The sequence below is a fragment of the Callithrix jacchus genome, chromosome 22 (assembly GCF_049354715.1).
Source record: "Callithrix jacchus isolate 240 chromosome 22, calJac240_pri, whole genome shotgun sequence".
NCBI classification, from domain to species: Eukaryota; Metazoa; Chordata; class Mammalia; order Primates; family Cebidae; genus Callithrix; species Callithrix jacchus.
The window spans coordinates 36,731,684-36,844,882 of NC_133523.1; the positions used below are offsets into that span (position 1 = coordinate 36,731,684).

At 46.9% G+C, this 113,199-nt stretch overlaps 3 protein-coding genes, 2 long non-coding RNA genes and 1 pseudogene across 10 annotated transcripts; 4 read left to right on the top strand and 2 right to left on the bottom strand.

The window, feature by feature from the left end:
• The first annotated feature begins 1,034 nt into the window (after positions 1–1,034).
• On the top strand, positions 1,035–37,841 carry LOC118150129 (uncharacterized). The gene is made up of 4 exons (XR_013530923.1): positions 1,035–1,249; positions 14,602–14,703; positions 29,091–29,197; positions 37,705–37,841. It is a non-coding gene; the product is annotated as an uncharacterized LOC118150129 (long non-coding RNA).
• On the bottom strand, positions 18,905–34,068 carry CEACAM7 (CEA cell adhesion molecule 7). 2 transcript variants are annotated; one of them, XM_008988074.4, is made up of 5 exons: positions 33,901–34,068; positions 32,636–32,992; positions 29,023–29,301; positions 22,594–22,711; positions 18,905–19,041 (listed from the first exon to the last, which is right to left on the bottom strand). In XM_008988074.4, exons 1-4 carry the CDS (start codon positions 33,962–33,964, stop codon positions 22,620–22,622), a joined length of 792 nt encoding a protein of 263 aa, XP_008986322.1. In that variant the 5' UTR covers positions 33,965–34,068; the 3' UTR covers positions 18,905–19,041; positions 22,594–22,619. The 2 variants fall into 2 exon arrangements, with proteins under 2 accessions (XP_008986322.1, XP_078215928.1); XM_078359802.1 differs by lacking the exons at positions 18,905–19,041; positions 22,594–22,711 and having other exon boundaries at positions 28,904–29,301.
• Positions 37,842–48,642: 10,801 nt separating the features above from the next.
• On the top strand, positions 48,643–63,755 carry LOC100409241 (cell adhesion molecule CEACAM8). 2 transcript variants are annotated; one of them, XM_008988076.5, is made up of 6 exons: positions 48,643–48,798; positions 49,993–50,373; positions 53,406–53,684; positions 54,084–54,338; positions 59,627–59,744; positions 63,561–63,755. In XM_008988076.5, the coding sequence occupies exons 1-5, from the start codon at positions 48,735–48,737 to the stop codon at positions 59,716–59,718; spliced, it is 1,071 nt and encodes a 356-aa protein (XP_008986324.2). In that variant the 5' UTR covers positions 48,643–48,734; the 3' UTR covers positions 59,719–59,744; positions 63,561–63,755. The 2 variants fall into 2 exon arrangements, with proteins under 2 accessions (XP_008986324.2, XP_008986323.2); XM_008988075.4 differs by lacking the exon at positions 63,561–63,755 and adding an exon at positions 61,176–63,523.
• An 8,261-nt stretch (positions 63,756–72,016) lies between these two features.
• On the top strand, positions 72,017–72,922 carry LOC103789955 (enhancer of rudimentary homolog pseudogene; annotated as a pseudogene).
• A 15,998-nt stretch (positions 72,923–88,920) lies between these two features.
• Positions 88,921–102,926, top strand: LOC103789954 (cell adhesion molecule CEACAM6). 4 transcript variants are annotated; one of them, XM_008988077.5, is made up of 6 exons: positions 88,921–89,092; positions 89,995–90,354; positions 95,243–95,521; positions 95,897–96,151; positions 100,690–100,809; positions 101,412–102,926. In XM_008988077.5, the coding sequence occupies exons 1-5, from the start codon at positions 89,029–89,031 to the stop codon at positions 100,767–100,769; spliced, it is 1,038 nt and encodes a 345-aa protein (XP_008986325.2). In that variant the 5' UTR covers positions 88,921–89,028; the 3' UTR covers positions 100,770–100,809; positions 101,412–102,926. The 4 variants fall into 4 exon arrangements, with proteins under 4 accessions (XP_008986325.2, XP_008986326.2, XP_008986327.2 ...); XM_008988078.5 differs by having other exon boundaries at positions 102,533–102,694; XM_008988079.5 differs by having other exon boundaries at positions 101,470–101,606.
• On the bottom strand, positions 89,426–95,243 carry LOC118150130 (uncharacterized). Its single transcript, XR_004738014.3, has 2 exons — positions 94,047–95,243; positions 89,426–91,468 (listed from the first exon to the last, which is right to left on the bottom strand). It is a non-coding gene; the product is annotated as an uncharacterized LOC118150130 (long non-coding RNA).
• Positions 102,927–113,199: the final 10,273 nt, after the last annotated feature.

Genomic DNA, 113,199 nt, shown 5'->3' on the forward strand with positions numbered 1-113,199 from the left:
TATAATTTACTCTGTTTTTCTAGAGAACCCAAATTAGGTATGTATATAAATTGGATCGGGTAATTATGGAAGCTGAAGTGCCATTTGCAAGCTGGAAATCAGGAAAGCCTGTGGTGTATTCGGTCCAAGTTTGAAGGCTTCATAACCAGGAGTGCAAATACCTGAGATCGGGAGAAGACGGATGTCCGAACAGAAGCAAATTCGCTCGTTTCTTTTCTTTGTTTTGAGACACAGTTTCGCTCTGTTGCCCAGGCTGGAGTGCAGTGGCGCGATCTGAGCTCACTGCAGCCTCTGCCTCCCGGGTCGAAGCGATTCTCCTGCCTTAGCCTTCCTAGTAGCCGGGATTACAGGCGTGTGCCACATTGGCTAATTTTTTTTTGTATTTTTTCTAGTAGAAAGGAGGTTTCACCATCTTCTCCAGGCTGGTCTCAAACTCCTGGCCTCAAGTGATCCACCCGCCTCCGCCTCCCAAATTACTGGAATTACTGGCATGAGCCACTGCGCCCGGTCAGCTCACGGTGGGGCTTCTTTGTGCGTCTATTGGGCTCCCACCTGCTGTTATGCCATGTGTCCACCAGGCGGCGCCAACACACACCGCTGTAGCCCCTCCAGGCAAGTTAGAGACTGGACAGAGAGGGGCGGGACCAGACGGTGAGGTCCTTTGAAGAAGCAGGTCCTTAGAGAGGGCGTGGTTGAGACAGGCTATTCCCACACGGGGGTCTCCTGCGGGCGGAGAAACTCCAAATTCTGGGGAGCAGGAGACAGGTAGTGTTATGGGCTGAATAATCACTGCTAAAGAAACACATGTCACAATCCCTGGAACCTGCGAATGGTAACTTATGGCAAAAGGACTTTGCAGACGGGATGAAGTTAAGAATCTTGAGATGGGGAGATTCTCCTGGGTTATGTGGGTGGCCCTCAATGGAATCCCAAGTGTGCTTGCAAGAGAGAGACTGAGTTCTAAACACAGAGGAGGAAGTGAGGTGGTGGGAACAGAAGCACGAGGGTGCGTGATGTCAGAAAGGGGCTGGAGCAAGGGATGCGGCAGCCTCTAGAAGGGGAAGAAGCAGCACAGATGCTCCCCGAGGCCTCCAGCTCAGCGCAGCCCTGCCAGCACCTCGAGCTGACACGCCTGACTCAAAAGCCATAAGGACATCAATTTATGTGAATTTAAGTGACAAGTTTGGGGCCACTTGTAGCGACAACTATGAGAAACTCCTACAGGCAGAAACAAGGCACAGAGGCAATGGTAATTCTTTCTTTTTTTCTTTCCTTCTTTTTCTTTCTTTCTTTCTTTTTTTTCTTTCTTTCATTCTTTCTTCCCCTTTCTCCTTCTTTCTTTCTTTTTTTCTTTCTTTCCTTCTTTCTTCTTTCTTTTTTGTTTTTTGTTTTTTTTTTTTTAGAAGGAGTCTTACTCTGTCACCCAGGCAGGAGTACAATGGCGGAATCTCGGCTCACTGCAACCTCCGCCTCCCGGGCTCAAGCAATTCTCCTGCCTCAGCCTCTCCAGTAGCTGGGATTACAAGTGTGCACCAACACACCCAGCTAATTTTTGTATTTTTAGTAGAGATGGAGTTTCACTGTGTTGGTCAGCCTGGTCTTGAACTCCTGACCTCATGATCCATCCACCTTGGCTTCCCAAAGTGCTGGTATTACAGGCACGAGGCATCGTGCCTGGCAATTTTTTCTATTGAATATAACTTAAGCTAAAATGAAAATATCAGCAATAGATCTGATGAGACTGTGGGACAGCTGGAGCAGTCAGACAGCTGCTGGGAGTGTGCACTGGTACAAGCGCTTTGGAAAACCCCGTGTGTGACGCTGAACATACAGCACCTAGAAGCCAGTAGTTCCCCACCCAGCATATACTAAAGAGAAACGTGCAGGCGTTCACCAAAGACACCTACTAGAACAGTCACAGTGAGTGGCCCAATCTTAATAGCTTCAAACAGGAGGTTACCCACATGCCCATCAGCAGGAGAATGATGGTGTTCCCACCCTTTCTGTTGAGAGTGGGGTATGTGTGCCAGCCCCCTGAGTATGGGTGGGCTTGTGACTTCTAACACTAATAGTTGTGGGGAAAGTGACCCGAGGTGACATCTAAGACTGAATCATACAAAGTATGAGCTTTGGCTGGGCCCGGTGGCTCACGCCTGCAATCTCAGCACTTTGGGAGGTCAAGGCAGGTGGATCGCTTCACCCCAGGAGTTTGAGACCAGCCTAGGCCACGTGGCCAAACCTCATCTCTACAAAAATATGCAAAAAATTCAGCCAGGCTTGGTGGTGTGTGAGCCTGTAGTACCAGATACTCAGGAGGCTGAGGAGGGAGGATCACTGGAACCTGGGAGGTGGAGGTGCAGTGCTGGCATCTCTGCACTCCGACAGGGGTGGCAGAGTGAGGCCATCTCAAAAAAAAAAAAAAAAAAAAGAAAAGAAAAGAAAAAGAAAACCAGCCAGGCATGGTGGTTCACGCCTGTAATCCCCGCACTGTGGAGGCTAAGGTAAGCGACTCACCTGAGGTCAGGAGTTTGAGACCAGCCTGGCCAACATGGTGAAACCCCGTCTCTACTAAAAATACAAAAATTAGCTAGGCGTGGTGGCATGTGCCTGTAGTCCCAGCTACTTGGGAGGCTGAGGCAGGAGAATCGCTTGATCTCGGCATTGAGCCAAGATCATGCCGCTGCACTCCAGCCTGGGTGACAAGAATGAGACTTTCTCTCAAAAAAAGAAAAAAAAGGACCAGGACCTTGACACTGTTGAGGTCTGGTCAGATGTTTTGCAGAGTGCCCCTCAATTTGGGTTTATCTCACATGTTTCCTTGGGGTGTTTCCGGTTATGCATTTTGGGCAATATCAGCACAGAAGTGATGTGTCCTTCTCATGAAGTCCCAGCCAGAGGCCCAGGTGTCCATATCTCTCGTTACTGATGAGGTTCACTTTAAGCACTTGGTTCAGGTGCGTCTGCCGGGTTTCTCTACTGTGAAGTTACCATTTGTCCCATTGTAATTAATATGTATCTTGTGGAGAGATACTTTGCGAATATGCAGGTAGCCTGTTTGTACCTGCCACACTTCCCCGCGCTCCGTGGTACTTACTAGTTAACGCAGCACCATACTCTTACCCACTAATTTTTAGGATGGTTCTCGATTCTTGCCTATAAAAAATTACCACTGTGGTGTTAGCCAAATAGTAATTTTTTAAAAATTCCATCCTTCCTTCTACATTGATTAAGTGGAGGTCTGCTATAAGAAAGAGCTATTTCGGCCAGGCGCGGTGGCTCACGCCTGTAATCCCAGCACTTTGGGAGGCTGAGGCGGGTGGATCACAAGGTCAAGAGATCGAGACCATCCTGGTCAACATGGTGAAACCCCGTCTCTACTAAAAATACAAAAATTAGCTGGGCATGGTGGCGCGTGCCTGTAATCCCAGCTACTCAGGAGGCTGAGGCAGGAGAATTGCCTGAACCCAGGAGGCGGAGGTTGCGGTGAGCCGAGATCGCACCATTGCACTCCAGCCTGGGTAACGAGAGCGAAACTCCCGTCTCAAAAAAAAAAAAAAAGAGAGAAAGAAAGAGCTATTTCTTCTTCATTATTTATTTTATTTCTTTGTTCAAATTTTTATGTCAGCATGGACTCGTGGATATTTATAGGTTGGAATCCATTGCTATCATTATTTATTATGTTGCTCATGTTGTCCCCAAATTGATAATTTTTAAATTTTATTTTATTGCATTTTAGGTTTTGGGGTACATGTGAAGAACATGGAAGATTGTTGCACAGATACACACATGGCAATGTGGTTTGCTGCCTTCCTCCCCATCACCTATATCTAGCATTTCTCCCCATGTTATCCCTCCCCAACTCCCTCCAAAATGGACAATTCTAAGCTCCTCGTTGACATTTGTCATCTTTTGACACATTCCCATCATTTTTCCAGTAGATGCTTACTTTCTGTCCTCACAAAAAACTCCAGGTTCTTTTTGTGCTTTCTTGCCCCAGCCGTGGATCAGCTATTTCTCCAGGGAACCCTGGTTCCTTTCAGGAGAGAATGGTGTTTGCAAAGCATGGGCACTGATACGCCCAAGGCTGGTCTCGAACTCCTGGCTTCAAATGCTCCTCCTGTTTCAGCCTCCCAAAAAGTGCTGGGATTACAAGCTTGAGCCACCAAAAGTGGCTGAGAGGAGTATTTATTCATCTTAAGATGATAAAACTGAGGTTCAAAAAAGTAAAGCAACTTGTCCAGGGTTGCAAAGTGAGTGGCAGAGCCAAAATTTGGATCTAGGTCCCCCTGAAGTCCGGGCTGAGGGTAAATGTCTAGGTGAATCCAAATGTGTATCCAGGTGAAGAACTATTACTGTAGAACGAGGGTTGTCAGTTGGGGGTGGCTTCCCCCAAGGAGACAGTTGGCCATTCGGGAGACAGTTTTGGCTTCCATAACAGGGGTTTGGATGGGGGAGAGGGAAGGCTGGTATTGGTGTCAAGGGGAGAGAGGCCACGAAGATGAGCTGAACATCTCACAATGCACAGAATAGCCCCCACCTCAAGGAACTGTTCAGCCCAAATGCCAGTAGAGCTGCTGTGAAGCCCTGGTCTGACTTAGAAACCTGAGGATGCATCTTGCACTTAGCTAATGTTTGCTGAGTGCTGAACTGGACAGCGTGAGGGATATGGAAACAGGGCACCGGTCTGTGCCAACAAGGAGGCTGCAGCCTAGAAGGGGAGCAGGTGGAGGCAGGAGAGGCACATGAAGGCCTTCCATATAAGGCAGCAGATGATCAGTGCAAGAAGAGAGCATCCGGTAGGGCTAAGCCAGCTCTTAGGAGGAAGAGTGCACCTCTGACTATGGGAGGAACTGAGGGAAGCTGTGGGAAGGTGGTTTTGTGCTGGGTGTGTAAACAAAGTTGAGCTGGTGGGAAAACACAAGCCCTGTTCAGGGAAGGGCAGACAGGCTAGTTTGGGTGGAGAGAGAGTATTTTTTTAGTGAGTGGAGGGGGACATGCTGGAAAAGCAGGTTAGGGTTAGAGGCGGAGAACTTTAGCCTGGGTGTCTGTCATAGAGGTGGAAAAGCCTTTCCTCTCAGAATGGTGGTCTAGGCCATAGGCTATGGGGCTCAGCAGCTTCCCCAGCACTGTCGCTACAAAGGAGGGGACGTTGGAAATTGTGGTGTAGAAGGGTAACCGTCTCCTGATTTTAGGGCCAGTTTCATGCTGTGTATGTAACAAAGCCACTTCACCTCAAACTGGCCCTTGGGGAGATGGTGCTCCCAAGTGGAAATATACATCGGGTCAGCTCTCTTCTACGTGGTTGCTGTCTGAAGGGCTGGGCCACTTTATAGTGAAAACCCAGAGCAAACTTGACACCCCAAAGCAAAAGCCTGCTACCAAAAAGGTGAGTGTCACAGCAGGGCTTGCTGTGGATAAAGCTGCGAAATGGACACTACCTGGTGACAGGCTTTTTCTGGTTTATTACATTACCATTAATAGCATTAAGACATGTTGGTGGCATGTCCGGTGCAACGTAAGGAACGTAAGCAATGACTTCCTGATCTTCTATAAAGGTTCCATTGCCTTCAACACCCTCTCACCACTGCCACCATGTTTGGCCCCAGAGAAATGTGTTACTCTCTGGAAAAGGGGTTAGAGGAGAAGGCAAGAGAGCAAATCCTTGTTGAGCTAGTGTGTGTGTGTGTATTTGCCAGCTACAGTTGTGGACACTTTCCCATGCAGTATCTTATTTAACTCTCTTAACAGCGTTTGCATGTAAGTACAGTTTTCTTCCTTCAGTAAAGGAGGAAGCTGGCACTGGGAAAGGCTAGCTTGCCCTAAACCCCTATAGCAGAAAGAGGCTACATTTCGACGTATGTGTGGCCCACTTAGCCGCATTTTCTCCTCCCCTTTCCCTTTTATTGGCAATTAATCTTATTCACCTGGACTTGGGCTGCTACAGACTATGGACATCAGCATTAGTGGCAGCAACAGAAGGAGGGACGAGATTAGAATGTTCACTGCGATTGTTGGCGCAGCTGTCAGTCACTTGAAGAGTGTATGGAAGGTTCCTGGTTGGAAGCTCCTGATCTCTGGGGATGGCTCCGGCCAGGGTACTCGGCCTGGTGGTCTGCACTTTAGCCCCAGCTCAGTGTTTCCATCTGAGGACAAGAACAGGTGAGGTGATGCTGGCCTTTCTGTTAAGTAACAGATCAGACGACGTGCTTTCCAGAAATGTGGCAGATAAAATTCTTTAAACAACAACAAAAAAAATGAGACAGAGGTGTTGCAGCAGAGAGTTTAATACTTGCAAGGTGGTCAAGCAAAGAGGATGGGAGGTGTTTCTCAAATCTGCCTCCCCAAGAATTTGATTAAGGTTTTAAAGGATTTTTTGGCCAGCAGAGGGCTAGGAAATGGATGCTGCTGGTTGGTTGGGCTGGAAATGAAATCACAGAAGTGTCAAAATCGTCCTGTACAGTGAGTCAGCTCCTGGGTGGGGCTCACAGGACCAGTCCAGGCAGTTTCTGAGTACAGGTCATCAGTCTGGGTGGTGTCAGTTGGTCCCCCAGAATGCAAAGTCTGAATAGCATCTCAAACACCACTCTTAAATTCCACCATAGCAATATAACCTACAGGAGCAATTACGAAACATATAAATCTTGTGCCTACTGGCTACATGACTCCTGAGCAGTAGGTAATTATAAAAAAAAAAACAAGGTGGGGAACAATGACTGGTTACTGTGTAACTGCCTACATCTGCAGGCCCATACCATAAATTCAATGTTTCATTTGTTTTACAAAGTTGGTTTCAGTCCCTGAACAAGAAGGGGGTTAGTTAAACTATAAATTCCTTGTATAGCTGGCTGGCCTACTGACAGGAATAAGCAAAGGTGCTTAGTTTGTGAAGTTAGATGCAAGATTGAGCCAGTTACATTAGATTTCTCTCACTATGATAATTTGCAAGGGTGGTTTCAGTCCCCCTGGGCTTAAACATTCCTCATTCCCGAGATGTGAGTGGGTAATGGGATGGGAGGGGGTTGATAAGCACTCTAACTTCTTCCTGATGACAGGGGACATCGTTGGGGCTTATTCCAGGACCGGAGGAATGACACTGTGTTGTCATTGTCTTCCTATGTTCATGACTGCCTGGGTGGGGGCCCAAGTTTTGCATGACAAGGATACCAGTATTCACACCCAGAGCCTAGCACAGTACTTAAGTGAACAGCAGACTGTAAGAATCGAGCTGTAATTAAAAGAGTGAAAGCCCAAGTCTCAAGAGCTCTTGTGGAACTGATCTGAAGCCTTGAGGCATCCGGATAAATAACACCAAGAACCAAAGAAATATAAAACAAAATAAAAAAATAACACCAAGAACCAATCAGACATGGAGTCACCGGTAGAGACCTACTGTAGCCTTGATGTTTCTTGAGAATTTGTTTTCTCTACTTTTTAATGTTTTGTTTTTTTTTTAAATAAGAGATGGGGTTTCACCATGTTGGCCAGGCTGGTTTCGAACTCCTGACCTCAGGTGATCCACCCACCTCAGCCTCCCAAAGTGCTGGGATTACAGAAGTGAGCCACCACGCCCAGCTGAGAACTTGTTTTTATCCAGATTTCAACTTCTCCTGAGGTGTTGATATAAGTGCAGCGAGTGGTGTTTAACAAACTCCCCTTTGTCCAGCCAACAGGAAATCAAGCACCAGCAGATTGTCTAGGACTACCTGGGCTAGCAAACTGAGGGATCTTTGTTGTTTCTAAGGCTTTTTGCAGTTTCTTCTGGACAGTCAATTCAAAGGTAGCAGACAGGTTCCTGATCAGGTCTCTGTTGCCATAAACTCCATAACTAGGAACCAATATCCCTAGAAGGTTCTGCCACCAGAACCTTCTGGAAGTCCTCTTTTGGGTCTATGGAGAAATAGGTGGAATTTTTCACCGTTAGGATAGGCTGAGAAGGGAGTCACAAAATTTCCTGGCAGGCAGGAGCCCTTGATATGCAGGCTATCGAGATACAGGCGGCTCAGACTAACAGAGGAGGGGCAAACGGAAAGTGCAAGAAACAAACACATTTTGCTTGTTGTGGGGTGCGCAGGCGATGCCTCCTGTGTATTCACGGATGGGCTCATCCACCAAGGAGCCATGAGCTTCAGTTCCAGCTTCACGCTCTCCAGCGCTCCCACCCCCAGCAGCCCTCTCAGAGGTGTGGAGCTGTCTCCTACGACAGTTCTGATCACACTACATTATGCATTCATATGCTAGGAGAGGTACATGTAAGGAGCCGAGCAGGATTTGAATCTGAAAGAAGAGATTCTCACCTATATATTAATTTTTTATATTTTCCACTTGGGGTCTTCATGCCAGAATAAAAAGATTTCCACATATATTATCTGTCACTAAAAGGTATTTGTGGGAAGATGGTGGATGGGAGGCAGGACTAGTTTGCAGCTCCAGCTCAGAGGGACAGAGCAGTGTGTGGAGAATCACATTGCGAACTTTTACTCCGGAACTATGGCAGGAATACACCAGGAAAGCTGAGAGAACCCACAGACCCTCTGAAGGAAGCAGATTGCTCCTGCAGGACCCAGGAGACAGCCAAAATACTGTGCTGGTATCCATGGCTGAGAGACCTGAAGATGGTTTACATCACAGGACTCTGTGCAGACACCCTGGAGACTGGTAGTCCTGCTGGGTGGCTAGATCCAGAAGAGAAATAACAATCACTACAATTCAGCTCTTAGGAAGCCACATCCCTCCAAAAAGGGGGAGAGTACCACATCAAGGAAACACCCCGTGGGACTGAAGAATCTGAACAGCAGACTTGAGCCATGTCTTTCCTCTGGCATAACATACCCAAATGAGGGAAGAAAAAAAAAAACAAAAAAACAGAAAAACAACTCTGGTCTCTCAGACCTCAGTTCAATTAAATTAGAACTCAGGATTAAGAAACTCACTCAAAACTGCACAACTACATGGAAACTGAGCAACCTGATCCTGAATGACTACTGGATAAATAATGAAATGAAGGCAGAAGTAAATAAGTTCTTTAAAACCAGTAAGAACAAAGACACAATGTACCAGAATCTCTGGGACACAGCTAAAGCAGCGTTTAGAGGGAAATTTATAGCACCAAATGCCCACGAGAAAGTCGGAAAGATCTAAAATTGACACCCTGACATCACAATTAAAAGAACCAGGGAAGCAAGAGCAAACAAATTCAAAAGCTAGCCAAAAATGAGAAATAACTAAAGTCAGATCAGAGCAGAACTGAAGGAGACAGAGACATGAAAAACCCTTCAAAAAAGTCAGTGAATCCAGGAAGTGGCCTTTTGAAAAGATTAACAAAAGAAACAGACCACTAGCCAGAATAATAAAGAAGAAAAGAGAGAAGAATCAAATAGACACAATAAAAAATGGTAAAGGGGATATCACCACTGATCCCACAGAAATATAAACTACCAGCAGAGAATACTGTAAACATCTCTATACAAATAAACTAGAAAATCTAGAAGACAATAAATTCCTGAAGACATACACTCTCCCCAGACTAAATCAGGAAGAAGTCAAATCCCTGAATGGACAAATAATGAGTTTGGAAATTAATGAATAGCCTCCCAACCAACAAAATCCCAGGACCAGACAGCTTCACAGCTGAATTCCACCAGAGGTGCAAAGAGGAGCTGATACCATTCCTTCTGAAATTATTCCAAACAACAGAAAAAGAGGAACTCCTCCGTAACTCATTTTGTGAGACCAGGATCATCCTGATACCAAAACCTGGCAAAGAAAATTTTAGGCCAATATCCCTGATGAACATTGATGCAAAAATCCTCAATAAAATACTGGCAAACTGAATCCAGCTGCACTTCAAAAAGCTTATTCACCACGATTAAGTCAGATTCATCCCTGGAATGCAAGGCTGGTTCGACATGTGCAAATCAATAAATGTAATCCACCACATAAACAGAACCAAAGACAAAAAACACACAATTATCTCAATAGATGCAGAAAAGGCCTTCAATAAAATTCAACACCCCTTCAGGCTAAAAACACTCAAACTGGGTATGGATGGAATGTATCTCAAAATAATAAGAGCTATTTATGACAAGTCCACAGCCAATATCATACTGAATGGGCAAAAGCTATAAGCATTCCCTTTGAAAACGAGCACACGACAAGGATGCCCTCTCTTACCACTCCTATTCAACATAGTATTGGAAGTTCTGGCCAGAGCAATCAGGCAAGAGAAAGAAATAAAGCGTATGTAAAAAGGAAGAGAGGAAGTCAAAATGTCTCTGTTTGCAGATGACATAATTGTAAATTTAGAAAACCCCGTCATCTCAGCCTAAAAACTCCTTAAGCTGATAAGCAAATTCATCAATGTCTCAGGATACAAAATCAATGTACAAAAATCACAAACATTCCTCTATATCAATAACAGACAAACAGAGAGCCAAATCATGAGTGAACTCCCATTTGCAATTGTATACCTAGGAATACAACAACGGATGTGAGAGACCTCTTCAGGAAGAACTACAACACACTGCCGAAGGAAATAGAGGACAGAAACAAATGGAAAAACATTCCATGCTCACGGACAGGAAGAATCAACGTCATGAAAATGGCCATACTCCCCGAAGTAATGTATATTCAGACCACCAGGATAATTCTAACCTTGTGACATTGCACTCATTTTTCTTTCTTTTTTTTTTTTTTTGTTACCCAGGCTGGAGTGCAATGGCGTCATCCCAGCTCACTGCAACCTCCGCCTCCTGGGTTCAGGCAATTCTCCTGCCTCAGCCTCCTGAGTAGCTGGGATTACAGGCACGCGCCCCCATGCCCAGCTAATTTTTGTATTTTTAGTAGAGACGGGGTTTCACCATGTTGAGCAGGATGGTCTCGATCTCTTGACCTTGTGATCCACCCGCCTTGGCCTCCCAAAGTGCTGGGATTATAGGCGTGAGCCACCGTGCCTGGCCTGCGTTCATTTTTCAAAGGTAGTTTCTGTTCCTGAATAGGAGGGGTAGGTTAAACTACAAACTACGTTCCTCCCACAGTGAGGCTGGCCTACATGCAGGAATAGGCAAAGGCCGTTAGCTTAGGAATTTCAAGGCAAGATGGAGTCAGTTACGTTAGATTTCTCTCACTTTTATAACATGACGAGCGTAGTTTTGTGTTCAGTCTCTCTTAGTGGTAGTGGTCATGACACGGGCTCGGGAGTTAGGTACACGTAGTTTCCATTCCCACCAGCCTTGACAAGCTACTTCACCTTTCTGAAGATTTGTATCCTTCTTTGAAATAACCAGATATGGTGGCTGAGAGGAGTAAATAAAATAACATCTGCAAACCCCCTGAGATCCTCTTTAAAACCAGCGTCTACAGTGCTGCCTGACGCCGGTTCCCTTGGTTTGTCTTTCTCTTTGTCTGTTTTCCTAAGGCTCAATGCTTCCAAGTACTCACCTGGATCCTGCCTCTTTGGTGAAATGTTTTCCAGCCATTCCTGAACCAGCTGATCCTACCCTTCTACAAATTATTTCTCCCATACATTAACATTTAATTATGTGCCAGTCCTCTAAGTGAGACCCTATAGAGAGGTTTTAAGGATATTGGCTGTGTGATCATGGAGGGATAATTGAGTTAATTATTTTTTTAGTGCTCCCTGAGTGTTAGAGCTGCCCTCTTTTTTTTTTTTTTTTTTTTTTTGAGACAGAGTTTCGTTGTTGTTACCCAGGCTGGAGTGCAATGGCGCGATCTCGGCTCACCACAACCTCCACCTCCTGGGTTCAAGCAATTCTCCTGCCTCAGCCTCCCGAGTAGCTGGGACTACAGTCACGCACCACCATGCCCAGCTAATTTTTGTATTTTTAGTAGAGACGGGGTTTCACCATGTTGACCAAGATGGTCTCAATCTGTTGACCTCGTAATCCACCCGCCTCAGCCTCCCAAAGTGCTGGGATTATAGATGTGAGCCACCGCGCCAGGCCCCTCTCTTTTTTTTTTTTTTTCAGCTGTTGCTAGTGGTAGTCCCTTCTGCACCAGCAGCACCAGACCCTGACAGGTGTGTGAATTCCTTAGGGATTGCTCTTGTCACGGTCCTTTCCACCTCTGGATTTTGGTTCCATTTGTATTTCCTTTTTCATGTTATTCAGTTGCCTGTTGCGATATTGTGAAATGCAGATAAGACTGTGGTAAAATAATTGGAGGACACCCAGCCGGTGTCCACCACAGAACGGATTGCTCATCTGGTGGTGGGGAGGAAGCCCGTGCGCACATCTGATCCAAGAATTCTTCCGTGTTGATGACTGTTGTGGTGTGAAAGCAGAGAAAATCGGTTTTAGAGCTTTTCTAAATATCCCTCCAAGGGAGGGATTGTTGACATTTCTTTATGAAAACTTCAAGATAATAACGCAATATCTTCTTCCTTCAAAAGCCTGGTGACACGAATTGCATTCACTTTCCTACTTCGGGAAATTGACACCAGGGTCTTTACTCTCTCACTTCAGAAGAGATGAAGAACAAAAGACCAGATGGGGAGGACAAGGCTGTTTCGGGGAGGTCGTGTACCTCTGACCTGGATTCTATGATGCCCATTCAACCACACCTGGGAGCGTGCATCTTCTCGTGTATAGTCATACATTTCCATCACATGATTCATAATTCCCTCCCTATCAGTGGCAAGTAGGAGCTCATGTAAAGCTTAGGACAGTAAAATTATATGGTGCGTGCTTTCACTGCACCAAAGTTTTCTCTGGGGTTTAAGAAAACAATAGGACAAGAGGACTGCCCTCTTTACCTGGAGTCCTGCCTTCTCTTTTTATGGAGTAGTGGTCTACTCACCTATCATTTTTGACCTTCCCATTCTCCTACCACGGGTTCAGACATAATTACTAAAGCCCAGATAGAATTACTCGTGCCTGGAATGTGACGTTCTTTTTAAAAAGAGAGACCCGAGGAATGGTTGCCTAGCTGATTTCCAGCAATCTAATTTTCACTAAGTTGCTGGTTTTCATCCCTGGCTACTGGTTAGAGTCACCTGTAGGAATTTGAAACATACCAATGTCTGTGCTTTCCTCAGAGAGAATCTCATTTGATTGCTCCATGGTGTGGCTTGGGATTTAGTCATTTAAAAATGTTTCCAAGGAAAATAGTCAATTTACAGTGGAGGAACTTTAGCCCAGTGCTCGAAGCTAACATCCCCAGTAATGGAAGATGTGGACATTCTGGGCATCATAATATGATGGATGGAGAAGGTGCAGCATCACCTCTGTGGCATTTTGCCCAAAGTGGATAACCTGAATTTAATCATGAGAAAATATTAGGTAAGCCCAAACTGAGGGTCATTCTACAAAATAACTCACCAATGCTCTTCAAAAATGTGAAGGTCATGAAGACAAAAGTAATTCTGAGGAACCATCTCAGATTAAAGGAGACTGAGAGGACAGAGCAGTGAGATGCGACGTGTGATCCCGGATTGGATCCTGGTCCAGAAAGAGGACATTAGTGGGAAGCTAAAGGGGATTTGAATAGGGTCTGCAGATTCATTCACTGTGAGATGTCAGTGACCATTTCTTGATGCTGATGATTATCTCTGGTTATCTATAATGTTAATATTTGGGAATGTTGAATGAAAAGAACATGGTGACTCTATTTTTGAAACATTTTTAGAAGTGTAAAATTACTTCAAAATGAAAGTTATAAAAAAGAAAGGGGAAAAAAGCTTCCAGATAATTCTGAGTTCCCAGAGTTGAAGACCATTTCCCTAAGTTATCTTACCTAATACTGTCAAAGGAATCTTCCTGGAAATGCTGTTTGTGATGTTACTGACCTTCTCAAAGATTTCCAGTCACTCCTGTCATCTATAGGATGACATTCCAGTTTTGTAAGCTGTCATCCAAAGCCCCCATAACACGAACCCAACATACTCCCTTGATCCACATGGAAGGACTTGATCCACATTTGACTTTCTCACGTCCAAATACGTTCCCATTATTTGACTCCTTCACATAACATGGATACCTGCCTGTTCACCTCCTCAGCTGTTCTTCTTCCTAAGACTTATCTCCGTCCCTGTCTCTTCACTGAAGTCTCTATGGTAATTTCTCTTAGAAGCAGTCATCCTTTCTTTCTTTGAATTCTGGAAGGTAAAACGGTATGGACTGAAACATCAGCTTTAGATTCAGAAATATGTGGGTCTGAAACCTGGTTCCACCTTTCACCAATTCTGAGATAAAAGACAAGTTCATTGATGTCTTGGGACAGAGGGGTAATAGTGCCTACTTAAAGGATCATTGTGCGCATTCGATGAGGTGCAAACATTAAGGTCTCCAGCACAGAACAGATTCTTTTCCTCTCCATTTTTATTGCTCAGTGGTTCCCAAAGATATTATGGGTGATGCAAAGGCTTTTATCAAAATTTTCTGCAGAGCCTTTTAAAAATTCTTGTGGCTGGTCATCACTAAGATGAGAGACGCTCTTGAACTGAACTGAATGCTTGGGACTTTAAAAAATTCAACCGAGATTTGTTTTTCCTGGAACACAACCCAGTAAACAAGTGGATAGAAAAATATGACCCAACAGAGAAGGAAGGGTGGGACAATGGTTTCATGTAGCACCCTGTCTTCTTAGGAAAAAGCCGTGATGCCTTCTGAATCCACCTGTTTGCTCCCAGTTGTGACTCCTGCAAAGCATCTCACCAATCCATTCCCTGCCCAGGTGATGTGTGCATAGGTGAGTCAGACACTCTTCTCCCCTTTCATCTCCCCCACCCCCACCACTGTGTGCTCTGGTCTGGCCCCAGCTCCTAGGCCATTAGTATTGGTCTAAGAAGGCAAGGCCAGCAGGGGCAGTTGAGAGGAAAGTCAGAGGCCATCAAGCATGCAAGGAAGGACAGGCCGTCATTGTCATTGCTCAAAGCCACCCCCTCTGGGTGTGTTTTATAACCATTTCTGGATTTGGACTCTTCTGCCCTTTGTGACCATCCCAGGGACTCGCCCTCCTCCTATTTCCTTCTCATTACGTTTTCTGACCTCAGTGCATCATTTTTATAGCCAGAGACTGGCTGTGTAAACAGTTGACAATGCAGTAAAAGTTACTTTTTGTGAGGACTGAGAACCTGGCCCACCCTGTGTTGAGGTTCACAGAAGCCAGCTTTCGTGCAGGGCCGTGCAGTTGTGAGCGTGGTGTTAGGGAGCAGGTGCGTAAGTGAAGATTGAGACAGAAAACGAAATGCTGGCTGTTCATCAAATCCTGAAAGTAGAAGGGACGAAACTTATTCTGGAAGGTGGATGTCATTCAGGAGAACCTGGAAGCCCCAGGGGGTCCTCTGCACATTCGTTTGTGGAAAACGAGGTTAAATTACGGAGCTGGATGACACTCACTGCATCACTTCACTTCTCTGCCCTTGTTTTTTAAATCTGTAAAAGCAGGGATGGTGACACTCAGGACTTTTTGTGGGGACTGTAGCTACCTGAAAACCCCTTAGGATAGTGCCTGCTGCATAGCGAGTGCTACGTCAGTGTGAGCTCTTATAATTATGGAAACAGGCAAAGGCGCCACCCAGGGCATCCAGAGTGGGGAGGTGTTTTCCAGTGAGGGTCCGTGCAGGCAGCTGGAGATGAAGATGGTGAAGGGGGCTTAACCTCCACGGTGGAAGGACTGGGGAGCAGTCCTGAGAAGGAAGTCAGAAGCCAACAGGCACGGAAAGAGGCAGGTGGGGCTGTCATTGCTCAAAGGACACACACTCTGGGTGTGTTTTATTGGCTGTTGCTGGGTCTGGAATCTTCTCCCCTCTGTGACCATTCCAGGGACTCGCCCTCTTCACATGTTTCTGGATTTGGAATGTTGAGCAATCTTCATGATGTACAACATTCTGTGAAAATATCTTTACCCAACAGCAGGAATAGACAGAGTGGGTGTGGCTTCTGTCACAATTATTGTCTCCTAGGAGTCCAGCAATGTGCCTTAGGGTCGAATGGTTTTGCTGAAAGCCAGGCCTGAAAATGGGCTTCAAGGAAGCCTTGAGAATAGCATTTATGTTGCCAGTGGAAAGCATTCATCTTAATAAAGAAATCCCATCTTACAGTCTGGATCAGTATTTTTTGCCTCTGTACTATCCTTATTTATAAATTGTAAAGAGAAAGACCGAAAAAGAGTGACATAAGGAAGTGCAGGTATGAATTAATAGGGCAGAATTGGGACCAGTATGTGTATATTAAGGGGAAGCATGTATACATGTTATGTGAACATAAAAAAGACTTCCTGTTTTAAACAGACTTCTCCGTGGAAATAATATCCACTGGGAGGCCAAGGCGGGCAGATCACGAGGTCAAGAGATGGAGACCATCCTGGCCAAGATGGTGGAACCCTGTCTCTACTAAAAATACAAAAAATAGCCAACAGCGGCGGCTCACGCCTGTAGTCCCAGCTATTCTAGAGGCTGAGGCAGAGGAATCGCTTGAACCCGGGAGGCGGAGGTTGCAGTGAGCCAAGATCGCGCCACTGCACTCCAGCCTGGCAACAGAGCAAGCCTCCATCAAAAAAACAAAACGGAACACAACACAAAAACCGGCCTTGAGTGGATAGAAGACCACATGACAAGAACATTCCGGCAGTCAGAAGACAATGGGTAGTGTGGCTTCTTCGCTAAATGGTAGGTTAAACTGAGTAAGTCACTGAAGAGAAAGAAGATAAAGGAGAAGATGGGTGAGGGTGAGAGAATGTGGGATGGCGAAAGGAAAGGACTAAAGGTTTCCTGAGGCCTCATCAGGTACCGGGCTCTGCGTCTAACAATGCCTTCCACATATTAACGTACCCATTCAGTGTCATTTTCAGATGCAGTAAGAGTGACCCTTGTGTTGGATGAGAAGAGGCTGAAGGGAGTGGTCCAGGTCACCCAGCCAGTTCATAGCAGAGCTCGTGTGTTTCACCTTGAAGTTTGTGCTCTTCTCTGTGATTCCGACAGAAAAGTGAGACACAGAAGGAAGGCAAAGCAATTTTTTGTTGTGGGTGAAGTTGACAAAAGGTACCTGTATTAGGCAGAGTAATGGCGTCCTGAAAATATCCACATCCTAAACCCTGGACCCTGTGTATGTTACTTTATTTGGCAAAAATAATAATAATAATGGCCGGGTGCGGTGGCTCACGCCTGTAATCCCAGCACTTTGGGAGGCCAAGGCGGGTGGATCACGAGGTCAAGAGATCGAGACCATCCTGGTCAACATGGTGAAACCCTGTCTCTACTAAAAATACAAAAATTAGCTGGGCCTGGTGGCGCACACCTGTAGTCCCAGCTACTCGGGAGGCTGAGGCAGGAGAATTGCCTGAACCCAGGAGGCAGAGGTTGCGGTGAGCCGAGATCATGCCATTGCACTCCAGCCTGGGTAATAAGAGCAAAACTCCGTCTCAAAAAAATAAAAAAAAAAATAATAATAATAATACTTTGCAAATGAGATGAAGTTAAGGATCTTGAGACAGGAGGTTATTCTGGATAATCTGGGTGGGCTCAGTGTCATTAGAAGGGTCCTTGTAAGGGAAAGCAGGAGGCAGGAGGGTCAGGGTGAGAATGATGCAGGCTGAGAGACTCCACTGGCCATTGCTGGCTGTGAACATGTATCAAAAGACGAAATTACAACAAACTCAGTTATAGATCTAATTGGCTTTTATTTGTGATTCACAAACCACGGCAGCTTCCATTCTACAAAATACAGTGATAGCTCTCACTGGGCAATACAATAGGAGAATAGTGGGCTAATGGGAATCCAGGAACAGAAGAATAGAAAGAAATTGATCGGTCGATTTCAAAATACTTCGTATTACTTTTTTCTAAGAGTTAAGGCAGAAAGGACTTTCCTACTATGCTGATTCGGACGGTCTGGACTCTCCCGTCTTTAGGAAAACTTTGTCTGTTCTGGGATCTGCCTGCTCCCTCAATGTTTCAGTGTATGTGGCATTTAGCATGGAACTAAACACCTACAAATGGAGCCCCATTCTGGAGTCACTAGGCTCTCACCTAGATGAGAGTTTGACAAAATATAAAGCATTAACACTGCTGTCATTGCCATCATTTTGGACTTCCCTCATTCATAGGTTATGACACATAACCCATGTCACACATTTCTTCCAGTTTTCATCATTTCAGCCAAAGAAAATATCTGACATTTGATGGATGGCTGCATGCAAACATTTAAAGTGTTTAGAGAATACAGCACACAATCGAGAGGGATAACACCAAGGGTTTGGGGTATGATCCATAGGCAGGGTCCCCATGAACAAAACCAAAAAGAATGAGCCACATGAGGAGCCTACCCATTTGAACCCAAGGAGCATGTCTGTTAATTTTTGCAACTGAGCCTCTATAAAATCCGCTGTATTTATCTATGTGCAACAAAAAGTGTCAGCAACTGCACAAACGCCTCCCTGTTCAGCTAGCAGGGAGCAAATCTATTATCTATCCCACGGCTGGGTCAAATTAAAACCGGGGATGAGAACAGGTGAGTCTAAGGTCCAACGCTAAAAGGGACCACCGTACATTTGAGAAAACAGTTGTATTAGGGATGTTGTTGAAAGCCAGCCATTGGATGGAATAAAGGATCCCTTAGGTCAAGTAAAGATTTGGGTTTGACATGATGACATGATGGATCCAACACTCTGTCAAATTACAGGCACAAGCCACTGACTGTGAAATCCCAGTTATAGCATCATCCTGCCAAATTAAAGACGCAGGCATGAGCAGGAAAAAATGGAGCGGAGTAAGAACCTCATCATGGTGGGGCATCCGGTTCTGACATCCTGGGAAAAGCTGTCCACAGCATGAAGTCTTCAACTTCTCATCCCGGTTGGTAGTTTGTCTCTCTTGTTACAGTGTTGAACGTTTTGGTGAGCTCTGAGTGAGCCACATCTCAGGCACGAGGGTTTTCCCTTGAAATTTACGTTGAGTTGTCCACCTGCAGCTTATAGGGCTTCAGGAAGAGAGCAGGTCTTGTACTTAGTGATTCCACAGGAGAAAATAGGATTGAAGGAACAAGAAGAATTCAGGGTCCAGTCCAGTCTACAGGTGGACAATACAAACTGAAAAACAATATACAGGGCTATAATTTGATAACTGTTGCTTCATGTTTTTTCTTCTGAACATAATTTTTCTCTGTCTCTCCCTGTTTGTACCAAAGTTAATCAGAGTAAGACTAATTTGTTTACAAAATAGGTAGAGTCTCATCAAACTTGGCCTGATTATTTATATAAGAAGTACAGCAAGAATAGCAATTGACCACATAGGATCTTTTCAAGTGTGCTTTGCTGGAAGGTTTGATAAGGAATCTCAGATAAACTTTTTTTTTTTTTTTTTGAGACGGAGTTTTGCTCTTGTTACCCAGGCTGGAGTGCAATGGCACAATCTCGGCTCACCGCAACCTCCGCCTCCTGGGTTCAGGCAATTCTCCTGCCTCAGCCTCCTGAGTAGCTGGGATTACAGGCACGTGCCACCATGCCCAGCTAATTTTTTGTATTTTTAGTAGAGACGGGGTTTCACCATGTTGACCAGGATGGTCTCGATCTCTTGACCTCATGATCCACCCGCCTCGGCCTCCCAAAGTGCTGGGATTACAGGCTTGAGCCACCGCATCCAGCCAGCTCAGATAAACTTTAAAAAGCTTCTCAGCACTAGGAAGCCAAACCAAGGCTTTGCCTGCAGTACCTATGGGTTTCTTCTATGTGTATTTCCAAATATGACATCCCAGCCAAAGCCTTGGTAATATAACCAATATTTTTAAATGTATCCTGTTATAAACAGAACCGATTCTTAATGAACGTATGCAAATAACTACTGCCATAGTAATGTAAATAACCATGAATAGTTGCCCAATTCTGGATGAAAAATGTAGAGAGAAAAATTAATGTTTCAATTTTTGTTCACAAGTTGTACTTTCCCAAATTTCTGTAAGCTATGGATAGCTTAAAAGAAAGCATTTCTTTAATCTGGAAAACAAAACATTTAAAGAATCAGCAAAACTTCAACTAAAAATTCATTGAAACATTATCCTTGGCAAGGCGCAGTGGCTCATGCCTGCAATCCTAGCACTTTGGGAGGCCGAGGCGGGTAGATCACCTGAGGTCAGGAGTTCGAGAACAGCCTGGCCAACATGGTGAAACTCTGTCTCTACTAAAAATACAAAAATTAGCTAGGCGTGGTGGCACATGCCTGTAGTCCCAGCTACTCGAGAGGCTGAGGCAGGAGAATCGCTTGAACACAGGAGGTGGAGGTTGCAGTGAGCAAAGATCACACCAACGCACTCCAGCCTGGGAGACAAGAGGGAGACTTTGTCTCAAAAAATTGAAAATAAAAAAATTATCCTCAGTAGTTCATTTAGTTTCATGAAATTACTTTTTTGTTCTGCTTGATCTTGGTTGGCGGTTTCACGAAGCTCTCTCTTCATTAAAATTTTGGAAATTCTTAGCCCAATGGTATGACTCTAAAGTTACCAGAAACCTGTATTCAAGACAACTTGTCAGAGTGTTATCCATAAATCTCCTTGAAAAGAGGCCGGGTGTGGTGGCTCAAGCCTGTCATCCCAGCACTTTGGGAGGTTGAGGCGGCTGGATCATGAGGTCAAGAGATCGAGACCATCCTGGTCAACATGGTGAAACCCCGTCTCTACTAAAAATATAAAAAAATTAGCTGGGCATGGTGGCGCGTGCCTGTAATCCCAGCTACTCAGGAGGCCGAGGCAGGAGAATTGCCTGAAACCAGGAGGCGGAGGTTGTGGTGAGCTGAGATCGTGCCATTGCACTCCAGCCTGGGTAACAAGAGCGAAACTCCGTCTCAAAAAAAAAAAAAAAAAGAAAGAAAATCTTCTTGAAAAAGAAGGAGTTTTGGACTGTAACTATTTCCAACTGCTTTTAGAGAAGAATCAGAACAACTGTTTGTGAATGACAAAGACTTAAACGGCTGTGGTTAGAAATCCGACAAGATTTCAGATGTGACAGATTTGAAGACAATGACACCACTCACAAGGAATTTTGGTTCTTTCTGTGGCATGTAACACTGCGAGTGATAAAATATTAGATTTCTAAAAATCTCACATAATTTTTGAAACATTCATGTCAGGAACGTACCCGCAAATATAGCTTAGAGAAGGTCTGGCATCACTTTATCATTTGACAGTGTTTTCCATATAATTTAACAGATCAAATAAGGTGAATTTTCATTTAGCTTCTGTTTCTCAGCTGGATTACTGAGTTCAGGGAATAGCCCATTAACAAATGTGGCCAAAAATGGATAAGTTTATGTATGTCGAAACAGTTCCCCGGGTAATTTTGATACACACCCGTAGCTAAAAACCATTGGTTTAAGCCCAAGTCCTACTTCTCAGAGCAGGGGTTCCGCATCCTGGATGCTCACGGCAGCATGTGGGAGGCTGAAATAACGCTGCCTCGGTCCCGCTCTAGACCATTACATCAAAATGTCTGAGTAGAGCCTGGGAATCAGTTGTTCTTTTAAACAATTTCCCAGGGATTCCACTGTGTATCCGTATGTCCCATTAGGTTTCTCTTTTTTTTTTTTCATAGAATTTATCTTTTTCTATTTTGGTATTACAATTATTTTTCATGTCTTATTTTTTGGAGACAGGGTCTTGCTGTGTTGCCCAGGTTGGAGTGCAAAGGCACAATCATAGCTCACTGCAGCCTTGGACTCCTGGGCTCGAAGGATCCTCCCACCTCAGCTTCCCAAAGCACTGAGATGACAGCTGTGAGCCTATGCACCTGGCCCTTTGGCTTATCTTCTGTCTCAGGCTTTATGTTCCCTGGAGTAGGGACCCTGCCTTCTTCATTTCTGTATCTTTCATGAACACACAAATTGGTTATCAGAAAAAGATTCTCAGCCATGCTTAGGTTGTGTCCTGAGTCTCAGGTTCACATGTTAATGCCACAGTCTTTGTTCTCCACAAGGGCAGAGGTTGCTTGTGATGAAGGCTGTGGGTAACTCCACAGTGCAGATGGTGGAGGAAGGTTACCTTGTTTTTAGGCATAACATTGGAACTAAGAACTCTATGTGTACATGGGGTGGAGGGGCAGGGATATATAGGAAGACAGATCTAATTAGGATGGAGAAATTATACTCAGGAGTAGTGGTAAAGGAAGTAAAAAGGATTAGTGAAGAGAAGAAATGTGAACTTATCTAACAGGCTACAGTAGGCCCCTGCAGGTTCTTGAGTAGGTGAGTGAACTAGATTTTAGGAAGGTATTGATGCAGCCAAATGCAAGGAAAATGTCAAAGACTTCAGACAGGAAGTCAAGCAGGACTTCAAGCAGTTGTTGAGGTTTATGGGAATGAAGAGAACAGTACAAGTGGGAGAAGTTTTAAAAAGGACCGAGAGGCTTTCACAAGGTATTGAACTGGGGAAACAAACGAGCAGAGGCTGAGAGTAGTCATATCTAAGAGACAGTGGGGTACAGGGAGCATGAAGACTAGGGAAGAAGAGACCAGCAGGAATTAGTGTGAGAAGCAGGAGTTTAGGGGTAGGAGGAGGAGATCTAGTCCCAGATGCAGGTGAAGAAGTCCTTTCCCTCTCCCGAGCCTGGTGGTCAGCACTGTGGGAAACAGGACAGGAGGAAAGGCCACCATACCTGCCAGTCTTCCTGAAATGCAGAAACTATACCAGGGCTGCTATCAGAGCCACCCCAGCCAGCACTCCAGTCATGATGCTGACAGTGGTCCCAGCTGAGACAACAGGACCGCCTGATACTGAAAAAAAAAAAAGAGAAGGAGTGGAGGTGATGTTATTTTACAATGGGGTGCCCCAGGTGCCAGCTCTCAGCACGAAGTAGTCTCCACTTGTTCCTTCAAGGAATGCATTCGTTTTGCAGGAAGGTTCACATTTTTTCTCTCTCACTGTGTTTCTAGTTGGTGATTAGTCTTCTGTCAATTCCATCCTGGCCTTTCCACACTCAGATATTTCCGAAGGCTTTGAAATTTATAAAGACCGATTGCTATTTTTGCGTCTCATTAGAACTTTCTATCTTTTCACGGTTGCATCTTTTTCTCAGTGTCTCAGTTGAGGAGGCATAAGTACGAGTCTGTGGGGTCTCTATGACAGGGACTTGATTGACACAAGGCCCCGGCTGGAGCCTTCTGTGTTTCCTAAGTCCTGTGTACACAGAACTCGCCTCTCATGGGCTCCCAGCAGGGGAATGCAATCTCGGTTCTGGGAGACTCTGCTTCTCTCTTAAGGGTGAGGACTCCCCATCAGCCTTGTGGAAACTCTGAGAACCGCATCACCGTCTAAAACTCTCTCCTCTTTCTCCTGCTCAGGAATCAGATCTGCGTCGTGGTCTGAGGGCAGTCTCAGACCCCTCCCACTCCTACTCTGCTTTTCCTCATGGTTGTTTTCCCCAATAAATTACCTGGCACCTCTAACCCCATCTCGGCTGCATCTCAGTGGATAAAAACTAACAAACTCGGCTTGATTCTTTGCACTTAACTTTTTTTCTGTCTCCCATTTTTAGCCAGTAGCCATGTCCTGGTGGGTTTTCATTTGGGGCTCAGCTCTTACCCGTCAACTCGGGCTGACGGTTAATGCCATGTTAGCTACTGGACATGCTTATCTGGTGCCTCATTTGATCCACACAATCACCCTGTTGGGTAGACATGATTTCCATTTTACAGATGAAATGACAGAGCCTTAGAGTGGTGAAGAAACCTACCCAAAGTCATATGGGTAGTGAGAAGTCGACCTCGGACCTGATGCTAGGACTGCCTGACTTCAACCTCCTGCTAACTGTGGTAATAAGAGCAGCTGACCTTGTGCAGTTTTCCTCTGTGGGTGGCATTTTGCTGAAGGCCTAATCAAATAGTACATTAAATCTTTAAACCATACTATGAAACAGGCACTCTCATGGCAATTTCATTCCCTTCAATTCTGGTGATGAGAATTATTACGATTTTCAGTTGAAGAACTGAAGGCTCAGAGAACTTACGAATCTTGTGCGAGAAATTTAAAATGGTAAATACATTAAAAATAAAGAGAGGCCTCAAATCAACAACCAAGCGTTACCACTTCAGGATAGAGAGAAAGAACAACCTCAAACCACAGATAGTGCATGAAGGAAATAATAAGGATTCGAGTTTAAATAAATAAATGGAAAATAGAAACACAAGAGAAGGAATCGATGAAACCAAACGTTGGTTCTTCAAAAAAGATTGACAAAATCGACATTTACTAGATTGACCAAGGAAAAAGAGGAGATTCAGATTACTAAATCAGAAATGAAAATGGAGGTATGGTGGTTCACACCTTTAATCCCAGCACCTTGGGAGACTCAAGTAGGAGGATTGCTTGAGGTCAGGAGGTCGAGACCAGCCTGGGCAACATAGGGAGACACGATCTCTACAAAATTTCTTTAAAAAACGATCCAGGCATGATGGCACATGTCTGTGTTCCCAGCTTCTCAAGAGGCTGAGGTAGGAGGATCACTTGAGCCTGGGAGGTCGAGGCTGCAGTAAGCTATATGATGGCACCACTGCACTCTAGCTTGGACTGGGCTACAGAGTGAGACTCTATCTATTAAAAAAAAGGAAAAGAAAATGGCGACATTGCTACCAGTTCTACCAATTCTACAGAAATATTAAAGATTACAAGAGTGCTATGAATCATTGTATGCCAACAAATTGTTGAATAACCTAGATGAGATGGACAAATTCTTGGAAACTTTTAACAGATCGATAATTAGATAGAACCAATAAAAGCATCTGACAAAATAGAACATTCTTTCATAATAAAAACTTTCCATGAATGGAAGGAAACCGCCTTAATATAATAAAGGCAACATGTGAAAAGCCCAAAACTAACATGATGCTCAACGGAGAGAGACTGAAAGCTTTCCCTGTAAGACCCGGACAAGGACGCCTGCTTCCGCCACTTTTATTCAGCGTAGTATTAGAAGCCCGAGCCAGAGAAACTGGAAAGAAAGATGAAGACATCCAAATTGGAAAGAAGAAGTAAAATGATCTCTGTTCGCAGATGTCGTGAACTTATATGTAGAAAACCCTAAAGATGAAAAAAAACCTGTTAGAATCAATAAATAAGTTCGGGAACGCTGTAGGATACAAAGTCAACACGCAAACATCAGTTGTGCTTCCACACGTTAACAACGAGCAATCTGAAAGAAATTAGGAAAAAATTCCCCATTCACATTAATATAAAATAGTATAAAATATTTACAAATAAGTTTAAAAGGAGGTGAAAAGATTATACCTTGAGCTGGAAGAAATTAAAGATGACATGAATAAGTGGAAAGACATTGGGTTTTCATGGATGGGAAGACTCAGTGTTGGGAGGACAGCACTACCCACAGTGAGCTGCAGGTTCAGTGCAATTCCCACCAGAGTCCCAGTGACAGTTTTGGTGGAAATAGAAAAACCTATCCTAAAATTCATATGGCATCTCGGGACTCTAAACAGCCAACAACCTGGAAAATAAAGAATGAAGCTGGAGGACTCACGCGTCCTGACTCAGCATTTACTCTAAAGCCACAGTAACCGATGCTCAGTGTGGTACTGGCCTAAAGGAAGATACTGAAGCCAATGACACGGAATAGGGAGCCCAGGAAGAAATGCTTGAATATATGGCTAAATGCTCTTTGGTGAGAGCGCCATGAGCATTTAGTGGGGAAAGGACAGTCTTTTCAACAAATGCTATGGGGAAAGCTGGATATCCATGCATATGAACCAGCTGAATCTTTACCTGACACTGTGTATGAAATTAACCTAAAATGGATCAAAGCCCTAAACATAAGAGTGAAAAGTATAAAACCCTGAGAAGAAAACATAGGAAAAAAGTTTTGTGACATTGAATTTCATAGTGATTTCTTGGTTATAACAACAAAAGCATGAGCAACAAAAGAAAAATGGAAAAGCTGGACTTCATGAAAATTAAAAACTTTTATGTATCAAAGAACATTATGGAGAAAGTGAAAACGCAACCTATGAAATAGGAAAAATATTTGCAAATCATATATATGATAGGGGATTAATTTCCAGAATATATGAAGAACTACTGTAAATGAACAACCACAAAAATCCAAAACCCAATTAAAAGAATGGACAAAGGACTAAAATAGAGATTTCTCCACGAAAGATACACAAATATCCAACAAGCATACGCAAAGATGCTCAATACCACGAAGACTTAGGGATACGCAAATGAAAACCGCAGTGAGACTCCACCCCACGCACATTAGGATGGCTTTGACAGGAAAAGAACACGGAGCCATACGTGCTTTCAAGGAGGCGGACACACTGGAACTCCAGTGCATTGCTGATAGAAATGCGAAATATTAGCTACTGTGGAAAATGGTATGGTGGTTCCTCAAAAAATAAAACAATTAACAATCGATCCACCAATTCCTTTTTGTGGACACACACCCAAAAGAACTGAAGGCAGCAATTTAACAGATGTTTGAACACTGATGCTCATGGCGGCGTTACTCTCAATAGCCAAAGGTGGAAAGAACTGAAAAGTCCATTGGAAGATGAGTGGATGGAAATGAGGGATATCCACACAACGGATGTTACTTCACCTTAACCAGGAATGAAACTGTGGTACATGGTGCAAAATGGATGAATCTTGAAGACATTCTGCTAAGTGAAATAAGCCAGACACAAAAGGACAACCTGATATAATTCCATTTCTATAAGATAGAATAGTTGATTACCCAGAGACAGAAAGTAGAATGGAGGTTCCCAGGAGTTAGGGGGAGAAGGAGTGAGAGTTACTGTTTATTGGGTACAGAGGCTTAGTATGGTAAGATGAAATAGTTCTGGAAATGAATAGTGTGATGGTTACACGAGAGTATAAATATACTTGACTTCTTTTTTTTTTTGAGACGGAGTCTCAGTTGTCACCCAGGCTGAAGTGCAGTGGTGCCATCTCAGGTCACTGCAACCTCCACTCCCCAGGTTCAAGTGATTCTCCTGCCTTAGCCTCCTGAGCAGCTGGAATTACAGGCGCCCACCACCATGCCCAATTAATTTTTTTTATTTTGTATTTTTAGTAGAGACAGGGTTTCACCATGTTGATCAGGCTGGCCTCAAACTCCTGACCTCAGGTTATCCATCTGTCTCAGCCTCCCAAAGTGCTGAGATTACAGGCATGAGCCATCACACGCAGCAATATACTTGATTTATATTTATGCTGTGTCACTTAACTGTACACTTAGAAATGGTTAATGTTGGCTGGGCATGATGGCTCACGCCTGTAATCCCAGCACTTTGGAGGCCGAGGGGGGTGGATCACGAGGTCAAGAGATCGAGACCATCCTGGCCATGGTGAAACCCCATCTCTAATAAAAATTTTAATTTTGTAAAAATACAAAAATTAGCCGGGCATGGTGGCATGTGCCTGTGGTCCCAGCTACTCGGAAAGCTGAGGAGGAAGAATCGCTTGAACCCAGGCGGAGGTTGCAGTGAGCCAAGATTGTGCCACTGCACTCCAGCCTGGCAACAGAGTAAGACTCCGTCTCAAAAAAAAAAAAAAAAAAAAAAAGAAATGGTTAATGATAAGTTTTATGATAGACAGATACAGTGGCCGGTAGTCTTGCCCTCTCTATAAATCCACACTTTTTGGCACTGCCTCCCATGCAGAGCCACCCACCATGGCTGAATCTCCCCACTTCTCCAAGTATGTGTCGCTCACTGTCCTCTGTGCTGTGTCCTCATACAGCCAGTGACTTCAGGGCCAGGACACAGCGCAGGAGTCCGTCCGAGGCTCCCTCTCTTCCCATTTCCCTGAAACCTTACCCGGGGGAGGCTCTGCTGTGGAAGGGCAGCTCGATTTAGCCAGATTCAGAACAGCCCACCTGGACACCTTCTCTACACGCCCCAGTCCCACCCCAAGTGCAGTCAGGGCAGAGCCAGACACTGGGGGAGCTGGTGCAGAGCAGGGAGCAGAGTCTGAGCTGCTCCTCCCTTATCCAAGGGGCTTCCTCCTCTCGTTTGGGGAAAAAGTGTGAGCTTGTTTCAAAGCCTCCTTGTTCCTTGTAGCTCACAGAGTAGGTTAAAACTAAAACAAAAAACAAAGAGGTGACAAAAAGGGACGTATTGATGAGCAAAAGACCATTTAAGCACTCTTAAGGACCCTTCCTGCTCTCCCCTCTGTGAAGCCCCTTCCACTACATGGGGCTTTGGAGCTGAGGGAGCCCCCTCCGCACATTCCGGGCTGGATCCATAATCATCCATGAGAAATTACTGAAGCAAGAGGAGGAGGGTCTGCAGGGACAGACTGAGAGGGTTCAGGGCAGAATTTGAGATCTGCTTGTGCCGATGGGACACAGGCTGGAAAAGAAAATTTTTTCAACTCTTCCTTAACACCAGAGAGACTCCACCTCAAAATACGATGCCGACGGTCCAGGGACCTGTGTACCATGGTCTGTGATCATCTCAACTGCAGTCCTCTTGCGGCCAGTGGCCAATTCATAGGCCTGGCAGGTACAGGACACGCTATTCTTTGCAGTGCTTCGGGGATGAAGAGTTTCTGCATGTGCTGCAGAAGCTTTCCATCACTCAGCCAAAAATACCATGCGGGTTAGAAGCCGCATGGCTAAAGAGCCTGATATGTGCTCCTAACCTGTAATATGTGTCTGGGGTAGAAATGGTGGGGGTGCCCACGCCACCTGGAGCAAAGAGAATAAAGCCATAGGTGAGGGAAGCGGAAGCTCCTGGTCTGTGAGGGCCGCAGTGTCCCTCTTACCCAAGTCACCACCCTGAATTCCCACCCAAACCCCGGCTGTGTTCACTGTGCTGGAGCCTGAGACATTCGCCTGTTTCTCCCATAACAGGCTATGGACCCTGAGCCTCCCAGGATGGGAGCAGCTCCTCCTCTCATATTCCTGGTCCAGGCTGGGGCTGCCCAGGTTTGCCTGGGGCAGGAAGTCATGGCCAGCCTGGTGTCCAGGGTTAAGGGTCTGTGTACTCGGACCTAAGAGGGACTGAGAGTCCTGCCTCAGGCTGGCTGGATTTGGGCTGGCAGCCTGGGCCTCGGAGGAAGAGAAGATACTCACAGCGGACATTGAGGGTGACTGGGTCGCTGCGGCTGGCACTCAGTGTGTTCTGTATTTCACATTCATAGGGTCCTGTGTCATTCCTTGTGACACTGATTAGAATGAGGGTCCTGTTGTCACTGGAGAGCACCAGCCTGGAACTGACGGGGCGGCTCTGATTGTTCACCCACCACAGGTAGGTTGTGTTCTGAGTCTCAGGTTCACAGGTTAAAGCCACAACATCCTCGTTCTCCACGGGGTTGAAGTTGTTGCTGGTGATGTAGGGCTTGGGCAGCGCCGCTGTGCAGAAAACAGAGAGAAGCTTGCCCTGTGTGGCCCCGGTGATTCCTCCACGGGCGCCTTTCAATCAGAATTGGCGTCTCCCACCTCTAAGCCCACCCAAGTCCTAAAAAGCCCACAGAAGGTGTGTGTGTCACAAGACAGGTACACAATGATGAGAGCTCAGAGACCCTGAGGCCGCCCGCTTTGTCTTAGAGAAGCACAGACTTTCCCAAGTGTGAATTGTGCAGCAGTGCTGGGTCATGGACAGACCCAGGACCATGAGTTCCAGCCTCTGATGCCTCTCCTGGTCCTTTCCTGATGTCTACCTGCCTGGCCCTTTGAGGTCCTCACCTGGAATGTGCAGGAGCTGAGTTCCTTCCAACTGAACAGTCCCTACACCACCCAGCTGAGGGGTGTTTTCTCTGAGTTTTTTTTTTCTCAAGGATATCCTAGAGACAGGTGATGATAACGACGGGTGCTCCAGCAGACACAGCAGAGGAGACCAGGAAAAAGTCTAGAGGTGAGGTCAGTACTCAGACTGCAGGACCCCCAGGTGGGACAGCTCTCCCCAAGTGTTTGATGGTGACTAATAAGAGCTAGTGGTCACCAGGAAAGTACAGCAGAGTCCAAAAGAAGACACAGAAAGGGTGAGTGAGACAGGCAGGGGCTGGCGGAAAATCTGAGGATGCTCAGTTACATAACAAGAAGAATGAAGGCAAATTAGGAGAAGAGACATGTGTTATGTTGGGAAATTTACAGCCAGGCGTGGTGGCTCAAGCCTGTAATCCCAGCACTTTGGGAGGCCGGGGCGGGTAGATCACCTAAGGTCAGAAGTTCAAGACCAGCCTGACCAACATGGTGAAACCCCGTGTCTACTAAAAATGCAAAAGTTAGTTGGGCATGGTGGTGCGTGCCTGTAATCCCAGCTACTCAGGAGGCTGAGGCAGGAGAATTGCCTGAACCCAGGAGGCGGAGGTTGCAGTGAGCCAAGATCACACCATTGCACTCCAGGCTGGGCAACAAAATTGAAACTCTGTCTCAGAAAAAAAAAAAAGAAAGAAAATTTATAAAGAGCTCCCTGTTGCTAGGTCCTGTGCAGTCAGCAAAACGGGAGAAAGCCCAGCACAGGCATGAGAAATGCTTTCTTCATTTTCTCTTGACCTAAGGGAACACAACTAGAGTTTGATCAAATACATCCAAACTAGGTAGAGTGTAAGCAAGACGCCAGTGGCTGGTGCATCTCCCTGTCCGAGGGACCCCACCTCATGACAATGGCATCATCGTGAGGATGCAGGTGTATGTGGAATGGGCAGCAAACCCATCAGACAGCACCTGCCTGGCCAGCTGCACGTGGCGGAGGTCCCAGGAATGACTGGAGGATCTGAGCCCCACACCAGGGAGGGGATGGAGTTGTGAGTCAAATGGGTGAAATGAGCCCTTGGGCTTTGGGGACTGCAGACCTGTCATTCTACCTCTGACCCCCTGGTGAGTCGGTGTAGAGGGTGGATGGAGGAGGCGCTCATCCCTGTCCTGTGGCCTGTTCCACATGTCGGCCTCACTGAGTGAAAGAGCCCTGGATGGGGACACAGTGGAAGCTTGTTCTCCTGGTGACCTGGGGACATTGGCTCATGATGGAGCCTGGCACGAGTAGCTGCTTCAGCTGATTTCTCTGCCTTTCCTATTGCCTGGGAGGTGGGCCAGGCCACAGTGTGATTGTGAAGCGGACAGGACAGTTAGCCTTGTTAGAGGGAGTGTCTGGGGAAGGCCTAAGGGTGGAGGAAGCTGTGCAGGGCAGGGCATCCCAGCTAGAACGAAGGGGGAGGAAGATGAGGGACACGGAGGAGCAGAGAGAGCCAGAGACACCCACGGCCTGACTGGAGGACCTGAGCCAACAGCAAGATGAGGATGGACTTGTTGTAAAATGGGTGAAATACACCCATGGGCTGGGGACTGCACATCTGTCCTGCCCCTGGGCCCCTGGTGAGTCAGTGTAGAGAGCAGATAGAGCAGTGGTTTGTCCCTGTCCCATAGTCAAGCATTTGGACACTCATGAGACTCAACACCCGGGTGGCTTCTTTTTTTTCAAGAGCCAGGTATCTTGCTATGTTGCCCAGGCTGGTCTTGAACTCCTGGGCTCAATACACCCTCCTGCCTCAGTCTCCCACTGCGGTGGCTCTAGGGGCAGGGGATGAGAGGGCTGGAACAGGGGTATCTCAGCCCCTTGGAGGGACAGGGAACAGGTGAGGCCAGGACCTCCTAGGATCCTGCATCAGCTTCCAGTCTCTGAAGAGACTGTGGATCATTTATTCCTTCACTCATTCCCTGCCTCCTTCATGAGAACTGCTGAGCAAATGTGTGTCTCATGTGGGGTCCTGGCTTGTGCAGGGTGTATTGTCTCTGGCTTGCCTTGTTGTCTGTGAATTCACCTTAAAATAATCACAATGACTGGCCTAGAGCCCTGTGTAGAAGAGCAGCATCTGATTGTCTGCTCCAGGAGTGGGTTATTTGGGCCTGTTTTCTGGTGATTCCTTATAGCAGAATCATTCTTCCTCTCTTTCGGCCCCTGAAGACACTGACCCCTGTGCCAGGATCTCTCTTAAGTTCCTCATCCAGGGGGCTGAGGTCCTAGTAACCCTGTCCATCTGTCCTCTCCTGGGGCTGAGTCTCAGGTGAAGAATGAGGCTCTGTCCTTGCCCAGATGACGCTCTAGGGGCTGGGCCCTGGCTAGTGACCAGCTCCCTAAGCCATGGTCCTCAAACAGCTCAAATCCTTGCTCCCAGTCAGTTCAGCCAAGAGGCCACAACCCAGCCCTGGCACAGGTTCCTTAGGGTCACCTGGAGTCGGGAGCCCTGGCACAGGTTCCTTAGGGTCACCTGGAGTCAGGAGCCCTGGCACAGGTTCCTTAGGGTCACCTGGAGTCGGGAGCCCTGGCACAGGTTCCTTAGGGTCACCTGGAGTCAGGAGCCCTGGGACAGGGGTCTGGGGCTAGTGCTTCCAGGGCTGAGCTTCTCTGTGAGGATTCCAGGGGACCCCTTAGGCCAGGTCCTGACCCAGTTCTCCAGGGTCTTTTTCATGGGAAGGGCACAATCCTGGCTGGGACCAACCTTCTCCTGCTGAGTCCCCGTCATCAGACTGTCCTTCCTCTGCTGCGAGTGTCTGCAGGGTCTGGATGCAGGAAAGGGATTCTGATCTGTGGAAGTTTGTCTCCCCTGTGTGTGTCCTGCACTAAATGCCAAACCCCAACACAGGACGAAATGTAGATGGGGACACAGGCACAACCCAGGCCTGACAAGCCTGTGTGTGCGGAGTAGACCTGACCCCAGCACCCAGAAATCACGGAGGAATCACTCACCCTGCACGTCGAATCGGCCGAATACTTCTTCGCTCGTAAGGTTTCTGTGTATGACGTGTAGGGTGTAGCTTCCTGTGTCGCTGGGGGTGACGCTCTGGATCAGCAGGGATGCACTGGGGAACAATATCTCCCGGCCGCTGTGTGCCGGCCCTGAGGTAGATACTTGAGTCTCTATTGCATATCCTATAATCCGATAGTTGCTGTCCACCCTTTCCCCTTTGTACCAGTTGTAGCCAAAAACATCTTGGGACATGTTATTGACAAGCAGAAGAACCTCCTTCCCCTCCCCAACAATGGGTGGCACGGCTTCAATACTGGGCTGGGCAGCAGTGCGCAGGTTCCAGGTTAGAAGTGAGGCTTGGAGGGGGAGAGAGCATCAGTCAATATTGGGACCTGTGCATTGGGGTGGAAAGATGGGGCCCTGGGTCCCAAGCGGGTCTCTCTACCCACCCCCATCTTGAGAGAGAGAGAGAGAGAGAGAGAGAGAGAGAGAGAGAGAGAGAGAGAGAGAGAGAGAGCATGTGTGTGTGTGTCCTACTGGATCAACATCAGCAGTGTGCCCCTCCCATTCCTTCAGCACCTCTGACCTTCGCATTTCCCTCTTTGGAATCATCTTCCCCAGGGGTCTGCACCTGCTCACATCAGGGCATCCCTAGGAGACCCCTCCCCTGACACCTCCTCTGGAGACCCTGGGTCTTCCCTTTCTGACCTTTCCCTGCTCTGTTCCCTCCAGGGCTGTTGTCAACACCTGACCTCACACTCTAGATCTCTTTGTGTGTCTGTCTTCCTCCCCATGAGAGTGTGAGCTCCGTGAGGGCAGGGACTTCTGTGATCCTGGCTGCACCCCAATGCCTGGGACCATCTGTGAACTCCTGTGGTCGAGCTCATGAGCGCTCCCAGGGCCCTCCACAGCCTGGGGTTTATTTGCCAATGTCTGAAGTTGGTGGCTACGGATAATGTCTTATGCCCTGGTTATGTTTTTATTTGAAACATCATGTGATCTAGTTATTATCATGTTTCAAAATGTAGCAGCTAGTGATCATTAGCCAGGAAAAGAGAACATGTGAGATTTTCTTGACCTTTTCCAATTCCAGTTCAATGTGATTTTCCTGTTCTGGTTTCCTGTTCCTCTCTCGTGTCCTCTCCCACATTCAAGCTTCAACAGAAGTCCCTTTGTCCCCTCTCAGAGCCCCGTCCTCCCAAGGAGATCCCAACCAGTCTCTCTGGCCCTCCTCCCACCCAGTCCCAGGGAGTCCTCCCCTCACCTGTGAGCAAGAGCCCCTGCCAGGGGATGCACGTTCTACGGGGACGGGCTGAGGCGGGGCCCATGGTCCCTGCTGCCTGCTTGTCCTCTGTGTAGGGGAGCTTGGGCTCCAGGAACGCTCTAGTCAGGGCTGCTGTGACTCTCAGCTCTGCCGTCCTTCCTCCTCTGTGCTGAGCCTCCTCCCAGAGCAGGAGCACTTTCCAAGATCACATGGTCCAGGGGTGGGGTCTCTGCCCAGGAGTCCTCTGTCCCCTCCCCTCTCATTTCTACCTCTTTTGTCCCTCCTCCTCTTCCCCTTCTGTCTATATTCAGTTCCCCAGACAAAGCTTTGAGAAGCAAGGCTGTTGGACCCCTGTCCCCTGGGAGGACAACCTGCCTTTCCCTGTGCTGACCTATGCTGTGTTCAGGCCTTAGGTCTGTCACACCAGGGGGATTACTTCCCTTGTGACAGAGAAACCCAGCTGGGCATGGGGTTTCTGCTGGGATGATGCCAGTGCTCCTGTGTCCTGCAGTCACAGCAGAGGCCCTGACTGCGGCCGTCACCTGGAAGTGACGTGCTTCTGTTGTGTGGCTGCCACGCATTCAGCCAGTATTCATTGAGGATGTGTTGTGTGTCAGACACTGGGCTGGGCCCGGGGATTCCACACAGAGCAGGACAGAAGTAGGCCCTACACTCACAGAGTTTCCCTGAAACAGCCGCTCCGTGAATGTCGTGGGATTGAGGAGCTAATGATGATGGAGAAGGGCTGTGATTTGGCTCTGAGGATCACCGGGAGCTGCCCCGGGCGATGTCCTTTCAGCTGAGCCCAGGAAGGAGGGGATGCAGGGGCAGGAGCTGCCTGCAGGAGTGGCTTTAGCTGGGCGGCAACTGGGCTGCAGGGAGGAGCTGACAGAGACCGTGTGGGGAGCTTGGAGGGCGAGGAGGAGGTGGGTCGAGTGGTGAGGGTGGACCCTGGGGGGCTGTGGGTCCTGCTGAGGGACGTCAGCAGCCCCTGGGGAGGCTCCAGGCCAGGAGGGACTCTGCCGCCCTCTGGTGGACACTCAGGAAAATGTAAACGAAAAAATCAGGATAGGTTTAATTCAGCATGATCATTACGCATTGATCACATGTTTGCTTCACACTTTAAATTCTACAAATCTCTCACGCAAGCCCTTCTCTAGTCTACCTCGAATGAATCATCAAAATCGGATTTGCGGTCTTATGTCAGGCCACGTTCTGTGCGCACTTTGGGGGATCTGCACAGTATTCACACCTGAGGGCCGGCTGGAGCGTGTGTTATGGATAGAAGGGAGGATTCATGTCCATGGATCTCGCAAGAGCCAGAGTGTTTGTGGATAAGTCTCCACCTGATCCCAAAGAACAAGGGATCAGAGCCTGATGAAATCAGAATCCAGGGGTGGGGCCGGGGCTCTGTGCCTTCTCCTCCCCTCTCTCTCTCTCTCTGGGGAGTTCTCCCTCATCTCCCTCAGCAGAATTCCTGGGTCTCTTTGTATGAAGATAGATGGTGGGTCCTTACAGACCCACCCAGAGTTTTTTAGCAGAGACAACAGGTTTCAGTGTCAGGGGCCCTTGTCACTCCTCAGGTCTCCCCACATCCCTCCTCAGAGACAGATATAAACGTAGCTACTTCTGCTCACTTTTGGTTTCCATTTGCATGGAATACTTATTTCTACCCCTTTACCTTCAATCTGTTAGGATCTTTATGAATAAGTAGAGTTTCTTGCAAGCAGCATATGCTTGGATCATGTTTTTTTTAAATCTGTTTCACCAATCTGTATCTTTTAAGCAGAGCATGTAATCTATTTACATTCAAGGTTCATATTGACACGTGAGGTTTTCTTCCTGTCATAATGACAATTGTCAGGTAGTTATTTTGTAGCTTTTTTTTTTTTAATGGACTTTTCATTTCCACGTTTAGAACTCCTTTGAGCATTTCTTATAGGACCAGTTTAGTGGTGACAGATTCCCTCAGCATTTGCTTCTGGGAAAGACTTTATTTCTCCATTTTGAAGTTTATTCTTGCAGGATAAAAAACATTCAAAGTTGATGTTTATTGCTGTTTTTTCTTTAAGTACTTTGAAAATAGATTCTCAATCCCTTCTGGCTTGTAGGGATTCTGCTGAGAAGTCTACTGCTAGTCTGATGGGGTTTCCTTTACAGGTGATTAAACACTTTTCTCCCGCATATTTTCAAATTTTTTCCTTCATGTTGACCTTAGACAGTCTAATAACCATAGTTGTGGTGAGGTCCTGCTTGCAATCTACCTGGCTGGTGTTCTTTAAGCCTTTTCTCTCTGAATGCCTGGATGTCTTACTAGACTAGCTAAGTTTTCCTCAATAATTTCCTCAAATACGTTGACCAAACTTTATAGTTTTTCTTCTCCCTCAGAAATACCTGTTATTCATAGGTTTGGATGTTTTACTTGGTCCCATGCCTATCAAAGGCTTTGTTCACTTTTTAATTCTGTTTCTTTATTTTTGTTTTAATAGATTAATTCTAAAGACCTGTCTTCAAGTTATGAGATTCTTTCTTCTGCTAGGTCTGGTCTGTTGTTAAAGCTTTCAACTGTATTTTGTAATTCCTTCAGTGATTTTTTTTAATTTCCAGAAGTTCCAGTTGTTTGTTTGTTTAATATCGATCTCTCTGGTAAATTTCTCATTTGTATCCTGAATTGATTTTCTGATTTCTTTGTATTAATTTTCATATTTATCTTGGATCTTTTTGAGCTTCTTGAAAATCAATACTTTGAATTCTTTATCTGGTATCTTAAAGATTTCATTTTCATTAGAAACTATTGCTGGATAGTTAGTGTGATCTTTTTGGAGTGTTATTATAACATCCTTTTTTTTATACTTCAAGAATTGTTACACTGGTTCCTTCTCATTTGTAGAAATTGTCAATTCTTTTTGTTTTTGAATTTACTTTTGCTTTGATGGAATTTTTTTTCTTGAAGATACTATTATATTGTATGTTGAGTAGGGTCATTTGGCTTTCCTTCTGGGTGTTTTCAGTGGCAGAGACTCTATGAACTCTTTGGTTACAGATAGTTTTAACATGGTGGCTTTTTCAAATGCCAGCAACTGTAGCAGTGCATTGAACGAGAAGGGGTTTGCTCATGCTCCCAATCCAGGAGAATTTATTTGGCATCTGCCTTCTTCCCACTCCTTGGTTATCAAGACTAAGCAACAAGGATTCTGAATTTGGGGACAGGCAAGTTTATTTGTAGAGTTCAGTGATAGACAATGCCACCAGGGCCTTGGTGAAGAGGGCAGGAAGGCTCAGGACACTGGGGGTTAAGTGAAACCACACCTATTATCTATAGCACCCATGGATGCTCCTTTCTGATTGCTCACCTTTCTGTTGATATCAGATAGGCACATCTGCTGTGCCTTCACAGAAGGACACAGGCTAGGAGCTGTGAATGGCCTTCATTCTCGGAGCTGTGTGAGGACAGCAGGTGGGGAAGATCATGTGTCTTCCTGGGTCCTGCAGGACCAGAACATTCATCATGCACACTGACCTCATAGATGGGAATAGCTGCCCTGGGGCTGGGCTGGTGGGGCCTGGGCAGGGGAGAAAGGACATCAGGGAACAAGGAGGAAGGGTCATCCAGGCCCAGCCTAGAAGGTTCTTGCCTCTGACTGTCTAGGACTTACTTCCCTGCATCTACCTTTAGTCACTTCCCCTCAGCAATGACCAGTTCTGCATCCTGAGCTCAGCCTCTCAACCTAGACACAGCACCCCGGTCCCTGTCCTGGATGCATTCACTCCATGTCCTGCTAACCCAGGATCCATTGCTTCTAGGGTACAAAGGGTCCAGGAGAGAGAAGCTGAGGAAAGACCTGAAGAAGTCGCATCTGTTCTGGCCAGACAGGAAAACCATCTGCTGCTGAACCAGCGAATGTTGGCCCAGGAAAGAGACAGAGGACCCAGGAAAGCAGTCAGACCACCGGGGTTAGCCTGAGAGGAAGGGTCGAGGCCCCTGAGAGAAAGCAGGGGAATCCCGAGGAACAGAGGGAGAGCCCAGGGCTGGCTGCACGTGCAGGACACTGGGGGACCACATGTGTCTTGGATTCTCCCTGATCTCAGTGTCCCTGTCACGGCCAGACCCTCTGCTCAGGCCTGGACATGCTGAAATGGGACAATGGCCTTGTCCTCTCTCTCCACCATTTGGCAAGAGATGTAAAGGACATTCCAGGACATGCTGTCCTGGCAGGCCCTGGTTCTCTGTCCCATACCTCAGGGACTGCAGTTACTGCATCAGCTATGGTGGGTGCTGATCCTGCCCAGTCTGTCCATGCTCTTCCATTCTCCACTGTGTGACTACGCCCAGGAACCATCCTCAGATCCTGAGCCTGCAAATCCCCCTCATGAGTGGATTCAATCAACAGTGAGCCCCTGTCTAGCCCCCAGATCCACCTCCATCACCTTCCTGTTGGGCATCAGCCCACCTTCCCCAGCACTAAAGAGCACGGGCAGACCCAGCCAGCTGGGTTTCTGCATCATGAAGAAAATAAAACCCTAGGCTTGAATACCCAGGGCTCTGTGTGTGAAGCTGACAGACCTGAGACAGCAGAGGTCAGCAGTGGGGAGGGCGGGTCATCCTCCCAGGGGACAGAGTGCACCAGCCTTGCTACTGAAAGAGCCTCCCCAGGACAGCGCCATCAGCCCCACCTGACAGCTTTGCCAAACAGCAGTCAGAGGAGGCCACGGCAGTGGCTGAGCTCCTGCTCCAGGTCCCAGTGGACCAGACCAACAGCACAACTCAGTCCTTCCCCAAAGTTCCAGGTCACCAAAGGGTAATTGAGGTGCTACCTAACCTTACAGCCATCAGGGGAGATAATAGCCCAATTTCCGAAACAGGCCAGTTTCAGTCACATGACAATGACCTCTCTGTTCTCATCCTTCCCAAAATAGGACCCTGATTCCCCCTCATCAGGGATTTCTCCCTTGTCCGTGAGCCTTTCCTGCCCGCTATGATCTGGGCACTCCTAACACACACCTCCTCTCTGGTGACATCTCAGGATCCCTCACTGTCAAGCAGCCCAGAAGAACAGACCCTTGGACAGCGCCCACCTCAGCTTCACCCTTCCTCCCTCACGGGGTTCAGGGCTAAGAACAAATGGCAGAGGCCAGTGAGCCCAGAGATGGTGACAGGGCAGTGACCCAGGGGCAGATGCCTGGAGCAGGAGCAGGTGGGGACACAGGGAGAAGGTGATGCAGGAAGGGAAACCCAGAAACGGGCAGGAGAGGAGGACACAGGCTCTGTGGGGCTGCAGCCCAGGTGGGACTGTGAGTGTGAAGCCATCTCAGCAAGTAAGGCCAGCTCTCATAAACGAGAGGGGGAGCATGTGACTTCCTTCCTCAGTGTCCCCACTCTGAGTATGGGGGAGATTCCATGCCCCATAGAACCAGCTGGCCAGGGTTCAGCTGGCTGGGGTTCAGCTATCCAGGGGATCCCCAGGATAGGAGCACCCCAGTGTCCCCACCAGGCAGGTGACTGGTAAACAGGCATGCAGGGTCCTCCTGGGCTGGGCTCTCCTTCTGTTCCTCGGGATTCCCTGAAGAGCATCCAGAAATCCAACCTCTGCTCGGTGGGCTCTGGGGAGTCCACGTGAAGGCAGGAACTTGTGTTGCTGGGAGGGGTCATGGCATGTGCTGGGGGCACCTGAGAAAGAAGCCTGGGGGCAGGCAGGACCTGGGCTGAGGAGGCATAGGAGCCCAGATGGGAAGAGGAAGGCCAGGAGAAGCTGCCCCAGCAGGGAGGGTGATAGGAACAGGGGAGGATGTGGGAGTGGGCACATGGGATTCCTGGTCTCTGCAGAGTTCCCTCCCATGGTCATAACCTGGGGACACTGGCCCAAGAAGGGGTGCTTTTTGCCCAGCCAGATACTACTGGCTCTGCCCATCTCCTACCCTCCCTGCTCCGGCCACTCTGGGTCTTTCTCCAGATGCCCTGGACAGCCCTGGCCTGGACCTGTTCCCTGAGAGGTGTTGGGAGAATCTGAGTCTCTGGGGACACCCTCATCTGAGTCTGAAAGGCACATCAGGAAACATCCCTGGCCTCCAGGATGGGGCAGTGAGGACAGGGCCCCCGGTCCTCCCTTTGCCACTGAGAGGTTCAGCCCTGGGTGGTCACTTCTGCATCTGCCCCAGTCACCCTGAAGCCACAGCAAAGCCCCAGTCCCAGGCCCTGCAGGTGCAGCACAGGTGGGGACAGCTTGTACCCAGGGGAGGCCAATTCTTCCTTCCTGGGAGACCAGGCCTCAGGGCTGTGCCCAGGGCAGAAGGGGGCAGCACATACCTGTCCTTGAAAACTCAGGACCTTGAGGGTCTCTGCTCTGTGAGGCAGAGCGAAGATCCTTCTGTCCAGAGGTAAAAGCAGGTCTTGCCCCTCCTCCGACCTCCTCTTCCTTCCCAATATCAACCAACAAATGGGTGTCTCAAATCTCAGCATCAAATCTTAATCCACCCACATGAGAAAGCCTAAAACTTGGTGTTCCAACACCAAGTGTTGGAACAACTAGACATGGAGATGCTGCTTGTGGAAACTTAGATGTGTTCATCTATCAGGCAGGAGAATCTGTGAAATTCCAGCACCGTTCAGAAGAATCCAAAGTGTCACAGTCCAAATGTGCAACAGTTCGGATAAAACTGTGGTGCATTCAAACTGAGGGATATTGTAGAACGTGAGAAAGGAACGGATTGCTGCTGCACACAGCATGGGTGATCCCACACACAGAGCTGAAAGAAAGGAGCCAGTGGAGAATAGGAAATAATCACTAGGCCAGGTGCGGTGGCTCAGGCCTGTAATCCCAACACTTCGGGAGGCTGAGAAGGGTGGATCACCTGAGGGTAGGGAGTTCAAAACTAGCCTGACCAACATGGAGAAAGCCCATCTCTACTGAAAATACAAAGTTAGCCGGGTGTGGTGGCACATGCCTGTAATCCTAGCTACCTGGGAGGCTGAGGCAGCAGAATTACTTGAACCTGGGAGGCGGAGATTGCAGTGAGCAGAGATCATGCCATTGCACTTCATCCTGGGCAACAAGAATGAAACTTCATCTCATCAAAAAGGAAAGAGAAAGAAAGAGAGTGAAAGGAAGGAAGGGACGAGGGAGGGAGGGAGAGAAAGAAAGGGAAAATGATTACTGATTTCACCTCTGTAAAGTTTCCAAGAGGAAAACCCAACTCTGGAGCAAGAGATCAGAATGGAGGTGACCTGTGCCTTGCAATGGCTGTGGGGGCATTGGAGTGTCACTTGGTGCAGGCAATGTACGATATCTTAAGCTGGGCAGGGCTTTCAAGAGCACATGGGAATGCAGACATTACTGCTATGTTCATTTTTCTTCACAAAAAAAGAAGTATAAAATCAGCCAGGCTCAGTGGCGCACGCCTGTAATCCCAGCACTTTGGGAGGCTGAGGCAGGCAGATAACTTGAGGTCAGGAGTTTGAGACCAGCCTGGCCAACATGGTGAAACCCTATCTCTACTAAAAATACAAAAAATGTGCCAGGTGTGGTGATGGGTGCCTGTAATCCCAGCTACCTACAAGGCTGAGGCTGGAGAATTGCTTGAACCCAGGAGGCAGACGTTGCAGTGAGCCAAGATCACGGCACTGCACTCCAGCCTGGACAACAGAGTGAGACTCCGTCGCCCTCACCAAAAAAAAAGAATTATAAAATCTTTTTGGGTTAAACAAAAAATAATGCACAAAACAAACACCAGCTCTTATTAAATTTACACAACTCTCCCAGAGAACAGGAAAGGAAGACAACTCATGAACTCATTTTTTGTGGCAGTAAAACCTTCATGCGAAAAACAGACCAGGACACAGTGAGGAAGTAAGATTGCAGGACTCACTTGGGAACAGAGAGGGAAAATCCACAAATAAATTATGACCAAAAGGAGCCAGGATTTACAGTGTTGAGTTTATTCCCCAGGTATTCAAGGTGATTTTAACACCTGAAAATTAACCATTGCCTTTACTACATCGACAGATTAGCTAAAAAAAAAATTATAATTAGCAGAACAGAAGCAAATGGCCTTTCCTGAAATTCCACGTCATTCCATCATGATGGAGACAGTGCAGACGCCAATGACAAATAATAAAAAGAGGGACCTCCATCACCTGGTAAACATGTCCTCACAGTTTCAGAATGCACCTCGCTTCCCAGTGAATCACTGCATCCTCCCTTTCATCAGCCCCAGGCAAGGCTGCCTGCGACGGCCACACAGGCTCCAACCCAGGGGCCTCACCCTCCTGCAGAGGATCTCCCGTGGCCACCCCACGGAGACAGCATGAGGACAGAGCAGAGCCTTTGATGCCCACACATGAGGCCAGAGCCATGGGGGCTGGAGAGCAGAGCTGCTGGGGTCAGAGATTCCTGAGGACACCCAGGCCTAAGGGGAGGCAGCTCCCTGGATGGGGGCAACCAGGCTCCGGGCTCTAACCTCAGAGCCCACATGGGAGAAGCCACCACTCTAGGCCTTTCCTAGGGTGACTCTGACAGGACAGCAGGGGTGTGACACATGGCAGGATTCCTGAATGCACCCAAGATAAAGGGGTCACCAGGGGACACTGTTCTTCTGGCAGATCAGGAGGGAGTGAGGATACCATGCCAGGCCTCCACGGCATGACTGGGACTGACCCAGACCACTCCCCTGCATGCATTGCCCTCAGAAAGTCACATGGCCAAGCCCAAGACCCATGTGGGAGGAGGGGAACAGGATCCCCTTTAGAGATGGAACCCAGGGTCAGTGCGAAGAGAGGCCATGAAAGAGTGGTCTAACCTACAGCACGAACCATCGTCCATCATAAGTAGACGCCCTGCTCCATGACCCCTGCATTTAAATAAATGTTTGTTAAATGCGTCAAATGCCCTCACCCTGAGATCTCACCTGTGTGTAAGCCTATCACACACACAAACACACATACACACACCCAGAGAACTTGTAGGATCCTGGACACAGGAATGCAGACATTACACCAGGCAGGCATCAGGGCAGAGCGAACAGCGTGAATGACCCACACTGTACCCTGGGGCCCATCAGCTCAGAGACCCTGTGAGGGCTGAGATGGGGATAGGCAGGGGGGAGACCAGAGAGGGTGGGGCCTGCAGGAAGGGGGCTGCAGGAAGCTGGGCACTGCCTTCCATGGAGGCAAGAGCACTGTTCCCATCAGAAAGTACATCTTCCTGCAGCAGCTGCACAGACACAGGAGCCCCTGTGCCCACCCTGGGCCACGGTGTGGATTCCAGATTTCATGCCCCAATGGGTGGGACTGAGATTTTCAGTGACATCCAAGGGGAACCTGTGATTCCAAGCTTAAACTACTGTGCCTACAAAATAGGAAATAACCCTACTTTTCCTGTTAAATCTCAAATGCCCTAAGCACAAGCTAGCACCTTCTAAATCAGACGTTCAGTCACTCCTGGGGTCCTCCCACACCCGGCTCTGACATGCAGGTGCAGAGAGTGGCTGACACCTGTCCCTGCTCCTCCCCTTGGCTCAGCTGCTGCCCCTCCTGGGGTGATTGATGATCAGGACAAGGGAGCCTAGAGCTGGCCCCATGACTGACGGGAAGGCAGAACTTGGCCTCCATTCTGAAGACTGGGATGTCTGGAGAGCTGGGCATCCCACAGAGCTTCACAGGAGGATGGGGACAGAGGGTGACACAGGGTCAGGAGGCTCAGCTGGGAGCTCAAGGACAGTACAGACCTGAGGAGCCTCGGTGAGAAAGAAGCGCTGAAGTGGGAAATTCTGGAACATTTAAGGGACAAGGCTTAGTGCGCCAAGGAAACACTTCCACCCCGATGTAGCCTGCAGCACTGGGCGGGCTGTGTGCCTCCCCTCTGCCCAACCTCTCACAGCTCCTGCCTCCAGGGACATGACTCCTGCCCTAACGTGCATCCTCCCTTGTCTCACTCCACACAAAAGGGCCTCTAGGGTCCCTCTCCTGCACTACATGGAGGGGAGGCCACGTTCCCACAGACCACCCAGCAACGGGGTCCTGTGGAGGTGGGGTCGGGAGGATCACACACCCCTTATGCCCGGGGGCCTGACTCTGGGGGTGATGGATTAGCCTGGAGGCCACTGGTGCCCTCTGTCCCTGAGGGAAACCTGCGCCCTAGTGGCTGCCATATCCCTCCTGATTCTTCCAGCTGAGAATCCTTGAAATCCCTGGGAGGACACATCCCCCACTGGGAAAGGCCCATGTGGAAGGTTCCACAGCAGCCCAGCCAAGTCCCTCGGACACAGATCCTGAGTTACAGAACTTTTAGGGACACAGGCACATGGCCATATCCCCAGCGCCCACACAGGGCAGGGGCATCTGGACTCTTCAGCTCCCGTGCCTGAACCCAGCCCCTCCCCAATGACGTGGGCACTGGACCTTATCAAAGGTCATGAAATTTTACCCTTATCTATCTGTTCTTCTAAGAGTTGAATACATTTTTCAATTACATTTTGGTATTTGATCCACTTTGAGTTAATTCTGGCATGGGCTGGGGAAGCAGGGCTCTGTCACCACACAGGGGCTGGGAGTGAGACATCAACAGTGTCCAGTCACTGATTACATTTACTTAGGGGGACATATACTTATTTAAGGAAAGATCTAAAGTATATGAATTTGAGCATAAATAGGAAAAAAGCAAAAAGAAAAAAATGCAAAATGTCTCAAAAAGAGAGAGAGACAGAGAGAGATAGCATCAGTGGCTACCAAGGGCCAGGGCAAGGGGAAGTGGGGAGTTATTGATTAATAGTATAAAATTTCTAAAAAAAAAAGTATAAAATTTCTATGTGAGATATGAAAATTTTCTGGAAAAATATAGCGGTGAGGATGTAGAATATTGTGAATGTAATTAATGGCACTGAATTGTACACTTAACATGATTAATGTTGCATATTTTCTTATACATTTGAACACATCTATAAAACACTTGGAGAGAGAAAGCCCACCACGTAAAATATACCCATCCTAATCAGACAGTCCTTGTTATATCCATGTGCAGGCCCTCATGACCTTCTGTACAGAAATAACCAAGGATTTAAGGACATGAGACTTCCCAGCCAACTGCAGATGCACAACATAAATTATCTGCAAAGAGACTGAGAGTTAAGCTCGGGGTACAGACCTCAGCACTGCCAGGATACACATCCTTCTCATGGATCTGACTTTATCTGACCCAGCCCCCTGTCCAGATCTTGTTGTTGGGTTGGGACAAGGGAGATCATGAAGCCTGTCCCCAGGGTACTCTGTGTGAGCACAGGAGACCTCCCTACTAGGTCTCCACACACAGCTCTGACCACCAGGCATTGTGAGGGGGACTGTAGGACAGGCTCAACGAACACACCAGAGAATCAGCTACAGAGAGGAACACGGAGCTGGAAGAGCTGATGGATGACACAGAGCAGGGTCCCTGCAGTTCACAGCTCACCCTGGCATAGGTTCCCCCTCCCTCTGACCCAGGCACCCCGACACAGATCCCTCCTGGGGCCTCCTCCTTGGCGACACATCAGCATCCCTCACTCAAGCTGTCCAGAGAGAGCAGCACCTTGGACAGCACCAACCCCAGCTTCACCCTTCCTCCCTCACAGGGCTCAGAGCTCAGAACAAATGGCAGAGGCCAGTAATTCCAGAGACGGTAACAGGGCAAAGATCCAGGAGCAGCTGCCTGGAACGGGAGCAGGTGAAGCCACACGGAGAAGATGGTGATGGAAGGAAAACCCAGGAATGGGCAGGAGAGGAGAGGAAGACACAGGCTCTGTGGGGTTGTAGTCCAGGGTGGGACTGTGAGTGTGAAGCTATTTAAGCAGGTGAGGCCAGGCCCCATGAACAAGGAAGCAGCTCCCACCTCCCCTGATGCAGGGACACCGAGAGTGTGTGGTGCTGCGTCCCCAGTCGGGGTCCCCTGTTCTGGTCCCCAGGGAGTGAGAAGCGAGGTTGTCTTGTCCCTGCTCCTCTGTTCCCCTGACATTTACCTTCTCCCTCATGCCTCTCCCTCTCTAATATGATTCGGATCTATGTCCCCGCCCAAGTCTCGCATCAAATTGTAAACCCCAGTGTTGGAGGTGGGGCCTGGTGGGAGGTGATTCGATTATGTGAGTAGATTTTCTGCCTTTTTTTTTTTTTTTTGAGACGCAGTCTTCCTCTGTCACCCAGCCTAGAGTGCAGTGTCACGATCTCAGCTCACTACAACCTCCACATCCCAGGTTCAATCAATTCTGCCTCAGCCTCCTGAGCAGCTGGGACTACAGGCACTCCCCACCACAACCAGCTAATTTTGTTTAAATTTTATTTTTAGTAGAGACGGGGTTTCACCATATTGGCCAGGCTGGTCTCGAACCCCTGACCTCGTGATCCACCTGCCTCACCCTCCCAAAGTGCTGGGATTAAAGGTGTGAGCCACTGTGCCCGACGGATTTTCTGCTTTGATACTGTATCTGTGAAAGAGGTCTTGTGTGATCTGGTTATTTAAAACTGGAGGCGCCTCTCCCCTCTCTCTCTTATGCTCTGCCATGTAAGACGTGCCAGTTTCCCCTTCACCATCCAGAATGATTGCAAGTTTCCTGAGGCATGCCCAGGAGCAGAAGCTGCTATGCTTCCTGTACAACTGCAGAACGATGAGCGAATTAAATCTCTTTTCTTTATAAATTACCCAGTCACGGGTATTTATAGCAATGCAAGGGCAGACTAATACGCTCTTCTACTCCCAGACCCCCACCCAGTGCTCCCACCCAGACATCACTGCCCCCTGCCCCTGCCGGGGCCTGCACAGTACAGCCTCCTGCAGACAAAAACAAACTCACAAAAGGTGACAAAAATCTGCATTTGGGGACATCTGATTGAGAAAGAGGGAGGACAGTGTACTTGGAGCCACAGAGACTGGGGCTCACCGAGCTGGAACCCGGTGACACTTTGGCATAACGTGCAGGACCCGCATTCAAGGCTGCCGTCCTCACTTCCCTCCCTGTCCACCAGAGGGCGGCAGAGTTCCTCCCAGCCTGAAACCTCCCAGGGGCTGCTGACCTCCCTCATCTGGGCCCATAGCCCAGCAGGGTCTACTCTCACCCAGGTCAACTTGGCCCACATTCTCCTCGCCCTCCAAGCTCCCCACAGGAACCCTGTCAGCTCCTCCCTGCAGCCCAGCGGCCGCCGACTTGGGTCCTCTCCCTTTGAAGGCAACTCCTGCCCCGACACCCTCTCCTTCCTGGGGCTCAGCCAAAAGGGCATTTTCCAGGACAGCTCGGTGTCTCACAAGCTCCGACTCCCACAGTGCTGTCACCTCACAGCCCTTCTCATTACCATTAACTCCTCAGTCCCACGAGGTTTACTGAGTGCCTGTCTCCCTGTTACAGGGAATCTCCATGAGTGCAGTGGCCACTTCTATCCTGCTCTGTGGAATCCCAGGACCCAGCCCAGAGCCTGACATGGAACAGATGCTCAATAAATACTAGCTAAATGTGTGGGAGATCTCTAAAAAGAAGCATATCACCTCCGTTTTGCCCCGGGTCAGAGCCTGTTCCATGTGGACAAAGGGGCACTGGTGCCAGCATGGGGGGAGGTCAGCAAGTGCCCGCGGCTGCCCCAGAGACGGGTCCTGAACCCTCGGAGCCTCAGGAGGGAAGGCAGAGCCCTGTGGGAATAGAACCTGGACCACCCTGACCCTGCAGCCTAATTAATCCAGGGTTCAGGGCCCGCTCACACCACGTGGACTCGGTTATCATCCCTGGAGCAGCTCCTGACAAGGCTCCAGGTCTCTGCTCGCCCTCCAGGGGGTGACACAGCACACAGACAACCTCAGGAAACAGATTCCCCTGGACTAGAACCTGGCTTTGTTAAGGAGGTGGAGATGGAGCCTGCTTTCCATCCCTTCTACCAACGGACTCTTCTGATCTCTCCCACGTACCTGCTCTGTCCCTTTCTGGGTCCTTTGAGGACCCTGCTCTGCCAGGGGTCCCTGTGGAACTTCTGACTCCCTCCCGGTACCACCATGGGCGGGTAGAGGGTAAACACAGGACAGTCAGCCTCTCAGAGGACAGAGACCACCCAGGATGGTCAAGAAGAATATGGACAGGCCCTCAGCCACAGCTCAGTCAACAGACACAGAGAGGGAGAGTCCCCCTGGAGCCTTCCCCAAAGACAGCAGAGCCCAGAGCCTCCTACCTCCCTCCACCACAGTCCTCTCTTTCCAAGACATACAGGACACTTCCCCCTCCACACGCAGGAGCTGGGGCCTCCTGAGAGGGTCTCAGGGGCTGGGTCTCCATCCCTGGGTCAGAGGCCAGGCTAGTGACACTGGAGACAGAGGGCTGGTCCCTCCCCAGCCACCACCCAGTGAGCCTTTCTCTATTCCCCAGAGCCACCTCTGTCACCTTCCTGCCAGGCGTCATCCCACCTTCCCAGAGCACTGGAGAGCATGGGGAGACCCGGGGCCCAGCTGGGTTTCTCTGTCACGGAGGAAAATAATCCCCCCGGTGTGACAGACCCAAGGCCAGAACACAGCAGAGGTCAGCACTGGGGAAGGCAGGTTGTCCTCCCAGGGGATGGGGTCCATCCACCCTGCTATTCAAAGCTTTGCCTGGGGAACCGAAAATAGAAGGGAAAAAAGAGGAGGGACAAAAGAGGCAGAAATGAGAGGGGAGGGGACAGAGGACTCCTGAATAGAGACCACACCCATGGCCCACGTGATCCTAAGAAGTGCCCCTGCCCTAGAAGTAGACTCAGGGCAGAGAAAGGACAGACAGCAGACGGACAGTCACAGCAGCCCTGACAAGAGTGTTCCTGGAAACCGAGCTCTTCTCTATAGAGGACAGAGCAGGCCGCAGAGACCATGAGGCCCCCCTCAGCACCTTCCCACAGATGGCGCATCCCCTGGCAGAGGTTCCTGCTCATAGGTGAGGGGAGGACAACCTGGAGGAGGGTGGGAGGAGGGAGCACAGAGATTGGCTGGGGTCTCCTGGGGAGGACAGGGTTCTGAGAGGGACAGAGGGCTCCTGTTGGAGCCTGAATAGGGAAGAGGACATCAGAGAGGGACAGGAATCACACCAGAAAAATCATACTGAGCTGGAATTGGAAAGGGGCAGGAAAACCTCAAGTGTTTGATTTTCCTAGTTAATCATCACTGGCCACTACATGTTTAAAACTCATAATAATTGCATCAGATGACACTTTAAATGAAAGCATAGCCGGGCACAGTAGTGCGTTCCTGTAGTCCCCCCTACTCAGGAGGCTGAGGCGGGAGGATCTCTTGAGCCCAGGAGTTCTGGGCTGTAGTGTGCTATGCCGGTTGGGTGTCCACATCAACACGGTGACCTCCCAGAAGCAGGGGACCACAGGTTGCCTAAGGAGGGGTGAACCGGCCCAGGTTGGAAATGGAGCAGGTCAGAACTCCCATGCTGATCAGTAGTGGGATTGTGCCTGTGAATAGCCACTGCACTCCAGCCTGGGCAACATAGAGACCCCGTCTCTTTAGAAAAAAAAAAGAAAGAAAAGGAAAAGCATAATCCAGGCATGAAACACTGTCCTCACCTGCCTACCACAGACATTGGCAAATAAACCTCAGGCCATGGAGGGCCCTGGGAAGGCTCATGAGATCATCCACAGGAGTTCGCAGATGGTCCCAGGCATTGGGGTGCAACCAGGATCACACAAGTCCCTGTCCTCACGGAGCTCATGCTCTCATGGGGAGGAAGGCAGACAAGCAAAGAGATCTAGAATGTGAGGCCAGGTGTTGACAAGAGCCCTGGAGAGAACAGAGCAGGGAAAGGTCAGAAAGGGAAGACCCAGGGTCTCTGGAGGAGGTGTTAGGGGAGGGGTCTCCCAAGGATGCCCTGATGTGAGTAGGATCTGAGGGCGGTGGGGAGGGAGCCGTGCAGACCCCTGGGGAAGAGGATTCCAGAGAAATGACAAGGTCAGAGGCACTAAGGGAATGGGAGTCACTCTGCTGACCTTCACCCAGTGGGACACACACACACACATACACACCCTAAGGTGGAGGGATGAAGAGACCTGCTCAGGACCCAGGGCCCCATCCTTCCATCCCAATGCACAGGTCCTAATATTGACTGATGCTCTCTCCTGTCTCCTAGCCTCACTTCTAACCTTCTGGAACCTGCCCACCAGTGCCCAGCTCACTATTGAATCCATTCCATCCAATGCTGCAGAGGGGGAGGAGGTTCTTCTACTCACCCACAATGTGTCCCAAGATACGGCTGCCTTCAACTGGTACAAAGGGGAAAGAGTGGACAGGACCCGTCGAATTATGGGATATGTAATAGCAGTTCAACAAACTATCCAAGGGCCCGCATACAGCGGCCGAGAGACAATAAACCCCAATGTCTCCCTGCTGATCCGGAACGTCTCCCTGCTGATCCGGAACGTCACCCTGAGTGACACAGGATTCTACACCCTGCAAGTCATAAAGGGAGACCTTACGAGTGAAGAAACAACTGTCCAGTTCCGTGTATACTGTGAGTATTTCCCCATGACCTCCGAGTGTTGCGGTCAGTTGTGCTCCCCACACACGGGATTGTCAGGGCTGGGCTGTGCCTGTGTCCCCCTGTGTCCCCCTCTGCATTATATCCTGTGTTAGGGTTTGGGCATTTAGTGCAGGACACACACAGGGGAGATGAACTTCAACAGATCAGAATCCCCTTCCTGCATCCAGATCCTGCAGACACTCACAGCAGAGGAAGGACAGTCTGATGGGGGACTCAGCAGGGGAGGTCCGTCTCAGCCAAGCACCCCATGGTCTCCCCATGGACCTGACCCTGAGAAGACCCTGGAGAACCAGGTCAGGGCTGCCCTGAGGGCCCCCCTGGGATCTTCACAGAGAAGCTCAGCCCCAGGGCTCCTGATTCCAAGTGACCCAGGGAAGCCTGTGCCAGGGCTGTGTTGTGGCCTCCTGGGCATGGCCAACCGGGAGCAAAGACCCACCAGCTGTCCAAGGGCCATGGCTCCTGGAGCTGGATGCTGGAGGCAGAGTCAGTTTCTGGCCACAGCTGTCCCTGTCCCCAGAGTCTCATGTGGGCAAGGACAGAGCCTCATCCTGCTTTACTCGAGACTCAATGTGGAGAGGACAGACAGACAAGGTTACTAAGGCATGAGTCCACTGCCCTGGGGACACAGGTTCAGAGTCCCCAGGAGGAGGAACAGAGGGGAGAAGATGCTCCCGGTAGCCCCTTGTCCACCAGGGATCAGACCCAGGGCCCTCTCTCTTGGAGGCAAATAAACATAAATGCTGTTCATTTGGGCAGCTGCTCTGTGCTGAACTGAGGTCAAGTAATTGGAAATATTTTGAGGTTAATTCACAAACAACTTCACAGCCAAATAGCACTTATCCTACTTACTGAAAGGAACTTGAGGGGCAGGGAGACAGTCACTAACAAGGGTCCACAGGTCATAGGTGGCAGATTAGAGACATGTGAGGTCTGTCTGCAGCCAGAGCCCCCTCCTCTCCTCCCCCGGGGGTTGGGGGCTGTTTGTTATTAGGCATCTGCAGACCGAGACCCGTCGTGGGTTTGCTTCCTTTCGTCTTGGGCATCCACAGCTCAGAGAGGGAGATTCTGGTTTGGAGAGTGAGAAGTGAATAGAGAATTAGTCAGTTTACTCTAGAACTAAATCACCTTAACTGACAAGGTCAATGCTGGGATTGTCCAGGCCTCTCCATTAGATCCACCCCCTCACTGCACCTGAAATCCTATTATTTCTCAGTGTGCCAGTATCATTCCCATGGGGGATAAAGGAAAGGACTTCGCTTTCCCTCCCCACTCACACTCTGCACCAACACAGGCTCAAAGTGAGACACATGTTTGTTCAGTAGCTCTCTCATGAAGAAGTGAATGAATGAATGAATGGATGAATGAATGAATGAATGACCCACACCCTCTATAGAGACTGGATCCTGGATGCAGAATCCTAGGAGGTTCTGGCCACAACTGTTCCCTGTCTGTCAGGGGCTGAGATCCACATTCCATTCCTCTGACCAACCCCCTGTCCCGAAAGTCACCCTATCTCATATGACTCTGGGGTTCCTTGGCCATGGGAGCATTTTCAAGGCTCCCTAGTCCTGGCTGGGACAGCCGAGGGACTCCTGGTCCCCGGGGTCTCTGAAGTCACTCTACCCTGCACAGCTCACTGCCATGGGTGTTTCTGACTCTCTCCTGTTCCTCCGTGTTCCTCATCTTCCTCCCTCCTCATTCCAGCTAGGATGCTCCTCCCTGAACATCCTCCTCCACATTTAGGTCTTCCCCAGACACTTCCTTGAACAAGGATGGCTGTCCTGTTTCCTTCCCACTCATGCTGTGGCCTGGCCCACCTCTGAAGCAATAGGAAAACCACAGAAATCAGCCCAGAGCAGCCACCCCTGCCAGGCTCTATCAAAAGCCAATGTCAACAGGTCACCAGGAAAATGAGCTTCCACTGTGTCCCTGCTCAAGGCTCTTTACCTCCATGAAACCAACACCTGGAACAGACCACAGGACAGGGACGAGCGACTCTTCCATCCGCTCTCTACACTGACTCACGAGAGGGTCAGGGACAGAAGGACAGGTCTGCAGTCCCTAAAGCCCACATGCTCATTTCACTACCTACTCCATCTTCATCCTGGTGTGGGGCTCACGTCCTCCAGTGGATCCCAGGACCTCCCCCAGGTGAAGCTGGCCAGGCAGGTGCTGTCTGAGGGGTTTGCTGCCCATTCTGCATACACCTGTGTCCCCATGATGATGCTACTGTCATAAGGTGGGGTCCCTGGGACTGAGAAGTGCACCAGTCACCGGTGTCTCCCTCAGACTCTGCCCAGTTAAATTTTTTTCCATAAGTGGAAATTGTTACTAATGGCCTAAAAGGTCTACGATCTTAAACTCTAGTTGTGTTTTCTGAGGTTGAGAGGAGAGGACGAGAGCATTTCACATGCCTGTTTTGGGCTCCTCCCCTATTTGCCTAACTCTGCACAGGAATTAGGGGCAGGGCGCGCTTTCTAAATTCACTAACATAACACAGACCGCTTCTGCTAATTTGGCATCATTCCTCCTGGGCTATTTCTGCTCAAGCACCCGTCCCCATCATCACCCATCTCTAGGATGTCCTTAAATAGCAAAGCCTCAGAGAAAACACACCTTGGATGGGTGGTACAGGACAGTGCAGCTGGAAGAAACAGCTCCTTCAAATTCCAGGTGAGGACCCCAATGGGCCAGGCAGTCAGCCAGTCAGGGAAGGACCAGAAGTGCTGGTGACTGTGACCTCCAGTCCTGTGTCTGCCCAGAACCCAACGCTGCTGCTCAATTCACACTTGAGAAAGTCTGTGCTTCTCCCACAGATCACGTGGCCTCACGGTCTCTGAGCCTCAGATCATGGTGCATCTGTCTTATGATACACACACCTGCTACGGGCTTTTAAGGATTCGGTGGGCTGAGGGGTGGGAGACACCAGTTCTGATTGAAAGATGCCCGTGGAGGAATCACAGGTGCCACACAGGGCAAGCTTCTCTCTGTTATCTGCACAGCGGAGCTGTCCAAGCCCAACATCACCAGCAACAACTCCAGGCCTGTGGAGAACAAGGATGCTGTGGCCTTAACCTGTGAACCTGAGACTCAGGACACAACCTACCTGTGGTGGGTAAATGGTCAGAGCCTCCCGGTGAGTCCCAGGCTGCAGCTGTCCAGTGACAACAGGACCCTCACTCTACTCAGCGTCACAAGGAATGACACAGGACCCTATGAGTGTGGAATCCAGAACCCAGTGAGTGCGAACCGCAGTGACCCAGTCACCCTGAATGTCCTCTGTGAGTATCTTCTGTTACTCTGTGGCCCTGGCTTCCATCCCAAATCCACACAGCCAGAGGCCAGGCCTCTCAGTCCCCCTCAAATCCAAAGATGCGGACCCGCACCCCTGGACACCCAGGCTAGCCATTACTTCCTGCCCCAGGAAAACTTGGGCAGCCTGGACCAAGAATAGGCGGGGAAGGGATGCTTCTGCCCTGGGAGGCTCAGGGTCCACAGCCTCTGATGGGAGAAACAGGTGAATGTCTCAGACCCAGACTAGGTGGACTTGAGGGTTATGGTTTGGACTTTTTAACACAGGATTGGGACAAGACTCAGAGGGACACTGTGGTCCTTCTACAATCAGGAGCTTCCCCTTTCCTCTGATGACATCACCTGTGGCTTTGTTCTCTTTGCTCCAGATGGCCCGGACACCCCCATCATTTCCCCTCCAGACTCATCTTACCGTTCAGGAGCAAACCTCAACCTCTCCTGCCACTCGGCCTCTAACCCAACCCCAACGTATTCCTGGTATATCAATGGGACTTTGCAGTCACACACACAAGTGCTCTTCATCCCCCAAATCACTTCAAATCACACCGCAGTCTATGGCTGCTTTGTCTCTAACTCAGCGACCCGCCGCTATAATTCCACAGTCAAGACGATCACGGTCTCTGGTAAGTGGCTCTCTGGAGCATCAGCATCATGCTTTGGGGTGGAGTCTGTCTGGGTCTCAAAAAAGAGCCATGAACTGGGCACAAGCAAATCCCAAATCCTATCGTGAGCCCTCTCACTCCATCTCGGCAGATTCTCTTCCTCCCTTGCATCTCCAATACCTCATGGCTGACCTCAGGTCCAGCCTGGAAAGTGGGGACAGGGCTCTCTCAGCCCCAACAGGCCCCCTATAGTGAAAGGAGCTTCACAGTGCAGACAAAACTATGTTGTGCAGAAACCCTTCTGTCACCTCTTCGTGTTGTTTTACCTACTTAATGAGCTACAAGGAACAAGGAGGCTTTGAAACAAGCTCACACTTTTTCCCCAAACGAGAGGAGGAAGCCCCTTGGATAAGGGAGGAGCAGCTCAGACTCTGCTCCCTGCTCTGCACCAGCTCCCCCAGTGACTGGCTCTGCCCTGACTCCACTTGGGGTGGGACTGGGGCGTGTAGAGAAGGTGTCCAGGTGGGCTATTCTGAATCTGGCTAAATCGAGCTGCCATTCCACAGCAGAGCCTCCCCCGGGTAAGGTTTCAGGGAAATGGGAAGAGAGGGAGCCTCGGACGGACTCCTGCGCTGTGTCCTGGCCCTGAAGTCACTGGCTGTATGAGGACACAGCACAGAGGACAGCGAGTGACACATACTTGGAGAAATGGGGAGATTCAGCCATGGTGGCTCTGCATGGGAGGCAGTGCCAAAAAGTGTGGGTTTATAGAGAGGGTAAGACTACCGGCCACTGTATCTGTCTATCATAAAACTTATCATTAACCATTTCTAAGTGTACAGTTAAGTGACACAGCATAAATATAAATCATGTATATTGCTGCGTGTGATGGCTCACGCCTGTAATCCCAGCACTTTGGGAGGCTGAGACAGATGGATAACCTGAGGTCAGGAGTTTGAGGCCAGCCTGATCAACATGGTGAAACCCTGTCTCTACTAGAAATACAAAATAAAAAAAATTAATTGGGCATGGTGGTGGGTGCCTGTAATTCCAGCTGCTCAGGAGGCTAAGGCAGGAGAATCACTTGAACCTGGGGAGTGGAGGTTGCAGTGACCTGAGATGGCACCACTGCACTTCAGCCTGGGTGACAACTGAGACTCCGTCTCAAAAAAAAAAGAAAAAGAAGTCAAGTATATTTATACTCTCGTGTAACCATCACACTATTCATTTCCAGAACTATTTCATCTTACCATACTAAGCCTCTGTACCCAATAAACAGTAACTCTCACTCCTTCTCCCCCTAACTCCTGGGAACCTCCATTCTACTTTCTGTCTCTGGGTAATCAACTATTCTATCTTATAGAAATGGAATTATATCAGGTTGTCCTTTTGTGTCCGGCTTATTTCACTTAGCAGAATGTCTTCAAGATTCATCCATTTTGCACCATGTACCACAGTTTCATTCCTGGTTAAGGTGAAGTAACATCCGTTGTGTGGATATCCCTCATTTCCATCCACTCATCTTCCAATGGACTTTTCAGTTCTTTCCACCTTTGGCTATTGAGAGTAACGCCGCCATGAGCATCAGTGTTCAAACATCTGTTAAATTGCTGCCTTCAGTTCTTTTGGGTGTGTGTCCACAAAAAGGAATTGGTGGATCGATTGTTAATTGTTTTATTTTTTGAGGAACCACCATACCATTTTCCACAGTAGCTAATATTTCGCATTTCTATCAGCAATGCACTGGAGTTCCAGTGTGTCCGCCTCCTTGAAAGCACGTATGGCTCCGTGTTCTTTTCCTGTCAAAGCCATCCTAACGTGCGTGGGGTAGAGTCTCACTGTGGTTTTCATTTGCATATCCCTAAGTCTTCGTGGTATTGAGCATCTTTGCATATGCTTGTTGGATATTTGTGTATCTTTCGTGGAGAAATCTCTATTTTAGTCCTTTGTCCATTCTTTTAATTGGGTTTTTGGATTTTTGTGGTTGTTCATTTACAGTAGTTTTTCATATATTCTGGAAATTAATCCCCTATCATATATATGATTTGCAAATATTTTTGCCTATTTCATGGGTTGCGTTTTCACTTTCTCCATAATGTTCTTTGATACATAAAAGTTTTTAATTTTCATGAAGTCCAGCTTTTCCATTTTTCTTTTGTTGCTCATGCTTTTGTTGTTATAACCAAGAAATCACTATGAAATTCAATGTCACAAAACTTTTTTCCTATGCTTTCTTCTCAGGGTTTTATACTTTTCACTCTTATGTTTAGGGCTTTGATCCATTTTAGGTTAATTTCATACACAGTGTCAGGTAAAGATTCAGCTGGTTCATATGCATGGATATCCAGCTTTCCCCATAGCATTTGTTGAACAGACTGTCCTTTCCCCACTAAATGCTCATGGCGCTCTCACCAAAGAGCATTTAGCCGTTTATTCAAGCATTTCTTCCTGGGCTCCCTATTCCGTGTCATTGGCTTCAGTATCTTCCTTTAGGCCAGTACCACACTGAGCATCGGTTACTGTGGCTTTAGAGTAAATGCTGAGTCAGGACGCGTGAGTCCTCCAGCTTCATTCTTTATTTTCCAGGTTGTTGGCTGTTTAGAGTCCTGAGATGCCATATGAATTTTAGGATAGGTTTTTCTATTTCCGCCAAAACTGTCACTGGGACTCTGGTGGGAATTGCACTGAACCTGCAGCTCACTGTGGGTAGTGCTGTCCTCCCAACACTGAGTCTTCCCATCCATGAAAACCCAATGTCTTTCCACTTATTCATGTCATCTTTAATTTCTTCCAGCTCAAGGTATAATCTTTTCACCTCCTTTTAAACTTATTTGTAAATATTTTATACTGTTTTATATTAATGTGAATGGGGAATTTTTTCCTAATTTCTTTCAGATTGCTCGTTGTTAACGTGTGGAAGCACAACTGATGTTTGCGTGTTGACTTTGTATCCTACAGTGTTCCCGAACTTATTTATTGATTCTAACAGGTTTTTTTTTCATCTTTAGGGTTTTCTACATATAAGTTCACAATATCTGAGAACAGAGATCATTTTACTTCTTCTTTCCAATTTGGATGTCTTCATCTTTCTTTCCAGTTTCTGTGGCTCGGGCTTCTAATACTACGCTGAATAAAAGTGGCGGAAGCAGGCGTCCTTGTCCGGGTCTTACAGGGAAAGCTTTCAGGCTCTCTCCGTTGAGCATCATGTTAGTTTTGGGCTTTTCACATGTTGCCTTTATTATATTAAGGCGGTTTCCTTCCATTCATGGAAAGTTTTCATTATGAAAGAATGTTCTATTTTGTCAGATGCTTTTGTTGGTTCTAATTATGGATCTGTTAAAAGTTTCCAAGAATCTGTCCATCTCATCTAGGTTATTCAACAATTTGTTGGCATATAATGATTCATAGCACTCTTGTAATCTTTAATATTTCTGTAGAATTTGTAGAATTGGTAGCAATGTCGCCATTTTCTTTTCCTTTTTTTTAATAGATAGAGTCTCACTCTGTAGCCCAGTCCAAGCTAGAGTGCAGTGGTGCCATCATATAGCTTACTGCAGCCTCGACCTCCCAGGCTCAAGTGATCCTCCTACCTCAGCCTTTTGAGAAGCTGGGAACGCAGACATGTGCCAGCATGCCTGGATCGTTTTTTAAAGAAATTTTGTAGAGATCGTGTCTCCCTATGTTGCCTAGGCTGGTCTCGACCTCCTGACCTCAAGCAATCCTCCTACTTGAGTCTCCCAAGGTGCTGGGATTAAAGGTGTGAACCACCATACCTCCATTTTCATTTCTGATTTAGTAATCTGAATCTCCTCTTTTTCCTTGGTCAATCTAGTAAATGTCGATTTTGTCAATCTTTTTTGAAGAACCAACGTTTGGTTTCATCAATTCCTTCTCTTGTGTTTCTATTTTCCATTTATTTATTTAAACTCGAATCCTTATTATTTCCTTCATGCACTATCTGTGGTTTGAGGTTGTTCTTTCTCTCTATCCTGAAGTGGTAACGCTTGGTTGTTGATTTGAGGCCTCTCTTTATTTTTAATGTATTTACCATTTTAAATTTCTCGCACAAGATTCTTAACTTCTCTGAGCCTTCAGTTCTTCAACTGAAAATCGTAATAATTCTCATCACCAGAATTGAAGGGAATGAAATTGCCATGAGAGTGCCTGTTTCATAGTATGGTTTAAAGATTTAATGTCCTATTTGATTAAGCCTTCAGCAAACTGCAACCCACAGAGGAAAACCGCACAAGGTTAGCTGCTCTTATTACCACTGTTATCAGGAGGTTGAAGTCAGGCAGTCCTAGCATCAGGTCCGAGGTCAACTTCTCACTACCCATATGACTTTGGGTAGGTTTCTTCACCACTCTAAGGCTCTGTCATTTCATCTGTAAAATGGAAATCATGTCTACCCAACAGGGTGATTGTGTGGATCAAATGAGGCACCAGATAAGCATGTCCAGTAGCTAACATGGCATTAACCGTCAGCCCGAGTTGACAGGTGAGAGCTGAGCCCCAAATGAAAACCCACCAGGACATGGCTACTGGCTAAAAATGGGAGACAGAAAAAGTTAAGTGCAAAGAATCAAGCCGAGTTTGTTAGTTTTTATCCACTGAGATGCAGCCGAGATGGGGTTAGAGGTGCCAGGTAATTTATTGGGGAAAACAACCATGAGGAAAAGCAGAGTAGGAGTGGGAGGGGTCTGAGACAGCCCTCAGACCACGACGCAGATCTGATTCCTGAGCAGGAGAAAGAGGAGAGAGTTTTAGACGGTGATGCGGTTCTCAGAGTTTCCACAAGGCTGATGGGGAGTCCTCACCCTTAAGAGAGAAGCAGAGTCTCCCAGAACCGAGATTGCATTCCCCTGCTGGGAGCCCATGAGAGGCGAGTTCTGTGTACACAGGACTTAGGAAACACAGAAGGCTCCAGCCGGGGCCTTGTGTCAATCAAGTCCCTGTCATAGAGACCCCACAGACTCGTACTTATGCCTCCTCAACTGAGACACTGAGAAAAAGATGCAACCATGAAAAGATAGAAAGTTCTAATGAGACGCAAAAATAGCAATCGGTCTTTATAAATGTCAAAGCCTTCGGAAATATCTGAGTGTGGAAAGGCCAGGATGGAATTGACAGAAGACTAATCACCAACTAGAAACACAGTGAGAGAGAAAAAATGTGAACCTTCCTGCAAAACGAATGCATTCCTTGAAGGAACAAGTGGAGACTACTTCGTGCTGAGAGCTGGCACCTGGGGCACCCCACAGTAAAATAACATCACCTCCACTCCTTCTCTTTTTTTTTTTTTTTTCCAGTACCAGGCGGTCCTGTTGACTCAGCTGGGACCACTGTCAGCATCATGACTGGAGTGCTGGCTGGGGTGGCTCTGATAGCAGCCCTGGTATAGTTTCTGCATTTCAGGAAGACTGGCAGGTATGGTGGCCTTTCCTCCTGTCCTGTTTCCCACAGTGCTGACCACCAGGCTCGGGAGAGGGAAAGCACTTCTTCACCTGCATCTGGGACTAGATCTCCTCCTCCTACCCCTAAACTCCTGCTTCTCACACTAATTCCTGCTGGTCTCTTCTTCCCTACTCTTCATGCTCCCTGTACCCCACTGTCTATCCTTTTTTAATGCCTCTCTCTTGGGTCCTTCTCTCCATTCCCATAAACCTTAACAACTGCTCAAAGTCCTGCTTGACCCCTTGTTGCCAGTGTCTGAAGTCTTTCTTGCATATGACTGCCTCGTTACCTTCCTGAAATCTCATTCACTCACCTACTCAAGAAGCCACAAAGGACTACTGCAGTCAATCAGATAAGTTCAAATTTCTTCCCTTTACTAATCCTTCTCACTTCCTTTACCACCACTCCCTTGTATAATTCCGTCATCCTAATTAGATCTGTCTCCCTACACATCCCTGCCTCTCCACCCCATATGTACATAGAATTCTTAGTTCCAATGTTACACCTAAAAACATGTCAAACAGGGTGACCTCCACCATCTGCACTGTGGATTTGCCCACACCCTTCATAACAAGTAGCTTCTGACCTCATGGAGAACAAAGCCTGTAGCATTAACATGTGAATCTTAAGCTCAGCACACAGCCTACCTGTGGCTGAGAACCTTTTCCTGATGACCAATTTATGTGTTCATAAGAGATTCAGAAATGAAGAAGGCAAGGAAACACAAGTTCTATGACAGTAGACAAAACCTGAAAAATAATCACAATACCAAAATAGAGAGGAGTGAATGCCACAAGAAATCAGAGAAATCTGATGGGAAATACAACTACACATTGGAATCACTCAGAAACATTTTATAAAATGGATGCTTAAGCCCCACCCGTCGATTCTGATCTACCAGCCTGGAGTGGGACCCAGTGGTAATTTTTAAGCCTCTCCAGATACTACTAATGTGTAGCCAGGATGGAGAATCCCTGTTCTAACAGGCAGGACTTAGGGCTGAACCCACGATTTTCACCGAGGAGTATTAGAAGTGCATATGGAGTTTTTCAACATACATAAGCCTATACTTTGCTGGCCCTGTTCATTAACGGGTTCCCTCAATAACTCAGTAATCTAGTTGAGAAACAGAAGCAAAATGGAAAGGCCACCTTGTTTGATATGCCAAATTATATGGAAGCATTGTCCAATGATAAGTGATTCTAAATCTCTAAGTTACAGTTATGGGTATGCTATTGACGTCTTCCAAGAATTATGTAAGAAATTCTAGAAATCGCATAGGTTATCAGCCATAATGTCACACGCCACAGAAGTAACTAAACTTCTATGCAAGTTGTGTTCTTATTAGAATAAACTCTCATCAGATTTTTAACCATGCTCATTTTAAATCCTTTTCATTCACAGACAGTTGTGATTCTTCCTTAAAGCCTCTGCAACCAGCTACAGATTAAAATTGCTTCTTTGTCAGGGATATTTATAGAAAAGACTCTGGCCTGGACTCTGGAATGCAGGTTTCTGATAACATAGAGATCATATCATTGGACTGTCTGAGAATTTCCGCAACTTTAATGAACAAACTGATAGTTTCATGAAACTGTCCACCAAGATCAAGCCGAGAAAATAATTGATTTTACGGGACCAAATGAACTAATGAGGACAATATTTTTATGATTTTTTTATTTGAAATTTTGCTGATTCTCTAAATGTCTTATTTCCCATATTTCAGGAAAGTTTTTTTAAGTTATCCATAGCTTACAGCAATTTGACAAAATATACTTTCATGAACAAAAATGGAGACATTTACATTTTCTCCCTATGTGACTGCTCCAGACTAGGGAAATTATTCACGACTGTTTACATGGTGTGGCAATATAATTATTGCACAAGTTCAATAAAAATCTGATTTTTTTTTATAACAGAGTGCATTTGAAAACATTGGTTATATTGCCATTCTGTTGACTAGAATGTCATATTTGAGGATATACAGAGGATAAACCGTCTGGAGTCAGCCTTACTTCGGCTTCCTAGTGTCAAGAGGTTTCTAAGTTTAATCTGAGATTCCTCATAAAAACTTTCGGCACAGCAAACCTTTAAAAAGTCTATGTGGTGAGTCTCCACTCCTCTGCAGTTATATGAAAAGAATGAGGCCAAGTTTGATGAGACTAAACTTATTCCAAAAACAGATTTGCTTTATCGGGATTATCTTTGGTAGAAGGAGAGATGCCTATGGAGAGAAATTCTACTGAAAAGATAAACTATAGAGCACACCTGTTATGAGACTTTCCTTTGTACATTGTTACTGAGTTCCTATTATCCACCTGTAGACCAGAGGGGACCCTGAATTCTTCCAGTGTCTTCAATCCCATTTTCTCCCATGGAATCGCTAAGAACAAGGTCTGCTCTGTTCCTGAAGCTCTGTAAGCTAGAGGTGGACAACTCAATGTAAATTTCATGGGGAGACACTCATGCCTAAGGTGTGGGCCACTCAGAGTTCACCAATGTGTTCAACGCCATAACTACAGACACTGAAAGTGCAAACCAGGACGAGAAGTCGACAACTTTGCACGGTGGACAGCTTTTCCCAAGACATCGGAACAAGACTTCCCGTCATGATGAGGCTCCTACCCTGCTTCATTTGTCTTGGCTCATGCCTGCCTCTTTCCCTTGGCAGGATAATACTGTAATTAGAATTTCATAGGAAGTAGCTTCCGAAGGCAGCTTAACAGAGTGTCAGATCTATCATGCCACCCCCAAATTTACATAAGAGATCCTTTAGACCACTCAATGGCTGCCATTAGCAGCATCTTAACACAACTCTTTGTTCAAATGTACCGTGGTCCCTTTTAGAGTTACACTTTTAGACTCACTTGTTCTCACTCCCTGTTTTAATGTAACCCAGCCATGAGATACTAGGTAATGGAATTACCTCCTACTAGCTGAACAGGAAGGAGCCTGTGCTGTTTCTGACGCTTTCTGTTGAACATAGATAAATACAGAGGCTCAGTTGCAGAAATTTACAAACGTGCTGGCTTGGTTAAAATGCGTAGACTCATCTGGCTCATTCTTTGATCTATTCCATTTTAGATGGTTTGCATCTTGGCTAAGGTGCATACTCCAAACTCTTGGTGTTACCCTCCTGATAGGCACGATACTAGTCTCCCTGGCGTGCCGTATTCTCTGAAAGCTTTCAGCGTTTCCATGCAGCTATCCCTCAAATGTCAAATGGCATCTCTTTGGCTGCAATGACAAAACCCAAAGGAACGTGGGATCAGGAGGACATCATAACCTATGAATGATGGAAGCCCAAAATGATGTAGCTGAGAACAATGTGAGTGCTGTAAGTTTTGGTCACACTGTCACCTGAGTGACAGCAAAGAGGTTCCAGAATAGGGCCACCAATGCTAAATGCTGCGTACTCCCACTGAAATTTTAAGAAAGCAGACAGATCCCAAAACAGACCAATTAAAAAAAAAAAAAAGGAGATTCCAACCTACTTGAGTTAACATAAGAAGGAAGTCCCCTTTGCTTTGATTTTTATAAAAAAGTAACCTGAATTAACCTGATGTTAACCAATCTATTTATTTCCATTCTCTCTTTTCTTGTTCAAATTTGACAAACTCACTCTTCTGTGATTGTATTCTTCTGTGATTGTATTGCTCAGGGGAAGCTATCACTGTATTTTTAAAGGGGAAGCTGCCTTAAATTATAAATCCCAAATAAAAGCCAATCCCAAATATACAATTTGAAGATAACTGTGTTGTAACTTTGTTTTATGATGCGTATTTACAGCCGGTGATGACCAGTGGAGTCGCCCAGACTTCGTCATTCTCACCCTGACCCTCCTGCCTTCCTCTGTCACTTACAAGGACCCTTCTGATGACACTGAGCCCACCCACATTATCCAGAATAACCTCCCATCTCAAGATTCTTAACTTCATCTTACCTGCAAAGTCTTTTTGCAAAATAAAGTTAACATGCACTGGCTCCAGGGATTAGGATGTGGATTTTTAAAAAACTTATTTATTTGGGTTTTTAAACTTTTTTAAATTATACTTTAAGTTCTGGGGTACATGCGCAGAACGTGCAGGTTTGTTACATAGCTATACACGTGCCGTGGTGGCTTGCTACATCCATCACCCTGTCAACTACATTAGGTATTTTTCCTAATGCTATCCCTCCCCAATCCCTCCACCCCCTGATATCCCTCCCCTAGCCCCCCACCTCCTGACAGGTCCCGGTGTGTCATGTTCCCCTCCCTGTATCCATATGTTCTCATTGTTCAACTCCCACTTATGGGCAAGAACATGTGGTGTTTGATTTTCTGTTCTTGTGTCAGTTTGCTGAGAATGATGGTTTCCAGCTTCATCCATGGACATTTTCAGGAGGCCATTATTCTGCCCAACACAGGTACCTTTTATAAACTTCACCCACGACAAAAATTTCCTTTGCCTTCCTTCTGTGTCTCACAGAAATAAGAAAGTGCATGTATAAATGAACAAGTCCTTTTATGTCCACACGAAACCTATACATGTTTTATCGTAATTTACACACACCAGTCCCAGTTCTGCCCTGTTAACTTATACACGAACTTCCTTATGTCACTCTTCTTCAGTCTTTCTCTTTACAGCTTATAAATTCGGATAATACAGAGACAAAAATAATGACCTGGGCCGAAAGAGGGGATTCCTTTAGCAAGAACATTCCTTTAGTAATGTACCCAGTGTCGCCCAACTCCACAATTTAATCTCATCCTGCACTGTATCTGGGAAGAGGACACCCTAAGATTTCTGTCTGTGCACAAAGTTTAAGGTGAAACACACCAGCTCTGCTATGAGCTGGCTGGATGACCCTGGACCACTCACTTCGCCTCCCTCAGCCTCTTCTCATCTGCAATATTAGCGTGACTCTGACTGCATCAGCAAATGACACTGAAAGAGTCAATTAAGACAGGTAAGGCTTTGGACACAGAGCCTGGTACCTGATGAGCCTTCGGGAAACATTCCTTTCAGTCCTTTCCTTTCACCATCCTCACCCTCACCCATCTGCTCCTTCATGTCCTTTCTCTTCAGCAACTTACTCCGTCTAAGCTGCCAGTTAGCAAAGAAGCCACACTTCCCATTCTGATGACGCTGCTGGAATGTTCTTGTGATGAAGTCTGTTATCCACGCAAGACAGCCCACATTATTTCCACGAGAGGTCTGGTTAAAACAAGTCCTTTTTCTGTCCACATAAAACCTATACATGTTTCCTCTTCATTTACACACACCAGTCCCAATTCTGCCCTGTCAATTCATACACGCACTTTCTTATTTCACTCTTCTTCTGTCTTTCTCTTTAAGCCTTATAAATTTGGAATAGTACAGAGACGAAAATAATGACCTGGGCCAAAAGAGGGGATTCCTTTAGCCAGATGAATGCTTTCCTTTAAAAAGATGAATGCTTGGCCGGGCGTGATGGCACATGCCTATAATCCGAGCACTCGGGGTTTGGGAGGCCGAGGCGGGCGGATCACCTGAGGTCAGGAGTTCAAGACCAGCCTGACCAACAAGGAGAAACCCCATCTCTACTAATCAAAAATTAGCTAGGCATAGTGGTACATTCCTGTAATCCCAGATACTTGGGAGGCTGAAACACGAGAATCGCCCTTGCGGTGAACCGAGATCGTGCCATTGCACTCCAGACCGGGCAACAAGAGTAAAACTCCATCTCAAAAAAAAAAAAAAAAAAAAAAATAAATGCTTTCTTTTGGCATAATGGATGCTAATTTGCAAGGCACCCCCTCCAACCTGTTTCTAGGCTTGCTTGGCTTTCAGAAAAATCATTTGACTCTAGGACGTATTCTAGACCCCAGGAGATAATAACTGACAGAAGCCACACCCACTCTGCATATGCCTGGTGCTGGGTACAGGCGTTTTCACAGAACGTTGTGCATGAATTACTGCTCCCCAATCCTTCCACTCCTAGAGGGTAAGCCTCCCCCTTCACCATCATCATCTCCAGCTGGCCTGCCAGGACTCTGGCTGGAAAATACCTCCCCACCCTGCATGCCCAGGATGGCACCTTTACCTGTTCCCATAATTATAATTAGCTCACACTGATGCAGCACTCACTTTGCACCAGGCACTATCCTAAGAGCTTTCCAGGTCTCTCCAGCCCTCACAAAAAATCCTGAGTGCTATCATCTTGGTTTTTACAGATTAAAGAAAACTGAGGCAGAGATGTGAAGTAATGTACCCAGTGTCACCCAACTCCATAATTTAACCTCTTCCTCCACTTTATCTGGGCAGAGGGCACCCTAAGCTGTCCAAGGTCTCCTGAATGACATCCACCTTCCAGAATGATTTTTGTCCCCTCTACCCTCAGGGTTTGACAAACAGCCAGCATTTTGTTTTCTGTCTCACCCATACTTACAACTGCTCACACCTGTATAAAAGCTGGCTTTTATGAACCCCAATCTCTTCGGGGAAAAAATAGGGCCAGGTTCCCTGTCCTCATAAAAAGATATTTTTTCAATTGTCAACTATTTGCACAGCCATTTTCTGGCCATAAATGAAGTACATGAGGAACAGTAAGTGTGTAATGAGAAGCAAGCAGGAAAAAGCCTGAGTTCCTGGAACAGTCACAAAGGGGAGAAGACTTCAAATCCAGAAAACAGTCATAAAACACACCCAGTGTGTGTGGCTTTTGAGCAGTGACAGCCCCACCTGTCTCTTTCCATGCCTGGTAGCCTCTGACTTCCTTCTCAGCCTCTCCCACCTGGCCTTGCTTTCTTAAACCGATACTAACAGCTTGGGAGCTGGGGCCAGACCAGAGCACACAGCACTTGAGTGGTGGGGTGGGAGGGCCTGACTCACCTAGGTACACATCACCTGGGCAGGAAATGGTTTAGTGAAGGGCTGTGCAGAACTCATGGTGGTTATTCAAAATGAGTGACTGAGGCAAGTGTCTAAATTAATTTTTATTGAGGCAGACCTTGAGGGCACGCCCTGGGAAAACAAAGGTCACAGAAAACCTCTGTGGCTTGTGTTCTCTTTAAAGAGGTTTTCAGAGGCAGTAAAGGGGGAAGGCAGATAGGAAGAGGTGGGCAGGCGGAAGAAGGATTGATTTTGTCTTTGTTCTGGACCTGGAAAGATAAGCATTATCAGCCTGAAATCCTAAGGACTAAAACTAAAGCCTTAGGGGCTAGGCTTGGATTTCAGACCTGAAGTTACAATCGGCACCTTGTTATATGGGAGGATGTACATCTTAAGAGTTTTAAGGCCAGCAAGAACAATTTATGAGTCATCCAGAAATACCTAAGGCCTTTTGCCTTCCTATGGAGGTCTGGCTGATACACCGACACAAGGTTTTGTAGTACCAGGGACCCACCTGCGGAAATGACAGTGGTGTTGCATGATCAGTCTCAAAGCTTAACTTTCCCGTTGACATAAAGAGGGTCCTGAAGTCTTTTTTCCCCTTGACATTTACTTGCTATTCTTTTTTTTTTTTTTTTTTTTTTTTTTTTTTGAGACAGTCTCACTCTGTCACCCAGGCTGGAGTGCAGTAGTGCAATCATGGCTCACTGCAACTTCCGCTTCCCAGGCTCAAGCAATCCTCCTACCTCAGTCTCCCAAGTAATAGCTGGGACTACAGGCCCATGCCACCCCACCCGACTAATTTTTGTGTGTGTGTATTTTTTGTAGAGATGACATTTCTCCATGTTGCCCAGGCTGGTCTTGAACTCCTGAGCTCAAGTGATCCACCACCGCATCCTCCCAAAGTGCTACGATTACAGGCATGAGCCACTGCACCTGGCCAACCCCCTGAAAGATTCTGAAGAGAAAAAAAGATTTTTCCCTCTTAACATTTTTCAATTATCACTTTGGCTAAATTAATGGCTATTATTTTACAGTGACCTCTGACCAATTTTGAACAGATTTTGAGGACAAAATCTTTCAGAGAAAACATTATGGAAGATACGGGTTTGCGGTTCTGTTTTCCTCTGATCCTACATATCACTAGGAAGGCTCATTCCTAGGAAGTTATGTGTCATGTTGGAGAGGGGGGTGAAGTGCAGCAGCAAAGGGCCAAAGCCATGTTACTAGAACAAAGGGAAAGAAACTGTGGAACCCTGATCAGGCTACACAGCTGCCTCTTCAGTTGAAGCAATTCTTTGAGCAAGCATCACCCTAACTGTTTCTGTTTTAGGTTGGCTCGATTAGAGTATCTGGAGCACTCTATCAACTTCAGGGGCTCTGAAGAACGTTCAGATTGCAGTGGCAGATTTCTCTGGATTGCAGTCTGGATTAGGTGTTCAAGTGAACCTTTTGAGCGGTCCGCACAGCAGCAGGCTGTGATCTCTAAGCTGTCATTTCTCCTGAAGTTCACGGAAATTGTCTAGCTTCAGGTTACAAGGCTTTAGGAAAAAGCATCATTTTAATTTCTAATGATTCCAAGTCAGAAAAATGGAAGACAACTTGGAAAATGTTAGTTTCAAGACCTGCAGCGAGGAAAGAATTCAGGATTCAATCCAAACTGTAAGGAAATAACAAAACTCGACAACGACGAGCGACACCAGAATTTAATACCAGCTGTGCTGTAGTTTCTTCTGAAACATAATGTTTTCTCTCTCCACTTCCTCATTTTTACCAAAGGCAAATTACAGGAGGACCCAAGTTATTTGCAAAATAAGTTTTAGGCTCATAATTGGCCTGAAATGTTGATTTTGGAAAGTTTGTCAAATATGGAAGGTTTAAGACACTTGTTCAAAATTGGTCACAGGTCACTATAAAATAATAGTCATCAATTTAGCCAAAGTGATAACTGAAAAATGTGAAGAGGGGGAAATCTTTATTTTTTTAAATTTTTTTATTTTTTGAGACAGGGTCTCATTCTGTCACCCAGGCTGGAGTGTAGTGGCACCATCATACCTCACCGCAGCCTTGATCTCCAGGGCTTATGCAATTCTCCCAACCCAGCCACCTGAGTAGATGAGACCACAGGTGGCTGCCACCACACCTTGCTAATTTTTCTGTTGGGTTTTTTTTTTTTTTTGTACAGACAGTCTCTATCTGTGGCTCAGGCTGATCTCACTCAAACTCCTTCATTCCAGCCATCCTCCTGCCTCAGCCTACCAAAGTGCTAGAATTGTAAGCATGAGCCACCATGCCTGACCAGCAAAAACTTTCATTCTTTGAGGAAACTTTACTCTGAGAAGAGATTTTGTTTTCGAAATAATCATAAGGCTTAATAAAGGCATCATAAGGTAAACTGATTCTGTCTCTCTCTCTCCCTGCTTTCTCAAAAGGTAAACAAAAAAATTTTACTATCTCCTATTAATGCTACATGAAAATCTTGTTCAAAAGAAAAAGAGCAAATGTTACCTTTGTTTTATTGTATTATTAGTGCTGATGTGAATTTTAATAAAACCTTATAAATTAAATCTACCTAATTTTTATCAGTTTTGACTACAGTGTAAGATTTCCATAAGACATTTTATAACCTTTTATAATTTTGTGCATTCTCTTTCTCCAACTTTCTACCTCCATTCAGTATTATCTATCATTTTTTAAATTCCTTCAATTTAAAATAATCCTTAAAAATCCCTAAACTAGAAAAAATAACTCTTCCTTTAACAAATATATTTTTATCACTTCTTATAAATTTTATTTGACCAAAAACACATCCTAACTTTCCTTATACACTTTGCTATAGAATTGTTACTCTTAAATCTAGTAGTCTTAAATACCTATATTAATTACATTGTTAATTCTTAGACGCCCTTATTTTCAGGGTGTCTGAAAATAAGAAAAACATAGGAAGTAAGCAAGTTATAAGTATGTAATATATATAACTGTCACTTAATTTATATATATAACCATTGCTTTATTATATTTTACATATTATGTATATAATATATAATAGAAGCAACAGTTTTATTACTTATTTTTTTTTTTTGAGATGGAGTTTCGCTGTTGTTACCCAGGCTGGAGTGCAATGGCACGATCTCGGCTCACCGCAACCTCTGCCTCCCGGGTTCAGGCAATTCTCCTGCCTCAGCCTCCTGAGTAGCTGGGATTACAGGCACGCGCCACCATGCCCAGCTAATTTTTGTATTTTTAGAAGAGATGGGGTTTCACTGTGTTGACCAGGATGGTCTCGATCTCTTGACCTCGTGATCCACCCACCTCGGCCTCCCAAAGTGCTGGGATTATAGGCGTGCGCCACCGCACCCGGCCAGGTCAAATTTTTATAATTTACTCAAGAGAATTTTTAAAGCTAGTCATAGCACTATGATGTGTCTTTTTCTTTTAATTTTAACTTTCCATCAACTACTTGAAATAAAAGATCTCCAAAATCTTCTTTTAATGTAGGAGTCCAATTTAAAGGATCCATCTTCTGGCCACTGGCGATTAGAATTTCCAGTGGTGTATTGATCCCAATAATGACTCAATCCAGTCGTTTCTTCACGGCTGAAGCAAACCCAAAGATCTGTCCCCCCAACAAAATAAAATGCTCACTCCCAGAAATAGAACAGGACAGCAGAAGACGCTTGTTTCCATAGCACTAACCAGGCAACAAGGGTTGGGGCAACAAAAACCCCTTATGGATGGGACTCTTATGACAAAATCTCCTGGGAGCTCAACTCATTTGGAACAAAGAAACCAAAAAAATAAAAATAAAAATAACACTTTGGGAGGCTGAGGCAGGTGGATCATGAGGTCAACAGATCGAGACCATCCTGGTCAACATGGTGAAACACCGTCTCCACTAAAAATACAAAAAAAATTAGCTGGGCATGGTGGCGCGTGCCTGTAATCCCAGCTACTCAGGAGGCTGAGGCAGGAGAATTGCCTGAACCCAGGAGGCGGAGGTTGCGGTGAGCCGAGATCGCGCCATTGCACTCCAGCCTGGGTAACAAGAGCGAAACTCCATCTAAAAAAAAATAATAATAAATAAAAAATAAAATAAAAATAAAAAATCTCAGGTCGCAGTCATTTTCAGGCTGATCACCTGATGTGACTCAAAAATCACACCTTCCAGATGGTGGGGTCCAAGAGCAAGTCCTCCCACTTGGCCACAAATCAAGCCCTCAAGGACATAAAACAAGATGAGAGGGAATTTTATTTGTTTATGAACAAAACAAAAGGAAAGAGACAGAGGAAAAGACTATTTCTGGAAGGAAAGGGATTAAACAATATAAATATTCATATGAAAAACTGTACCAAATACGACACCAGAATCACTACACCAAGGCTAGTCATACACAAATCTTCTCCTCCCATTAACCAAAACTTTGCAGAGGAAACTAGCTTTTCCCATCTGCCTGAACAATTGCACAGAGAGAGAAACCAGGAGCCTTGCTGATAATAAATTCCTACGCTTTCGGTGGTTGATCATTTTCTTGGATTCCTGCATGGCCAGAAACAGGTTATGGTGGTAAATCAGGTTTAAGTAGCAAGACAGGTTATGGGAGGAAGAAAGGAAGAGGCTTGGCTAACAAAGATGGTCTTGTTATATAGATGAAACCTCACAGGTAGCAGCCCTCGGAGAGAACAGATGGTAAATATTTCTTTTGGATCTTTAAGGTATCAGGCTCAGTTAATTATTCCCAGATCCAGACAACAGAAATCCTGGCTACATTAATGAAAATTCTCTACAGATGCCAGTTTTCCCATGAAAGATACCTTCGCAGGACGGGTTTTGCTGACATCCCAAATTATGTCAAATAAATATATTTTGGGTATTTCCTTCAACTGTCAGGTGATTCCTAGAGGGAGAACTTGATGTTCTGCAGTTTCAGGAGTTTTAGCCGACCTTCTAGAGCTCCTGCTGGATGTGACCAAGTTGGGAGGTGTTTTGGACACTAGACAGGGCCAAGAGTTGGACAAGCTCAAAGAAAGGAATGACGAAAATCAAAAACACAAAAAGTGATGACACAAATCACACACTGTTGCCCTCTAAGCATGAGGAGAGGTTAGAGCCAACTGGCAACAAACCTTCCCCTGCAGCTACCACATTTTAAGACAAAACCCTAACGCAGCTCCTTCTCTGAGAGGGGACCAAGCTGAAGGCTGCTCTCCATTGTCACAGGACAAGGAAACTCACCTTCCTCACAGGAGGTGAGCAAAGCTCCATGAGTAGAGGAGTTCATGGCAAAACAAAACTTGGATCTCAAACAAAAAATCGGGGCACGGTGGTTCACACCTGTAATCCCAGCCCTTTGGGAGGGCGAGGCAGGCAGATCACAAGGTCAGAAATCCTCGATGGCAGACCAGGTAGGGGTGGCTCACGCCTGTAATCCAAGCACTTTGGGAGGCTGAAACAGGCAGATCACCTGAGGTTGGGAGTTCAAGACCAGCCTGACCAACATGGAGAAACCCCATCTCTACTAAAAATACAAAATTAGCCGGGCATGGTGGCCTGTAATCCCAGCTACTTGGGAGGCTGAGGCAGAAGAATCACTTGAACCTGGGAGGCAGAGGTTGCGGTGAGCCGAGATCACGCCATGGCACTCCAGCCTGGGCAACAAGAGCAAAATTCGTCTCAAAAAAAAGAAATTCTCTCTATGGCTTGTGTTGTCTTTGCAGAGGTTTTCAGGAGGGCTGGTATTTATACATCTCCTTCAAGTGGGAAAGGCAGGTAGGAAGATACAGTAGAGGGAAGAATGATTGGTCTCCTCTAGTCTTTCTTCTTTACTTGGAAAGATAAGCATTATCAGTGTGAAATCTTAGATTGCAAACCTAAATTTACAGTTGGCATGTCCTTGTTTTGTGGAAGGATATACATCTTAAGAGGCTTCAAGGCCGGGCGTTGTGGCTAAGCTCGAGTAGTGGCCGCGACATGTGCAGCGAAGAGACTTTGGTGTGACGTCTCACACTATTTTGCTGGTACAGCCTACCAAGAGGCCAGAAGGCAGAACTCATGCAGACTATGAATCTGTGAATGAATGCATGGAAGGCGTTTGTGAAATGTATGAAGAACATCTGAAAAGAATGAATCCCAACAGTCCTTCTATCACATACGACATCAGTCAATTGTTTGATTTCATTGATGATCCGGCAGACCTCAGCTGCCTGCTTTACCGGGCTGATACCCAGCCTTATAACAAAGACTGGATTAACGAGAAGATCTACGTGCTCCTTCGGTGGGCCCAACAGGCTGGGAAATAATCGTGTTGGAAGCATTACTGGGGATGGGGTGGGCTTGGAACACAGGTGTGTACAGCATGCTGTAGTGGAAGTTTTTTATCATAGTAATCCTGTTTCCACTTTGTTATACTCTAGCCAAGATTGACTGTATTAGATGAAATGTGAGCATTTGTTCAATCAGAAACCCCCATTGCCCCTCTTTTTTTCTTTTCTTTTTTTTTAAGACGGAGTTTTGCTCTTGTTACCCAGGCTGGAGTGCAATGGCACGATCTCGGCTCACGGCAACCTCCACCTCCTGGGTTCAGGCAATTCTCCTGCCTCAGCCTCCCGAGTAGCTGGGACTACAGGCGCACACCACCATGCCCAGCTAATTTTTGTATTTTTAGTAGAGACGGGGTTTTACCATGTTGACCAGGATGGTCTCGATCTCTTGACCTTGTGATCCACCCACCTCGGCCTCCCAAAGTGCTGGGACACCACGCCCGGCCTTTTTTTTTTTTTTTTACTTAAATATTTTTATGATGATTTAGATGAAAGTTGTACTTTGTCAGTCAATTTTGGTTCCAGTCCTTCAGCTAGCTGCTCATATCTACTTTATAACATTCACTTCACTAACTCCTCTCCAAGATGGGGTGGGGTGGAAATGCAGCTTAGCCATGTCCTCAAGATAAAGTCTTGGTAAAAGTAAATATCCTTTAGCTATTAAAAAAAAAAAAAAAGGTTTCAAGGCCAGCAAAGAACAATTTGTGAAGGCAGTCACCTAGAGATACCTGAGGACTTTGCACCCGCCTGTGGTGCTAATGTGCAGTGCCTTGACACGAGGCTGTGTAGCTGTTCATCTGGAGAAAAGAAGATAGTGGCATTACGTGACTCCAGAGTGAACTTTCCCTTTGGTGTAATGAGTTTGACAGCCCTGAGATTTTTCTTTTCCTTTACATAATTTTAGGAGTTGTACTTCCTTGATGCCATCTGATGAGAGCAAAGGGATGGGTGTGGATGGCATCACAGCTTTCTCCCATTCAGAAACCCATTGTCCCTCCCTTCTCCCCATATCAGATTACATTCCTCTGTCCATAGATCACGAATTTACTGAGTTGTGTTCCAAGGGGGAAAAAATTTCAGTTGAACTCCTTAAAGTCCCAAGCATTCAGTCCAGTTCAAGAGTCTCTCTCATTTTAGTGATGACCAGGCAGAAATATTTTTTAAAGGCTCTCCAGAAAATTTTGATAAGAGCTTCTGCACAACCCACAATACCTTTGGGGAGCACTGAGCTATTTTTTCAGTTATCTTGTCTAATACTGCTTATGTTTTTATATACTGTCAACCTTTATATTTCCACCTTATCTAATGCCCCCAATGACACTTTAAATAGGCACTTTTTTTTTTTTTTTGAGACAGAGTCTTGTTCCATCACCAGGCACCAGGCTGGATAGCAGTGGTGTGATCTTGGCTCACTGCAACCTCCACCTCCCGGGTTCAAGCAACTCTCCTGCCTCAGCCTCCCGAGTAGCTGGGACTACAGGTACATGCCACCACGCCCAGCTAATTTTTGTATTTTTAGTAGAGATGTGGTTTCACCATGTTGGCCAGGATGGTCTTGTTCTCTTGACCTCGTAATCCGCCCAACTGTTTTCTCAGCCTCCCGAAGTGCTGGGAATACAGAAGTAGGCACTATTATCCCTCTATCCCAAGACACCAATTAACTTGTCCTTTATTTCATAATTGGTCAAAGGTGGAACCAGGATTCAGACTCTGAACATTTCTGAATCCAAAGATTATGCAGAACTTTTGAGCCTATATGAATTCAAAGGATGACCGCTTCTAACTGAAATAACCATACAGGTTTCAATGAAGAGTCGGAGTCTGAAATGGGCCTTAGAACAAAGAACAGCTTAGGAGGCTGAGAAAACAGTTGAGGGTATTGTGGAAAGTAGTGAAAGAATTAGAACCAGTTCGGACATGAAAACATAAAATGTGGGTCAAGTCTTTCTATACAGACTGTTGGAAATAGACGCTCAGTGCCGCAAAGAAAAATCAGCACTGGGACAAAGGATCTTTCTACAACAGAATTTTTACTTCCTGAACTGCAGGAAGGGTACTCCCGCTAGCCACTGTGCTATGAGAGTACAACAAACAAAGAAAAACAGAGAAATTTATTCTTTATGCATTTGGGGTCGTCCTTACTGCTGTGTCTGATCTCCATTGGTTGGAGCCAGAGCTCACCATCTAAACTAAAACCTGATTGGCTAATAACTTAAAACTTTTCTAAACACTTAAAAGCAATGGAGAGCTGGGATATGCCTGTGAGCACGTCCAGCACAGATATTTTGGTGAAAGTATAAGGACATAGAATGTACTACATGTTTGTAAGCATGGCATGTCTAACAGCTACATAGGATAGGGCTTAACAAAGAATTACTAGCATATTTATTCTTTAACAGAAAAAGAAACTTTAAAAAGGAAGTTTTCTACTTCCCACATAGACCAAGGGAGTAGACTGCGGCTTTGTTATGGGGGTTTTGAGTGGCAGCCTAAGGAACTGGAGCTTCATCCGACGGTGACAGGAGTCACTGGAAAGCTTTGAGAAGGTCAGAAACACAGCAAATAGCATTTCCAGGAAGATCACTCTAACAGTGTAACCAAAAAGCAGGTTAGTTGCAAGCTGCATGGAGAGTCCCATTAACAAAAGCAAGGTCTGATAGCAAAAAAAAAAAAAGTAACTTTATTCCAAATCCAGCTTGGAGGAAGGGGCACAAAGCACTCTGCCTTTAAAGGTGCTGCTTCACCTTTGGAACAAAAAGCAGGTATTTTATAAGGTAAGAGAGGAAATGAACGAGAATGAGCAAGCAATGAGCAAGAGAAGAAATGAGACGTAGATAACTGCCCGGTCTCTCTGTTACCAGGAAGTTATCTCCTGGGCAACTGAGTTGGCACCTTCCTGGACAGAAGTTATAAAAATGGTTGGCCGGGCACGGTGGCTCATGCCTGTAAGCCCAGCACTTTGGGAGGCTGAGGCGGGCCCATCACAAGATCAGGAGATCAAGACCATCCCGGCTAACCCCGTCTCTACTAAAAATACAAAAAAAGCCGGATGTGGTGGCGTGTGCCTGTAATCCCAGTTACTCAGGAGACTGAGGCAGGAGAATCCCTTGAACCAGGGAGTCGGAGGTCGTAGTGAGCCAAGATCGCCTCACTGCACTCTAGCCTGGGCGATAGAGACTCCGTCTCAAAAAAAAAAAAAAAAATGGCCAAGTGGGTATGCTTCTGACATGCCCTCTGAATGTGTGTGAGTTCCCAGGTGACCCAGGATGGAAGCTCTGAGGCAATCCCTTAAAGTTGAAAGCTCTGTGCCACGTATTCTATGGTCTGCTAATAATCTGTCCACTCTTGAGGACGGACCCATCAAGGAGCGCAAATCTAGAGGAACTTGCCCCTTAGGGAGCATCCAGCGATGGGGGAGGTGAAAGGTTATATATGCATTTCTGAAGGGCTAAGTAGGAAACAGCGTGCTGGGCAAATAAGAAAAGAGATGGGGGGAAAAAATAAACCATCTCTAGAAAAATGAAGTTACTGATACAATTTTCCAGTGTCAAGTTTTGTTTTATCTTTATGGAATATGGGTGCCACATCTGTTCTGCCTACTTTTTGCTGAAAGGGGGCATAGTCCTTGGACAGTAGAATGGAACCAATTTACTTGGAGTTAAAAATATTTATGAGTGGCCGGGCGTGGGGACTCACGCCTATAATCCTAGTACTTTGGGAGGCCGAGGTGGGTGGATCATGAGGTCAGGCGTTCAAGGCCAGCCTGGCCAAGATGATGAAACCCCATCTCTACTAAAAATATAAAAATTAGCCTGGCGTGGTGGCAGGTGCCTGTAATTCCAGCTACTCGGGAGGCTGAGACAAAGAATTGCTTGAACCCAGGAGGCAGAGATTGCAATGAGCCGAGATCACGCCACTGCTCTCCAGCCTGGGTGACAGAGTGAGACTACATCTCAAAGAAAAAAAAAAGTATGAGTACCCAGCTTATAGATTATGTACATTGGAGCATTACGTCCAGAAAGTCTCTGGGAAGGCCTGCCTTATATTTTTATAGCAAGGATATAAAAGCAGGAAGCTCCGAAACAGAGGACTATACCTATGCCTGCACGCAGGGCCCATGTTACAAGCAGCTTTTGCCACTAGGATGGTCCTGAATCAGGCCACTAGCCATTGGTCTAGCAACAATGTGGGACTGTAAGAAAGAAAATAATTATTTCTATTAAAAGAATTTTTAAAAGTAAGCCACCTCTAGAAAAATCGGGGCACTCGGTTACAACAGTATTAGGCAAGATACCTTAGAGAGGTGGTTCTGAACTCTGGCGACCTAATATGACCACGTGGAAGCTGATCATTCGACTTGTTTTTTTCTTTTTTTAACTTCTATTTTGAAATAATTTCAGACTTTCAAAAATGTTCCAAAAATAGTCAGAGTCTCCATGTACTTTTCACTCAACTCCCCCCAGTATTATTTTAGATCATCGCAGTGCCAACATTAAAACTGACAAATGATCGCTGACATCGTACAGTCAATGAATTGCAAATGCCTTAGATCCTCCCAGCGATGTCCTCTTTCCGGCCCAGGATCGCATCCAAGATCACACATCACATCTCATTGCTCTGTCCTCTCAGTCTCCCTTAATCTGGGACAGTTCCTGAGAATTTCTTTTGCCTTCATGACCTTTGCATTTTGGAGAGTGTTGGAGTTATTTTGTACCATGGCCCTCAGTTTGGGCTTTTCTAATATTTTCTCCTGATGAAACTCAGGTTATTGCCCTTTAGGTAAGAATACCTCAGAGGCGACGCCTCTCCATCTATATTAGGATGCCCTACGATGTCCGTATTTCTGATTACTGAAGATGTTAACTTTGAGCCCTGGGCTAGAGTTCCCACACAGTAAAATGGCTATTTTCTTGGGAAGCATTTTTAAGTGACCAATGCCCAGGCCACACTATGGACCAATCAAATCAGACTCTCTTGGGGGAAGACACAGGCATTGGTAGGTTTTTAAATGCCCTACAGGTGACTCTAACCAGCATCCAGGAGTGGGAACGCACATCATACAAAGTGAAGATGAGAATCCTGGACATCAGCTAGGAAGCCATTCCTTGGGCCTAACATCCAGTTGCAGACACAATGTTTGGCATGGACCCATGGTAGGGGAATGGGAAGGCCGAAAATCTCCTAACTGGGAAAAAGATGGGTGAGTAGGCTGCAGTCCAATAAAAAGAAAAGACCGGGCCGGGTGCAGCACTCATGCCCATAATCCCAGCACTTGGGAGGTCAAGGCAGGCAGGTAACTTGAGCTCAGGCATTCAAGACCACCCTGGACAACATGGTGCAACCCTATCTCTAAAATAAATAAATAAATTCGCCAAGTATGATAGTACTTGCCTGTCCTCTCACTTACTTGGGAGGCTGCAGTGGGAAGATTGCTTGAGTCCAGGAGTTTGAGGCTGCAGTGAGCCATGACTGCGCCACTGTGCTCCAGCCTGGGCAACAGAGCAAGACCCTGTCTCAAAAAAGAAGAGAGAGAGAGAAGGCAAAACACCAAGTAAAGTGTCCAGCCCTTCTGGACTGTCTTCTCTCCAGACCTCAGAGAAACCTGTATTGTAGTAAAAGCACACACCACACAATTTTACTATCATAAGCCTGATGGAAACTCCTAGTTGCACTGACAAGAAGGAAATCATAAATCGTGTGATAGAAATAGATGACCACATACGCAAAGATGCACAGTTCCGGGTACAGCTGAATGAAAAATTCACCAAATCCACATCAGAGGTACATGACCTCCCCTAAACAACCCTGTCCTCCCCACATGGTCTTTTGTCCTTAATCTCTTCTAAAGTGAGAGAACAAAAACTGTCGTAAATTTCACAAAATAGGAAAGCGTACACATCTGCTGTCACCCAGCTGTTTAAGCAAGAGGACACTGCGCTCAGCTTCCTTAGACTTATTTTCTTGGGTTCTCCATAAGGGAATATCGTTAATCCTCTCCTCAGAGGGACCATCTAATAACATGCAAAAGGAAATGCCAATTTCACCAAAACCCAGAGGCAGGAAGGACCTGACAAGAGCAATCACAGGCCTAAGGTATTCACAGGCCAGGGTCTGGTGCTGCTGGTACAGGAGGAATTGCTGCTGGAAATAGCTGAAAAAAAGAGAAGGCAGCTCTAACACTCAGGGGGTAGTAAGAAAAGAACTCACTCAATTAACCTTCAATTCTCACATAATCAGTAGCCTTCTAGCCTCCTGTGGGATCTCACTGGGAAGACTGGTACATAATTAAATGCCAACGCATGGGTGAAATAATTTCTAAAACGGTGGGATCAGCTGGGTCAGAAATGGTTGAAGATTTCACACAACAGAAAGGATTTGGGTTAGGCCTTGAACGACTCAGACTTAAGAAAGCAGAGACAGGCCGGGCGCGGTGGCTCAAGCCTGTAATCCCAGCACTTTGGGAGGCCGAGGCGGGTGGATCACGAGGTCAAGATATCGAGACCATCCTGGTCAACATGGTGAAACCCTGTCTCTACTAAAGATCCAAAAAATTAGCTGGGCATGGTGGCGCGTGCCTGTAATCCCAGCTACTCAGGAGGCTGAGGCAGGAGAATTGCCTGAACCCAGGAGGCGGAGGTTGCAGTGAGCCGAGATCGCGCCATTGCACTCCAGCCTGGGTAACAAGAGCGAAACTCCGTCTCAAAAAAAAAAGAAAGAAAGCAGAGACAAACCACCATGGCATGTGTATACCTATGTGACAAACCTGCACAATCCGCACATGTACCCCAGGACTTAAAGTACAATAAAAATAAGCAAGTAAACATCCTAAAGGTGCTGCTGACTAAAAAATAAAGCAAAATTTTATTTTAAAAAAAGCAGAGGCAAAGAGAAACGTAAGTCTAAGGAAAGCATCCAGCCCTCCTGGCTGACTTTCTCCTCAGACCTCAGAGAGGCCTTTATTGTAGTGAAACACTTGCCATATAAATTTATTATCCTGTGCCTGACATGAGCTCCTAATTGCCACTAACTAGAGGGAAATTATGAATCATGTGATGGACACATCCAATGATCCAAGCAAAGATGCACAAATATGCACACACGCCCCACCGTAGAGCTAGTTTTGAAGAGGGTCCCAGGAGGAAGAGTGGGTTTGCAGTGGGTTTGTCAAACACCATATGGGGATATTTCACAGGAGGAGCTCATCCTCAGAAAGGTGAAGTAACCTGCCCAGGTTGGTGGATGTGGGATTAGAACCTCAGTGAGCCTTCACCAGAGCCCATGCCACTGCCACTACCACTGACAGAGACCTGAACAGGGTATGGTGGGGAACAGGAAGGAGCAGGGAGTCCTACTGCAGAAAGACGCAATTGTAAAACAGGGGAGTTAGGTAAGCTTGCTAAAGCGGGATCACATGTTGCAGAGGCATGGGCTCTAGACACAGATGTTTGAACTTGATCTGATTACAGAAAAGCCATTGGAGGTTTCGAGTAAGGGCAGAACCAGTCAAAGTGAAATTTTGAGCCAAGACCAAAGAGGGAGGTGAAAATGGGGTTCCGGGTTCCTAAGCTAAAGAGACGCCGCCAGCAACAGTGATGCGGCCGTGAGATGCTGGAGAGAGAACTGGACGGAGAAGCGGAAGCCCCGAGTTTAAATGCAAAGGCATGGCTAGGAGGGACAAGTTACAGTCTCTCTGCAGTTCGGTCTCTCTCCATCTATAAATCACACGGAGTGAGAATTAATTTCTAAATGACCCTCAAGCCTTGCTACTCAAAGTGTGGCGCAGCAACCAACAGCAACGACACTTCCAAAAAGTCCTTAGAAATGCAGAATCTCAGACTCCACCAAAAGGATCTGAATCTATTTTAACAAGAACTTTGGGGGACCTGTGAGCACATTAAAGATGGCGAAGCAGTTCTCTGAAATGTCTTCCAGTTCTAAAATGCAATGTTTCACACTCATCTGAACTTTGTCACCTCACAGGAGAAAGAAGGAAAATATCAGTTACCTTTTACCTCATTCGTGACATTTTCCTAATCCCAGCAGCCTCTTAGACTTGCCCACGTCCGGGTGGAGGTTTTAGAAAACACCAGAGCGGCAGTGCCGCCACCTTGCGACCGTCATCAGTAAATGCACTTAATTCTTAAAGGGTCTCGCCGGTCAAGGACCGGATGGGGGTGGAGCATGGAGGGTGTAGGAGGATGAACCCAAGTCGCAGATGAGATAAGAGAGTTATAACCACCCACAAAGACCGGAAGTAACTGTCAGAGCTCAGCCTGCATCATAAAGTACTGTCCCATTGGAAAGGACAGTTTTTTTTATAATACTTACTATCCGATATCAGTAGGAAAAGGTTACAAGCCAAGCTCTGCCCTGGTAACCTTAAAACTTAATCTAACGTGTATTTTCAGCATCAGCCTCACCCTGAACTCCACCAGTAAACTTGTAATTTGCCAAGGAAACTCGCTCTACTGTGACAGTTCTTTTTCCTCGTGAGCCAAAATGGGTCTGATTCACACTCAGCAATCCTTATCCTACTCCCTGTAGGCTGGAATAGGTCCAACACCTTTTCATACAACCAATCTTCAAATACTGGTTTTTAAAAAAACCGGCCTGGCATGGTGGCTCACCCCTGTAATCCCAGCACTTTGGGAGGCCAAAGGCGGGCAGATCACAAGGTCAGGAGTTCAAGACCATCCTGACCAACACATTGAAACCTGGTCTCTACTGAAAAAAAAAATTTAGCTGGATGTGGTGACACATGCCTGTAATTCCCGCTATCAGGAGGCTGAGGCAGGAGAACTGCTTGAACCCGGGTGATGATGGAGTGAGATGAGATTGTGCCATTGCACTCCAGCCTGGGCGACAGAGCAAGACTCTGTCTAAAAAAAAAAAAAAAAAATCACGCGCCGCCCATACCACCTTTCCTAGGCAGTTTCCTACCTAGGGTCACCTGAAGCCCCACACCCTCTGCTCACTTTCCCATCGGCAAATGAAGTGCAGCAATCACAGAGATACTCCGAAACCTAGGGGTGTCCCCAGAGCAGCAGAGCCACAGGACCTCTGTCCCCATCCTGGCGCCTCACCCCTCTCTAGCAGCTAACTGCGACACCAGGTGACCTGGGGACGCTGACTTTTCCTGCTTGTGCCACTGCTCAGTCATCTCACACCTGTGCAGGTGTCTACTTTTTACTCCGTTTTATTTCGTAAGAAATATTTATTGGAGTCTGCTGTGTACTGTCACTGGTGAGACAAAGGTGAATCACACCTGGTCCCTGCCTCGCAGAGCTCCAGGCTACAGACGGAACCCACTCAAAGCCAGACCATTATTCAGTGAGAAACGCCGTGACAGAACATCACACAGGCTTTTCTGACCCATCTCACCAACCCCCTGGGAAAAATCTGCTGTTGGTTTTGGAGATCAGATTTCCTCATTTCAAGCTCAAAGTGAAAAAGAGAATGCAAACGTCCCCAGTGGTCCTTCACGCAGTCACAGCTGGACCCGGCATGTCCTCCTGGCTAATCCAGGTGCTCGGGGCTCCGACTTCACTCTGAACGTTCTCGCTCCCATCGGAGCTCACCATTGTCTGCACCTGCAGCAGTCAGGTGGCTGCACACTAACAGAAAATCCAGCAAGTCAGGAAACTTGATTTACTCCCATAACTTTGAGGCTAGTAACTGTGTCGCTGAACTAATCCTATAACTTCCCTGCACTTTAATTTCCATGTCTGTAAAGTGGAGCAGGTGGATTCGGTCACTGTAGGTCCAGGTGCATAGTGAGAGCTCCTCAGAGACAGCAGCACACCTGATCTTCTCAGCATCCACCATCAGCAAATACCAGGCACACGCCAGGTGCTCAAAGCCTCACTGAACGTATGTGTGGATAAATGACTATATTAGATCCATGTGAATCATGGACAAAATCAACACATATTTTTGAACGTCTACCAAGTACACTGTAGAATAAGGAAATAGGTAACCCAGGCAGGACAGGGTTTTCTCCTAACTTCCCCTTACCTCCTTCCTGGGGGAGGGAGGGCCTCTGTACATCAGAGAGATTCTTGACAACATGGAGGTGTTTTAATCAATGGACCTGAGGGACCCAAAGCCCCCTCCAATGGGACACAGGATGCGACACCCACCCCAAGTACATGGAGGGAAAATGAGATGGAGTGAACTGACAGGGAGCAGGACCTGGGAGAATGGAGGGGTAAAGACTGTGGGACCCGGAGGAAGGTCTGAGGAGGAGCTCCTGGCCCCTGCAGTGGCCTCGGTGCTGACTGATGAGAACTCAGCAGCATAAGTAGAGCAGCCCCACCAGGCTCCACACGCACATGGGATCGCTCTTCAGTAAGATTTTCTTTCTGCTCAGGGGCTGCACTTTCGCATATTTTCTAACACATCAGGCCCAGCTGACAGGTTACAAAACCATCATCCCATTCAGCAATCATTATAGAATACTCCCAAAGTGCCAGGCCCTGTGTACGTTCAGGAAATGCAAAAATGAACACAGGCCAGGTGTGGTGGCTGACACCTGTAATCCCAGCACTTTGGGAGGCTGAGGTGGTCAGGAGTTCAAGACCAGCCCCGCCAACATGGTGAAACCCTGTCTCTACTAAGGATATAAAAATTAGCTGGGCATGGTGGCGCATGCCTGTAGTCCCAGCTACTCGGGAGGCTGAGGCAGGAGAATTGATTGAACTGGGACACAGGAAGTAGAGGTTGCAGTGAGCCGAGATCGTGCCACTGCACTTCAGCCTGGCCTACAGCGTGAGATTCTGTCTCAAAATAATAAAATAAAATAAACACAAACAGCCCCTGTGCTCAGACCCCCATCCAGTGAGCTCCAGGGGCACCTCTCCTATAACATGCCCCCTGCTCTGCACGGCCCTCCTTTCTGCCCTCCACCAACCCAAATCCTCCCTGACCCCGTGAGACCAGCTCAAGTTTCACCCACTCAGTCCCCTGCTCTCCTGCCACTGAGAGATGACTGCACTCCTATTTCTAGGCTTTATGAACTGGATGTCAACTCCCTGGTTAGACTTGAGCCTCCTAAAGGCAGAGACCATTTTTAGAATTTTCCAGAAAGAAGCTACACCCGTGATTTGCATCAGAGCAAGCCCAGCCTGTATCTTCAACTTGAACACAGGCTCAGTCCTGGCACAGCCCCCGGCCCCTGCAGTAGCAACGTTTATAATTAACGCTGTGTCAGTCAACAGGCCGGGTTAAGTTGAAACACAGAGAGAAGAACGGTCAACACTCAGAGGGCTTTGACTCATGCCTGGCCTCTTCCCTCCTCTGAGGGAAACAAAGTCACACCCCTGCTCTCACTCCTGCCTGGAGGCTTCCAAGGAGGGCTCCCTTGCTAACCTTCCTTCAGCCCCATGAACATCACCCAGCATTCAAGCCCAGCCTCTCCTCTTCCTTTGAGCATATTTCCTAAAGTCCCAAATAAATGTCACGTTTAGTAAGTCCTGATATTCCATGACCCTTAATGTTTACTTCAAGTATTATTACCTTTCTTCTTTTGCCTGGGGCCATTTCCAAACAAGGGCTGGAGCCAGGCGCCCCAGCAGCTGGGCAAACACAATTCCAGGGCTCCTTCCCTCCTGTGGCTCCTGTTTCGCAAACCCTCTGGGACCTGCAGCTCTGGGGTCTTCCCCCAACCCAGTTCCCTCTTTTTTACACTGGAACAACAAAGCCATGGCCACCTTCCCGATAGACACACAAGGAGGCCTGGTGTTACCCACTGCTTCAGTGGCGATGTTCTGGGCAGGGGGAGCGGCCTCTTGCCCCAGATCCTGCTCTGCTCCCACCTTACGTGGCTACAGAATTGGAGGGAATGTGAACAGAGCGAGGACAGGGCAACTTCCCGGGCAGCAACACTACTATTCCCGGTATTCTGTCAAGGATGGGAACGGGAGCACAGAGGGGAAACAGACCTTGTCAACATCTCTTCTAGCAACACTTAGCACCCGCTTTCCTGCCAAATACTCACATAGAGAGGGTCATTGAAAGGTATAAGGAAATCCAAGTGAGAAAAAAAGACTTGAGGAAGAAATCATGAGGCACTGGGGTGTGGGAGGCGGGAAGGAGTACAGGAGAGAACGGGCACAGCTGCCAAGTTATCAGTCACCTTCTTATGTTCTTTTTTTTTTTTTTTTGAGACAGAGTCTCGCTCTGTTGCCAGGCGCCAGGCTGCAGTGCAGTGGCGCGAGCTCGGCTCACTGCAATCTCCACCTCCCGGGTTCAAACAATGCTCCTGCTTCAGCCTCCCAAGTAGCTGGGACTCCAGGCACGCACCATCATGTCTAGCTATTTTTTTTTTTTTTTCAGTAGAGACACAGTTTCACCATGTTGGCCAGGATGGTCTCTATCTCTTGACCTCGTAATCCACCCACCTCGGCCTCCCAAAGTGTTGGGATTGCAGGCGTGAGCCACCGCACTCGGCGACGGGAAGGTTTTTCCGTCACTGTGACAGACACCCAGGCTAGAGTCCTCAGCCTGGACTCAAAGCTCTAGCCCCAACCTCCTTTTCCAGTGCAACCCCTCCGCTCACTAAAAATTACTCTCTCTCCACCCAAACTAGACTCTTTGCCCTTCCCTAAACAGGGCTTGTGTTTCCCCACCAGTTCAACTTTACTCACACACCAAGCTCAAAACCACATTCCCACAGGCCAGACAAACGCTCAGCTCCCCCCACACCCAGACAAGTGCTCTTTCTCTTGGGAGTTGGCTCAGCCCTACCGGATGCTCTCTTCTTGCACTGATCATCTGCTGCCTTATATGGAAGGCCTTCATTTGCCACTCCTGCCTCCACCCCTTGCCCTTCTAGGCTGCAGCCTCCTTGGCGGCACACACTGGTGCCCTGTTTCCATATCCCTCATGAGGTCCAGTTCGGCACTCAGCAAACATTAGCTAAGTGCAAGATGCATCCTCAGGTTTCTAAGTCAGACCAGGGCTTCCTAGCAGCTCTACTGGCATTTGGGCTGAACAGTTCCTTGTGGTGGGGGCTGTTCTGTGCATTGTGAGACGTTCAGCAGCATCTGTGTGGCCTCTCTCCATTCGATGCCAAGAGCAGCCTCTCTCCCATACACCCTCTTCCTTCATAAAAGCAAAAAATATTTCTAGACATTGTCAAATGTCTCCTTGGGGGAAACCACCTTCAGGCGACAACTACTGCTCTACACCAATAGTTTTCCACCCGGCCATGCATTTAGACTCACCTGGGCATTTACCCTCAGCCCAGGACATCAGAGGGACCTAGAACCAAATCCTGGCTCTGCCACTCCCTTTGCAACCATGGACAAGTTGCTTCACTTTTTTTAGCCTGTTTTATCATCTTAAGATGAATAAATACCACTTCTCACACACACTTATTGTAAAGATTAGATGGTCTGCAGTGTGACCTAGAAAGTGTTTAATACATGGACTGAGTGGAATTTCTAAAGTTGCTCCCGAAGCACCAGAGCGAGGAACTGAGGAAAGCTCGCTGTGCCGCCAGGGGGCGCCACACAAACCACGTGGGGTGGGTGGCGCCGGTCTCGAGCCTTGTTTCCCAGCCAAACAAAGTTTGCAGTGGGGGCCTGAGTCTGAGCTACTTAGTGGCTGGAGGAAATAATAGCTCCTCCATTCCCAAAATAATTCTCAGAATAAAATCTAATCTTATTTTATATGCCCCCCCACTTTTTTTTGAGATGGAGTCTTGCTCTGTTGCCTAAGCTAGAGTGCAGTGATGTGATCTCGGCTCACTGCAACCTCCGCCTCCTGGGTTCAAGCAATTCTCCCGCCTCAGCCTCCCGAGTAGCTGGGACTGTTGGTCCCCACCAACAAGCCCAGCTAATTTTTGTTTTTAGTAGAGACGTGGTTTCGCCGTGTTGGCCAGGCTGGTCTCCAACTCCTGATCTCAAGTGATCCTCCCACCCCGGCCCGCCAAAGTGCCAAAGCATAAACCAACGCCCCCGGTAGCTAGCATTATTTATTATGTCGCTGATATTGTCCAAAAATCGGCCATTGTGAGCTCCTTCTAGTTGGTTTCTGTGCCTTTTGACACAACTCCATCATTTTTCAAGCAGTTCCTTACTTCCGGCCCCACAAGATGCTCCAGGCTCCTCTTGGGCTTTCCTGACCCAGCTCTGGATCAGCTGTTTCTCCAGGGAGCCCTGGTTCCTTTCATGGGAAAATGGTGTTTGCAGACCATATCCCATTGCTAGTAGGTGCCAATGCTTCTATGCTATCTAGTGGCCGGAGCTGAGAAGTAACACACACGCACACCAGTGTATTGTTACATTTCACAAATTAGGTAAATGAGGCAGGAGAAAACTTAGGTAACTCGACCAACATCACAGAGGAAATAGGTAATGAAACTGGGAAATGAAAACAATGACAGATGCACCACAAATCCTAACAAACGAAATTAACATTTTTTTTTTTTTAAATGGAGTCTCATTCTGTCGCCAGGCTAGAGTGCAGTAACACGATCTCAGCTCACTGCAACCTCCGCCTCCTGGGTTAAAGCGATTCTCCTACGTCAGCATGTTAGCGGAAAGCCACAAGCCCAATATTCCAGCATAGACACTCTCTCTGGAAAAGAACCAGAATTCTATAGCAATAACTATGATATACTCAACACCCACTTGCACTGGGCTCCCACAGCAGCTCACTCATTCCTGACAAGTCTGCAAGGCGGATTTTACCGTTCTCATTTTACAAATCAGGGATCCAACGCTCAGAGAAGCCAAGTGACCTGTCTAAGTCAACACAGTTAAGTGACAGAGCCAGTAGCTGGCCCCAGATCTATCTGAATATGAATCCATGCTTATGCCACTATATCAGCGTTTCCCAAACCTGATTTTAGGTGAAACGTAAATACATTTTGTTTAACTGTGTTTATTTTAATGCGTGATAGGAAAAAACAGGCACACATCAAATCTGTAATTTCACGAACAATATTGCCTAAGATGAAAATGTTTTGTGTTCAACTCCTGGCCTCGAGCAATCCTCTCCTCAGCCTCTTGAGAAGCTGGAATCACAGGTGTGAGCCACTGAGCCCTGCTAAGACAAGGGTGTTTTGTAAACTAAATTTAATTAGTTAAAAAAAGTATAAAGGTGGTACAAGCTATAGAGAAAGTCATAACGTCGGTCTGAGGTCTGGATGACATCATACCACAGCACCATGCAGCTTCATTCTCAACTGCTCCCAGGAAATTAGGGTCACATAGCACTGCAGAATGAAGAAGTAAGACTCTTGGAAAGGCCGGGCGCGGTGGCTCACGCCTGTAATCCCAGCACTTAGGGAGGCCAAGGCGGGTGGATCACGAGGTCGAGAGATCGAGACCAACCTGGTCAACATGGTGAAACCCCGTCTCTACTAAAAATACAAAAAAATTAGCTGGGCATGGTGGTGCACGCCTGTAATCCCAGCTACTCGGGAGGCTGAGGCAGGAGAATTGCCTGAACCCAGGAGGCGGAGGTTGCGGTGAGCCGAGATCGCGCCATTGCACTCCAGCCTGGGTAACAAGAGCGAAACTCCGTCTCAAAAAAATAAAAAAAGATTCTTGGAAAATGTGTCCATTTCTAGGACCCCAAACATCTCTCTGACCTCCTTTCTGGGAGGAAATCCAACCTTTGTGAGAACACTGGGAACATCCTGGACACATAGAGGGGTTTCTCTGTCCCAGAGAAAATGACACCAGGTTTGAGGATAACAGGGACTCTTCCTGGTGCTGACAGACCCAAGACCAGACACAGCAGAGGTCAGCACTGGCGAAGGTGGGTGGTCCTGTTATGGGACAGGGGTCCAAATAAGCCTTGCTTCTCAGAGCCTCTTCTGGGGAGCTGAATACAGACAGAAGGGGAAGAGGAGGAGGGACAAAAGAGGCAGAAATGAGAGGGGAGGGGACAGAGGACTCCTGAGCAGAGACCACACCCATGATCCACGTGACCCTGGAAACTGCTCCAGTCCCTGGAGGAGGCTCAGCACAGAGGAGGAAGGACAGCAGAGCCGACAGTCACAGCAGCCCTGACTAGAGCGTTCCTGGAGCACAAGCTCCCCTACACAGAGGAGGACAGAGCAGACAGCAGAGACCATGGGACCCCTCTCAGCCTCTCCCTGCAGAGTGCATGTCCCCTGGAAGGAACTCCTTCTCACAGGTGAGCGGAGGAGGAGGAGGAGGGAGCACCGAGACTGGCTGGGGTCTCCTGGGGAGGACAGGGCTCTGGGAGGGGACAGAGCAGACAGAACACCAGAAAGAGACAGGGGTCACAACAGGAAAGTCACATTGAACTGGGATTGAAAAAATAGGAGGAAAGTCAATTCAAAATGTTTTTCAAGTTAATCATCATTGGTCACTACAATCTGAAAAATGATAGGAATAAGAACTACATCAGAGCGACAATCCAAATAAAAATCGAACCAGGGCACTAAACGATGCCCTTACCCACCAATCCAAAGTTGAAAAATAACCACCAGGTACACTCATGAACTTGTTCACCAGTATTTGCAGTCAGTTTTAGTCAGTGACATACAGCAAGCACCAGGCCAGTCTCTGCCCTCATGGAGCTCATGCTGTCATGAAGAGGAAAACACACAGGCAAAGAGATCTAGAAGGGGAGGTCAGGTGTTGACAAGAGCCCTGGAGGGAACAGAGCAGGGAAAGGTCAGAAAAGGAAGACCGAGGGTCTCCAGAGGAGGTGTCAGGGGAGGGGTCTCCCTAAGATGCCCTGATGTGAGCAGGATCTGAGGGCGGTGGGGAGGGAGCCGTGCAGACCCTGGGAGAAGAGCATTCCAGAGAAATGATAAGGTCAGAGGCACTAAAGGAATGGGACTCACCCCTGGGGAAGAGGATTCCACACAGGGAAATGCCAGGGCCAGAGGCGCTGAAGGAATGGAGGTGACACTGCTGACTTTGAGCCAGTGGGACACACACACACACACATACACACACAGCCCCCAAGGTGGAGGTGTGAAGAGACCTGCTCAGGACCCAGGGCCCCATCCTTCCATCCCAATGCACAGATCCTAATATTGACTGATGCTCTCTCCTGTCTCCTAGCCTCACTTCTAACCTTCTGGAACCTGCCTACCAGTGCCCAGCTCACTACTGAATCCATGCCATCCAATGCTGCAGAGGGGAAAGAGGTTCTTCTACTCACCTACAATGTGCCCCAGAATACGGATGGCTTCAACTGGTACAAAGGGGAAAGAGTGGACGGCACCGTTCGAATTATAGGATATGTAATAGCAAGTCAACTAACCACCCCAGGGCCCACATACAGCGGCCGAGAGACAATATACCCCAATGCCTCCCTGCTGATCCAGAATGTCACCCTGAATGACACAGGATTCTACACCCTGCAAGTCATAAAGGCAGATCTTACGAGTGAAGAAGCAACTGTCCAGTTCCGTGTATACCGTGAGTATTTCCCCATGACCTCCGGGTGTTGCGGTCAGTTGTGCTCCCCACACACGGGATTGTCAGGGCTGGGCTGTGCCTGTGTCCCCCTGTGTCCTCTGCATTATATCCCGTGTTAGGGTTTGGGCATTTAGTGCAGGACACACACAGGGGAGATGAACTTCAACAGATCAGAATCCCCTTCCTGCATCCAGATCCTGCAGACACTCGCAGCAGAGGAAGGACAGTCTGATGGGGGACTCAGCAGGGGGAGGTCTGTCTCAGCCAAGCACCCCATGGTCTCCCCATGGACCTGACCCTGAGAAGACCCTGGAGAACCGGGTCAGGGCTGGCCTGAGGGCCCCCTGGGATCCTCACTGAGAAGTTCTACTCTTCCTAGAGCCGAGCCCCTGTGCAAAGCCTTGTCCCTAGTTCCTGATTCCAGGTGATTCTGGGGAGCCCGTGTCAGGGCTGTGTGGTGGCCTCCTGGGCAGGGCTGACTGGGAGCAAGGAAGTGACTGTCCAAGGGAAATGACTCCTGGAGTTGGTCACCAGCCGGGGCCCAGCACCCACAGCCTCGTCCAGTCAAGGACAGGACCTCTTCTGTCACTTGAGGCTCAATGTGGAAAGGTCAGACAGACAAGGTTACTAGGGAGTGAGCCCACTGCCCTGGGGGACACAGGTGACTCCCTGGGAAGTTCAGAGTCCCCAGGAGGAGGAACAGAGAAGAGAGGATGCTCCCGGCAGCCCCTTGTCCACCAGGGATCAGGCCCAGGGCCCTCTCTCTTAAAGGCAAATAATCATAGATGCTCTTCACTTGGACAACTCCTCTGTGCAGAGCTGAGATCAAGTAATTATAAATATTTTGAGGTTAATTCACCAACAACCTCACAGCCAAATAGCACTTATCCTACTTACTGAAAGGAAATTGAGGGGCAGGGAGACAGTCACTAACAAGGGTCCACAGGCCATAGGTGGCAGATTAGAGACAAGTGAGGTCTGTCTGCAGCCAGAGCTCCTCTCCTCCCCCGGGGGTGGGGGGCTGTTTGTTATTAGGCATCTGCAGACCGAGACCCGTCGTGGGTTTGCTTCCTTTCGTCTTGGACATCCACAGCTCAGAGAGGGAGATTCTGGTCTGCAGAGTGAGAAGTAAATAGAGAATTAGTCAGTTTACTCTAGAACTAAATCACCTGCCTCAAACAACAGAGTCAGTGCTGAGATTGTCCAGGCCTCTCCCCTCGATCCACAACCCCCTCACTGCACCTGAAATCCTGTTTCCTGATGTGTCAGTGTCACTCCCATGGAAGGAAAAAGGAGAGGACTTTGCCTTCTTTCCCTTTTCACACCCTGCACCAGCAGAGACCCAAAGGGAGACACACGCTCACTCAGGACTTCTCTCATGAGGAAGGGAAGAAAGGAAGAAGGAATGAATGAAGGATCCATAACCTCTTAGAGACCAGTTCCTGGATGCAGAATCCTAGGAGGTTCTGGCTGCACCTGTTTTTTTTGTTTGTGTGTTTGTTTTGTTTTGTTTTTGGAGACAGAGTCACACTCTGTTGCCCAGGCTGGAATGCAGTGGTGCAATCTCGGCTCACTGCAACCTCCACCTTCCAGCTCAAGCGATCCTGCCTCAGCCTCTGAGTAGCTGGGATTACAGGTGCATGTCCCCCACACACAGCTAATTTTTGTATTTTAGTAGAGATGGGGTTTCCCCATGTTGGCCTAGCTGGTCTCGAACGCCTGACAGGTGATCCTCCCACCTCGGCCTCCCAAAGTACTGGGATTACAGGTGTGAGCCACCGAACCTAACTGGCCACACCTGTTTCTTGTCCCTCAGGGACTAAGATCCATGTTCCATCCCTCTGAACCCCTGTCCCTAAAGCTACCCCATCTCATGTGACTCTGGGGTTCCTTAGTCATCAGAGGGTTTTCAGGTCTCCCTGTGCCTGGTCTAAGGCAGCGAAGGGGCTCCTGGTCCATGGGGTCTCTAAGGTCACTGTAGCTCCCACCGCTTACTGCTGTAAATATCTCTAGCTCTCTCTGCTTCTCCGTGTCCCTCCTCTTCCTCCCCCTTCATTCTAGCTGGGATGCCCTGCCCTGCACAGCTTCCTCCCACCCTTAGGCCTTCCCCAGAAAATCCCTCTAACAAGGCTGGCTGTCCTGTCCCCTTCCCACCCACACTGTGTCCTGATCCACCTCCCAGGCAATAGGGAAGGCACAGAAATCAGCCTTAGCAGCTGCCCCTGCCAGGCTCCATCATAAGCCAATGTGCCAGGTCACCAGGAGAATGAGCTTTCATTGTGTCCCTGCCCAGGGCTCTTTCCCCCAGTGAGGCCGACATGTGGAACAGGCCATGGGACAGTGACGATCGATTCCTCCCTCCACTCTTTACACTGACTCACCAGGGGGTCAGAGGCAGAAGGACAGGTCTGCAGTTCCCAAAGCCCATGGGCTCATTTCACCTATTTGACTCCCGTCCTCATCTTGGTGTGAGTCTCACATTCTCCAGTCATTCCCGGGACCTTCCCCAGCTGGAGCTGGCCAGGCAGGTGATGTCTGATGAGTTTCCTGCCCATGCCACATACACCTGCATCCTCACAATGATGCCATTGCCATAAGGTGGGGTTCACTAGACTGAGAAGTGCACCAGTCACTGGAATCTCACACAGACACTGACCAGGTCAGATAAGCTTAAACTCTAGTTGTGTTTTCTGAGGTTGAGAGGAGAGGACGAGAGCATTTCACCTGCTTGTTTTGGGCTCCTCCCCTATTTGCCTAACTCTGCACAGGAATTAGGGGCAGGGAGCGCTTTCTAAATTTGCTAACATAACACACACTGCTGCTGCTAATCTGGCATCATTCCTCCGTTTATGCAATTGACACACGTAAGACTTCCTCTCTGGTTGGTTCTACTCCCCTAAAAGGACTCATAGGCCTCTCCCTACTCAGGGAGTTGCTAATTTCTTTTTTTTTCTCTCTTTTTTTGAGACGGAGATTCGCTGTTATTACCCAGACTGGAGTGCAATGGCACGATCTCGGCTCACTGCAACCTCCGCCTCCTGGGTTCAAGCAATTCTCCTGCCACAGCCTCCCAAGTAGCTGGGACTACAAGCATGCTCCACCATACCCAGCTAATTTTCATATTTTTAGTGGAGACGGTGTTTCACCATGTTGGCCAGGATGGTCTCGATCTCTTGACCCCATGATCCACCCACTTTGGCCTCCCCAAGTGCTAGGATGAGGGTGCTTCTTCATATTACACCTGCGATCTATAGATAGGAGTGTGGCTAAGGGTGAGGGGGTTAATCCTTAACCTCCAGACTTTGCTACTGACCTCATGCCTGCTATGTCTCAACTTTTACTTCCTCCTCCATTGAGACGAGACAGGAAAAAGGAGTCTCTTCCCTCACCAAGCCTTATGCATAAGTGATACTCAGTCTGTATGAACTATAGCACCAAGCTGAACAGCAAATCTCTAAACCTCCTCATCCTACATAACTGAAAGTGCACGACTATTGACCATCTCCCCATTCTGCCTCTCCCAACCCCTGGCCGCCACCATTCTGCTCTGATTCCATGAGTGTGATTACTCTAGGGACCTCACATAAGTGGAATCCTGCAGTATCTGTCCTGTGAGTGACTTATTTCATTTGGCATAATGTCCAATGGGAGATGATATTTGCAAAACTTCTTCCCAAACTTCTGTCTCATACCTGCCAAACACACAGGATCTTTGAGAGTCAGATTTCCAGCAGTTCATGCTCCCTCTTTCCACCACTCAGTTCTGCATTTGCAAACGTCCACATGTATTTCTAGAAAGATCCACAGCATCCTCACCTGCCCTCTGCAGAAGGAGAAGAAACATGAAAGGCCAAAGACAAGGGACACGGCTCTGCTGTTAAATCCAGGCAGCTCCTGCCTGTCCCCCTCACTCTCTTCTAGATCATTCTTTGAATTCTGCTCTATCTTTAGGGGTCACTGGCTCAAGTCAGTCATTATTAAATACCTGGGAAAAACTTGTGGTTCCACTGCCTGATGACTGAACTGACCTCCAGGCTGGCCCCTGGTGTCCCCTGTGCTATTTCTGCTGAAACAACTAGTCCCAGGAGGCTGCACAGTTTTTCCCTCGGGCTTTAAGGACAATAAGAAGTCCCATCATCACCCATCACTAGAACGTTCTTGGAAAAGGAAGCCACACAGAAAACACCGCTAGGGGGTGCAAAGTAGGACTGAAGCTTGAAAAGACCCAGCACCTGAATGTTTCGGGTGAGGAGTCCAAGGGAAGCCAGGCAGTCAGCTGGTCAGGGAGTAACCAGGAGAAGCACCAGGGGCTGTGACCCCCGGTCCTGTGTCTGTCCATGACCCAATGCTGCTGCTCAGTTCACACTTGAGAAAGTCTGTGCTTCTCCCACAGAGGGCAGGTGGTCTCACACAATCCGAGCCTCAGATCCTCGTGCATCTGTCTTGTGACACATACACCTGCCTAGGTTTTTAAGGACTCAAGTGGGCTGAGAAGTGGGAGATGTCAATTCTGATTGAAAGATGCAAGCCGGGCGTGGTGGCTCAAGCCTGTAATCCCAGCCCTTTGGGAGGCTGAGGCAGGTGGATCACGAGGTCAAGAGATGGAGACCATCCTGGTCAACATGGTAAAACCCTGTCTCTACTAAAAATACAAAAAATTAGCTGGGCATGGTGGCGAGTGTCTGTCATCCCAGCTACTTGGGAGGCTGAGGCAGGAGAATTGCCTGAACTCAGGAGGCGGAGGTTGCGGTGAGCCGAGATCGCGCCATTGCACTCCAGCCTGGGTAACAAGAGCGAAACTCTGTCTCAAAAAAAAAAAAAAAGAAAGATGCCCGTGGAGGAATCACAGGTGCCACACAGGGCAATCTTCTCTCTGTTTTCTGCACAGCGGAGCTGCCCAAGCCATTCATCACCAGCAACAACTCCAACCCCGTGGAGGATGAGGATGCTGTGGCCTTAACCTGTGAACCTGAGACTCAGGAATCCACCTACCTGTGGTGGGTGAACAATCAGAGCCTCCCCGTGAGTCCCAGGCTGCAGCTGTCCAGTGACAACAGGACCCTCACTCTACTCAGCGTCACAAGGAATGACACAGAAACATATGAGTGTGAAATACAGAACCTAGTGAGTGCAATCCGCAGTGACCCAGTCACCCTGGATGTCCAATGTGAGTACCTTCTATTCCTCTGTGACCCAGGCTGCCAACTCAAATCCACATGGCCAGAGGCCAGGCCTCTCAGTCCCTCTCAGATCCTCACCCCGGCTGGCCATGACTTCCTGCCCAGGCAAACCTGAGCAGACCAAGCCTTGACCAATAATAGAAGGGGAGGGGCTGCTCCTGTCCTGGGAGGCTCAGAGTTCACATTTTCTAACGGGACAAACAGGTGGATGTCTCAGACTTTGGCTAAGGGGACTAGCGGGGATTTGGTTGAGACTTCAGGGTTGTGATATGACTCAGGGGGACACTGTGGCCCTTCCACAGACCAGGAACGTCTGCTTCCCTCTGATGACATCACCTGTGGCTTTATTCTCTTTCCTCCAGATGGCCCAGATGGCCCCACCATTTCCCCCTCAAACTCCAATTACCGTCCAGGGGAAAATCTGAACCTCTCCTGCCACGCAGCCTCTAACCCAGCTGCACAGTACTCTTGGTTTATCAATGGGACGTTCCAGCAATCCACACAAGCGCTCTTTATCCCCAGCGTCACTGTGGATCACAGCGGATCCTATATGTGCCATGCCCACAACTTCGTCACTGGCCGCAACAGCACCACAGGCAGGATCATCACAGTCTCTGGTAAGTGGATCCATGAAGCTTTGGCATCACGTTTTCAGGTGGAGTCTGGTTTTCAGAGAAGAGCCAGGAAGAAATTTTCTTTCCCAATCTGTATTTAAGGGGCACAAGCAAATCCCAAATTCTCCCCCCAAACACTCCCAGTTCACCTCTACAGACTCTCTTCCCCTTATTTTTTTGATTTCTCATGTCTGACTTTGGGCCATCCTGAAATGCGAGGAGAGGGTTCCCTCAGCCCTGAGCGCTGCGTAGTAAAAGGGGCTTCACAGAGGAAGAAGGAGGAAGGGTCCTCGGGGGCAAGTTGCTTCTCTCTGTCACCAACAATTCCCTTTCTGTCACCTCTTTGTGTTCTTTTACCTACTTCATAAGCTACAAGGGACAGGAGGCTTTGAAATGAGCTCACACTTTTTCCTTAAAAGAGGAGGAAGCCCCTTGGGTGATGGAAGAGCAGCCCAGACTCTGCCCCCATCTCTGCTCCCAGCTCTCCCAGTGACTGACCCTGCCTTGAAGCCACCTAAGGTGGGACAGGGCATATGGAGAAGGTGCCCAGGGGGTCTGTCCTGAATCAGGCAAAATCAACACCAAAGCCTCCCCCGGCTCAGGCTGCAGGAAAACGGAAGCGGAGCCTCAGGGCAGACTCCTGAGCTTGTCCTGGCTCTGAAGTCACCAGCTGTATGAGGCTGTGGGCACAGCACATGGGACACAGCACAGAGGACAGTGAGCGATGCACAGTTGGAGAAATTGGGAGATTCACTCACAGGGACTCTGCATGGAAGGGAATAGGCAGTGTCAAAAAGTGTGCATTTATAGAGAGGGTAAGACTACCAGCCACTTTATATCTAAATAGGACTTACCATTTTAACCTTTCCATGAGTGCAGGTCCGTGGTATTAAACACATTACCTCTGGCTACCATCACCACCGTCCACCCACGGAACTCTTTTCTTCCTCCCAAAATGAAACTCTGTTCCCATCAAACTCCTGGCCAGAGCCAGGAGGATCATTTGAGCCCAGGCGGTTGAGCCTGCAGGTAAGCTCTGATCAAAGCACCGCACTCCAGCCTGGGATGGGCTACACTGTTTGGCAATGCCCATGCCCTTCCATGCAGAGTCCCTGTGAGTATGCATGAGTATGCAACAAATTGGATAACCTAGATGAAATGGACAAATTCCTGGGAACACACAAAAAATCTGAATAGACCGGCCGGGCGCGGTGGCTCAAACCTATAATCCCAGCACTTTGGGAGGCCAAGGTGGGTGGATCATGAGGTCAAGAGATCGAGACCATCCTGGTCAATATGGTGAAACCCCGTCTCTACTAAAAATACAAAAATTGGCTGGGCATGGTGGCATGTGCCTGTAGTCCCAGCTACTTGGGAGGCTGAGGCAGGAGAATTGCTTGAACCCAGGAGGCGGAGGTTGCGGTGAGCCGAGATCGCACCATTGCACTCCAGCCTGGGTAACGAGCAAAACTCCATCTCAAAAAAAAAAAAAATCTGAATAGACCTATAAGTAGTAACAATGTTGGGGTCTGGCACGTCTGCTGGGGGACTACCGACCTGCAGGAGTCCCCGAGACCGCCAACGTAGATGTCTCGTTCAACCTGAGGGAGGGTGCAGAAGTGAAAGGAAATAGAAAAGCGGAGTCTGGAGGGCCGGCTTAGGCTATGTCCAAGCAGCAATTTTATTTTTGCAATATGTTTCATTATATACTTTTCTGAAGTCAAAGTTGTTTACACCAGATCAACTACTTAAGTTACAGTAAGCAAGTTATGCCCACTAAGTTACATCCAGTAAGTAAGTTAAGTCCAGTAAGTAGGTTACGCCCAGTAAGTAGGTTACTTCCAGTAAGTAGGTTATGCCCAATAGGTCAAGGTAAGTAAGTTACAGTCACGCCCTGTAAGCTATGGTAAGTCAGTTACAGTTACACCCAGTAAGTTACAGTAAGTAACTTACCAAGTGTAAATACTTAAGTTAATATTTTACAATGAAGGTAACAAGGGTCCAAAATGAACACAATCAAGCAATAAACCATAAGGAGCCGAAAGTGGTCACAATGCCTTGCAAGTCCTCATATCCATAAAGTAATGTCTGTTAATTATTTTGAATAACATATAGTTCTTCTCTCGGTTCCTGCTTTCCCTCAGCTCGACTCCCCCAACCAAGGATCTGTGTCCAGGCTCAAGCTCACTGTACGGCGAGGCTCATTTCCTAGGGGCTTCACATGGGAGTGATCCCCCCGGATTCCCTCATAACAATATTTAGCCAATCAATTATTCATCACACTCTTGTAATCATTATTATTTCTGTAGAATTGGTAGCAATGTTATGATTTTCTCTCTCTCTCATTTTGTTTTGCTTTTTTTGAGAGTAGATCTCACTATGTAGCTCAACCCAGGCTGGAGGGCAGTGGTTTGATCACAGCTTACCTGCAGGCTCAACCCCCTGGGGTCAAGTGATCCTCCTACCTCAGCCTCCTGAGGAGCTGGAACTATAGGCATGTGCCAACATGCCTGGCTAGTTAAAAAAAAAAAAAATTGTAAAGACTGTATCTCCCTAAGTTGCATAGGCTGGTCTTGACCTTCTGACCTTGAGCAATCCTCTTGCGTTGACCTACAAGGGTGCTGGAATTAAAGGTGTGAGCCACCTGCCCCCATTTCCATTTATGATTTTAGTAATTTGAATCTTCTCTCTTTTTTCTCGTAGTCAATCTAGTAAATGTCAATTTCATTGATCTGTTCTGAAGAACCAACTCTTGGTTTCCTTGATTCCCTTTATTGTTTTTCTAGCTTCCATTTTATTTATTTCTACTCCAGTTATTGTTTCCTTCATTCACTGTCTTTGGGTTGAGTTTGTTTTTTTTCTTTTTTTTTTTTGAGACGAAGATTCGCTCTTGTTACCCAGGCTGGGTGCAATGGTGTGATCTCAGCTCACTGCAACCTCTGCCTCCTGGGTTCAGGCAATTCTTCTGCCTCAGCCTCCTGAGTAGCTGGGATTACAGGCACGTGCCACTGTGCCCAGCTAATTTTTTGTAATTTTAGTAGTGACGGGGTTTCACAAGTTGACCAGGATGGTCTCGATCTCTTGACCTCGTGATCCACCTGCCTCGGCCTCCCAAAGTGCTGGGATTACAGGCGTGAGCCACCGTGCCCGACCCGAGTTTGTTCTTTTTCTATATCCTGAATCTGCAAAGTTAGGTTGTTGATTTGAGGTCTCTCTTTATTTTAATGTATTTACCACTATCAATTTCTTATACAAGATTTTTAACTTCTCTGAACCTTCAGTTCTTCAACTGAAAATTGCAATAATTCTCATCACTAGGAAATGGATGGAAAAAATGAAAATTGCAATAACAGCGCCTGTTTCATAGTATTGTTTTCAAGATTTCATGTAATATTTGATTAAGACTTCAGCAAAGTGCCACACACAAAGAAAAGCTTCATACATATTAGCTATTATTATAAATACCATTACCATTACCCTTGAAGTCAGGTAGTTCTACAGCCAAATCCCAAATCTACCTGTCACTAACCATATGACTTTGGATAAGTTTTCTCAACACTCTAAGCCTCTGTCTTTTCATCTGCAAAATGGAAATTATGTCTACCCAAGAGGGTTCTTGTATAAATCAAGTGAGACACAAGTAAAGTATTCAGCACAGGGCCTGGCCCATAGGAGGTGCCCCTCAACAGTAGCTAACATAGCGCTAATCATCAGCCTGAGTTGACTGGGGAGGAATAAGCACCAAATGGAAACCTACCATAGCTAAACATGGGAGAGAGGAAACGAAGTGCAAAGCATCAAGCCTGGTATGTTAGCTTTCATCCACTGAGATGCAGCCAAGACGGGATTAGAGGTGCAAGACAATTCACTGGGGATACCGTCGTGAAAGAAGGTGGAGTAGCAGTGAGAGGAGCCTGAGAGAACCCTCAGACTGTGGTGCAGATCTGATTCCTGAGAAGGAGAAAGAGAAGGAGGGAACTCTTAGATAGCAGTGCCATTCTCAGTTTCCACAAGACTGATGGGGAGTCCTTGAACCCCTCACCCATGAGAGTGAAGCGGGGTCTCACAGAGCTGGGCTTGCTTTCATTCCCCTGGTAGGAGCCCATGAGAAGTGAGTTCTCTGTGCAAAGAACATGGTAAATTCAGAATGCACTAGCCTGGGCCTTCTGTCAATCAAGTCCCTGCCATAGAGAGCCAACAGGCTCTTATTCAGGGCTACCACAATTGAGACACAGAAAAAGATGCAACTATGACAAGATAGAAAGTTCTAATGAAACGCAAAAATAGCAACCCGTCTTTCTCAAATTTCAAAGCCTTCAGAAATATCTGAGTGCAGAAAGACCAGGATGAAATTGACAGAAGACTGATCACCAACCTAGAAACCTAGTAAGAGAGAAAAAAATTGCAACCTTCCCACAAAACTAGTGTATTCCTTGAAGAAACAAGTCAGTACTACTTCATGTTGAGAGCTGGTTCTTGGGGCACCCCACTGTAAAATAACATCACCTTCATTCCTTCTCTCTCTTTTTTTTTTTTTTCAGTACCAGGTAGTTCTGTTGTCTCAGCTGGGACCACTGTCAGCATCCTGATTGGAGTGCTGGCCAGCGTGATTCTGATATAGCAGCCCTGGTGTATTTTCGGTATTTCAGGAAGACTGGCAGGTATGGTGGCCTTTCCACTTGTCCTATTTCCTGCAGGGCTGACCACCATGCTCGGGAGAGGGAAAAATTTTTTACTTATATCTGGGACTGGATCTCCTCCTTCTACCCCTAAACTCCTGCTTCTCACACGAATTCCTGCAGGTCTCTTCTTCCCTACTCTTCATGCTCCCTGTACCCCACTGTCTCTTAGACATAATGATCCCCAGCCTCTGCTCATGTGTTTCCCAGATTCAGTACGTCGTCAATGCCTCTTGGTCCTTTGGTAACATCTCTCACTTGGGTCCTTCTCTCCGTTCCCATAAACCTCAGCAACGGCTCAAAGTCCTGCTTGACCCTTTATTGCCAGTGTCTGAAATCTTTCCTGCATATGGCTGCCTCATTACCTTCCTAAAATCTAGTTCACTCGCCTACTCAAGAAGCCACAGGGGCTACTGCGGTCTATCAGACAAGTTCAAATTTCTTCTTTTTACTAATCCTTTCTACTTCCTTTACCTCTACTTCCCAGTATAATTCCTTTATCTTAGTTAGACCTGACTCTACACATCCTGCCCCTTTACCCTCTATGCACATAGAATTCCTTTTTTTCCTTTTTTTTTTTATAGTAGTATGAAAACAGATGCACATAGAATTCTGAAGTTTCAATGTTACACCTAAAAACAGGGTGAACTCCCCTCCACCACCTGCACTGTGGACTCCCCCACACCGTTCATCACAAGCAACCTCTTATCCCATGGAGAACAAAGACTGTGTAGCATTAACATGTGAACTCTGAACTCAGGACACATCCTGCATGTGCTGAGAACCCTTTACTGACAATCGATTCATGTGTGCATAACAGATACGGAAATGAAGAAGGCACATTCCCTACCCCCAGAGAACATAAAGCATAGAACAGAAGATAAGACCTAAAAATAATCATAATACCCAACTAGAAAGGAGTGAGTGCCACAAGAAATCAGAGAAATCTGATGGGAAATACAGCTACACATTGGAATCACTCAGAAACATTTAAAAAACCGATGCTCAAGCCTCAACCATAAATTCTTTCACTGGTCTGAGGATCCAGGCATTGGTAATTTTTAGGCCTCTCCAGATGCTACTAGTGTGTAGCCAGGATGGAGAACCCCTGTTCTAATAGGTAGGACTGGGGGCTAAACCCATGGTTTTTAGCTAGGAGTATTAGAACTGCCTCTGGAGCTTTTTCTTTTTTCTTTCTTTTTTTTTTTTTTTAAGAGATGGGGTTTCTCCATCTTGGCCAGGCTAGTCTTGAACTCCCGACCTCGTGATCCACCCATCTCGGCCTCCCAAAGTGCTGGGATTACAGGCATGAGCCACCGCGCCCAGCCCGGAGCTTTTTCAACATGTGTAGTCCTACACTTCATTGGCCTTATTCATTAATGAGCTCCACCAAGAACTCAGTAATCTAATTGAGAAACAGACACCGAATGGAAAAGACATCTTATCTGACATGTTAAATTATATGGGAAGCATTGTCAAATGCTAAGTGATGCTGAACCTTCTCTAAGTTACATTTATGGGTATGTTACTGACATGAGTGTTCCAAAAATTACGTGAGATTCCCAGAAATCTAACAGGCTGTCAGCCATAATAATACCATGTGCCACAGAAGGAGCTAAATATCTATGTGAGTTGCATTCTTGTCATAATGAACTCTACGCGGGTTTGTGACCAGACTCATTTTCAATCTCTCTGTCATCCACAGACAGTTGGTTTGATTCTTCCTTAAAGCATTTGCAATCAGCCACCATCCAAAACTGCTTCTTCATCGAGGATATTTACAGAAAAGACTCTGACAAGTACTCTTGAATACAATTTTCTAATAGCATTAAAATCGTACAATTGGACCGTTTAAGAATTTCCAAAATTTTAACAAACTGATAGCTTCATGAAACTGCCAACCGAGAACAAGCAGAGAAAATCATTAATTTCATGGAACTCAATGATAATAATGAAAATAATATTTTTAAGATTTTTTTATTTGAAATATTGAGGATTCTTTAAGTGTTTTGTTTCGCAGGTTTCAGGAAAAACATTTTTTCTTTTAAGCTATCTAGAGTTTACAGTAATTTAGTAAAGTATACTTTTGTGAACAAAAATGGAAACATTTACATTTTCTCCCTACCTGACTGCTCCAGAATTCGGAAACTATTCATGAATATTTATATCTTTATAATAATACAGTTATTTCCACAATAAATATAGTTGTTAATATTGATTATCATAAAATAATTATTACTTAATTACTTATGAATATAATATTTATTTTTGCAACTTTGTGATAAATAATAATTATAATATAATTCTAATAATTATTTAACAATGATTTGTTATTAATATTCTAATTAATTTCATTAATGGTTATTAAAATCATTAATTAATATGATATAATAAAATAATATAGTTATTTGCTCAATACAAATCTGCTCCCTTCATAACAAGGATACATTTGAAATATTGATTATATTACCCAGGCTTTGACTGGGATGTTATATTTGAGAATATACATAGATGAACCCATAGGCACTGAAGCAAAGTCTGAAGACGGCGTTGGCTTGGCTTCCTCATGTCTAGAGGTTTCTACAAGTTTAATCTGAGATTCCTTATAAAAACTTCCAGAAAAGCAAACTTAAAAAGACTCTATGTGGTCAACTGCTACTCTCGATGCACTTAAATAAGAACGAGGCCAAGTTTGGTGAGACTACACTTATTCGGAAAACAAATATGTCTTACCGGGCTTATCTTTGGTAGAAACAGATGGCCTGTGGAGAGAAAAATTATGCTGAAAAAAGCTATAGTGCACCTGTTAACGACATCACAGTTCTGCTTATTGCTTTTTAGTTTTCGTTATTCACCTGTAGACTGGACCCTGAATTCTTCTAGCTCCTCTGTGGGAAATAAAAAAAGTTTCTCTTCAAAGTTTCCTTCCTTGTTAAAGAATGACTCATAAGTGTTAGAAATAATAGTTTGTTTTAAACACTTTCTTCAAAGCCTTTTTCCAGGCCGGGGGTGGTGGCTCACGCCTGTAATCCGAGCACTTTGGAGGCCAAGGCGGGCGGATCACCTGAGGTCGGGAGTTCAAGACCAGCCTGACCAACACGGTGAAACCCCACCTTAAAAAAAAAAAAAAGCGTTTTTGCTTTTTGCTCATAACTCTTTGTTAAGCCCCATTGTATGTAGCTGTTAGACATGCTCATAGGCACATAGTACATTCTATGTCCTTGTGCTTTAACCAAGATATCTGTGCTGGACGTGCTCACAGGCCTGTTCCAGCTCACAGCCTATGCCCCTTCCTGATTTAGACCTCCTTTTTGTTCTCCATTACTTTTGCCTGTTTAGAAAAGTTTTAAGTTGTGAGCTAATCGAATTTAGTTTAGAATGTGAGGTCTGGCTCCCACCAACAGAGATCAGACACAGCAGTAAAGATGACCCCAAATACGCAAAGGGTAAATATGTCAGCTTTTCCTTTGTTCGTTGTACTCTCCCAGCAAGATGGCTAACGGGAGCACCCTTCCTACAGAAAGTAAAGATTGCTTTGCTGAGAGAACCTTCGTCTCAGTGCTGATTTTTCTCTGCAGCACCAAATATCTGTTTCCAACATCCTCCAATCCCATTCTATCCCATGGAATCACTAAGAACAAGGTCTGCTCTGTTCCTGAAGCTCTGTAAGCTGGAGGTGGACAACTCAGTGTAAATTTCAAGGGAAAATCCTCATGCTGGCCGGACGCGGTGGCTCACATCTGTAATTCCAGAAGGAAGGCAAAGCAAGTTTTTGTTGTGGGTGAAGTTGACAAAACGTACCTGTGTGAGGCACCCACAACAAAAATTTGCTTTGCCTTCCTTCTTTGTCTCACTTTTTTGTCTGAATCACAGACAAGAGCACAAACTTTGAGGTGAAACACACCAGCTCTGCTGTGAATGGCTGGATGACCCTGGACCACTCACTTCACCTCCCACAGGATTTTCTCATCTGCAGCACAAGGATGACTCTGACTGCATCAGAAAATGACAGTGAAAGAGAAACTTGAGATGTATAAGGCCTTAGACACAGAGACTGCTACCTGATGAGCCCTTGGTAAACATTCCTCTCAGACCTTTCCTTTCACCCTCACCCATCTGCTCCTTCATCGTCTTTCTCCTCAGCGACTTACACAGTCTTCTCAGTTAGCAAACAAGCCAACTACCCATTCTGTCATGATTCTGGGGGACTGTCCTTGCAATGAAGTCTACTATCCACTCAAGAAAGCCCACATTATTCATATGAAGAGATGTATTTAAAACAAGAGGTCCTTTTTATGTTCACATAAAATGTATACATACAGCCGGGCACAGTGGCTCATGCCTGTAATCCCAGCACTTTGGGAGGCCAAGGCGGGTGGATCACCTGAGGTCAGGAGTTCAAGACCAGCCTGGCCAACATGGAGAAACCCTGTCTCTACTAAAAATACAAAAATTAGCCAGGCGTGGTGACAGGCACCTGTAATCCCAGCTACTCAGGAGGCTGAGGCAGGAGAATCGCTTGAACCTGGGAAGTGGAGGTTGCAGTGAGCCGAGATCACCACCACTGAACTCCAGCCTGGGCAACAAAGAGCAAAAGAGCAAAACTCTGTCTCAAAAAAAAAAACTATACATACATCCCCTTAACTTACACATACCAGTCACAATTCTGTCCTGTTAATTTATCCGTGTGCTTCCTTATTCACTCTTCTTTAGTCTTTCTCTTTATAAAGTAGGATAGCACAGAGACAAAAGTAATGATTTAAGCCACAAGCGGGATTTTCTTCAGCAAAACCAATGCTTTCCATTAAAAAGATCAATGTGTGTTTTTTTTTGTCAAAAGGTATGCTAATTTTCAAGGCACCCCCGAAACCTGTTTTCAGGCTTGGCTTTTAGAAAAATTATTTGAGCCAGGCCAGGCTTGGTGGCTTACACCTGTAATCCAAGCACTTTGGAGGCCAAGGCAGGAGGATCACCTGAGGTCGGGAGTTCAAGACCAGCCTGATCAACATGGTGAAACCCCATCTTTATTAAAAAAAAAATTTTAATATATAAAAAATAAAGAAAGAAAAATTATTTGAGCCTACAACAGTCTTAGACGCTCCCCGCCCCCACCAGGAGACAGTGATTGCCACAGAAGCCACATTGACTCTGGGTATTCCTGCTGTTGGATAAATATATTTTCACAGAATGTTGTGCATGAGTTACTCCTCCCCAGTCCTTCCACTCCTGGAAGTTAAACTTCCTCCTTAACCGTCTTCATCTCCAGCTGGCCTGCCAGGACTCTGGCTGGAAAATACCTCCCACCTGGATGGCTACGATGGCCTGTTTCCGTAATTATAATAGCTCACACTGATGCAGCACTCACTACCCACCAGGCACCATCCTAAGAGGTTTCCAGGTATCTCCAGTCCTCACAAAAAAATCCTGAGTGGGCTGGGCACAGTGGCTCATGGCTATAATCCCAGCACTTCAGGAGGTGAGGCGGGCGCATCACAAGGTCGAGAAATCAAGATCATCTTGACTAACATGGTGAAACCCCATTTCTACTAAAAATACAAAAAAATTAGCCAGGCAGGAGGCTGAGGCAGAGAATTGCTGGAACCCAGGAGGTAGAGGTTGCAGTGAGCCGATATTGCACCACTGCATTCCAGCCTGGGAGACAGAGCAACACTCCATCTCAAAAAAAAAAAAACTGAGACACAGAAGTGAAGTAGTGGACCCACTGTCACCCAACTCCATAATTTAACCTCCTCCCCCACTCATCTGGTCAGAGGGCACCTTAAGATGTCCAAGGTCTCCTGATTGACATCCACCTTCCAGAATGATTTTTGTGCTCTCTACTCTCAGGATTTGACAAATAGCCAGCATTTTGTTTTCTGTCTCACCCTTCACTTACGCACCTGCTCCCTAACTCCACACTCACAACTGCACAGCCCTGGGTAAAAGCTGGCTTTTACGAACTTCAGTCTCTTTTGGAAGAAAACAGGGCCAGGTTCCCAGTCACATAAAAGGTCATTTTAGTCGATTGTCAACTATTTGCACAGCCATTTCCTGGTCACGAATGAGGTACACTAGAGACAGAAAGTGTATGAGAAGGAAGCAGGAGGAGGGTGAGTCCCTGGAATCGTCACAAAGGGGAGAAGATTCCAAACCCAGAAGCAGTCATAAAACACACCCAGAGTTTATGGCCTTTGAGCAATGACAGCCCCACCTGCCTCTTTCCTTGCCTGGTGGCCTCCAACTTCCTTCTCAGCCTGTTCCTCCTGGCCTTGCTTTCTTAGGCTAATACTAATGGCCTGGAAGCTGGGGCCAGACCACAGCACACAGCACTGAGTGGTGGGGTGGAGGAGCTGAAGCGGGAGAGGAGTGTTGGACTCATGGGGACCTGACTCACCTGGGTACACAACACCTGGGCAGGGAGTGGATTACTGAAGACCTGTGCAGGGCCCATGGTGGTTATTCATAATGAGTGACTGAGGCAAGGGTCTGAATCCATTGAGATTTATTAAGCCTGCGCTTGAGGGCGCGCCCTGGGTAAACATGAGTCCTAGAAAACCTCTGTGGCTTGCGTTCTCACTGAAGAGGTTTTCAGGAGGCCAGGTATTTGGGGTTTTTTGTTTATTTGTTTTTGGGGTTTTGTTTCTCTTTCTTTCTTTCTTCTTTCCTTTTTTTTTTTTTTTTTTTTGAGATTAAGTCTAGCTCTGTCGCCCAGGTGGAGTGCAGTGGCCCAATCTTGGCTCACTGCAACCTCCAACTCCCAGGTTCAATCAATTCTCCTGCCTCAGCCTCCCGAGTAGCTGGGGTTACAGGCACATGCCACCACATCCAGCTAATTTTTGTATTTTTAGTAGAGACAAGGTCTCACCATGTTTGCCAGGCTGGTCTCAAACTCCTCACCTCAAGTGATCCACCCACCTAGGCCTCCTAAATGCTGGGATTACAGGCGTGAGCCACTGCACCCTGTTGAGACCAAGTATTTATACATTTCCTTAAAGCAGGGAAGGCAGATAAGGAGTGATGTAGGCAATAAAAAAATAAATCTTGCCTTTTTCTGAAGATAAGCATTATCAGTCTAAATATAGCAGGCTTTAGTCTTCGGTACTAAGATTGCAAAACTAAAGTCACAATCAACAGGTCCTGGTTTTATGGGAGAATATACATCTTCAAAGTCATCCAGACATGCCTGAGACCTTTTCACTTTCCCACGGGGGTCTGGCTAAGGTACGATGCTATGACACAAGGTTGTGTGGTAACAGCTATTCATTTTAGAAAATGATAATGGTGTTGCATGATTCAGTCTCCAGGTTGATCTTCCCTCTAGCATAAAGAGTTTGGGAGTTCTGAAATTTTTTTCCCCTTTACATTTAGCCCCCCTTTTTTTTTGAGATGGAGTCCTGCTCTGTCACCCAGGCAGCTGGAGCGCAGTGGCACAATATCAGCTCACTGTAAACTCCACTTCCAAGGCTCAAGCGATCCTCCCACCTCCACCTCCCAAGTAGTTGGTACTACAGGCACATGCCACCACATCTGGCTACATTTTTTTTGTATTTTTTTTGGAGACTGGGGCTCACCATGTTGCCCAGGCTGGTCTTGAACTCCTGAGCTCAAATAGTCAACCCTTCTTGACATTCCAAAGTTCTAGGATTACAGGTATGAGCCACCGTGCCTGGTCAAAAGTACTCCCCAAAATCTTTCACAGAAAGCATTGTAGAAAACATGAGTTTTGTCAGGCACGGTGGCTCACGCCTGTAATCCCAGCACTTTGGGAGGCCGAGGTGGGTGGATCACAAGGTCTGGAGTTCAAACCAGCTTTGCCAAGATGGTGAAAACCCATCTCTACTAGAAATACAAAAATTAGCCAAGCATGGTGTCAGGCACCTATAATCCCAGCTACTCGGGAGGCTGAGGCAGAGAATTGCTTGAACCTGGGAGGCGGAGGTTGCAGTGAGCCAACATGGCACCACTACACCCCATCCTGGGTAACAGAGAGAGACTCCATCTCAAAAAAAAAAAGATAGTAAACATGAGTTTTTGGCTCATGTTTCATCTGGTCCTACATTACTAGGAAGGTTCCTTTTTATGCCATTGTGTCTCATGGAGAAGGGCATGAAGTTCGTTAGATATGCCAGCCTGGGTGACAGAGCGAGACTCCATCTCAAAATATATATATACACAAAGACTTCAGAGTTTAGATTTTACAGCTTTAGCCATGGGACTGGTAAAACTCACTAATTTAAAAAGGGCAATTGGATTAAAATGGCACCTTTGGAGAAGTTCTTACCAAGTTTAAAGAAAAAAATGGGTAACAAATTTAAATCTCAAGGCATTGAGGGAGAATTTCAGCTTTCTCAAAAAATGTAGGTGTGTTAGAGGGAGATTAAAAATACATGCCACCTGTGTTAATTCATAAAAAATAGATGCCAAGTTAAGACAAAATGATAGAAATTTACCTTAGGATTTTATAAGGAGACCTATTTTATTTAGATAGGTCACTTTTAACTTAGTGTGTGTTTTCCAGCCGGACCACTGAGCTCAGGATGTGACCCATTAAGGAAGAAGGACAACATGCCAGGTGCAGTGGCTCATGCCTGTAATCCTAGCACTTTGGGAGGCCAAGGTGGGTGGATCACCTGAGGTCAGGAGTTCAAGACCAGCCTGGCCATCATGGTGAAACCCCATCTTAAAAAAAAAGGAAGAAAGACAACAAAATATTTGCAGTTTGTGGGGCCTGATAATTTAAATATGGGAAAAGCAGGCATAGTTGGAAAGCAGAGCATTTAGACCTTTAAACATTGAGGATTCCACAGAATCCCAGGTCCCCAAAAATAGGAAGACGCCACAAGGACCATAGTGTGCAACACTTACACAGTGTATTTTGCTACAAAGACATTTTTTTTTTTTTTTGAGGTGGAGACGTATTCTGCAGCCAGGCTGGAATGCAGTGGTGCGATCTTGGCTCACTGCAATCTCTGCCTCCTGGGTTCAAGCAATTCCCCTGCCTCAGCCTCCCAAATAGCTGGGACTACAGGCCCTCACCACCGCGCCAGCTAATTTTTTTGTATTTTAGTAGAGATGGAGTTTCACCATGTTGGCCAGGATGTCTCGTTCTCCTGACCTCATGATCCACCCGCCTTGGCCTCCCAAAGTGCTGGGATTACAGGCGTGAGCCACCGCGCCCAGACAAAAAGGCATTTTTCTAATTGTTTAAACCACATATTTCTTATCTAAACATGCAAAGAAATGAGTAGCCCTCTGAAGCAATAATTGTTTATTGTAATCACTGTCAGCCATCTCCAAAGCTGCAGCTCTCACCCCTGACCCAGCAGGCGTCACACACACAGGGTCAAATATTTTTACAGATGAAGGAATCTCTGCTGCTCCCGGAAGCCGAAGGCAGCAGGTAACACAACAGAAGAGAGAAGAGTGTTAGACCTGAGAGGAACCTGCTCACTTAGAATTATCGGGTCTTCATGAAAGCCTGTGGCCTCTTTTCTGTTTTCCTGGAGAGCTCTCAGGCTGTTAGAAATTTTTTAGGTCCACTCACATGGCATTGAGGGTAGCAACAGGAAGGAGGGACACATGGAAGTCAATTGAAGAACAATCCTTAAGAAAAAAAAGCAAACAGAGAGACCAAACACATGATTCAAATTTTTTTTTTTTTTTCTGGTATGGAGTTTCACTCTTGCTGCCCAGGCTGGAGTACAATGGCACGACCTGGGCTCACCGCAACCTCTGCCTCCCGGGTTCAAGCAATTCTAAGCAATTCTCCTGCCTCAACCTCCCAGGTAGCTGGGATTAAAGGCATCCACCACTACACCCGGCTAATTTTGTATTTTTAGTAGAGACAGGGTTTCTCTGTGTTGGTCAGGATGGTCTCAAACTCCTGACCTCAGGTGATCCGCCCGCCTCGGCCTCCCAAAGTGCTGGGGTTGCAGGCATGAGCCACCATGCCTGGCCAAAATATTTCAGTCAACTGGAAACAGAGTTTTAAAAAAAAATACAAAAGAGAAAAAGTGGGAAAGGCTTGAGTATCAGTTTTTAATTGGGCTGACTTTTAACCACAGAACTTTTTTTGATTCCTTGTTATCAGACTTTAGTTGGGACAAACAATTGATATTTCTAATTTTTGAATTTTTTTACCAAAGATTCTCTTCCAACTAAAACTAGTAAGTCTTAACCAGGGTATCTCCACAGAGATGAATAACTACACCCCAAAAAGCCAAAAGTTACACAAATATCAAAATAAAATGGGCCAGTCCCCTGACCCAGAATTCAGCCCGGGCCACAGCAGTAGAAGCATGGAATTTTAACTACTAGAAGACAAGCTGGAGAGGCTTTTATTCTTATTCTCTCAGGAGATCCCCAGCAAGCAGTTTGAGATTACAGAGGATTTTTAACTTTGTTTTAGGTAAGTTTTTTGCTCTGTAATTTAGTCAAGAGAATGTTTTAGCGTAGCCTATGATGTGTCTTTTTAAATTTCATCTTCCCATTGACTAGATCCCTCTATCCCAAGACACCAATTAAAGTCCCAATGAGAGATTTCTAAACTCTTTTTTTAATATAGCAGTCCAATTTAAAGAATCCATCAATGGCCACTGACAACTAGAATTTCCTATGGTGGATTGATCCTAATAATAACTCAATCCAGAAGTTTCTTCAGCGGAGTAGAAATCCAAAGATCTGTCTCCCGAACAAAATAAAAGATTCACTCCCAGGAATAAAATACGATAGCAAAAGACTCTTGTTGCCATAGCACTAACCAGGCAACAAGGGCTGGGACAACAAAAACCCCTTAAAGATGGGACTCTTATGACAGATCCTTCTGGGAGCTTGACACATTTGGAACAAACAGAGCAAAACAACAAAAAAATCTTAGGTTCCTAGTCATTTTCAGGCTGATCACCTGGTGGGACTCAATCATCACACCTCTTTAGATGGCGGGGACCAAGAGCAAGTACTCCCACTTGGTCACAGATCAAGCCCTCAAGGACATAACACAAAATGAGAAGAAACTTTATCTGGTACTTTCCTTGATGAACAACACAGAAAGAAAGAAAGACACACAGGAAAAACTATTCCTGGAAGGAAAGGGACTAAATGATATAAATACAGATACACAGAAATGTACCCAAAGTCCAGCAGTCACCACAACAAGACTAGTCATACACAAATCTTCTCTCATTAACCAGACATTTCCAGAGGAAATGTTGATTTTTACTGTCTGCTTGACCAGACTGCACAGAGAAAGAGAAGCCAAGAGCCTCACTGGAAATAAATGTTTACCCTTTTCCTACCTGATCATCTTCCTGGATTCCTTCATGGCCAAAAACAGGTTATGGTCTTACATCAGGTTTTAGTAGCAAGACAGGTTATGGGAGGGAGAAAGGAGGAGGCTTGCCTAATAAAGATGGTCTTGTTATGTAAATGAAACCTCACAGGTGGCAGCCCTCAGAGAGAATAGATGGTAAATACTTCAGATCTTTAAGGTGTCAGGCTCTGTTCATTTTTCCCAGATCCAGACAAGAGAAAGCCTGGCTGTATTAATGGGGATTCTCTACAGATGCCAATTTTCTCATGAAAGACAGCTTTGCAGGGCCACCTCTGCTTGCTGGCCCTCTGACAGACATCTCAAAATAGGTTAAAAAATATATTTTTTTGGTTAAATATTCTTATTTCTTTCAACTGACAGGTGTTTCTAGAAGTGGAACTTGCGTTTTGCAGTTGCTGGGATTTTAGCCGGTTTTGAGGACGGTTCACCATAACGCAGAGCTCCTGCTGGATCTGACCAAGTTGGAAGGTGTTCTGGATGCCACGTGGGGCCAAGAGTTGGTCAAACCCAAAAGAAGAATGACAAAAATGAAAAACACAACGAGTGATCGCACAAATTACACACTGTTGAACACTCTAAGCGTGAAGACAGGTTAGAGCCAATTAGCAATAAACCTTCACCTGCAGCTACCAAATTCTCAAACAAAACCCCAGCCCAGCTCCTTACCTGAGAGGAGACCAAGCTGAAGGCTGCTCTCCATTGTCACAGAAGGAAACTCACCTTCCTTACAGGAAGTGAGCTAAACTCCAAGAGTAAAGGAGTTCCGTGTCGAAACAAAACTCAGATCTCAATCCACTGGGGAGAGCAAGGACCTTGAGAGGGAATGGGGTCCAGTCTTTGGAAAGGCACACAGTCATCAAAGCCCAAGCTCTGTAGCTGGCACTGAGCATGAACGGGAGAATCGCTGCAGGCCGAGGGGGCTGAGCTCCACTCAGACGGTACCTTCATGGGCACCAAGATGGTTACCAAAATGAGTGACTGAGGCAAGTGTCTGAGTCCATTGGGGTTTATTAAGCCAGAGCTTGAGGGCACACCCTGGAAAA

Coding starts and splice junctions, on each gene's coding strand:
- CEACAM7 (XM_078359802.1), bottom strand. CDS start 33,964: ATGGGCCCCGCCTCAGCCCGTCCCCGTAGAACGTGCATCCCCTGGCAG. Junction 32,993..33,900: donor GCAGGGGCTCTTGCTCACAG/GTGAGGGGAGGA, acceptor TCCCCCTCCAAG/CCTCACTTCTAACCTGGAAC. Junction 29,302..32,635: donor CGGCCGATTCGACGTGCAGG/GTGAGTGATTCC, acceptor TTTTCTGCACAG/CGGCGCTGCCCAAGCCCTAC.
- LOC100409241 (XM_008988076.5), top strand. CDS start 48,735: ATGAGGCCCCCCTCAGCACCTTCCCACAGATGGCGCATCCCCTGGCAG. Junction 50,374..53,405: donor TGTCCAGTTCCGTGTATACT/GTGAGTATTTCC, acceptor TTATCTGCACAG/CGGAGCTGTCCAAGCCCAAC. Junction 54,339..59,626: donor CAAGACGATCACGGTCTCTG/GTAAGTGGCTCT, acceptor TTTTTTTTCCAG/TACCAGGCGGTCCTGTTGAC.
- LOC103789954 (XM_035284601.3), top strand. CDS start 89,029: ATGGGACCCCTCTCAGCCTCTCCCTGCAGAGTGCATGTCCCCTGGAAG. Junction 90,355..95,242: donor TGTCCAGTTCCGTGTATACC/GTGAGTATTTCC, acceptor TTTTCTGCACAG/CGGAGCTGCCCAAGCCATTC. Junction 95,522..95,896: donor AGTCACCCTGGATGTCCAAT/GTGAGTACCTTC, acceptor TCTTTCCTCCAG/ATGGCCCAGATGGCCCCACC.